The sequence below is a fragment of the Podarcis melisellensis genome (genome assembly GCF_964234715.1).
Source record: "Podarcis melisellensis genome assembly, chromosome: 2".
NCBI classification, from domain to species: Eukaryota; Metazoa; Chordata; class Lepidosauria; order Squamata; family Lacertidae; genus Podarcis; species Podarcis melisellensis.
Window position 1 is genome coordinate 111,741,905 of NC_138529.1, and position 121,896 is coordinate 111,863,800.

The window sequence follows — 121,896 nt, forward strand, 5'->3', positions numbered from 1 at the left end:
CCTCCCGTTTTTGTAAACAGACTGAAGCAAAGATCGTACAAACTAATTAGCCTTGAATTTGATTCAAAGATTGAAATTTCCGGCACTTATGACCATTAAAACCCCCTTGACGGCAGGAGGAAAGGGGGTAAAAGAATTTTGACTATCTAATCCTGCAGATAGAAAGTAAAGGAATAAATTTCGATTGCCCCCAACCTGGGGACGGGACGTCAGGACAGATTCTTTGAAGGAAACGGACTTGGACAGATAGAAATAAAAGAGAAACAAATAGACTTTAATGTCGCTTTCTGCTTGTGCTTGTTGCAAGGAAACAAAGTATTGGAAAATCGAAAGTAAATTCTCCTTTGTTTGATACATTTTAAAGATGGAGGTTAACAGAAGTTTTGCCCTCTAGAGTTTGTTAGTTTCTTTGTTGCAGCTCACAAAGAGACATAACAGCCGTGGAAATCAGTGTGAGACCAGATATCTGACCTTGACTAAAAATGAGCAGGAAGGAAGTTTTTCTTGCTGCCCTTCTTAAAGTGGATGCTATGCTGCAGCAGCTCCAGGAGGATATGAACTTGGTAGATGAGAAACTGGATGCCATGACTGCTGTAGCTAGAAAGTATGGATTGACAGGAGAAGAAGAGAGTGAAACCTTATAACAACTGACCCAGGAAACTGACTTAAAGCAAACCCAAGGGCAGTGGGAGATGGAAGAGATTGCTATTATACCTCAAAAGTCGCAAAATGAGAGACCCTAACGTTGTTGAATCCAAAGGGTGTCTGCAAACTTCTGGAGTTAAGGGGACTCTTAGCTCTAGTGGGACTGTGAAACAAGAGAACAAGTACTTTTGGAGCAACTACTGTCTGGATTATAAATTTAACAATGGGGAGTGGAACTGGGGGGAATGGAACAACCTGATAAATGAAAATGGAGACTATGACTGTATGGAACTTCCCAGGGATCCACTCCCCAAGGAGAAGGGGAAGAAAGTACGAAAGATTTCAACAAGGGAGAAGAAAGTGTCGTATCACAACCAGGACCAAGAAAATCTGCAGAGGTGGCATGGAAGTGACTTGAGTGCCTCAGACATTAGAACACCGGACTGAAAATTAAGATTAAAGGGAAGAAAGGACGGACGCAACCCAAAACCAGGAAGAAAGGGATGATGGACAAAACTAGAATTGAACTTTATTTTATATATTTGGCTATTTCTGAGTAACATTTGTGAAATAATAGACTGTGGTGGAAAGGAAATAATTGGCTTTAGTAGAAAGATTCGAAGATAATAAGTATAAATATAATTTAAAGTCTAAATTTAAAGGTATATGGTTTTGAAAGTAAAGATAAAGTTAAAGGTAATATTGATAAATTTGAAATAGATTGTTAAGATATTTTTTTTGATAAATTTGCTGAAACAATGATTAAATTGGAATACAAAAAAGGGAGGTATGAGGAAGTCTAAGACACAAGATAAAGAAATGAAGTTATTTTGAATCTTGTTTTCTTTTCTCTCTTTTTTTCTTTTTTCTTTTGCATTTTTTCTGTTTTTGTTTGCTTATGCCTTAAATGTTTTTGTATCTTGAAAATCTGAATAAATATTATTTAAAATAATAATAATAATAATAATAATAATAATAATAATAATAAATAATAATAATAATAATTTTATTTATATCCCGCCCTCCCCTGCCGAAGCCAGGCTCAGGGCGGCTAACAACAATCAAATAATCAAACAATCAAATAATCACACATTCTAAAAATATTTCATTATAAAAATTAATTAAAATCAAATTAATGGCAACCGATTAAGCAAAATTCTGTGCAGGTTGCCAGAGGAGGGAGGCTGCACCCTGACCAAAGGCCTGGTGGAACAACTCTGTCTTGCAGGCCCTGCGGAAGGATGTCAGGTCCCGCAGGGCCCTAGTCTCTTGTGACAGAGCGTTGCACCAGATTGGAGCCGCAGCCGAGAAGGCCCTGGCTCTAGTTGAGGCCAGCCTAACCTCTCTGAGGCCTGGGACCTTGAGGATGTTATTATTTGCAGACCGTAGGTTTCTCTGTGGGGCATACCAGGAGAGGCGGTCCCGTAGGTACGAGGGTCCTAGGCCGTATAGGGCTTTAAAGGTTAAAACCAGCACCTTAAACCTGATCCTGTACTCCACCAGGAGCCAGTGCAGCTGGTATAGTACCGGATGAATGTGATCTCGCAGCGAAGACCCCATAAGGAGTCTCGCTGCGGCATTCTGCACCCGCTGGAGTTTCTGGGTCAGTCTCAAGGGCAGCCCCACGTAGAGCGAGTTACAATAATCCAGTCTGGAGGTGACCGTCGCATGGATCACAGTGGCTAGGTCAGGGCGAGAGAGATAAGGGGCCAACTGCTTAGCTTGGCGGAGATGAAAAAATGCCGCCTTTGTTATAGCTGTAATCTGCACCTCCATAGAGAGGGAGGTATCGAAGATTACACCCAAACTCTTAACGGACGGTGCTGGCACTAATTGCACCCCCGCAAGAGATGGGAGTTGCCCCCTCAATCCCATATCGTCCCGCCCCAGCCAGAGGACCTCTGTCTTCGAAGGATTTAACTTCAACCGGCTCCCACGTAACCATCCAGCCACAGCTTCCAGACATCTCGCCAGTGTGTCTGGGGCCGAGTTGGGTGTCATCGGCATACTGATGGCAACCCAGCCCAAAACTCCGAACAAGCTGGGCGAGGGGGAGCATAAAGATGTTGAAAAGCATCGGGGAGAGTATCGCACCCTGCGGCACTCCACACACCAAGGAGTGGCGCGATGACAATTCCCCCCCCAGCGCCACCCTCTGTCCCCGACCAGAGAGAAACGAGCGCAGCCATTGAAGGACTGTGCCCTGGATCCCCACGTCGGCAAGGCGGTGGTCCAGGAGTTCGTGATCGACCATGTTGAAGGCTGCTGACAGATCTAGAAGAATCAGTAGCCCCGACCCGCCTCGATCCAGCTGCCTGCGGAGATCATCTGTTAGGGCGACCAGAGCCGTCTCGGTCCCATGACCAGCGCAGAAGCCGGACTGGAATGGATCCAGAGCAGATGTTTCATCCAGAAACCTACCAAGCTGTTCAGCAACCGCTCTCTCAATCACCTTACCCAGGAATGGAAGATTCGAGACCTGGCGGTAATTGGATAGATCTAAGGGATCTAATGATGTTTTCTTTAAGAGCGGACGCACCACTGCCTCCTTCAGTTCCCCTGGGAATATCCCGGTGCCAAGGGACAAATTGATGATATCCCCCAGGGGGGCCCGCACTTCGTCTGGACATGCTCTAATCAGCCATGACGGGCACGGGTCAAGAGGACAGGTGGTGGGCTTTCCAGCTCGGAGGAGTCTGTCCACATCGGCTGGAGATATCCGGTCAAAGTGGTCCAATACTGGACCCGAGGACAGTCGAGGGGCCTCCAGTTCCTTTATTGTATCCAAATTGGCAGGGAGGTCATGGCGGAGCAACAGGACCTTCTCCGCAAAAAAGCTCGCAAATGCCTCACAGCTGTGTGTCAGATTGTTATTTAAATTTGGCTGTCCTTCAAGGGACGTTAAAGACCGAATTATACTAAATAATTGCGCCGGGCGAGAGCTAGCGGATGCAATGGAGGCCGAGAAGCAAGACTTCTTAGCGGCCTTCACTGCCATCTCATAGGTTTTCATAAAAACCCTATAAGATGTTCTTGAGGCTCCGTCACGGGCACCCCGCCATACTCGCTCTAGCCGTCTGAGGTCCCGCTTCATTTTCCGAAGCTCCTCGGTAAACCAGGGAGACCGGTTTCTGCAGGGTCGCAGAGGGCGCTTAGGTGCAATCTCATCGATGGCTGCCAGGAGCTGGGTATTCCAGCCCTCAACAAGCTCAGTCAATGAGTCGCCAGGGGGAGCAAGGTCCCGCAAGGCCTGACAGAATCTATCAGGGTCCATCAGCCTCTGCGGGCGAGCCCAAATTGGCTCGCCACCCAAGCAGGGTGGGGGTGGAACGTCAATCCTGGCTTTCAGAGCATAGTGATCAGACCATGGCACCTTCATCGAAGGAAACATGATCACATCTATACCGGCGCCAAAGATCAAATCCAGCGTGTGGCCTGCTTGATGTGTGGGGCCCGAAACAAACTGGGAGAGCCCTAGTGTCGCCATGGAAGACACCAGGTCCAGAGCCTGTGAGGAGGGAGTGGCATCAGCATGGATGTTGAAGTCCCCCAATACCAATAGGTTAGGGAACTCCAAGGCCCAGCCGGCCACTGCCTCCAGCAGGCCTGACAGGGTAGCTGCTGGTGCGCTAGGTGGCCGGTACACCAGCCAGACAGCCAAGCTCTCCTGGAGCCCCACACTAGGCCAACACATTCAATGCCGGGGATCGATGGCGATGGTAGAGCCCTGAAAGAACAATCTTCCCGGATTAATAATGCCACCCCTCCCCCCCCGGCCCACAGTCCGTGACTGGTGGAGGACGGAGAAACTCGGGGGCGCCATCTCTCATAAGGTAACAGTTACCTCTTCGTGCACCCAGGTCTCCGTCACACAAGCCAGGTCGACCCCCTGTGAGGTAAAGAAATCTCGCAGGGTGGCGGTTTTGTTGCCTATAGACCTGGCATTGCACAACACCAGTGACAGAGGTGAGTAATCCTTGCTCACCCTACCCTCGTCTCTCGGGATGGGGCGCAGATTGGAAGGGGTACGAGCATATCCGTATCTCGATCCCCTTCGCCTATAACATCTGCCCCCACCGCCATACCTCCCTTGCCCCTCCACGGTAGCAATCCCAAGCCTCATACTAACCTCCATTTACAAAATAGAAAAACAAAACAACCAAAAACAATTATGCCCAAACAAAAACCAATCCCCACCCCACTCAATATCCCACCCCAAAACAAAACAAGATGGAACAAAACAAAAATACATAGATAAAAACCACCATTCACGGTGGTACAACAAAATAAGCAATAAAAACACGTTTAAAACACCTTAAAATATATAAAAACATCTTTAGCATTTGCTGCAGCAGCATCAGTGTCCTTAAAACTATCACGGAGGTGAGCCTGGGCCCCGCCCCCTAATCCAGATGGAACTAGCCTGAGGGGGGAGAGGCCTTCTCCAACACTCACGATGCAGCAGCAGCGATGTCCCCGGCCTCAATGAGGCCTCTTAAAGCCGTGGCGAAGGTGAGCCTGGGCCCCGCCCCCTAGGCCAGATGGAATTAGCCTGAGGAGGGAGAGGCCTTCTCCAACACTCACGATGCAGCAGCAGGTCGGCAGTTCGAATCCCCACGACGGTCCCTGCTCCTGACAACCTAGCAGTTCGAAAGCACCTCAAAGCGCAAGTAGATAAATAGGTACCTCTCCAGCGGGAAGGTAAACGGTTCGCTAGAAGCGGCTTAGTCAGGCTGGCCGCATGACCCGGAAGCGGTACGCCGGCTCCCTCGGCCAATAAAGCGAGATGAGCGCCACAACTCCAGAGTCGGCCACAACTGGACCTAATGGTCAGGGGTCCCTTTACCTTTACCTTAGGGCACACTTTTAAAGTAATAAAATAATAATAATACCCCAACCATCCGCTGGGTTTCCTCATCCACTCTGGGTGACTTACAGCACATCTAAAACATAATAAAAACATCAAGCATTACAAACCTCCCAAAACAGGAGGTTTTTCCTATGGAAAGGCACCAAAATTAGGAGCGTTACAGCATTTGGCACATACAAGAACTTTAGCTCACACCCTACGAGGGAGAGAATCGTATTCCTGTCCACTTTTGCCACATTTTCTATAACTCTAATTGTACCTCCCCACCACTCACCTTTTCCCAAAGAGTGCCTGAGTTTGTTTTTCCAGGCATCGGCCCACTTGTCAGCCTCGGCCTCTGGGATCCCCTCCCTCATGTCACCCTCGAGCCCTTCTGCACACGGCAAAATTAATCGGATTCCCACAAAATCCAGTGTGAAGAGAAGTCCTTTTGTCTGCCCTGACTCTCCCTCCTTTCACCTTCACTGGGTCTTCATAGCAGATTAAAAAGGACCCAGTCATTTTTTGATTATGAAGGAAACAATTTTCTCATATTGCTAAAAATGCCGTGCAATCTCAGTCTTCTCCTGGCGGGGGCAGTGTTTTTTCACATTATTGGTGAGGCTGGCGATTTTGTCCAAAATCACTAAAAATAGGCACCGTGATGGAGGGTTGGGCTGCTTCTCCTCTTTGCATCGAGGCGAAGAGCTGGAAATGGAGCAATTTGTGGGTGCAATGGAGTTAGGTTTTCAAAGTAGTCTGAGGCTCATGTGAAGTTAGGGCAAAACAACCTCACTTCTCTCCAGCTCTCACTGGAAATGGTTCCTTAAACGAGCAGCCGCCAAGAGCATTCCTTTTTAAATAAAGAAATTACTGTATTTTTCGCTCTATAAGACGCACCAGACCACAAGAGGCACCTATTTTTTGGAGGAGGAAAACAAAAAAAAACCCCACCATTCTGAATCCCAGAAGCCAGAACAGCAAGAGGGATCGCTGCGCAGTGAAAGCAGCGATTCCTCTTGCTGTTCTGGCTTCTGGGATAGCTGTGCAGCCTGCATTCTCTCCATAACACACACACACACATTTCCCCTTACTTTTTAGGAGGGAAAAAGTGAGTCTTATGGAGCAAAAAGTACGGTAATTTCCTCTACACGAAAGAGGCCCTCAGCTCCAGCTAACTCCACAGCTCCGTATCAGCAGAGATCTAAATGCATTGAGTCTGAATTTCCTGGAAAGGAAACACGCCCATTTGCAGAAGGAAAAGTGAAAACGAAACCAACTCTCTCTCCCTGGGGCGGTGGCCATGGCTGCTTCTGGGGGTCCTGTTGTGGATCTCTGTGAGGAAGCCACTTGCTCCATCTGCCTGGAGTATTTCCAAGATCCAGTGATCATCGCAGAGTGTGGGCACAACTTCTGCCGATCCTGCCTGACCCAGTATTGGGGGAAATCTGAGGGAGAGGCTTCCTGCCCTCAGTGCAGGAAAACAGTGGAGCAAGGCAGCATCAGGCGAAATCTGCAGCTGGCAAATGTTGTGGAAATAACTAAGAAATTCAGCCTTCTGGGCAGAAAAGAGGAGGCAGAAGGAAAGGGGAGAGTTTGCGAGAAACACCAGGAGCCCATGAAGCTCTTCTGCAAGGAGGATGAAGCCCCCATCTGTCTGGTTTGTGACAGAGCCAAGGAGCACAAAAGCCACGAGGCAGTTCCTATAGAGGAGGCGTCCCAGGAGTATAAGGTAGGAAAACACTCTGGATCAGTGGCAGAGCGTTCCTTGCTGGTGCCCGGGGCATGCTGAACCCCATGGGGACAAGTTGTGCCAGTGGAGCGACCGCCAGTAACTGGGGCTAAGAGGGGGGGCATTGCGCTGCCTGCTCGGCCATGTAGTGGGGAATTTGGCCAACCAACGTGGCTGATGCTGCCTTTCTTTGAGGGGTGCAAGTCTCATGGTGCACTGCAAGCCCAGCACCGCTTTCTGAGATTTGCAAAAGCTGTGTGCAGCTGGCAGGGTGCCAGACTGTTAGTCCTTCAGATGGAAGACGTTGCGCGAAGGACGCAACAGCTCACAGCAGGCGCCCCCCAGGCTGGCCCATGCTACGCCACTGCTCTGGATTTGCTTGGGGGATGGAATAGCTGTAGGCAAGCCAGGCCTGCAAGATCATAGAATTGGAAGGGACCCAAGGGTCATCTAGTCCAACCCCCTGCAAGGCAGGAATGACGCCAAGATACTCTTGAAATAATGTCTTCTCCCCACTCCCTCTAGCAGGAGCGTTTGTGCAGCCTTGTGAAGGTTCTGAAAACACTGTTAATAAACATTTCATCATATTTCAAGGGATGAATTTCCCCCTATGTCCCCCTGCAGCATATTGGAGAAACTCCCCACAGTTCTTCCTCTGGAGCATCTAGGAGTGAAGGATCCTAGAAATGGAAGGTGGGGCAAGGCAGGAGGCAGGAATGAAGCGGAACCCCCGGGAATGTGGGGCAGGGAGCAAGCATATGATTCAGTTGTCTGATATTACTAAAACACTCGAAAAAGCAACCCAGCTGGGATTTTGTTTTCTTTTCAGGATCAGATCAGCAGATGCCTAGAAAACGTGAGGAAGGAGAGAAAGAAAATTCTGATGTTTAAAGCAGATGCAGAAAAGGAAAGCCAAGACCTGCTTGTAAGCATCACTGTTATTTGAAGGTGAAAAAGTGCTGTAGTCTTAAATCTCTCTAAAATGGCAGACATGCCCTTCAAAGTGAATTCTGGTATCTGGTCTCTTCATCCTGCAACGTTATGCCTGATAGTGGCCTGCTGTTCTCTTCCTTTTTCTGATTTTGCTGCTGCAGAAGCAAATGAAAGCAGAGAAGGGGAAGTTGGTGGCTGAGATCAGGCAGATGCACCAGTTTCTGGAAGAACAGGAGAAGCTTCTTCTGGCCCAGATGGAAGAGGTGGAGAAGGAGATTGCAAAGAAAAGGGAGGAGCACCTGGCCAGACTCTCCAGGGAACTTTCCGCTTTTGATAGTGCCATTCGGGAGATGGAGGAGAAGCTTCAGGAACCAGCGAGTGAACTCCTGCAGGTGAGGCCTCATCCTGATGTGAGAGGGTGGAGTGTGCTGCTTCAGACTAAAGTGGTACCTCAGGTTACTTAAGCTTTAGGTTACAGACGCTTCAGGTTACAGACTCCGCTAACCCAGAAATAGTACCTTAGGTTAAGAACTTTGCTTCAGGATGAGAACAGAAATCGTGTGGCGGCAGCGGGAGGCCCCATTTAGCTAAAGTGGTGCTTCAGGTTAAGAACAGTTTCAGGTTAAGAACGGACCTCCGGAACGAATTAAGTACGTAACCTGAGGTACCCCTGTACAAGCATTTATTAGTCCTTCCCCACATAAAAATACTGTTGTCAGAGAAAGAAGCAGTACATGAATGCTAAAAGGTGTCAGCCCTGGCACAGGAGCCAACTCTGAGGGGCTGAGGTCCCTTGACACCCCAATGAAATATTTGAGAGGACCAGCCCCCCCCCAATAATGGACATTTGTTTTGAAATGGGAGGGGGTGTACTGCATCTTGTGATTGATTATGTGGGGCGGAGCTTACCTGCCCACCCCCCAATATTTTCTTCAAGTTGTCACTAGATCAAACCACAGGCCCTTTCCGTCCTGCTTCCTGTTCTCGCATTGGCCAACCAAAGGTCTCTGGGAAGCCCACAAGCAATTAGAGCTCTGTATTCAATTAAGCTTTACTCAGAGTAGACTTATTGAAATTAATGGGGATGACTATTTTAGGTTCATTAATTTCAGTGTGTCTGAGCAAAAGCTAGTTGAATGCAACCGATACTGCCTCCAACACAGGCATTCCAAATTGGCACAGCATCACTTTTTCATTCAGATGCTGTCTTGGGTCCAGCCAGAGGGGGGGTGACCTATTATTATTATTATCATTATTATTAAAATAAGTTTGTGTACCACCCTATCCCCACAAGTCTCAGGGTGGTTCACAGGATATGATTGAGTGTGGGGTGTACAAACCAGTAAACCGACTGGTCGCAGGTGAACACGGAACCAGCATGCACTGCAGGCAAAATGGCAGATCAGGGACGGGGGATTGAATCTCTCAGGTGTTTGGGTGACTTGGTCAAAAGAGAAGAAAGGGACCTTTTCTTTGTCATCACTGGAATGGCTGACTTTTGCCATCTGATGGTTATTCCAAATTACATGGCACTGCATATTTTATTGGGGGTCTCTTGTGCTTGGCTAACCTCTCACCACTTCAGCTGCTTAGTATTTATAACTGACAGCAGCGCTCTGGGCAAAAATGGCTTCATGGATATCTTTTTCTTTCTTTCCTTCCAGGATATCAGAAGTTTCTTGCAGAGGTAAGTGATGGAAAACCCCTGTCTTATTCTGATGCTACAAAAGTTCCTGTTTAACAGATGAGAACCTCACTCTCCAGTTCCTCCTTCCAGAATTAGTTTAGGGCTCCACCGTACATTTCACAAGGTTTAAATTTCACAAGATTGAGAGTAAGAAACTCACTCTCCAGTTCCTCCTTCCAGAGATAGCTTAGGACTCCATCGTCCATTTCACAAAATCACAGACAAAAATAGGGACACATTTGGTCTCATCTACAATCATGGGAAGGAAGCCGTTCCTCGTTCCTCTCCATTGCATATTTCTGAAGGCTCTTCTTTGTGATGGATTCATTTACTTTGCAATTGATACAAAAAGAGGGGGACATTCCAAAGGTACTTGTAAATATCTTCACTATAACTTACCCTTAAATATCCAGTGTATTTCTGGCTTCTGCAGGTTCTTCCTCAGACATAAGAATGTGAGAAAGGCCCTGTTGGATCAGGCCAGTGGCCCATCTAGTCCAGCATTTAGTTTTCACAGTGCTGAACCAGAAGCCTGTGGGAAACCCTTGATCAGGATCCGAGCCCCAGAGGACACTCCACTCCTGTGATTTCAGAGGCACCACTGCCTTTGACTCAGCCATCGTGAAGAGTAGCCACTGAGAGCCTTGTCCCCAAAACATCTGCAACATATTCAGACACTCATGAATTTTGAGAATCTTCCATGTTTAGAAAACACTGCTTTAATTTCTAATATTTCCACCATTTTTATAATATAACCGCTGTGCTAAAATACGTTTATGTTAAGTGCAAAAGCCATTCTAAAGCATTCTAAACTTCCTTATATTTCAGAAATGCCCATTGTAGTCCTAAAATCACTCCGAAAAACCCCCAGTATTGTTCACTTTTCTTCACAAAAACAATTTGCATATATCAGCTTCTTCTTTATAAGAGGGGCAAGGTGTGGAAAGCTTGACATATGCAGAAACCAGGGACTTTCCTGGATTTACAAAAGCCATCCCGGTTTCTGATTTCACCCTGGAATTTTCCTTAGGACATCCCTATTTTTATCAGAGAAATGTTGGAGGTTATGAGGTTATGTGGCTTCTGAGCCATTGAGATTAGTAGATATGCAATCTTTAGAAGACATCTGAAGGCAGCTCTGTATAGGGAAGTTTTTTTAATGTTTCATGGTTTATTATGCTTCTATATATGTTGGAAGCCACCCAGAGTGGCAGGGGCAACCCAGTCGGATGGGCCGGGTATACATAATAAATTATTTATTTATTTATTTATTTATTATTTACCTTTAATATCATATTCATGTATTTCCTTCAGTATATTTTGGAAGCAGATGAGTGTCGGTTTTCCTTCAACTTGTTAGGTGCTCTCTAGATGCTCCCTTTTGCCATAGGAAAAAACCTGCTCCCACGTCTTAATGATATATATCCATCATGCCAGGATGAGACACCTGCCCTGTCAGAAAGCTCCTTGCATTGGAAAGATGGTGGCTTGACTTTGTTCTTCTCCTCCCAGGTCTCAGGAGAAGGAGAACTTAGAGGATCCTCCTGTGGCTTTTCCTCTTGCCCTGAAGTGGAGGATCTGGGACTTCTGTGATATAAATCCCTTCCTGGAGGGAGTCATGAAGAAATTCAGAGGTAATAAAGAAGGGCTGAAAGGATTGTTTAATGGATGTTTAGAAGTGTTCATGACAGGCTCAAAGTCATACAGATTATTAGCCATGCCAGGAAAAATGGAAGGTTTATTTATTCTCTTTCAATATCTAGAGGCCATACTTTCACATGCAAAGACTCAGAGCTTATGCTGCTTCCTTTACGCAATCACAGCTTTACGCGGATCGCTATAAAATAGAGAGCGGGCAAGAAATTATTGTTTACTGGGCTGCGCCTCTGCCTTGTTTATTGGGCTCTGAGAGTCTCCATCAAGATCTTATGGGAACATGCCAAATCTCAGATGGAGTACAACCCTCACATAAGTTGTGAGTTGTCTGTAAAAAGTTGTACTTGACCTCTTCACATCTCTCAGCCAGGCCTTAGGTGCTTTCACGCCTTTCACCCATTTCCCAAGTATCTTCACCTACACCCCGCAACGGGGTGAGCTCCCGTTGCTCGGTCCCTGCTCCTGCCAACCTAGCAGTTCGAAAGCACGTCAAAGTGCAAGTAGATAAATAGGTACCACTCTGGTGAGAAGGTAAACGCCGTTTCCGTGCGCTGCTCTGGTTCGCCAGAAGCGGCTTAGTCATGCTGGCCACATGACCTGGAAGCTGTATGCCGGCTCCCTCGGCCAATAAAGCGAGATCAGCGCCGCAGCCCCAGAGTCGGTCACAACTGGACCTAATGGTCAGAAGTCCGTTTACCTTTACCTTTAAACTACAGCTGTGCCTTGGATATCAAATGCCTTTGCTCCCAAACAAATCGACTCCTGCAGCTAATGAGACTTCCAAGGTATGACTGTACAATCTCATGAGTTCATATTGTCATTACTAGATGAGTTATCAAGACAGTGGCAAGATGCTAAATCTCTGTTCTCTTTTCTCTTCCAGACACCCTGAGATCTGGACTTCAGCTGCGAAGAGGTAAATGTCAGGGTTTAAAGGAGGAACAGTTACAGGAGTGATGGAAAATGCTTCTCAAAAGACCAGGCTACTGTGGATCTTCTGTCCATCACCCCCCCAGTCCCCCTTTGCACTTTCCATGTCTCCTTTACAGTTTTTTGTCACTTTCAGGAAGTGATAAATTGTACTCCCACAATTTTCTTGTCAGTGAGAAGTTCAAAGAAGTTTCCTCTTGAAGGATATCGTTGGAGGTTTATGACATTTCATCCTTTTTGAGTTTTTTATTTACCAGTATCAATAGACTGACAGAGCTTAAACATTCACAACAGGCAAGTCCACAGATTCGCATCAGAGAGAGGCAGCCAGGACCAAGACCATGACATGTTCTCAGCCGATAGAGCCCAAACTCCACTCCCTCTTTCGCCTCCTTTGCCATACACTCAAACATTAATTTTTATTCTTGACAGACTCCTGATAACATCGTCTTTAGCTAGTACTTTTTTTTTCCTGGTGGGGGGACATGCCACCAGATACCTTCTAGCTATTTTTTTGCTATTTAGCCAGAAATCTCTGTGACAACAATAATAAGAGACCTGGCAACTTTCCTAAGCTGTTTTTTACGTATGTGAGGAGCAGAGAAGAGAAAGATGAGTCATATAGCCTATCTGGTGTGGGGAGCCAGGATGGCGTCTTTGCATTGAAGGTGAGGGTGGGAACAGCACCTCCTAGGTGTTACCGGGTTTGGCTTTAATAAAGTAATTTAAATACAGTCATACCTCGGGTTACAGCCGCTTGAGGTAGTGCATTTTCGGGTTGCACACTGCGCCAAACCCGAAAATACCGGAACAGGTCACTTCTGGGTTTCGGTGCTTGTGCATGTGCAGAACCACTAAATTGTGCTTTGCGCATGCGCAGAAGTGCTGAATTGCAACCCACACGTGCACAGATGCGGCGCTACAGGTTGCGAACACTGCCGGTTGCGAATGTGCCCCCCGCACGGATCACGTTCACAACCCGAGTGTCCACTGTAGTTAAAGAGACTTCTACTGTAACTCTCCCTTTATCCTGGGAGCCCAGGGGGTGTTGCATTAAAACAAGTCATAGCAAAAGGAAACAATATCAACAATGTAACAGATGTCAATTTAAAATATAGAACTATCAATTTTCTGCTTCACAACAAACCAATTTAAGTTTGTTCTTGGTTAACCGCTCACATCAAGAATTCCAAGCAGGACATTTTAGACGGGGAGTATCAATCAGAGGGCAGAAATACATTTTAATGTATTGTTCTTTTTATAAACTACCTGGAAAGATGGGGTAGAACATGCTTTAAATATGTAACTGAAACTTGAGAGCACCTGCTGTCAGTTTTGCCTGGCATGTCCAGCATGGTCTGTCATGTGATGTGAGGTAAAAGATTAAGATGTGAATTAGGGAGTCCCTGCTTTGACTCCCTTCTGCCATGAAATGTAGGTGGTGGGGGTGGCCTTAGACAAGCCACTGTCTCTCAGCCTCAGTCCTCCCATCTGAAAAATGGGCATCCTAAGATTGACTTAACTTACAGGGTCGTTGCAACGGTTCTATGTAGATAATGTGTGCTAAGTACTTGAAAGAACTGCAAATGTTTCAAGAATCGTTATTAAGAACTTGATGAACATCCTGGTCTCTAATGCAGAGCCATGGAGTCCCTGTTCATTTCAGAGGGGATGCTGTTTCTGTCATGTGCCTAAAGAAAAGTCAGCTTCCCAGTTGACGTCATTTCTCTTCTCTTTCCTCCTCTGCCCCCACAGAAAACATAACTTTGGATCCAGACACAGCAAATCCCTACCTCATCCTGTCTGAGGATCAAAAGAGTGTGAGAGATGGAGGAGTGCGTAAAGACCTGCCAGACAACCCTGAGAGATTTGACAGATATACCTATGTGCTGGGATGTGAGGGTTTCACAGCTGGCAGACATTTCTGGGAAGTCAATGTGGGAAGAGGGGAAAGATGGGGGGTGGGGGTTGCCAGAAAGTCTGTGAAGAGGAAGGGCGAGTTTTCTTTTGTTACTAGCGAAGGGATATTTGGTCTGGCAAAGTGGGACAGTAAGTACTGGTCCTCCTCCCCTCCCTATGAGGTTTTTGTTCCAAGAGAGGAGCCCAAGAGGATCCGAGTGGCCCTGAACTGTGAAGGGGGACGGGTGTCCTTTTACAATGCTAATACAGCAGCCCTTCTCCATGCAGATACAGCAGCCCCCTTCTCAGGAGAGACCCTCCAGCCCTTCTTTTATGTGTCTGCCAAAGGCCGCCTGACAATCTCTGAGTGTAGAGACAGACTAGCTTTTCTGTTACCTGCTAAGTATGCTTCTCAGTGCCAGCAATCCTAAATCAGCAGAGCGATGCCCAACATCAAACCACTTCAGGAGCTCTGACCCAGACAACGAAGGCAGTAACTCACAGAGGCAATTAAGTACAGACAGAAATATTTCACTACCGGGTCATAAAAGCTTAATGGTTCCCATTTACAGAGTTACTCTGACTAAGAGTTTCTTAGAGTTTTCCAGGCTTTGCTTTTTGCGACCCACAATGCCCTGCTCTTCCCTCTCTGTCAGCTTGCCAGATCAATGCAGACTAAACACACTTTTCATACAGCTGCTGTAAGAACAGAAGCAGCTCCTCTCACAGATGCGGCCTTGATGAAAAATAAACATCCAGCTTTCAGACAGCTTCTAGCGGTTTTCGGAATCTTCTGGTATCTTCAAGATCATTCAGTTAGCTCTGGAAAGAATGAAAGCTCACCCTCACCCCAACAACTCATTACCATGATGACATTTCAGTCGTCTCAATCAAAATCCCTTTCCTTCAATTTATGTGGCAATTCGGCAAAATCTCTCTATTCAAAGAGATCCAAAATTTGTGCGCGACTCACTTATGTATTCGCAGCCTTGGGCACTTTTTTGAAATAAAAAAAACAAACAAAAAATAGAAGGGGGAGACTGCGGGGTGGGACACTGTCAAAAGGGGCTGTGTAACATGCCTGAACAAATGTGGAAATATGTTTCATGTGTTAACATCTTTGATTTTATTAAAGATACTGCTACTATTTGCTCCTTTGTTATTTCAGACTCAATAGTATAATGGCCCCATCTATCCCACAAGGATATAAACATTCCTGCAAGGATATAAACAGGGTAACTGATATCCCATCTGATCCCCACAGCAATAGGGCTGCCACTGCCCCCACTTCGTTACTTAAACATTTCAATTCATGTCCAGCGGATGGGCTGTCACCCATCATCATCATCATATTTATTATTTATACCCCGCCCATCTGACTGGGTTTCCCCAGCCACTCTGGGCGGCTTCCAGCAGAACACTAAAATACAATAACCTATTAAACCTTAAAAGCTTCCCGAAACAGGGCTGCCTTCAGATGTCTTCTAAAAGTTTGGTAGTTGTTTTTCTCTTTGACATCTGGTGGGAGGGCGTTCCACAGGGCGGGTGCCACTACCGAGAAGGCCCTCTGCCTGGTTCCCTGTAACTTGGCTTCTCGCAGCAAGGGAAACCGCCAGAAGGCCCTCGGCGCTGGACCATATGGGGGGGCACTTCATTTCCACATTTTTGCCACCCAAATGGTGATTCTCAAATGGGAAGAGGAAGTGAAGGCAGCATGTCTTTCTAATCCCTTTTGAGACCTATGGAACGAAGAAGAAGAAGAAGAGAAGAAGAGTTTGGACTTGATATCCTGCCTTTCACTCCCCTTAAGGAGTCTCAAAATTAAAGCTACAGCCCCGGACCCACCTCTCTGGGAGTAAGTCCCTTTGAACTTAATGGGATTTACTTCTGAGTAGACATAGGAGTGCCTATGTTTTTATAGATAGACGAAAAGGATTAGCTCACAGGTTTTGGTGATTCTCCTCTTCACATAGCACTTCCTGTGGTGGTGGCCACTGACTTGCACACCTTCTTAAAGGAGGGTTTGAGACTCAAAGCCCTTTCCTGTTCGCCTCCACAGCTTCAGCTTATTCAGAGGTAGACTGCCTCTGCGCCAGGAGGTTCCTCATAACATGATGTTGTGTTCTGGCAGCCTCAGAAACACTTCCCCTCTGACCTCACCTGCTGCCGCCACAGGGCCTGTGCGGATAACACATATCTTAATGATTAACATAAGCTTAATGGATATAAGTAAAACAATGTCTACTTGGAGAGAAACTGCTCCCCCACTCCTTTTTGTGTGTCCTCCCAGAACTTTTCCCGCATGGTCTGAGGATATCCCACCTCCAAAAGCTTTCAGAAGTCTCCCCTGGGACACCTCAGCCCTTTCTTAAGCTCTGGACCCTTCTGCAAAAGGAAACAGACTATGAGGATCCAGAATCTGAATCTGAATGCAGTTTCTGGTGGATTTATAATGGCCTTAATTATTTTCTCTTCATTTCTGCACTTAAAAATATACCCAAATTAAGGGAAAATAAAACCCTCACTTCAGCATGGATCAAATGAAATTTGTAAAAGCATCAACATTGAACAACATAATCTATTTGTAATATATTTTTATTAGGAATATTGATCAACCACCAACAATAAAAACTATAGCAGTATCTAAAAATATTACAAGTAGGGAGAGAGATAGAGAACATTCTTCTGCACACACACCCAAAAATCAAATGCTGGCCATGAATTAGCTCATCCTTCTGGGACAGCTTGTAAAAAATATTTTTAAAAAAGTTTTAAGTGCTAATCCATTTGATAGAATGGACAGGCTGGCGATGGGACCAGTGGGAGGATAGGACTGAGAAGGAGCTGGAGCTGAGGAGCAGCTTAAAAATCCCCCAGTTTCCTTCACATGTTCTCTGTGGTTGTGAATGCGTGTCAAATTGCCCAGTGGGAATGTGCAGAGCAGTGGGAGGTTGGGCTGTGTCGCTTTTGGACTTTGAACCTTGTGCCCTGCTGCTGGAAAACGGCACGTGAGTTTGAGTTATTCAGTCACTAGCTTTTGGAGGAGAAACTCTCATGTATCTCCACCTTTCAAAGGAAAATGGTTCCTTAACAAATTATTCACATTCTTTATTTTTTAAAAAACAAAAGAAAACATTCCCATGTCAAAGAGACTCTGTGTCACAGCTGAAGCCACAGCAGAGATTGAAATAAGCTCATCTGAATTCTCATCTCTGTGTCCAGGTTTAAACCCCCCCACTTCAGACAGCAGTGATCTTTGAGCCATTGGGTCTGAATTTCCTGGAAAGGAAACACACCCATTTGCAGAAGCAAAAGAGAGAAAATTAAACCATCTCTCTCTTCCAGGCGAGGCAGCCATGGCAGGGAGTCCGGCGCAGGATCTCTGTGACGAAGCCATTTGTTCCATCTGCCTAGAGTATTTCCAGGATCCAGTCATCATCCCGGAGTGTGGGCACAATTTCTGCAGATCCTGCCTGAGCCAGTGGTGGGAAAAATCTGAGGCGGAGGCTTCCTGCCCCCAGTGCAGAGAACAAATCAAGCAGAGGAACCTCATCCCGAATCAGCCACTGGCAACTGTTTTGGAAACGCTGAGAGCCAAAAAACTCAGTCTTCAGGACTGGGAAACAGTAGGAGGAAAGGAGAGAAGGTGCGAGACACACCAGGAGCCCCTGAAACTCTTCTGCAAGGACCACAAAAGGCCCATCTGTCTGGTTTGTGACAGATCCAAGGAACATGAAAACCACAAGGTGATTCCTCTGGAGGAGGCTTCCCAGGAGTGCAAGGTAGGGAATCACTCTGGATCATTAAATTATGGTGTCTCGTGTCTTTTTTTATCCTGGTGGGGGCGGGAACTTGCCACGCAAGGGAAATAGCTGTAGACAAGTAGGACCAGTGCTTTTTTTCCTGGGGGGACACAGGGGGACGCATACCCCTAAACATTTTGTGAATCTTTGTAATTTTGTCCATTTGCTGTATTTATTTTCCCCGGTTTGAACTATAAAATCATGATTTTTGTGAGTCAAAATGGGAGTACCCCTAAACATATATTTTAGGGGGGGAAAGCATTGAGTAGGACCTACAACAAAATTTTCCCCACATTACCAAAAGTGATTTCTCCAGGAGGAATTCCTGTGCAGCATTGTAAAATCCTGCATGCCTGCTGAATTTAACTATTTTTTTAAAAAAATAATAATTATCCTCTCTACGAGAGTGCACAAATCCTCATTTGAAATCTAAAAAAGTGATTTAAAAGTTGAGTATTGCCTGATGCATTAACTCGGCCGGAGGAAGATGAGCTTTATCAGCTTGTCCGAGCGGAGATCCCGACAAACCCTAGTTTGTAGGATTGTGTGAGATGTGTCAAAAGTGGAGGGGTGGGTTAAATAGAAAACCTCAAGTTTCTCTGCTCAAACATGAGATGATTACAGTGGTACCTCAGGTTAAGTACTTAATTCGTTCCAGAGGTCTGTATTTAACCTGAAACTGTTATTAACCTGAAGCACCACTTTAGCTAATGGGGCCTCCTGTTGCCGCCGTCCCACCGGAGCATGATTTCTGTTCTCATCCTGAAGCAATGTTCTTAACCTGAAGCCCTATTTCTGGGTTCGTAGAGTCTGTAACCTGAAGCGTATGTAACCTGAGATACCACTGTATTCATAATCTGGACATGGGAAGGAGCTCTCTGTCTGCCCCATCTCGAGAGGTGTTGAACCCATATTGAATCTACTAGCCTCCTCACCCCACTTCTGTGTTACAGTGGGGGAAAGAGGGCACCTCGGAGACCTTAGCAAAAACACCCTGGAATGACAGAGCAAGCATATCGATCAACTTGCCTGTTCCATGTATACTAAAACAATTAGTAAATAAAAGTGGGAGCCAGACTGGAATTTTGTTTTCTCTTCAGGATCAGATCAGCAGCTGCTTAGACAATCTGAGGAAGAAGAAAGAGAAAACAGTGGCATTTAAAGCAGACATGGAAAAAGAAAGTCAAGACCTGCTTGTAAGTTACTGTTCCTGGGAAGTGAAAAAGTGCTATTGTCTAAAAAAGGGGGGTTGGCAACCCTTTTGGACCAGTGGGCACATTTCAACTTTGGGGAGAGTGCTGGGGGCGCTCTTCACAAAATGGATGCCATGGGGAGTGTGGCTTCACTCAAAATGAGAGAGACTTATCCCATAATTCTTTCTAAATGAACATTTATTTAACTCCATTATTTCTTTGCTGTTTCACATTTCCTATCACTTGTGGAAAAGGTCTCCTTTTTCTTTCTGACATCTCCAACACGTGGCAGGGGCGGGATAATTTGTATTTATTTTGTTTATCTTTACTGGCATGGTGTACCACCTGCTCATTATTTTATAGCAATTTTCTGTTATCCCTAAATTCAAAGTAAACCTATATTCAATTAACAATAACTTCTCCCACACTTCCAATTTCCCCAATGTTCTGGGATATTATACCATAAAATTCTTCTGGGTCCGTACTGTATTTCAAGAACGACTGATAACTTTTTACCAAAATGTTCACCAAATGTTCTCAAATTTGTTTTAATATATTCTTGCAATTTAGAACAGATTCAGAAGCATTCAGACCATAGAGGATTGCTTCCCACCATCCATCCCTTAATCTCTAAATATGAAATCACGTGGTCCTTGCCTAATTAAGGCCCAAATACTAAACATATTATCATAGCTGTCAACATTTCCCTTTTTTAAAGGGAAATTCCCTTATTCAGAATAGGATTCCTCGCAAGAAAAGGGAAACGTTGACAGCTATGCATATTACATTTTTTCTACATTTTAAACTTGGAAATATCCTATTCTATTATGTTTATTATTGATCCCAAGGGAGAAAATTTAGAGCTGAGCAGGCTTTTATATCAATCCCATAACCTTACCAAATTAGAAAATAAACAACGATTTTTCAGCAAAAATGGTCTGCCGTATGTTCCCCATAATATTCTATTTAATGGTACTTCAATCAAATTTGGCTCAAGTTTAGCTGTCTCTTCATTCATGATCCATGATACTACTCAATTTATTACAGCTGAAAAATACAAATCTGTTATATTTGGAAGTTGCAAACCTCTCTTTGTATCACAAATAGCTCTGGCTTTCAGTCTCGGCTGTTTATTTTGACATATAAATTTTGGTATCAGTTGCTGCCATTTATTCAGTACTGAAGACGATATTCTAACAGGTAGATGTTGTGAGAGAAAGTTACTTTTAGGCCGATCTTCTCAAAACTGACCTCTGGATGCTGCAAAACCAGACTGTATTTCTGATATTATCCTCCTGCCTCTTCCTTCCACATACTTATCGCAGAAACAAATAGAAGCAGAGAAGGGAAAGATGGTGGCTGAGTTCAGGCGACTGCGCCAGTTTCTGGAAGAACAGGAGAAACGTATTCTGGCCCAGATGGCAGAAGTGGAGAAGGAGATTGCAGCCCAAAGGGAGCAGCAGCTGGCCAGACTCTCCGGGGAAGTCTCCTCTCTTGACAGCCTCATCCGGGAGATGGAGGAGAAGCGTTGGCAGCCAGCAAATGAACAACTGCAGGTGAGGCCTCCTTCTGACGCTGGGAGATCACTTCTGAATTCTGCCCCACATTTTAAAATGCTGATGAGAAGAAGCTGAGTAGCACACCTTGGCTACTTCTTCCCCGCACGTCACTACTTAGTTTTTAACTTCCAGGGACTTTTGTATTGTTTTACAGGGGAGCACAGGGATGCGGGTGGTGCTGTGGGTTAAACCACAGAGCTTAGAGCTTGCCAATAGGAAGTTCGGCGGTTTGAATCTGCGCAACGGGGTGAGCTCCTGTTGTTCAGTCCCAGCTCCTGCCAACCTAGCAGTTCAAAAGCACATCAAAGTGCAAGTAGATAAATAGGTACCGCTCTGGTGGGAAGGTAAACAGCATTTCCGTGCGCTGCTCTGGTTCGCCAGAAGCAGCTTAGTCATGCTGGCCATATGACCCGGAAGCTGTACGCCAGCTCCCTCGGCCAGTAAAGCGAGATGAGCGCCGCAACCCCAGAGTCGGCCACGACTGGACCTAATGGTCAGGGGTCCCTTTACCTTTACAGGGGAGCAGTCATATATGAGGGGTTGCTGCAGACTTAAGAGCTCCCTCCCTGAAGAAGCCAGGTTGGCTCCTTCCTTTCTGTCCTTCCAGTAATAATAATAATAATAATAATAATAATAATAATAATAATAATAATAATAAATTATTATTTATACCCTGCCCATCTGGCTGGGTATCCCCAGCCACTCTGGGTGGCTCCCTACATAATATTAAACATTAAAAACTTCCCTAAACAGGGCTGCCCTCAGATGTCTTTTAAAAGTCAGTTGCTTATTTCCTTGACATCTGATGGGAGGGCGTTCCACAGGGAGGGTGCCACTACCAAGAAGGCCTTATGTCTGGTTCCCTTTAACCAGTGGCAGAGGATGGGGTGTGTGGTGGGTGCGGCTCGTCCTGGGTGTCATCTCTTGGGGGGGGTTACATCACAGCGCTGCTACCTCCGGGACGCTTGCTGTGGGCGGCGCCCCCGGTATGCCAGCCCCGCCCCCGCGGGCACAGAGCAGCTAGCTCCGCCTCTGCCTGTATCCTCACTTTTCACAGTGAGGGAACCGCCAGAAGGCCCTCGGCACTGGACCTCGGTGTCCGGGCTGAACGACGGGGGTGGAGATGATCCTTCAGGTATACTGGACTGAGGCCGTTTAGGACTTTAAAGGTCAGCAATAACACTTTGAATTGTGCTCGGAAACGTACTGGGAGCCAAGGGAGACCTTTCAGGACCGGTGTTATATGGTCTCGGCAGCCGCTCCCAGTCAAACTGTTGTGTATTGAGTCAAAGGATTTTATATCTGTATTATTATTGACTGTATTTGCATTAGGGTAAAGTAACTGCCTTTTGGTTCCAGAGGGTACAGCTACTATTGGTTCATTTAAGCTGCTGTATTTGGATCCTCTGTCTTATTGGTTTCCTCCAAAAGGCAGGACTGTGATTGCCTGATATTGTTCCCTCCAAAATGTATCCTTTCTAGTTAGTTCCCTGTCCCTATAAATGTAGCTTTCCCCTCCTCAGTCTCAGTCTTGTTTGCTTGAATAAAGAAGTGTTACTAGAGAACTGTCTCCAGCATATTATGTCAAGAGAGCTAAAATCACAAACCCCACGTCACAACAAAAACCTTCTTATTCCATCAGGCTTTGGGGAACTGACTGCTTATAATGCTTGTGAACATGATCCCTGGTTTGTGAGCATGGCACCAGCATTCTGTGGGGCATGCTGACATCATGCGCGCATGTTGTGAGGCATGCAAGCACGGCATGTTGACGTCGTTTGGCCCAGCATGCATGGTCCTTTCTGGCCCATAGCTCTGGCTGGGTGACTATGAACTGCATTCCATGAATGCTAGGACGCCAAGACACTTAGAAGTTAGGTCATTCTAGGGAACTGAGACATCCTGTTTAGCAACTAGATGGGGAGGAGGGTGTTTGGATAAGTCCAAATATTCAGAAAAAGTGAGCACTAGGGCTTGAACGAAACATTCTGCATCAATGAAATTATTTGTTTCCATTACAACCTTGAATCTGTGGTTCTTTGATATTACGTATGCCTCAGTTTGACTCAATAAGAATCAAATTTCTCTGCGTGTTTTAGAGGGGAGTGTTTTGCTTTGTGTTTTGCCAAAAGATAGATACGCCTCTCTGTCTCTCTCTCCCTCCCTCCTTCATTCAGACCCACACAGTATTCTGCAGAGAAGTGACCCAAATGACTTCTTTTTTCCCCTCTAGGATATTGGAAGCTTCTTACAGAGGTAAGCAGAAAATAAAAGAAAATGATCCTCTCACTATTGAGAGTAATTAATATTTAAATATTAGGGTAATTAATTTTTAAATATTCCCTTAGAGAAATTAATTTTCAACTATACAACATGTTTCAGACTCCTGCAACCTCTTTCTCATCTACAAAATATGCAATCATGTTTTATGATGATGAAATACCCAGTCACCCATACCATTAATTATGGAAATACTGTACGCCACATGATTTACAAGTATTATTTCATTTTAAAATATCATAATAATGTCTTAAAAGAGAGGGCAAGTTTTCACTGGGTAAGCCTTCCTTACCCTCATATAGTCTGTGCATTTGTTGTTTAGTCGTTTAGTCGTGTCCGACTCTTTGTGACCCCATGGACCAGAGCACACCAGGCACTCCTGTCTTCCACTGCCTCCCGCAGTTTGGTCAAACTCATGCTGGTAGCTCTGAGAACACTGTCCAGCCATCTCGTCCTCTGCCGTCCCCTTCTCCTTGTGCCCTCCATCTTTCCCAACATCAGGGTCTTTTCCAAGGAGTCTTCTCTTCTCCTGAGGTTGCCAAAGTATTGGAGCCTCAGCTTCATAATCTGTCCTTCCAGTGAGCACTCAGGGCTGTGCATATATATAAACACACACACTATTTTTCTCTTTTAAAATGATTTTAAATCTCTCACTGTCCAATGATTTTATTTTTCATTCACTTCCAACAAAGTAGATATTTCTTCTATATATCTTTGTACATTTGCTTCTATATATTTGCCTCTAGGTGTCCACCGTAACTTGTTAAATCGTATCTTATTTAAAAGTATTTCTAAAACTGCTAAATATTGAGAAATCTCTAAAGGGTGTGCAAAAATACAACATAACAGCCATAAAGCAGCATCATAATAACAGGAATACCGTAATAAGAGGGTCCAATCCAGGGGGGTCAGGTAGAGTCTGGTTAAATAGATAGGTGTTCACAAGATATCTGAACACAGTAAAATCCCTGCTCTTCACTTCCTGTCACACATTCCATGATGTGGAGATTAACTGACACCAGGAAGAGACATCTGGCTTTTCAGAAAGCTACTTGCCTTGGGAGCAGAGGTGGCCCAATATGTTTTGTTGCCTGAGGCGAACCAAAACACAGCACCCTCCCTTCTGGCAACGAAAAAGGGGTGACATCAGGAACAAGAGCAGAAGGAAGATCAACATTGAGATCTGCTGCCCCTGTGGATTCTGCCACCTGAGGCAGACGCCTCACTTTGCCTCATGGGTGGGCCGGCCCTGATTGGAAGGAAGGTGGTTGATGTTGTTCTTCTCTATCAGGTCTCAAGCAAAAGAGGAGTTGGAGAACCTTCCTGTGCCTTTCCCCTCTGCGCTGAAGTGGAAGATCTGGGATTTCTGCGATATAAATCCCTTTCTGGAAGGTGTCATGAAGCAGTTCAGAGGTACTAAGAATGGCTTCAATGGTTTTATAGTGGGCATTTAAAAAAACAACTTTCATGAAAAGCTCCATATCACTTGTAATATTAGCTGGGGCAGGAAGATGGAAGATGGGACAGCCAGCAGAAAAAAGCAGCAATTTTATTTCATCATGAAAAGGGGAGTGATCAACCTGCAAACTACAAACTACCCAGCATTGCTGAACAGTGCTAGCCTTGCACTGTCAGAAAACATTGTTCCATCTGCTTCAGTATTGTCTACACTGACTTGCAGTTCATTTCCCTGGTTCAGGAAGGCTGAGTTTTCTTGGAGTGGCTGTTTCAGCAATGAAGCTGCTCTGACCAAGAACTTCTTTTCATTCCTTCCCATCTCTCAAACAGGCCTTGATTCACGCAGGTGCTTTAATACACCTCACAGCCTCTCATACTGCTAGCCAAGGGCTGGAGGGCCCCAAAGCTCATGCCTGGGTTGCAGTCTATTCAATTCCTGGGCACCCAAGAGGGGGGCAGGAGGTGACCAAGATCCAGTCAGTAACTCTGGCAAGTGAGATCTCTGATCCTGGGGCAGGAGTGTCTGGATCTGACAGCTCCTCAAATCTGCTGGTGATGGAAAGATCTGTTGGATGGGGGGCAGTTTTTCTCTAAGGAGACACCATGTCCTTATTCTGGACATTGACACTAATACATCTCCCCTACTTATCCAAGCTGTAGTGGTGTGAAAGCCAACATGGTGGCTTCCAGATGTTTTTGACAACAACTCCCATCAGCCTCAGCCAGCATGGCCAGTGCTTAAGGATTATGGGACTTGTAGTCTGGAGGACACCTCTGGTTGCCTGACCTCTGATATAATGTTATGAGTTTGTATTGTTGTTACCAGATTGTTATAAGGACACTGGTGTGGCGCTAAGTCTCTGCTCCCTTTTCTTGTCTAGACTCTCTGGGATCAGGACTTCAGCTGAGAAAAGGTATGTCATTTCAGGGTCTGCTGGAAGCACAATTCCTGGGAGAGATGGGCTTTTTTCTCCAAGTGACCAGGCCATTGGGCCTACTCTGTCCATGTCAGTTCTCCCTGGCTAGCACTTTCTATGTCTGCCACACATGTTTCTGCCGCTTCCAGTGAGCTCTAACTTTTACCTGAGATTTCATATTCACCCCTCTTCTATGGGCAGTGAGAATTTCCAAAGGGTTTCCTCTGGAATGAGGTCACTGAAAACATATGGCCACATTTGGCTTCATTTTCTTGTTGAATTTATATTCCCCACCCCTTTATCTCCAAGTTGCTCAAGAAGGCAATACAGACAGGTTGAACATGGGTGTTGGCACACGGCTTAAACACAAGCAGGCAAGTCCGCTGCCCCACATCCGATCTCCAGCAAGAGGCAGTCAACAGCATGAAATGCTGTAAGCATACAGAACCCAAACTCAGAGCATTGTATGTCTGCCTCTGCCTCAAACTTCAGTTTTTCTTCATGGAGAGATACCTAGATGATATCCTTAACTAAGTGTGTGGGGTGGAGGGACTCATGCCCCCATTTCTGGACCTTCCCGATAATTTTAGCCATTTAGCCAGGAATCTCTCCGACCAAAATGATACTGTGCCAATTAGGCCTGTGAAGGGAGAGCCAACCAGCCCGTAATCCAGGCATCAAAAACCAAATAGAAGGACAAGTTTTAAACTAGTACCTAAAACTATACTACATTGACAGACCCTCCAAGTGCCCCTATTTTCCAGGGCCATCTATAATTTTGAGAAGCCATCCCAGTTTCTGATTTGATCCCGGAATGTCCCGCTTTTCCTTAGGACCTCCCTATTTTCATTGGAGAAATGTTGGAGGGTATGGAATTATCCAAACCCTGAGCCGTCTGAAGGCAATCCTGTATAGGGAAGATTTTTTAAAATGTTTAATGTTTTGTTATGTTTTTATGTATGTTGGAAGCTTTCCAGCATAGCTGGGGCAAGCCAATAAGATGTGTGGGGTATAAATAGTAAAATTATCATTAAAGAATGGGACGTCCCTATTTTCATCGGAGAAATGTTGGAATGCACTGGGCTACTATTACTGAGAAAACAATCGTTCAGTATTTAATAATGTTAAAGTCACAGACATGTCACTTAATAAAAGCCGTGCCGCTTAGTCCAGCCATTTCTTGGCCTGGTCCTTGTTGAAATCTTGGCTAAATGTTTTAGCTATGGATCACTGGGTAGCCTTTTGACAAGCCACTCTGAAATATGGAGATAATAATAATCCTGATTTGCCTTATAGAGTTGCTGTAAACATTATAATTATATAATGCATGTGCAATGCTTTAAACACTTGAAAGCCTGGCACACATGTGAATACCTGAAGGAGCGTCTCCACCCCCATCGTTCTACCCAGACACTGAGGTCCAGCGCCGAGGGCCTTCTGGTGGTTCCCTCGCTGTGAGAAGCCAAGTTACAGGGAACCAGGCAGAGGGCCTTCTCAGTAGTGGCACCCGCCCTGTGGAACGCCCTCCCATCAGATGTCAAAGAGAACAACAACTACCAGACTTTTAGAAGACATCTGAAGGCAGCTCTGTTTAGGGAAGCTTTTAATGTTCAATAGGTTGTTGTATTTTAGTGTTTTGTTAGAAGCCACCCAGAGTAGCTGGGGAAACCCAACCAGATGGTGGTTGTTATTCTGATTCTGATTCTGATTCTGATGATTATTATTATAAACCAAAGGAAGCATCCCAGTCCTGGATGAGGTCCTGTTGATTTCAGAGGGCGTTGTTTTTCCGTGTTACGTGTCTAGACAAAAGTCAAGTCTCCCAGCTGACCTTGTTTGTCTTCTCTTTCCTCATCTGCCCCCACAGAAAATGTAACTTTGGATCCCGACACAGCAAATCCCTGGCTCCTCTTGTCTGAGGATCGTAAGAGTGTGAGGCGAGGAGGAGAACGTCAAGTTCTGCCCAACAGACCAGAGAGATTTAACAACTATTATTATGTGCTGGGTCGTGAGGGGTTCACAGCAGGCAGGCACTTCTGGGAAGTCACCGTGGGGAGCGATGAGGGGTGGGCTGTGGGGGTTGCCAAAAGTTCTGTCCAGAGGAAGCAGGTGATCACTGCTGGTCCCGAAGAAGGGGTCTGGGATCTGGGGAAGTGGGGAGGCGTATACAGGGCTGCCTGTCTCGGTTCACGGACTGTTCTGCCCCTGAGTTACGAGCCCAGGAGGATCCGAGTGACCCTGAACTGTGAAGGGAGGCGGATGGCCTTTTACGATGCCGATAGAGCAGCCCGCCTCTGCACATTCTCAGCAGCCTCCTTCTCAGGAGAGACCCTCCAGCCCTTGTTTTCTGTCTTCAGTAAGGGCCATCTAAACCTGGCTGCCTAAGGGTTGAGGCAGACAAGACGGGGGAACCCCCTGCTGTTGCCACACGCATGCTGCTTCCTTCTCAGGAATGAGCTCTGAGGTTACTTTCTCCCTGAGGATAAGACATATTTGCAGAACGGTGACTGGCTGGCTCTTTCACCGCTTGTCCTGCTTAGGCCAGGTGTCTAGGAAGCACTGTCAGAAAGCCTGTAGACCCTGCCCCATGCTTCAGTCAGTGTTTCCTCGGGAGTCTGTGGCCTGGGTTGGTTATGAAACTCAGATGTAAGAAAGAAATTCCTGTGTCCGCTTAGGTCTTTCACTAACCTTCCCAAGATGGTCACGTTCACCTTGTAGGTGATGCTGGAAGCCAAGATGGTGCTGATCTAATGAACTCTAGGGGATGGTGGTACATATCTATGTATACAATTATTTCCATTGAAATAATCTGCAGCTAACAGTTGGGCAGATCCATCTATAGATTTTTAAAGAGCACCTCTGCTTGTACTTTGGGGTTTTTCGTGTGTTAACCCCAGTGTGGTGTAGTGGTTAAGAGTGATAGACTCGTCAGAGATCACAAAGGAAGGAATATATGATAACAACAATAAGATGAGGAAAATAACAAAGAGACTATCTGGACAGAACTGGATAGAACTGTTCAATTCAAGCTGCTGCAGCAAGAGTGAAGTTTGGATCCCTTTCGGAGCTTGAAGTATGGGTACCCCCAACAAAAATTTTAAAAATTTGGCTGTGTAATTTGGAACTAATGTGATTTGGAATTAATGTGATTTGATTGGCCTGTTAATAAAAATTATATATTTTTTAAAAAAGAGCAATAGACTCGTAATCTGGGGAACCGGGTTTGCGTCTCCGCTCCTCCACATGCAGCTGCTGGGTGACCTTGGGCTGGTCACACTTCTCTGAAGTCTCTCAGCCCCACTCACCTCACAGAGTGTTTGTTGTGAGGGAGGAAGGGAAAGGAGATTGTTAGCCGTTTTGAGACTCGTTCGGGTAGTGATAAAGCGGGATATCAAATCCAAACTCCTCTTCTTCTTTTATCAAAGATTTTGCTTCCTGTTGCTCTTTTGTCATTTGCACCTCAAAAATCGTAACAGCCTCTAGACACAAGATTTACCCACTCTGGAGGAATGGCAGATGAAGATGATCGATTACATGGGATTGGCAGAAATGACCGGCAGAATCCGAGACCAGGGAAAAGAGTCGGCGGAAGAAGATTGGAGGAAATTTAAAGATTATTTACAGAAATATTGTAAAATTAATGAATGTTAGAATGATGTTGGATAGAAATTAAATGGTTACCAGCTGTAATGTAAAGGTTGAATAATAATTCAAAATAAGCTATACTAAGTCGTAACAAGGATTTGCTGAATTAAGAATTTGAATTGGAATACAAAAGGGAGAAGTGAGAGTAGGTCCGGGACATAAGGTAATGGAAATAAGAAATGGGAATTATATTTGTTTTGTTTTGTTTTAAATGTGTGTTCTTGCTTTTTTGTCTGTTGTTTTTCTTTTTGTATTAAATTGGAAAATTTCAATAAATATCTATTTAAAAAAAAAAATCGTAACAGCCTCTCGCCACCAAGGAAACACAACAAGCAAATAGTAAGAGAACCTACACAAGGAACACTGACGCAAAACCCCACATATACACTAAGTAGAAGAATAGAAACATAAACACCCTACTCACCATTCCCCCTGTTATAAGAATAATAATAGGCCAGTATCCGTTGTTTGCTACACTGATGCTTACTCACCATTTTACTGAACCCTCAATTGTATGTGTCCTTATATGCTACACTGATATGATTTGGTTCACAATGTACTGTATCAAATGTACGTAGACTATGTTCCCCTTCTGCTCTTCCGTTACATTCTCTTTCGTTGCATCGTTGACTCTAAAAGCTCAGCTTACTGCTGTCTTACTGCTGTAACAGTATACTGCATTTATTTGCATGCATATTGCCGAATTTGTCACATATCCGTACTATGTAAAAATGGCCGCCTAATCATGCCAAAGGCATGGGTTCCCTTTCACCAATGCATGCATTGGGGAGCAAATAAATTACCGTATTTTTCGCTCCATAAGACGCACAGAACATTTCCCCTTACTTTTAAGGAGGAAAAAAGTGCATCTTATGGAGAGAAAAATACTGTAGTTGACAGCCTCCTTAGACAGTGCCTTGTATGACGTCTTCTGTTTTTTCTAACTTCTCATTGTTCTGTATTGGAAATCAAAGGTATAAATGTAAGAGTTTTCTTTTGTTCTGAATTCTCCTCCATCACCTGTTACGTGAGTGGGAACCCTGTTGCCAACAGTCATTCTTTTAATAAAAGATCAGGCTTACAACAGCTTTGCTTTAATTATTCTGGTCTGGTCTCTGTTCTTCGCATCCCGACAGAGAAGAACCTCAGCTTCTGCTCTCTTCAGAAAGTCCAATTCTGATAAAGGAACTTGGACTTATTTTGTGGGACCCCTTCAGTTATTTAAGACACCCCTCTCCCCCTCCTTTCTTCTAACCTAACATTGTGTGTAACACTAACTTGTCTCACAACAAATGAAACAGAATGGTAGAAAACACAACCTGAAAAATGAGACAACGTACGTATTTCTGTACACTAAGAAATCTTAATAAAAATATTAAAAAAGAAAAGTGTAACAGCCTCATATACCACATAATCCTGCCTCCAGGAACTGCAGTGACATAGGCAAGGTATGAGATCCCATGTAATCCTCACAGCAACCCAGTGAGGTAAGACAGGCTCAGTGGAGAGGTGCTGACTTACCCAGGCCTCGCAGAAAAACCCACAGTCCCTTGCTATCAGGAATGCTGATGAGGCAGCGTTGGCTGGCATGGAGAGAGGCCTTCACTTGAATGTGCCACAAATCCCTCAGACCTTCCCACTCGACAGGAAGTGTGAGGAGAGGGGCTTCGAGTCCCTAAATGGGATTTGTGTTACCTCAACTTTTGGCTAACCACCTTTCCCAAACTAGCTGTACTCTATGAAGAGGGAGAAAAAAGCAATACTTTCCTTATTTTATTTTATTTTGCTGGGGGGGGGGATGTTAGAATTCCTGCTCCGTGATTGCAGTCATGGGATTTTTGTCTAACACATGACGGTGTATGTTTTGACTCCACAAAGTGGGAAGTGACAGAGACAGGATGTTTGTGTTACTGTGTTCCGTGAAGTGGGACTATTGTCCTTCGTTCTTTTTCTCTTTGCTGCCCGATGCTAGAGAGAGAGGGAGCCATGTTGCAGTGCTCCTATATGTAAATAAAGTAGATTAGCCAAAATGCTGAGTTGCTGAGGTCTGTCACGCAAGCTGTGAAGCCTCTGCGGATCCCTAAGTGTACCGATGTCTGTTGCCATCGGTCGCTGTGATGTCCAGGCAGAAGAAAGCTTTTGAAGCTCCCAAATGAAAGACCAGGAGGGAGGGAACATGCCAGTCGGGCATGTGTCTCTGCCAGGGTCCTACTAGAGAGTAGGACGAGCTCCTGACAGGGAATACATCATCCATACCATAAAGATCCCTCATTGATAAGATGACTGCTGATGTTCCTTCCACCTCCATGATTCTATCACCATTGAATCAACAAACTATGAGCAGTGTTTTAATGCAAGTGGAAAGCATTTGGTGTCATAAGAACATAAGAGGAGCTCATCAAGATGAGTGGGATGTAATCCACTGAGAGCAGTCAAGTACAACATTCCTTGTTTTGCTAGAGTGGACATGCAAGGGAATGTTCAGTCCAGCCAGTCCAAACTTCCTGTTCCTCCTGGTCTGAAGCATCCTTCCTTGCATGTGGGTGGGTGTGACCTTTCCAGACCTGGTAAAAGGACAAGGCATGCTGCCACTCTCTCTCTTTTCCATCTTCTTTTCATCCTGCGAACTTCCCAGACTGCTAACTGCAGTCACTAGGTCAACCCACATATGGGGTAGACCTGTTTCTATATGTTTGTAACTTTAAGCCTAAAGCCTGCCTTCAGAGATCACACTGTGCTCTGCCTGATCGTGAGTAAACTTTCTTTTTATTGCTTATGAATAAGTCTGTGGTGTCTTTATTCTTTTAGGAGGGATTCAAGGGGTCTTACCAGGCAGTGGCGTAGCGTGGGTTGCCAGCACCCGGGGCAAGGCAAGTAATTTGCGCCCCCTAACCCGTGAGCCAGGTAGGGGCAGAGAGCTGCGAGTGCGAGCGCGAGTGCACCCACCCCCCAGATGTTGCGCCCGGTGCGGCCGGCCCCCCCTGCACCCCCCACGCTACGCCACTGTTACCAGGAAAATATTAGAACACGTTTCAATCTGGACAAGCCAGATTGAACTGCGTATTGTCTTAAGAAACTCACAAAGTTTGCAACTAGTTTTCTGCTGTGTAAAGGGGAATGCACTCTGCTAAGTAAAGGAACTTGCTAGCACATGTTAGGAAGGATAATACCAGTAATAAACAATATATCCTCTCCTGCCACCCTGAACATTCCCACAAGATGCTTATGGCAGGGCTGGGTCGAAGGTAGATCTACTGACAGATCTCCAGTGACTTCAGAATATCACCTGTGGTTTCCAGCTGTCAACTGTCTTAACACAGCAACAACTCAAGAGCTCGCCATCACTGCAAAAGCTGCTGGAGTAAGGAAACCAGGCGTGAATTAATGTGCACATCTCTTGAGCTTGGCTCTGGTGCTGATCACAAATTCCTAGGCTGAGCGCATGCTCAGAGGCACCCTGTTCCTCAAGAGACCACCTTGGCTGTGAGTCCTGGAAAACCTGCTGTGGTGTAGTGGTTAAGAACGGTAGTCTCGTAATCTGGTGAACCGGGTTCGCGTCTCCGCTCCTCCACATGCAGCTGCTGGGTGATCTTGGGCCAGTCACACTTCTCTGAAGTCTCTCAGCCCCACTCACCTCACAGAGTGTTTGTTCTGGGGGAGGAAGGGAAAGGAGATTGTTGGCCGCTTTGAGACTCCTGAAGGGGAGTGAAAGGCGGGATATCAAATCCAAACTCTTCTTCTTCTTCTTCTTGCAGACCTTTTCCCACCTGGCCCGGGAGTCCTGGATGCTTTAGTTGACATTCCTGCACTGCAGGGGGTTGGACTAGATGACCCTCAGGATCCCTCCCAACTCTACAAGAAAGGGCAGGGATCTTGGATGTCTCTTAATGCAGTCTCAGGTTGTTTAGCCTGAGCTTCCACAGCCACTGCCCGCCAGGAACCCCTGTGGGCAGGTTTGGCAGCAACAGCAGCAGGTATGTTCTAGAGTAATATTTTATTTTATTATTTTATTTATGTTATTTTATTGCTAATCATGCTGCTTTAAATGTGCATTTCATATTTGACTTCCATTAGTAATGCTTTCTTTTGAAATGTTTAATTTTTGCGTTAACTTTGCTGCATTAAATACACTCTGTAATCGACCTTTGCAATGTTTTCTTTTGACATCTTTAAGATGATATTTTAGTTGCCTGCTAATTATGCTGCTTTGAATGTATACTCCCTCCGTGTGTGTGTGTGTGTGTGTGTGTGAGAGAGAGAGAGAGAGAGAGAGAGAGAGAGAGAGAGAGAGAGAGCGCAAGGACCATAAAGGTGGGAGGAGCGTAAGAGTCTCAAATTCATTCACTGACTTTCAGTGCGATTTGAGGATGTTGTGAAGTTCATAACAATACAAAAAATTCACTTGTCTCCAGCTGTCATCGGAAAATGCCTGCCTAAATGAACAGCCAGCCACGAACATTGTAAGAGACTCAGGAGAGATCTTGCGTCACCTCCTTCCTGCAAAGGAAACACGCCCTGTTGCTGGCAGGCAAGAAAGAAAGCGAAAGCAACTTTCTTCCAGGCGAAGCAACAGCCATGGCTGCTTCTGGGGGTCCCGTGCAAGATCTCTTCGAGGAAGCCACTTGCTCCATCTGCCTGGAGTATTTCAAGGATCCAGTGATCATCCCGGAGTGCGGGCACAACTTCTGCCGAGCCTGCCTGATCCAGTGCTGGGGGAAATCCGAGGGAGAGGCTTCCTGCCCTGAGTGCAGGGAAACAGTTCAGCCGAGGCACCTCATCCCCAATCGGTCGCTGAAAAATGTTGCAGAAAAAGCCAAGATGCTCCGTGGGGATTTCTGTGGAAGAAAGCGGGCGGAGGGAAAGGAAAGAGTCTGCGAGAAACACCAGGAGCCCCTGAAGCTGTTCTGCAAGGAGGACGAAAGCCCCATCTGTCTGGTGTGTGAAAGATCCAAGGAGCACAAAAGCCACGAGGTGGTTCCTCTGGAGGAGGCGTCCCAGGAGTACATGGTAGGAAACGGCAATGGGTCTTGATGGGGGAGGGCAGGGCAGGGTGACACGAGAGAGCAAAATTTGTGGGAAATGTTTATAATTTATAATGATTCAATTTGTAAATGTCTCTGCTTTCATCCACCCCCCAAAACACAAACACACACAGGTTATAGTATTTATTGTATTTTAGTGTTTTGTTGGAAGCCGCCCAGAGTGGCTGGGGAAACCCAGCCAGATGGGCGGGGTATAAATAATAAATTATTTTTATATTATTATTCTCTGCTCTAATGTCGAACAGCTCTTCAAAACCTGGAGCTTGAGTTGGTCTGAAGCAGTCTCTCAAGGGGCTGGAGGGAGTTATATTAAACCCATATTGGATTTGGTTGTCTTATTCCGTCCACTGGGATAAATAAGTGGGAATCTCCACAAAAGACCCTGGAATGCAGGACAGCCATATTGTTCAACTTCCCTCTTGCATGCATCCTAAAACTCAGCAGGAAAAGAAAATAGAACCAGACTGGAATTTTGTTTTGTCTTCAGAACCAGATCTGTAGGTGCTTAGGCCGTCTGAGGAAGGAGAGGGAGAAGATCATGGCATTTAAAATGGACGCTGAAGAGGAAAGCCAAGACCTGCTCGTAAGTGTCAACATCCCTGGGAAGCCCAAAAGTATTGTTACAAGGACCCCACTCTCTGAGCGGTGAAAGCACTTCCCTCCGGTTCAGTTTGATTCCCCCCCCTTGGTATTTGTGGTACATGGTTTTATTTACACATCTGTAGGCTTAGCATAATGGGATGTGGGTGGTGCTGTGGGTTAAACCACAGAGCCTAGGACTTGCCGATCAGAAGGTCGGTGGTTTGAATCCTGCGACGGGGTGAGCTCCCGTTGCTCGGTCCCTGCTCCTGCCAGCCTAGCAGTTCGAAAGCACGTCAAAGCGCAAGTAGATAAATAGGTACCGCTCTGGCGGGAAGGTAAATGGCGTTTCTGTGTGCTGCTCTGCTTCGCCAGAAGCGGCTTAGTTATGCTGGCCCCATGACCCGGAAGCTGTACGCCGGCTCCCTCAGCCAATAAAGCGAGATGAGCGGCGCAACCCCAGAGTCGGCATTGACTGGACCTAATGGTCAGGGGTCCCTTTACCTTTAGGCTGAGCATAAGATAGAAGGGCTCATGGTCACGGCACCAATGGATCTTGCTCCCCTCTTAAGTTTCAAAGGGGACCCCAGATTCGTAGCTTTAGTTTCAGCACAGAAAACAAGGCAGACATCTTCTGACTTCGCCTGCGCTAGCTAGTTGTTTTCATGGTAGCATGGTACCTGTACTTCACCAACTCCTTAAACATGTAAAAAGAATGTTTAACAGGCTGGGCTGGGGCTATTAACTAAACAGACGCAAGACTAATCACTTCAAGAGTTCCTTCTACTAGAGACCCCCATCTTATGTTATAAAAACGTAGACTTGGAAGAGGACAGCACACACACACACACACACACACCCGATAATCTGGGTTGCCCCAGCCACTCTGGATGGCTTCCAACAAATTATGAGATCTCACCCAAACCACCACCAGTTCTATAACAGACCTGTAACCAAGAATCAATATCTGGAAAAATGAAATGCAGAAATATATGTTTTTCTACTACAGTGGTACCTCGGGTTGCATACGCTTCAGGTTACATACGCTTCAGGTTACAGACTCTGCTAACCCAGAAGTAGTGCTTCAGGTTAAGAACTTTGCTTCAGGATGAGAACAGAAATCGTGCTCCAGCGGCGCAGCAGCAGGAGGCCCCATTAGCTAAAGTGGTGCTTCAGGTTAAGAACAGTTTCAGGTTAAGTACGGACCTCCGGAACGAATTAAGTACTTAACCCGAGGTACCAGTGTCCAGAACTCCCACAAAAAAAAAGTTCACAAAAGAGCATTCGAAAGTGGTGGGTGGGTATATGCAAGGTTTTGTGAACATTGGTGTGATGTCTCCGAACTGTCAAAAGAGCCCTTTTAAGGGAATTCTCTTAACTGTATGCTGTATCAGTATGCAGATGATACCCAGCTCTACCTCTCTTTTAAATCAGAACCAGTGAGGGCAGTGAAGGTCCTGTGTGAGTGTTTGGAGGCGGTTGGAGGATGGATGGCGGCTAACAGATTGAGGTTGAATCCTGACAAGACAGAAGTACTGTTTCCGGGGGACAGGAGGCGGGCAGGTGTGGAGGATTCCCTGGTCCTGAATGGGGTAACTGTGCCCCTGAAGGACCAGGTGCGCAGCCTGGGAGTCATTTTGGACTCACAGCTGTCCATGGAGGCACAGGTCAAATCTGTGTCCAGGGCAGCTGTTTACCAGCTCCATCTGGTACGTAGGCTGAGACCCTATCTGCCTGCGGACTGTCTCGCCAGAGTGGTGCATGCTCTGGTTATCTCCCGCTTGGACTACTGCAATGCACTCTACGTGGGGCAACCTTTGAAGGTGACTCGGAAACTACAACTAATCCAGAATGCGGCAGCTAGACTGGTGACTGGGAGCGGCCGCCGAGACCATATAACACCGGTCTTGAAAGACCTACATTGGCTCCCAGTACGTTTCCGAGCACAATTCAAAGTGTTGGTGCTGACCTTTAAAGCCCTAAACGGCCTCGGTCCAGTATACCTGAAGGAGCGTCTCCACCCCCATCATTCTGCCCGGACGCTGAGGTTCAGCGCCGAGGGCCTTCTGGCGGTTCCCTCATTGCGAGAAGCAAAGCTACAGGGAACCAGGCAGAGGGTCTTCTCGGTAGTGGCGCCCACCCTGTGGAACGCCCTTCCAGCAGATGTCAAAGCAATAAACAACTACCTGACATTCAGAAGACATCTTAAGGCAGCGCTGTTCAGGGAAGTTTTTAACGTGTGATTTTACTGTATTTTTGGTTTTTATGGAAGCCGCCCAGAGTGGCTGGGGAGGCCCAGCCAGATGGGCGGGGTATAAATAATAAATTATTATGATTATTATTATTATAACTGACCTGAGGCTGCAAAGTCAGCCTATATTCAGTCCTGCTGTTGGCAAGCTGTCCTTATTTTTCTGCCTACTTCTTGCAGAATCAAATGGAAGCAGAGATGGAAAAGACAGTGGCTGAGTTCAGACGTCTGCACCGGTTTTTGGAAGAACAAGAAAAGCGTCTTCTATTACAGATGGCAGAGGTGGAGAAGGAGATCGCCAAGAAAAGGGAGGAGCACCTGGCCAGACTCTCTGGGGAACTCTCCTCTCTTGAAAGCCTCATCCAGGAGGTGGAGGAGAAACTTCAGGAACCAGCGAGTGAACTCCTGCAGGTCAGGCCTGGTCTTGCTTCTGAGCTTCCTAACTAGCTGGTTGTGGGATGCTGAGTCCGAGAGCCCTTGCTTGCCAGTTCACAAATGGGATGGGCTTTCCATCACTTGGCATCCTTCTCATCTTGAAGGTTGATGTTTAGAGGTTAATGGGCCAGCTCATAATCAGTGTAAAAGTATTGAGAGAATAATCCTCTCTCTTTTCCCACCCTGTCTTTCTCTCCCCCCTTCTGTCGCTCTGAATTGCCTCCACTGAATTCAATCTCTTCTTTCCTTCCAGGACATTGGAAGCTTCTTGTGGAGGTAAGCAATCAAAAAGCACTTCAGGTTGGTCGGAAAACTCATTGGATTGTGGAAAAACTGTTATTTTCCCCCTGTTCTCTCTTTTAAAATGGTTCACGTTAAAAGATTCTAGTCCTCAGTGTCTAAAGACCCTATGTTTCATTCACTTCCAGAAAATGAAATAACATCTATTTTTACATTGTAGCATAATCCTTTTGCTTCTATATATAATAAGTCCTTGCCTTTGGGGCTGCATCATAATTTGTGCAGTACAGTGGTACCTTGGGTTATATACACTTCAGGTTACATACACTTCAGGTTACAGACTCTGCTAACCCAGAAATAGTGCTTCAGGTTAAGAACTTTGCTTCAGGATGAGAACAGAAATCGTTCTGTCCGGCAGCAGGAGGCCCCATTAGCTAAAGTGGTGCTTCAGGTTAAGAACAGTTTCAGGTTAAGAACGGACCTCCGGAACGAATTAAGTACTTAACCCGAGGTACCACTGTACAGCGAAACCTCAGCTCCCAAACAGTCAAAAACCGAAAGTGCCTGTTCCAGTTTTCGAACGTTTTTTGGAAGCCAAACGTCTGGTGCGGCTTTTGATTGGGTGTAGGAAGCTCCTGCAGCCAATCAGAAGCCATGCCTTGGTTCCTGAACCGTTTCAGGAGTCAAACAGACTTCCAGAACGGATTACGTTTGGGAACCAAGGTTCCACTGTAGATCTGCAAGCCGCCTGCCCGCTGCTTTTCATCATGTGCTAAAAACCCTGATCTCAGCTCACTATGATGTGCAGATGAGCTGACATCAAGATGAGGCACCTGGCTTTTCAGAAAGCTCTTTGCGTTACAGGGATGATGAGTTGACCTTGTTCTTCTCCCCTAGGTATCAGGAGAAGTTTGAGGATCCCCCTATTGCTTTTCCTCCTGCCCTGAAGTGGAGGATCTGGGACTTCTGCGATATAAATCCCTTCCTGGAGGGTGTCATGAAGCAGTTCAGAGGTACCAAGAATGGTTTGCATGGTTTATAGTGGGCATTTAAGAAAAAATGTTCAAAACAGACTGGTTATCTAAAATGATGGAATAGTTCCATATTGCCGAACTAACAGGGAGGATAAGAGGAGATATGGTACAAAAAGTGAATAAGGAGCGGGCTATCTTTAAGGAATGCATCAAAATTTATGTGGGAAAAGTAGAATTTCTGACAGATATTGAGTGAACCCAGAAAATGATTAGAGTGAAAGGAGAGCAAAGTCAAGATAGAAGAAGAGATTAAAGAAATAATGAAACGTGTTTAAGTTAGTTGGAAAAATAAAGTAGCGTAACAAGAACGGCTGGAGGTCAAGTCACTTGGTGGGTGTCTGTGTGGGGTAGGTGTGTTGATAGGTACAGTATAGGTAGGTATTATATAGAGTAATGTAGGTATGTTTTATGTTATGAAAATAAGGTAGTGTGTTATGTATGTGTATTGTGTAAATGTATATGTAAATAAATTGGGGGGGTAAGAAAAAATGTTCATAAAAGGCTCCAGGTTGCTTGTCATATAAGCAGTGTGAGGAGAATGGGAGAGCTGAGTGTTTAAGGAAAAGGCAATTATCTTCCAATTATGAAAAAAGGCTCTGGTCAATGCTCCCTCCTACAAAACGGGATCTGCTCATTTATACCTATTAGTGCTTCAGCATCTGCCGTTGATTAAGGATAGGTGCAGGGAGTGAATCGGCAAAGGAACCTGCCTCAGGTTGAGTCAGGCCATTGCTCGATCGCACCCAGTATTGTCTACACTGGCTGGCAGCCACTCCAGGATTCCAGGCAAGAGTTTCTCCCATCCCAATCTGGAGATTCCAGGCGTTGAACCTGAGACCATTCTCGTGTAAAGCTCTTCTACAAAGCCATGGCAATTCCCTGCCACAAGCAGTAAAGGTAAAGGGACCCCTGACCGTTAGGTCCAGTCGTGACCGACTCTGGGGTTGCGGCAGTCATCTCGCTTTACTGGCCGAGGGAGCAGTACAGCTTCCGGGTCATGTGGCCAGCATAACCAAGCCGCTTCTGGCGAACCAGAGCAGCACACGGAAACGCCGTTTACCTTCCCGCTGGAGCGGTACCTATTTATCTACTTGCACTTTGATGTGCTTTCGAACTGCTAAGTTGGCAGGAGCAGGGACCGAGCTACGGGAGCTCACCCCGTCACAGGGATTCGAACCGCCAACCTTCTGATCGGTAAGCCCACAGTGCCACCCGCGTCCCGCCACAAGCAGTGGGCACTGCTAAAGAACAGCCCATCCTCCCAACGGCAGCAAACCCCCTCTGCATGGGGGTCTGACTTTATTTCCCAACTGAAAAGCGGACTTCTCAAATCACTTAGCCTGAATTCAGCCGGATCTTTGATTTCCCTTCTCTTCCCTCCCCCTCCCCTTTTATGAAGATCACCCGCTCTGAGATCCCACAGCTAATTCTCCCCTGGCCTCCTCGCTGGCCCAAGTAGGACCAATTCAGCCAGATAGCCCTGGGGATTATCTGATTGCTTATTTCCCCTAAATTGATCTCTGAATTTTGAATTTTATTGTTAGTCATGTTTTTATATTGTATTTTATGCTGCTTTTACAATTAAGTGTTTTAAATTTGTTGTTAGCCGCCCTGAGCCCAGTTTTTGAACCGGGAAGGGTGGGGTATAAATAAAAATTATTTATTATTATTTATTATTATTATTAGCCCCTTTGCTTATGAGCTGGAGGCTCTGTCCTTTCCCAAGGCCTCATCCAGGCTTTGGATCTGCACAGGTGCTGAGACATAATCTCGCACATTTCCCAAGTCAGTCTCACATTTCCCAAGCACAAATCTCAGGTGGTGCGATGAGTCAGTGTGTCCGGCTGTTAACCAGAAGGTTGGTGGTTCGAGCCCACCCAGGGATGGCTGTAGGCAGGATTCCTGCATTTTAGGGGGTTGGACTAGATGATTTCTTGAGATCCCTTTCAAATCTACACTTCTGTGAGTCTGTTGGTAGCTGGGCAGTGGAACCCTGTCGCTGCTTTTGGGTTTGCTGCCCCCTTTTATTATGACCTTGGGGGTTGTAAAAGAGCAACTGGTGTTGAGGCCTCTAGGCCTGGGTTGCCTGAATCTGAAGGCTCCTCATGGATGCTGGAGACGGGGGGGGGGGGGGCTTTCTGGGAGAAGGGCCTGCTCTCTGAGAAAATGTGATGTAAAGGTCCGCATAGTTAAAGCTATGGTTTTCCCAGTAGTGATGTATGGAAGTGAGAGCTGGACCATAAAGAAGGCTGATCGCGGAAGAATTAGTGCTTTTGAATTATGGTGCTGGAGGAGACTCTTGAGAGTCCCATGGACTGCAAGAAGATCAAACCGATCCATTCTGAAGGAAATCAGCCCTGAGTGCTCACTGGAAGGACAGATCCTGAAGCTGAGGCTCCAATACTTTGGCCACCTCATGAGAAGAGAAAACTCCCTGGAAAAGACCCTGATGTTGGGAAAGATGGAGGGCACAAGGAGAAGGGGACGACAGAGGACGAGATGGGTGGACAGTGTTCTCGAAGCCACTAAAATGAGTTTGACCAAACCGCGGGAGGCAGTGGAAGACAGGAGTGCCTTGTTTGCTCTGGTCCATGGGGTCACGAAGAGTCGGACACGTCTGGACCTAATGGTCAGGGGTCCCTTTACCTTTACCTAGGGCTGAACCTTGGCACCAACACATCATCCTTGCCCTCGCTTATAGCATGCTGCAATATGGTGCCGTTGTTCCCAGATTCGTTGTGAGGATGACAGTGTTTTTTTTTTCTTCCACAGACACTCTGGGATCTGGATTTCAGCTGCAGCAAGGTATGTTATTTTGGGGTCTGATGGTTGCCCATATTTCCAGAGGAGATGAGATCCGCCTCTCAAAAGACGAAGCCACTGGACAGAGTGGGGCTCTATTCCCAAAATGTGCTCCCTGTCTGCCTTTGCAGGCTTCTCACTGTTCAGAAGAACCTATACATTTTAACTGGGGTGTGGCACAATCGCCCCACATCACTGTGGGAAAGAGAAGTTCCAAGGATCTATCCTTCACAAGCGTTTTTGCACAGTTCAGTCCAATGGGTTTCCTTCTTAACTCAATGGAGGCCTTTAAATTCATTTACAAATATACACGGGTTGAGCATAGGTTCACTGCTTAAATTCTCCAGCAGCCAAGTCTGTATCAGACCTCTCCAGGAAGAGGCAGCAAGGATCTCAAAAAGCTGTAAATTTACACAGCCCAAATTCAGGTCTTTCTGTCTCTCACTCACGCTCCAGGTTTTCTTCATGCCCAGACATTGGCATGACATTATCATGCGCAGGGGAAACATTCCCTCTCTCATGGTCTTCCAGGTCTTCCATAATCATTTAGCCTCGTCTCTAAGAAAAACCATGAATGCAGCCGCTTTGCCAGGACTATGAAAGCAGTCTCTCCAGCAACACTTCTGGTGGCATTATCCCGCCCCTGCCCACACCCCCAACATGGGGGATGAATGAATTTTATTATTTCGGTCACAGACCAGTTCCAGCCCACACACAATATCAAGGAAGTCATAAAACATGATAGGGATACATTTGAATTTACAATTAGGTATAACAGGGACGCGGGTGGCGCTGTGGGTTAAACCACAGAGCCTAGGACTTGCCAATCAGAAGGTCGGTGGTTCGAATCCCCGCGACGGGGTGAGCTCCCATTGCTCGGTCCCTGCTCCTGCCAAGCTAGCAGTTCGAAAGCACGCCAGTGCAAGTAGATAAATAGGTACCACTCTGGCGGGAAGGTAAAACGGCGTTTCAATGCGCTGCTCTGGTTTGCCAGAAGCGCCTTAGCCATCCTGGCCACGTGACCCGGAAGCTGTACGCCGGCTCCCTCGGCCAATAAAGCAAGATGAGCGCCACAACCCCAGAGTCAGCCACGACTGGACCTAATGGTCAGGGTTCCCTTTACCTTATAACAGGGACAATACAGATATAGCAACCATTAAAATATATATAAATTAAAACTAAGTCACTAGCATACAGTGGTACCTCGGGTTACATACGCTTCAGGTTACATATGCTTCAGGTTACAGACTCCGTTAACCCAGAAATAGTACCTCAGGTTAAGAACTTTACCTCAGGATGAGAACAGAAATCGTGCAGGAGGCCCCAGTAGCTAAAGTGGTGCTTCAGGTTAAGAACAGTTTCAGGTTAAGAACGGACCTCCGGAACGAATTAAGTACTTAACCCGAGGTACCACTGTATAACCTAAAATTAAAACCTTAATCATTATGATAGCACAGCTTGTTCCCTACGTTTTATGGAAATCGCACAGAATTTGGCTACCCTTAACGTGATCTCAGGATCCTTGTCCTCTACCAAGGATTTTAGACATTGAAGTCAACATGGGGGAGAAATTGCTGGATGTAGAGGCAGAGGTTCAGCCTGGCCTAGTGCTGGGCACCAACAAAAGGGATATTCCAACAGCTGGAAAAGGTGCAGAAAAGGAAGCATCAAGGCTCGCTCCCTCCAGAACTGGATTTTGGCAATAAAATGCCCAAGCCCAGCCACATAACCTGGGAGCTAGTCACCCAAACAGGAGCTTTCGGAGACTCAAACTGGCCACTTCACTTGGGGGGAGTGTCGAGAGAGGCTAAGTAATCCACACACACCCCCCATTTTCATAAGTGGGAAAACACAGAAATAGCTCTGTTGTATTTTTTTGTGCCTCAAACGGCAGGCTTGAAAGTATTTTACATGAATAATTGAAACCTGGGTCATGCTCACAAGGAGGATATCTTTCGTTGCCAGTTTTTCCTGAGGTGTCAAGCGAGGTCTTTGCTGGAACGTTGGCTGAAAAGATTGAGCTACGAATCAGGGACTCCCTGCTTTGAATCTCCCCTTTGCCACCTACTCACCGATTGGCCTTAGACAAGCTGTTCTATGTCACCCTCAGTCCTCCTATCTGAAAAATGGGGATGATAATAATACGGATTTGCCTTAAGGCTCTTTGTAAGGGGATGATAATAATACGGATTTGCCGTAAGGCTCTTTGTAAGGTTTATAACTACAGTGGTACCTCAGGTTACAGACGCTTCAGGTTACAAACTCCACTAACCCAGAAATAGTACCTTGGGTTAAGAACTTTGCTTCAGGATGAGAACAGAAATCGTGTGGCGGCAGCGGAAAGCCCCATTAGCTAAAGTGGTACCTCAGGTTAAGAACAGTTTCAGGTTAAGAACGGACCTCCAGTACAAATTAAGTTCTTAACCAGAGGTACCACTGTAGATAACACATGTGAAGTGCTTTGAAGAACTAAAAAGCCTTGCGTAAATGTGAATTGTTATTTTTTAAGCATCTCGTTTCCAAATGCAGTGCTTAGAAGCCCTGTTAATTTGGGAGGAAATGCTGTTCCTGTCACGTGTCGACACATAAGCCTCTCTTCCCTTTCCTCATCTGCTTCCACAGAAAACGTAACTCTGGATCCGGACACAGCCCATCCCCACCTCATCCTGTCAGAGGATCGTAAGAGAGTGAGATTTGGCGACGAGGAACAAGATCTGCCCAGCAATTGCGAGAGATTCGACAAGCATCCCTATGTGCTGGGAGGCGAGGGGTTCGCAGGCGGAAGACATTTCTGGGAGGTCGTTGTGGGGAGTGAGGGGGGCTGGGCTGTGGGGGTGGCCAGGAAGTCTGTGAAGAGGAAGGGTCAGATCACGTTTGGTCCTGAGGAAGGGGTCTGGGGTCTGGGGAAGTGGGCAGGAGAATACAAGGCCTCCTCCCACGTTGCTATGACCCTGAGCAAGGAGCCCGAGAGGATCCGCGTGGCCCTGAACTGTGAAGGGAGACGGGTGTCCTTTTACGATGCAGATAGGGCAGCCCTCCTCTACACATTCTCAGAAGCCCCCTTCTCAGGAGAGACCCTCCTGCCCTTGTTTTGGGTGCCCCGTAAAGCCCACCTGACCCTCTCTGACTAAGGGAGCACAGCACAGACAGAAGACGTACATCAAAACAGGTTTATTATTATTATTTTGCTTGCTTGCTTAGCTCCTGCACTGACTCGTGTAGTGAGCATGACTGGAGAGTAGGGAGGGCCGGCAGGTTGGTGTCCTAACTGACACAAGAGTCACCCAATCGTTACCGTGCATGTCACCGGCCCAAAAATGGGAAGGTGTATCATGACTGACACAAGTACCAGCCAATTGCTCATCTGCAAATCTGGCTTCTCCTTGGAAAGAACATTACTCTCTGGAGGCAGTTATCCTGAAATGCAACAACTAAAAAGCCAGTCTTCCATTCTCTTCAGAGTCACTGAGCTGGTTTTCTACATCAGTGTCCGCTCTGGAAATGAAGAGCCTGCTATATTAAAGTTCTAGTGAGAGGACAGAGCAAATTCTAGGGGGTGGTGAGACATTTCCATTCATACAAATATGCCCCCTAGTATAATTGGAAGTTAAGGATTAGGCAGTTCCATCTATAGATTTCTAAGGAGCATTTCTGCTTTTATATATATCAGCAGACACTGGGGTGTATTTCATGCGGTTGAAATGTTTAATTTTATTAAAGGTTTTGCTTCCTATTGCTCGTGTTTAATTTCAGACTCAGAAAAACAGCAGCCACATATACTGCACACACCCTTTCCTCCAAGGAACCCCATAATCACAGGGAGATAAATAGAGATGGGATATAAAACAAATAAATATGCATCACTGTCAGGGGAGGGGATTCCACAAATTTTGATGATATCCAAAGAAACAGAGTAGCTTACATCTAAGAGGCTAAATAACTTCTAGGTGATTGGTAGCTTCTTTGTAAAGACTACACAATGTCCAGAATATTCAGAAGAACTTTGCTTTCATGAACATATGAGAAGAATATATTTACAATCTCATGCTTATTCAAACATGGGTATGTTCCCACTTGAATTGTAGACTGAGACTTAAGAACATAACTGTTGAGACTTGCATCAGAGTTTTACAGAGAGCTCCTGCACAGGTTTCTCCCTATTAATGTTTTGGGATCTTCCTCTGTTTCACATCAGACAGATCAGTGACACAACATTGCCTCTCTCAGCATCCAGCCCCTCTCACATACACAGAGAGAAAGCAGTTTTTAAAAAAGCGACAGTTACTGGAATAACAATCACAACAGAATGGAATGCCTCTCTCATGTGACTCACAGTCAGCCAATCACATGAGAGCTACTGCCAGAGGAGAAAAAGCCCATGTTAAAAGTACATGGTGATTTAACATAAGTAAACATTCCTGGCTCAGGAAATTAAATCGTTAACAGTGGGGTCAGCTGCTGAGCAATTTCTTAGGGTGAATTCACATTTCTGCTTCCAAGGGCAGTGACCCGAGAGGCCAGGGTTCAAACCCGCAGTCCACCACAAAGTTCACAGGGCGACCCCCCAGGTGGTCTACCTCGCAGGTCTGCTGTGGAGACTCAGTTGAGGGTGTGGAGAGCCATGCATGCTACCTTGAGCTGCTTGGGCGGAGGAGTGGAATATAAATGGAATAAATAAATATGCATCACTCTCAGGGGAGGGGATTCCACAATGTAGGGGCTGCAGCAAAGAAAGCCATCTGGGATATTACCAGGCATGGTGGAGTCAGGTGGGCGTGTGGAGGAGGCCCAATCTGCCACCTGAGGTGACCGCCTCACCTTGCCTCATGGGCAGGCTGGCCTCACTTTTCCCTAACCTCAATAACGTCTATTCCTACCTCCCTTTCTCTATTTTTTAAAGAGAGACATAGATACCACAAACTCACCAAAAAGCAGGGCCAGCTCCTTTCTCTTGTTGCTTGGAAGGTTTCAGGGGGTCCCATCACCTTCACCTTCAGGTTTTCAGAGACAATTTGCTGGATTTTGGTCTGACCCGGCAAGTCTAAAGCATTTCTCCCTGTCTAAAACTGCCCAGTACCTGAACAACAAGGTAAATTATGGTTGCAAATGAGTGGGGGACTTCAAGCACTTAAGCCAGCCAGCCTAGTGCAGTGACTTAAGAGTTGATGGACCCGGCATACCAGGGTTCAAAACCCCACTCAAACCAAGTCTCGATTTCTGGGAATGGAGTAGAGAGATGATCTAACCTGGGGAGAAAACAGCAAAGACCTGATGAAGAGAGCACAGCAGAGGTTATATTTTCTGAGAATCCTCTGGAAAAACAATCTTTCAAAGGACCTGCTGATGGCATTTTACCATTGTACTGTTGAGAGTGTATTAACTTATGGTCTGTGTGTGTGGTTTGGGAGCTGCACAGTCAGGGAAAAAACAATGCTGTCCAAGGTTGTAAAGACTGCGGAGAAAATAACTGGGTGCACTCTTCCCACCTTGGATCAAATCTATGCTTCCAGGTGCCATAAGAAAGCTGCAGAGATAGCGCAGGATAGTACGCACCCCGGAAATGATCTCTTTCAGCTTCTGCTTTCTGGAAGAAAGTACAGGGTTATAAAGACTAGGACTAGCCGCCTGAGAAACAGTTTCTATCCAAATGTGATTTTAGTTTTAAGCGCAATGGAAGGTAGTTCCTAGGGACGCGGGTGGCACTGTGGGTAAAACCTCAGTGCCTAGGACTTGCCGATCGCATGGTTGGCGGTTCGAATCCCCGCAGCAGGGTGAGCTCCCATCTTTCGGTCCCAGCTCCTGCCCACCTAGCAGTTCGAAAGCACCCCTAAGTGCAAGTAGATAAATAGGTACCGCTTTATAGCGGGAAGGTAAACGGCGTTTCCATGTGCTGCGCTGGTGCCGGCTCGCCAGAGCAGCTTTGTCATGCTGGCCACGTGACCCGGAAGTGTCTCCGGACAGCGCAGGCCCCCGGCCTCTTAAGTGAGATGGGCGCACGACCCTAGAGTCGGACACGACTGGCCCGTACGGGCAGGGGTACCTTTACCTTTAAGGTAGTCCCTATGGGAGTATATTGTGTTTAATTATGGGGTATCAGAGTTTTTAGGGGGCTAACCAGGCTGGGATAGCAGGCTGGTTGGTTTCTGAATGTCTTATGTAGATTTTCTTTTTTTTCTTTTTTAATTTTTTAAATAAATTTTATTAGTATTTTCCACACAACAACACGAAAAATATTGAAAAATAGCAATACACATCATACAAAAACCAACATTTGAAAACTAAAGAAAGCAACAACAATTAACCCCCCCACACACAAATCCATATCTTACAAGTTAATACTATAAACACTAAAAGAAGAAGACATTGACTTCCACCAATCCCACAGCACCTCCTTTATCTCTCATTGTGTCTTCCCGTCTTCCTGATTTCCTTATCATCTCTATCCTAACATGTAGATATAAATCCCTCTTTCTTCTCCTTTCACTTCACAAGGTTATTCCAGAGCCAGATTTCTGTCCTCGAACCTTGACTTTTAAGGCATTCATTTAGGCACTCCCCTTCTTTTTTTACTTCACTTTTTTGGTTTTTGTCTTACTATGTCTGTCAGTTTGGTTAGTTCTAAGTATTCTGAAAGTATTCTGATGTAGATTTTCAATTTCGTTGTTCTGTATGGGACAATGACAATAAAGATTATATCGTGACTTTGAGGCCAGCCACAGTCTTTCAGCCGAGCTGAACTGACCTCGCGGGGCCGTTGCAGGGAATAAGACAGAGGGAGAGAAGCATGCATGCCACCTTGAGCTCCTTGGGATGCAAAGGCAGTAAGGGTCGTGGATTTGAGCCCCACATCAGGCAAAAGATTCCTGCGTTGCAGGGGGTTGGACTAGATGACCCTGGGGACCCTCCCAGCTCTACAATTCTCTGATTCCGTGAACAAGAGCCCTTGGCACGCACGCCCAGTGGCGTAGCGTGGGGGGTGCAGGGGGGGTCGGCTGCACTGGGCGCAACATCTGGGGGTTAGGGTTAGGGGGCACAAATCCACGGGTTAGGGGGTGCAAATTACTTGCCTTGCCCCGGGTGCTGACAACCCACGCTACGCCACTGCGCACGCCTTCCCCTGTTTCAGGAGGGAGTGCTAGGAAGGGGTTAACCGGAGGATATTGGTCCAGGGGTGGAGTGCAAGCGAGGGCTGGGCAGATCCGAGGGCTGGGCAGATCCGAGAGATCTGGAGAGAGGGAACAGGGGCAGCAGTTAAACAACAGTGCCCAGTTTGCACACTGATTCAGGAGTCAGCAAACTTTTTCAGCAGGGGGCTGGTCGACTGTCCTTCAGACCTTGTGGGGGGCCGGACTATATTTTGAAAAAAATATATATGAACAAATTCCAATGCCCCACAAATAACCCAGAGAAGCACTTAAAATAAAACCACACATTCTACTCATGTAAAAACACACTGATTCCTGGACCGTCCACGGGCTGGATTTAGAAGGCAATTGGGCCGGATCCGGCCCCCGGGCCTTGGTTTGCCTACCCATGCACTGATTGGTGGGCCAGAGGCGCTGATCACAAGAGGTCTTTGTGTGCTCATTCTCTGCAAAGAAGCCAAGGGCGCTGGCCATAGGTTACTTCCAGTCACCTGCTGCTGAGCACTCATTCTGTTTTGTTTCCTGGGTGGGGTAAGCTTTGTCAGCTACCTGCAGAGTGTTTGTCTTGGTTTGTTTGCGGGGAGGTCAGATGACAGTTGCCTGAAACAAGCGCTGTTTTCCCCTTTGCCTTCGTTAATTGCAGGAAATCTCCAGGAGATTTCCAGGAGATCTCCAGATCAGCTTTCATTGTGAAACCTATTGACACCAGGCAGCTGCCTTCACTGAATACGCTTAAAATATATTTGTTTAGCCATTCCTACAGAGCTAGGGACGCAGGTGGCGCTGTGGGTTAAAGCCTCAGCGCCTAGGACTTGCCGATCGAAAGGTCGGTGGTTCGAATCCCTGCTGCGGGGTGCGCTCCTGCTGCTCGGTCCCAGCGCCTGCCAACCTAGCAGTTCGAAAGCACCTCCGGGTGCAAGTAGATAAATAGGGACCGCTTTCTAGCGGGAAGGTAAACGGCGTTTCCGTGTGCGGCTCTGGCTCGCCAGAGCAGCGATGTCACGCTGGCCATGTGACCCGGAAGTGTCTCCGGACAGCGCTGGCCCTTGGCCTCTTAAGTGAGATGGGCGCACAACCCCAGAGTCTGTCAAGACTGGCCCGTACGGGCAGGGGTACCTTTACCTTTACCTTTACAGAGCTATTCCGCCTGGCTTTCCATTTGAACTTAGCCTGATCTTTTGTTCCCCTTCCTTCCTCCCCCCTCCCCTTTTCATGAAGATTACCCGCTCTGGGATCCCACAGCTAATTCTCCCCTGGTCTCCTCGCTGTCAAAACAGGCATAGCTGTCAACTTTTCCCTTTTCTTGCGAGGAATCCTATTCGGAATAAGGGAATTTCCCTTTAAAAAAGGGAAACGTTGACAGCTATGCAAATAGGACAAATTTAGCCAGCTAGCCCTAGTGATCATCTAATGTTTATTGGATGGATTTCCCCACACACACACACAAAAAAAATTGATTTTTGATTTCTGAATTTATTGTTATTCACGTTTTATACTGTATTTTATGTTGTTTTTTGTTGCAACAATTAAGTGTTTTAAATTTGTTGTTAGCCGCCCTGAGCCTGGTTTTCTGAACCGGGAAGGGCGGGGTATAAATAAATTATTATTATTATTATTATTATTATTATTATTATTATTATTATGCTATCTTGACTTATTATTGATAAATGTTTTCAACTGTCATTTCTTATTTAATTAAATATTTGGTTTAATATTTCTTGCAAACCGCTTAGATGTTTTCGCTATAGTCAGGTGGTACTCAAATCCTAACCCTGAATTTGTGGGTACACGATTTTCATAGAATCATAGCGTGGGAAGGGACCCCGAGGGTCATCTAGTCCAACCCCTTGCAGTACAATAATCTCAACCAAAGCATCCATGACAGACAGCTCTCCAACCGCTGCTTAAGAACATCCAGGGAAGGAGAATCCACCACCTTCCGATGGAGATCATTTTGCTGTCGGAACTACTCTTCCCATCAGAAACTTCATCCTCATGTTTAGTTTCAGCCTTCCTGGCACCCTCCAGACAGGCCCCATTTTCTGTGCTTGGAACTCTTCACCTGTTTAATAGCTTGCCGATCAGAAGGTAGGTGGTTCGAATCCCCACGACAGGGTGAGCTCCCGTTGCTCGGTCCCTGCTCCTGCCAACCTAGCAGTTTGAAAGCATGAAGTGCAAGTAGATAAATAGGTACCGCTTCGGCGGGAAGGTAAACGGCATTTCCGTGCGCTGCTCTGGTTCGCCAGAAGCGGCTTAGTCCTGCTGGCCACATGACCCGGAAGCTGTACGCCGGCTCCCTCGGCCAATAAAGCGAGATGGGTGCCGCAACCCCAAAGTCGGTCACCACTGGAACTAATGGTCAGGGGTCCCTTTACCTTTACCTTTATCCATATATCCATGCATCAAACCCGCGAGAAAGAAAAGAGAGGGAGACCTGAGAGGTATATCTTGAGGGATGTGCTAGAGATGTAGAGAGGCATCGTTCTCCAATCTGGTACCTTGGAAATCGAATGGAATCCGTTCCAGACATCCATTTGACTTCCAAAATGTTAGGGAACCAAGGCGCAGTTTCCAATTGGCTGCAGGAAGCTCCTGCAGCCAATCAGAAGCCACGTCGGACGTTTGGGTTCCAAAGAACGTTTGCAAACCAGAACATTCACTTCTGGGTTTGCGGCATTCAGGAGACAAAACGTTTGACTCGCAAGGCGTTCAGGATCCATGTTGCATGCAGTAAAGGTAAAGGGACCCCTGACCATTTGGTCCAGTCGTGACCGACTCTGGGGTTGCAGCACTCATCTCACTTTACTGGCTGAGGGAGCCGGTGTACAGCTTCCGGGTCATGTGGCCAGCATGACAAAGCCGCTTCTGGCGAAGCAGAGGAGAGCACGGAAACGCCGTTTGCCTTCCCGCCGGAGCGGTACCTATTTATCTACTTGCACTTTGACGTGCTTTCAAACTGCTAGGTTGGCTGGAGCAGGGACCGAGCAACGGGAGCTCACCCCGTCACGGGGATTTGAACCACCAACCTTCTGATTGGCAAGTCCTAGGCTCTGTGGTTTAACCCACAGCGCCCCCCGCGTCCCTGTTGCATGCAGTAGTTGCATTTAAACTAAATATTATTTCATTGCATTTTAATATTGTCTCTTGTTCTGGGATTGTGTGGAACAGGTTGCAAATAATGAGGAACAGGTTGCAAATAAAATTGACAAAGAAATAACATGTGGAATTAGAGCCTTTGTAGTTGCTGGATGGGAGACAATGTCATCTCACAAGAGTTATTCCTTCCTTCTCTAGTCCATTGCTATCCTGCTGTTCTCTTAACAGGTCCCAAAGCTACATCCTTTAGCAAAGGGGTTTTGAGGGTCTCTGCCCACCATGGCCTCAGCTCAGCCGTCCGCTTACATAGTCGAGGAAGCCAGGTGTCCCCTCTGCAAAGAGTATTTCACAGACCCCGTGAGCGTCGACTGCGGCCACAGCTTCTGTTGGGGTTGCATCAAGGAGCACGCGGTGAACTGGAACGTCCTGCGGACCTTGAGGTGCCCCGTCTGTAGCGCTGTCCTCCAGAAAGGGAAGTTCCGGGCAAACTGGCAGCTGGCAAATATCGTGGAAAGGATTAAACTCCTGCCACTGAATCTGGGGAAGAGGGAGCTGTGCGAGAGCCACGGTGAAAAGCTCAGCCTGTTCTGCAAAGAGGACGAGAAATTGGTGTGTGCACTTTGTCGAGAATCTGAAGAACATTGGACACACACTCTGCTTCCGCCGGAGGAGTCTGTCCAAGGGTACAAGGTGGGAAATAACTTGATAATGGCATCCTCTCCGTTTTCTTGGGAATGCTGAATATAGCTCGTGCTGATTCTTGTTAACTTTTGCTGGAAAATAAATCCCAAGCTATTCTTGCAGGTTTTGCTGTGATCAGATAGTCTGATTACAGGCATGGTCCGGTAGGAAGTGTCATTTTAGGGGGTGAAACTTAATTTTTGCAAAAACTTTCAGTGAGTGGTCTTAATATTATGTTTTTGGGTGTGTGCTATTATCTTTGTGATTGGACGACATTTAGTCTATGTTTGTTGAAGCAGCACATAAACTGCTTCAGAAAACCACAGATTTCTAATTTTGCCTTCTGAAAATGTCAGGTAATGCTAAATAATAAAAATAATTAATAACAATATATAATATAACTGCAATTACTTGACAATCATTTCTAATGATTTCTATGCCATGCCACACACATATTACTTACCAAGCGAAACCAAATTATATTAATTTAACAAAAATAACTTTTGAATCCCCAAGTTATGTTAAAATTTTTTAGCACCCCTCATTCTTAGAATTTGAAAGTTGAAAAATTCAAGATGCCCTAAATTGGCTTATGCTTTAAGTCTTTTAAGTGATATTTTTGATTTGACAATATACAGCGAAGAATTGACCAAAATGGAATTCCTCATTCCTTTGGACACATCTTTTTCATTGATTTTCATTTTTTTTTTCAAATTGATCACTAATTGAAACAAATTAAATTAAAACAAATTTACTATTTAATCTAAACAAATTAAACATTTCTCCTTGTGATTCTCCTTGGTGCTGCATCATATTCCCAGTTAATCCTGGTCTAACTTCAAACATTACAAATAACCTTACATTATAATATACTTGCTTTTTTTAAAAAAAAACCACCTTAATTTATTTTCAGACAACAATCTATCCATCAATTCCTGCACATATATTAAATTAACATTTCTTCGTTTCTTTTCAGGATCGTCTCTACAGCTGCCTGGAGACTCTGAAGAAAGAGAGGGAGAAAGTTCTGTCATACAAAGCAGACACAAAAAGAGAAAGCAAAGTCTTGCTGGTAAGTGTTGCTCCTATTGAGAAGTGAAGGACTGCTAGGACTAGCTAACATCTGTACAGTCGTACCTTCGAAGTCAAACAGAATCAGTTCCAGAAGTCCATTCGACTTCCAAAACATTCAGAAACCAAAGCACGGCTTCCGATTGGTTTCAGGAAGCTCCTGGCAGCCAATTGGAAGCCGCATTGGACGTTTGCCTTCATAATAAAAAGTTCAAAAACTGGAACAATCACTTCCGGTTTTCAATCATTCGGGAGCCGATAAAGTTCGGCAACTAAGCCGTTCGAGATCCAAGGTACGACTATATTATGGGGTGAGGAGCTGGCGTGGGCCTGAGGTGGGGCGGCTGGGGTGATCTCCCTGAGTGCATTGGGGGGGGGGCGCTGTTGGGATACTGCCAGGGAGACAGAGGCAATCAGGCAGGCCTCCATCGTTGTCTCTGGACGATCTCCCAGTCTCCCGTTGGAACAGCATCAGTCAATTAGCGACACGAGCCTCAGACACATTCCAGGACTCATGCACGCCCTTTTCGCAGAGTTTCCACAACGGAAGATTCACCCAGAAGAGCATATTTACAGCTTTATTCAACGTTGGTCAGAACAAAGGAAAAACATGACTGCTTGCATCCGTGTCGAGGAAAAACAGCCAGAAACAAAAGCTATATACAAAACGGAAACTCCCTGTGAGCAGGAAGTACGCAGGCTTGTGACACACAACAGCCTGTTCCCTTTTTAAGGAGGAACGGAAATATCCTAACAGGCGTTTCCTTTTCTTCTCCTCCTGCCTGCTTATTTCAGAAGCAAATGAAAGCGAAGAGGAAAAAGACGTTGCTTGAGTTCAGGCAGCTGCGTCAGTTCCTGGAGGAGCAGGAGAAACTCATGCTGGCCCAGCTGAAACAAGCAGAGATGGAGATCCGGTGGAAGAGGGATGAGCGCATGACCCAGCTGTCCGGCGAACTCTTTGCCCTTGAGTGCATCCTCCGGGAGGTGGAGAAGAAGCGCCAGCAGACAGCTGGCGAACTCCTGCAGGTAAAATGGCGGAAGGAGCAGCCTGGGCTGCTCTCCAATCAGCGCGAGTGTTAAGTCGTGGGTGAACATATCAGATGACACCACGCAATTCTTCAAACAGCTCTTGTTTATTCACAGGCCAGAACTGAACTGAACTGAAGGGTTCAGCCAGCCTGCTTATATAGAGCTCCAGTACAACGTTACTGTAGCAACTTTCTAAAACTATCCAATCACTGAACGTCACTTTCGATCCCTTATTTGCATAACTATCTACAGTATCCCCCTGTTGGCCCAGGGTGAGAACTACAGTGCATAACAGCGAAGTTGGCCCCAAAGCAATTGTGTGGCTCCTTCACCCACACAAGAAATGAAGAGGCCCGGTTTAGGAAAGTCAGAGGCACTACCAAATTTCAAGGACGCAGTCCAGACATAATTTATTCTTTATTTTCTGCCTATCTGGATTGCTCCAGCCACTCTGGGTGGCTTCCAACAAATTATAAAAACACAGTAAAACACCAGCCATTAAAAACTTCCCTATACAGTCATACCTCATGTTGCGTCCGCTTCAGGTTACATGTTTTCTTGTTGTTATGATGATTATTATTAATTTATTATTTATACCCCGCCCATCTGGCTGAGTTTCCCCAGCCACTCTGGGTGGCTCCCAATCGAATGTTAAAAACAATACAGCATTAAATATTAAAAACTTCCCTAAACAGGGCTGCCATCAGATGTCTTTTAAAGATAGGATAGCTGCTTATTTCCTTCACATCTGAAGGGAGCGTGTTCCACAGGGCGGGCGCCACTACTGAGAAGGCCCTCTGTCTGGTTCCCTGTAACTTGGCTTCTCACAGCGAGGGAACCGCCAGAAGGCCCTCGGTGCTGGACCTCAGTGTCCGGGCTGAACAATGGGGGTGGAGACGCTCCTTCAGGTATACTGGGCAGAGGCCGTTTAGGGCTTTAAAGGTCAGCACCAACACTTTGAATTGTGCTCGGAAATGAACTGGGAGCCAATGCAAATCTCTCAGGACCGGTGTTATATGGTCTCAGCGGCCACTCCCAGTCACCAGTCTAGCTGCCGCATTCTGGATTAATTTCAAGTTCCGGGTCACCTTCAAAGGTAGCCCCATGTAGAGCGCATTGCAGTAGTCCAAGCGGGAGATAACTAGAGCATGCACCGTGTCCCACGGCAACCTGGAAGTACCGGAATGTGTTACTTCTGGGTTTCGCCGCTCGTGCATGAGCAGAAGCACTAACTCACACCCTGTGCGTGCGCAGATGCGGCACTTCGGCTTGCATCAGTTCCGTGTTACGGACAGACCTCCGGAATGGATCCCATCCGTAACTTGAGGTTCCACTGTACAGAGCTGCCTTCAGGCGTCTTCTAAAAGTTCTGTAGTTCTTTATCTCCTTGACATCTGGTGGGAGGGCGTTCCACAGGGCGGGCGCCACCACCGAGAAGGCCCTCTGCCTGGTTCCCTGTACCTTCCCTTCTCGCAGCGAGGGAACCTCCAGAAGGCCCTCAGCGCTGGACCTCAGTGTCCAGGCAGAGGTGGAGACGCTCCTTCAGGTATACAGGGCCAAAGCCATGTATGTACCGCTTTTATTTTTACTTTTATATATTTATTTATACCCCGCCATTTTCCCTCATGGGACTCAAGGTGGGCTCACAGCTTTTGAGTGGGCTGCGCTTGGCAAGTCCTGCCAGCTTGTTCCCAGAGGGCACCAGTCTCAATGCTGAAAGGGTCATTGTAATGTGGGTTGCTGCAAACACTGAATTCTGCCTTGCCTCTCTCTTTTCCCCTGCAGGATATTAAAAGCTTCTTGCAGCGGTAAGTGGCTTAACTGGCACCACCAACCATCACATTCCTCTGTGTGTGTGTGTGTGTGTGTGTGTGTGTGAGAGAGAGAGAGAGAGAGAGAGAGAGAGAGAGAGAGAGAGAGAGAGAGAGAGAGAGAGAGACTCTCTTACTGAAGGAGCAAGGGAGATACTCTCTTTCTCCTGGGCTGTAGGTAGCAGCTGAATAGTTTTGAGCATGCCGGTGTCACATGGAGCTGCTATTTTGCCCTCACATGTCTTATTTAGGGGGTCCGACTGCACTATTTTATTTTGTGTATTTGTTTTTAAAACTGTTTTTAAAACTGTGTTTTGACTGTTTTGTTATTTTTATTAGGATGTCTACTTCTTTCTGTAAGCCTGCTGATTTTATTGGTGTTTTCCTGTGAATGTTTTATGTTACGTAAACTGTTTAGAGCAGGGGTCAGCAAACTTTTTCAGCCGTGGGCCCCTCAGACCTTGTTGGGGGCCGGACTATATTTGAGGGAGGGGGGATGAACGAATTCCTATGCCCCATAAATAACCCAGAGATGCATTTTAAATAAAAGGACAAATTCTAGTCATGTAAAAACATGCTGACTGTCTGCAGGCCGGATTTATAAGGCGATTGGGCCGGATCCGGCCCTCGGGCCTTAGTTTGCCTACCCATGGTTTAGAGCAGCTTTTCTCAACTTGTAGCTCCCCAGATGTTGTTGAACTACAAATCCCATCACCCCTAGCTAGCAAGGCCAGAGCTCATGGATGATGGGAGTTGTAGTCCAACAACATCTGGGGGCCCACAGGTTGAGAACCGCTGGTTTAGAGGCTTTTTAAAAAAACTAAGTTGTATATAAATTTCATTACATTTTTAAAAAAATTATTGGGGGGCAATTACCTCCTTGCCAATACACCCCCCCCCCCGTCTCCAGGCTCTCTGAGGTATTTTTCCAATACATCCTTTTCTTTTCTTTTTTGGCTTATTTGGGAATACGGAGTTGGATGGACAATGGATTAACATTGTTGTTCTTCCAGGTGTGAGGAAAAGGAGGCATTCGAGAATCCCGGGGCTTTTTCTCCTGAGCTGAAGTGGAGGATCTGGGACTTCTGTGATAAAACCTCTTTTCTCGAGGGTGCCATGAAACAGTTCAAAGGTGAGGGGAAAATGGATGCGAAGATTTGATACAGAACATCTTACATGTAAAATGGAAATGGAAATGTAAAGAGAATGAAGGTACATTCTTTCACCTTTGGTGGACATGCCCAAAGATTAAGGCTTTCTGGGAAATGATTTATAATGAAATAAAAAAGGTACTTAAATATACCTTTTTGAAGAAACCAGAGGCCTTTCTCCTAGGTATGGTCGGCCAATTGGTGTTAAAGAAGGATAGAACTTTTTTATGTATGCTACAACAGCAGCAAGAATACTCATCGCAAAGTATTGGAAGACAGGAGATTTACCCACCATGGAAGAATGGCAGATGAAGGTGATAGACTATATGGGATTGGCAGAAATGACTGGCAGAATCCGAGACCAGGGAGAAGAGTCGGCGGAAGAAGATTGGAAGAAATTTAAGGACTATCTTAAGAAATATTGTAAGATTATTGAATGTTAGAACGATGTTGATTTAGAAATTAAGGGGTTTCTAGCTGTAATGATTATGAAATTAAGAAAAGAAAGATCAAAAATTAAATAGAAATTAGGGAAGGATTTGCTGAATTGATTTAATTAGAGATTGGGATACAGAAAGGGGAGGTATGAGGAGGTCGGGAAAGTAAGTTTTATGACTATAAGGGATTGAAATTATACTTGTTATTGTATGTGTTTTGTATGTATGTCTTATTGCTTTTTCTGTCTTTTTTTGTTTTTTCTATTTTATATAATCTTTTGAAAACTTTAATAAATATCTTTTTAAAAAAAAAAACAGAACATCTTACATGTCCAAAAGTGTGCTTGAGGTGGGCCATAGCCACAGGTTATAAGGGTGGCAAGGAAAGTTCTTTTCAGCTTCCCTTTCAAAAAAAATTAAAAAATTAAGAGAAAGTTTCTGTTCCTTTTCCTTGTGGAGATAAAAGGAAAAACCTGTAGGGATTTTTCTACCCAATAAGATTAAAACTGCCTCCTGCTTCCTTCACTTACAGGTGAAAAGCTCTTGAGGTAACTGAGGGACATTAGGCATTTATTTCAAAATAGCATAGAATTGGTGCTTGCTAATTAATAATTAGTCTCTTTAATTTATAATATGTTTAAAGAACTTGTGTTGGCTGTTCAACCTTGACTAGTGAATACAGGCTCCAGCCAGATGTTATTAACTACAAGGGCCCTGTGGTCTAAACTACTGAGCCTCTTGGGCTTGCCAATCAGAAGGTCATCAGTTCAAGTTCTGCTCTGTCCCAGCTCCTGCCAACCTAGCAGTTCGAAAGCAAACCAGTGCCAGTAGATAAATAGGTACCACTGTGGTAGGAAGGTAAACAGTGTTTCTGTACGCTCCAGTTTCCGTCATGGTGTCCCGTTGTGCCAGAAGCGGTTTAGTCCTGCTGGCCACATGACCCGCAAAGCTGTCTGTGGACAAACGCCGGCTCTCTTGGCCTGAAAGCGAGATGAGCGCCGCAACCCCATAGTCGCCTTTGACGGGACTTTACCTTATTAACTACAATATCTATCAAGAGTCCTTACTCCCAGCCTCGTTTGTTATTATATTTTAGTTAAGGATGAGTGTTTCAGTGTTTCGATGACATTGTTTTATTGCTCATATTTTTATCATTGATTTCATACATGTAAACCACGGAGAAACCATTTGGGCAAGCAAGCGGCATATAAATGAATAAATAACAACAACCCAGGCCTGCTGCAGACTTTTCTTAGTCTGATGAGAGGAAACGGGAATTCAGGAGGCTGAGCTGAATTTAAGGTGATGGAGGAGTAACAGAATTGAGGGGAATACTTCTCTGTCATCAAAAACATGTTTTTACTTAACCCTCCCACTAAAATAAGGGGGGGCGATGTGTGAAATGACATTGCCGTTACAAGATTTGCTTTACGCATGGCAGTGTGATCTAAATCTCTCACTCCTCCTTTTTCTTTCACAGACACTCTGGTATTTGGAGTCAAGGTGCAAGAAGGTAAATTTTGGGGGCTTCTGAGGGAAAACACTCACAGGAGGTGAATCTTGTGAGAAAACATTTCATTATCATCTCATAATTCTGTCCTGGTGGCTCTGAAACCATCCGTGGAAAGTTAAGGGAAAGCTCCATGGCTACTGATATATAAATATCTTTATTAATATTATTGAAATTCTATTTTTGTCCCGCCCTTCCTCCCAAAAGAAGCCCTTTGTCAGGAAGATAAAATAACTTATTCTACTGGATCAGACTACGGATCAAGCTACATTTCCCTTTAATATGCCAGAGCTTTTCTTCTGCCTCCAGAAGTAAGCTCAGTCCCCCAATCTGATTTAGGATTCAGCCATGGTGGTAGGGCAGCTTTGGGAAGGTACCGTATTTTTTGCTCTATAAGTCTCACTTTTTCCCTCTTAAAAAGTAAGGGGAAATGTGTGTGCGTCTTATGGAGCGAATGCAGGCTGCGCAGCTATCCCAGAAGCCAGAACAGCAAGAGGGATTGCTGCTTTCACTGTGCAGCGATCCCTCTTGCTGTTCCGGCTTCTGAGATTTAGAATATTTTTTTTCTTGTTTCCCTCCTCCAAAAACCAGTCTTGTGGTCTGGTGCATCTTATAGAGCGAAAAATACGGTAGTTTGTGGGGATGGGGGTAGCTTGAGCCCTTTGGCCTTTGCTGTGGACCTGAGGTGCACAACCTGTTCAGGTTGGGGCCACAATAGGCGGCAAAGGGTTAAAACACTATTCCACACGGACCAGACCCAATCCAGATCTCAAAGGTGTGCTTTCTTTGGAGTAAGGGGAGGAATCAGTGATACAACTGCATGCTACATCCTAATCGTAGGTACGATTTGGCCCTTAGTTTGAATTCAGTAGCATGATAGTAATGGCAGCACATTGTTGAGGTCAAAGGGGGTCCAAGCTCATCCAATCCACTCTTAACAGTGGCTGTCCAGGTAACTGTGGAAAATGCCCCAGTCCTGAATACATTGAATGCAGGCCTTAATTAACCATGAAGCTAAATAAGGGCCTGCTTAGGGCTTCAAGGGAAGGCAGGCGCCACAGAAATTTTCCATTGCCGGATTTACCACAGACCATATGGTGCAGCAAAACCATGTTCCACAAAAAAGGCTCCCGCAATTAATGAAAAAATTGCATATATTCACATAATAGCAGTAGTAGTAGTAGTAGTAGTAGTAATACTGTAATAGTAATAATAAATGATATATGGTTTACTTTTTTTCTATTTTGAATTGGATATATGTGAGGGCACCAAAATATTTTATATATATATATATATGCAGGTTTTGGTGTCCTCGGGTGTCTTCCCGTGTAAAGACACCCGAGGACACCAAAACCTGCATTCCTGTACCCGTGAAAATCTACGAAAGCAAATATATATATATATATATATATATATATATATATATATATATATATATAATACTCACATCCCAGATTCCCTCCACTCACCACCAATTATACAACTTTCATACCTATCACTGCATACAACTAAATACCTGGTGACTCCCCTTCTCCCCTTCCCCTGGTTTCTTTGCTTTTCTACTAAATCAGGTATTCCAAATCTTTAATCTTCACATTTCTTCCTCTGTTAATTTCTGTTAGCTCCTATCCTGCTGGATTTACTCAATACCTGCTGGGTTATTTACTTGTTTATACTGGCTCTTAAAATATTCAATAAACATTTTCCAATCCTCCTTGTATGAAAAGGATGATAATCCTTTTCTCTTATCCTATCTGTTATACCCGCCAATTCAGCATTCTCTTCCTTGCCACTCCTCCTTAGTAGGCGCCATACTTGTTCTCCACCTTTGTGCCAATACGATTCTAGCCACAGTGGTGGCACATAATAATAAATTCTTTTGTTTCTTAGGGACTTCTGTTGTTACCATTCCCAAGAGGAATGCCCCAGGCTTTGGGGGGAAGGTGTTTTTTTATTATCTTTTTTAACTCATTGTAAATTACTTTCCAGAATTCCCTAATTACAGGACCACAACATGTGGAAAAAAGGTCCCTCTACAGTAGCATCTTAGATTACGCAACCCTCGGGTTACGTAAACTTCAGATTGCAAAAGCGGCAATCCTGGAAGTATTTCACCCGGTTTCGCCCCGCACACATGCGCAGAAGCGGTCTACCGCCGCGCTCACGCGTATAACAGTGATCCTTGGGTTGTGAAAACATTAGGATCCGGCTGGACCTCTGGAACGGATCCCTTTTGCAGCCGGAAGTACCACTGTACTTAATTGCATTTCCAGCATTTGCTTTTTTCTGTTTTAAATATTTTCACTAGTTTTGGCAGGTGTTAAGTATCATCTGTGGGTCATTTTCACCATATATATTTTTAGTGCGTAACACGCCGTTAGAATCATATTTACTGTCCATAAATTCTCCCATAGCTCATAATTAATATTATCCTGGGCCACCAAAATCTGAGGGCCTCTAAACATAACTGTCAACTTTTCCCTTTTCTTGCGAGGAATCCTATTCGGAATAAGGGAATTTCCCTTAAAAAAGGGGAAACCTTGACAGCTATGCCTCTAAAGGTCTTAATCCAGCCCTGATTGTATGGAAATTCTATTGATTTGAGAGGGAGCAGCATTCTTGAGATTGTATCAGGTCTTAAATCTGTCTCCTGGTTAAAGTGACTTCTCTTTCCTTCCCTCATAACCCCACCGAATCCCCAACAGAACATATAACTCTGGACCCGGACACAGCTCATCCCAACCTCATCCTGTCTGAAGATCACAAAAGCTTGAGATGGGGAGATGAGTGTCAAGAACGGCCGGACAACCCGGAGAGATTCGACAAGACGCCTTTTGTGCTGGGGCGCGAGGGGTTTACATCGGGCAGACACTTCTGGGACTTTGCTGTGGGAAGCGACGGAGGGTGGGCCGTGGGGGTCACCAGGAAATCTCTGAGCAGAAAGGGTGTGCTGTCCTTGAATTCGAAGGAGGGGATCTGGGCTGTGGGGAAGCTGGGCAGTAGATACTCTGCCACCAACAACCCCCACTATTCTCCTCTGACCCTGAGCGGAGAGCTCAAGAGGATCCGAGTTTTTCTGAACGTTGAAGGGGGTCGGGTGGCCTTTTTCGACGCTGACAGTGGAGTTCCCCTCTTCACCTTCTCGGGGGCCTCATTTTCTGGAGAGACTCTTCTGCCTTTGGTTTTTCTCAGGGACAAAGCCCACCTCACTCTATCTCCTGGAGATGGCAAGCTCTCCCTCGCAGGCCATGATGATATTGCTCTGTTGGGATCCTGATAATTATTTGGTTGAATGTGAGAATGTACTCTTCAGGACGCCTTATTTATAGGTCTGAGAGAACCAGGCCCCAGATTCAATGACATCCACCCTTTATGGGCCCAAGTAGTAGTAGTAGGAGAGAGAGAGAGAGCGCGCGCAGCTGTTACTTAGTGCTTAATAATAATAATAATAAACTATTCTATTTAAGACCCAGGACTCATTCCAGGGTTTTGAGGAACTCTTCAAGTGTCTGTGGTTATGGCGGCTATCTTTATTTACCCAAACTGCAATGTTCAAAGTTCTAGTTCAGGCATATTGTGGGTGAAGCGCCGCAGCAACACCCATCATTTTGCTCCCTGGTCTACTTCATGGTGGAAGCAGGCTTTACCGAACATTAATTATGTTACTTTGATTAATTATATATATATTGGTCCAAATGCAGAACTGAAAAAGCCAACATGAGCTTCCATTCATAGGGAATCTGAGGGAATCTGAGAATTCCCTCTTCCTGCTATACCTTTATGTCTTAAAGAGGCAGTAATTGCGCAACATGGTTGTTGAGAAGATCCATATATCTGTTCTCACCCCTTAACTTCTATTTTTCTTCTCTCCCTGCCTACCTCACAATACCTTTACAAGCTATTAGTGAGATGGAGTGGAAAGAAAACATTCATAGTTTCTAAAATATACTCAGAGTTGAGTGTGAATTTCATGGTCTTTACTCAGCTCGTAGTAGCAATGAATGAAACTTCCCCAAAAACGTCTAGCTATATATACATTATTTACACAATGGGCCCTGTGTGATTGGCTGCTCCTGTAGGCCAATCAGGTTGCGGATTCACGCCCTCCAGAAGCCTGATTGGCTGCTCCTGCAGGCCAATCAGGTTGCTGATTCACTTCCACCTGGAGCTGGATTGGGTGGCTCCTACGGACCAATCAGACTGCTGCATTCTGGATCCTATTGTTCTAGGATTCAGCTCAGTACATAACAGTTTCTATGCAGGCAGACCAACATGACATTCTAGGCAAAACACCTTTCTCCAAAGAGGCCTACATATTTGTTGTTTAGCAAGCACCAAATGAGATGTATCCTGTGAGAGAAGGGGATACCTATTTTGAAGCAGGTATAGGTAAATCTGATTGATGCGAGGGAACATTATTTTACAGTTGGAGAATACATCCAAATGTATTTGGTTCTTGCATAATACTGGGTCCCCAGTATGGCAGCTGTGGGTCCCTGGATGTCCTTCCTGATTTTCATTATTATTTTTTTAATGTCTTGGGTTGGTTGGGGAGGTTTCTTGTTTCAGTGGGGAGCATTAACAGTTTTGGTCTGTGTTTTATTTGTTTGGGGGGTTATATATGATTGTTTTGCCTTGGGGGCAGTGAGCATCACTGCTTTTACCCCTGTGAAATGGGTATTTTTTGGTGCCAGCAAAACGGATTCATAGATTTAACCTCTGTGATAAGGTGGAACAGGTGAACTGCAGCTGAGCAGATCCAGATATTAATCTGCAGTGAGGACCTCTGATTATTCCTTTGCTTAATGTATAATAAACATGTTTTGCTGATGTTTTAAATGTGTGCAGATGTTTACTTGTATTTTTAAAAAGGGTTCTCTTTGCATGGTTTTTGTGTCACACTTCAGCCTCACAAAACTGTCTGTCTTACCGTATTCTTCCTCTGCCGAACTCTGGGAGGGTGGAATCCATGAATGTTCCTTTCCCAATTTTGTGTTGCAACAAGCATGTGAGAAGAGTGGGTTGCCCAAGGCCACCTACTGAACACCAGGAGCTGAGCAAGAATTGGGAAGCCGAGGTAATAAACGAAAATCTGCCCTTATTTGCTTATGGGGAACACAAGAGTCCTTATAGAGTCCTTTGCAAGTTCTCCATCGGTTGGAGAAAAGAACAGAGGCCAACCAGAGAATATTGAGAAGCAAAGCAGCTAGTAAGCCTGATCTTTATTGAACTGTTGCAACAGGGTGCTCCCCTCACACGCAGGAGAACGGAGGAGGACCCGGAACCCAGGTGTGTCCGCCCTTATATAGACATTTTAAATTGCCCACCTTGGGGTCCAAGACCACCCCCAGAGACATCATACCTACATCACAGAAAGGGTGGTCTACAGCAGAAATCTGAGTGCTTTGTTTACCTCATGTCGTCGTTTACCTCCTGTCTGGCAAATTACCTGTTAATGCTTACTTGATTGGATACCCTGAGAAGCCTGGCCAGTCTTTTGTAATGATAAATACTTAGTTCCTGAGCCAGTTCACAGGCTCACCCTATTCATACATAGACATACCCTTAAGACAGGATTTGTGAAGGAAAAGACAACGGGGAGGCTTTTCCATTTTCCTTTGACTTTGCAGAGAAAACATTTGGTCAGTTTGGGAGCCAAAATGGCTTCATGGCTGTTTTCCTGTGCTGCTTCAGACATGTGGTTTATATATTTATGTACGTGTTTGCATGGTACATTTATGAACATTTATTTGGTACATTTATGAAAATATATTTGACATTAATCTTTGTATCCCCCCCCATTTTATTAAAGAAAATCTCTTTCCCCCCCCCCTCTCTCTATATATAGTCCTCTTGGCAGATGTTTGATTTTATCATTCATTCTAATCTGGACAGAAACTCCATCTAAGCCTGATAGATATCTTGTGTCTCCTTAAGTAATTATTGTTGGCTGGGAAAGAAAAATAAGAGGAGAGTTCCTGGATGCCAAGGTCCAAGTCTGGGGCAAGTACTCTTTGGGGAGATAACTCCAGCAGAGATTTAAAACTGCAAAATATGCCGCAAAGTAAAGCATGGGAATACAGGTTGTTAGACCTTTACAATATGCCATTCTAACTTCCTCCTAAAGTTCCCCTCTTCCCCTAGCATAGAAAAAGACAACACGTCTGGCAAGTTAAAAATTGGTTTACTTACAAACTCTTCAGAGGTCAGGTTCATGTGTTTTTCCATACATCTGTCAGAAAACACAGGCTGGCTTCGTTACAATGGTGAAAGCTCCTAAGATTCTAACAGCCATGTGGCCTGTGCTGCAGCAACCTGCTCTGACCTTACACATTGAGCTTCTCAGGTAGACTGATGTTGAATAAAGGCTTTGATTATCTTCTTCCAAAGGAGTGCCCTAGCTAAGCCTGGCAGGGCAGCTTGCTCTATCGCATTAACCCCTTAGTACATTAACTAGTTAGTACATTAACTAGCTAAGCCTGGCAGGACAGCTTGCTCTATTGCATTAACCCCTTAGTACATTAACTAGACTTAAGCATGTTGGTTATATGAGGTTGGCTATCCCACAATTCAGGGACGCAGGTGGCGCTGTGGGTTAAACCACAGAGCCTAGGACTTGCCGATCAGAAGATTGGCGGTTCCAATCCCTGTGACGGGGTGAGCTCCCATTTCTCGGTCCCTGCTCCTGCCAACCTAGCAGTTTGAAAGCACGTCAAAGTGCAAGTAGATAAATAGGTACCACTCCGGCAGGAAGGTAAACTGCGTTTCCGTGCACTGCTCTGGTTCGCCAGAAGCGGCTTAGTCATGCTGGCCACATGACCTGGAAGCTGTCTGCGGACAAACGCCGGCTCCCTCGGCCAATAAAGCGAGAAGAGCGCCGCAACCCCAGAGTCGGTCACGACTGGACCTAATGGTCAGGGGTCCCTATACCTTTTATCCCACAATTCTGAGGTGGGCTTTCTCTTTCACCCAAAACACAGGAAGGAGGGTCTCGTCCGAGAAGGAGGCTCCCAAGAATGTGTAGATCAGGGCTCCTGTTTCAGCATTGAAAAAAGAGACTTGCTTCCCTTGATAGTCCAGAGTCACTCGGATCCTCTCAGGCTCCCCACTCAGAGGAAGGTAATCAGGAGGGTTCAAGACGCAATAACCATGATTAATCCTTCCTACAGCCCAGAATCCTTTCTCGGGACTGAAGGGAAAGAAGCCTTTTCTCCTCACAGACTTCCTGGCGACCCCTAAAGCCCACATCCCCTGCCCTCCCACAATGACTTCCCAGAAATGTCTCCCTGCTGTGAATCCCTCACACCCCAGCACCGAAGTCAGTTTGTTGAATCTCTCAATGTTGTCGGGCAGTTCTTGCTGTTTGTTTCCCCGTTCCACCTTTTTACCGCCCTCAGACAGGATGAGCAGAGGATGAGCTGTGTCTGGATCCATAATTATATCTGCTGTTGTGAAGTGGGTGGGGGGGAGAGAAGAGGAAAAGAGAAGGAGAAGCGCTGAATCAGTTTGAGAGACAGACAGCCATCTAGATACATAAAACATCCCAGGAATCACAATCCATCTCAGGATTCTCTTGCGTGGCATCCTAGACTGTGATTCTCCTTTCCCCCTTCCAAGACTTGCCCACAATAAATCTCAGTGAATTGGGTTTCTTTTCTTTTTTTTAATGTTTAAAATTTTTATTTTTTTACCAACAACCAAAACACAAACAGTGAAACCCCTCAGGCGGCTGATACATTGGGTATACATAATCAATAAGAATATTCAAATCAACCATATGTACAATTTTATAGACGTTAACACTCCTCCATCCACAAGGTTTATTTAATTGTTCAAACCTACCCAAATAATTCAATATCTTCTCAAACCAATCCTCCTCTTTCTCACTGACCTTAAATCCTTTCCTTCTGTGTATTTTCACAGTTAGATATTCTAAAATTATAATATTATTCAGTTTTTTCCTCCATTGGTTCACCCCTAGCTCTTCTGCATTTTCCCAGTTACTCACTATAACCTTTCTGGCTGCAGTTACCATCAATTCTACCCATTTAAATTCCTCTTTTGTTTTAACTCGGTGCTACTCAGACTAATATATAAAAGGATGTCACATAGAGGAGGGAGAAAGGTTGTTTTCTGCTGCTCCAGAGAAGCGGACACGGAGCAATGGATCCAAACTACAAGAAAGAAGATTCCACCTAAACATTAGGAAGAACTTCCTGACAGTAAGAGCTGTTCGACAGAGGAATTTGCTGCCAAGGAGCGTGGTGGAGTCTCCTTCTTTGGAGGTCTTTAAGCAGAGGCTTGACAACCATATGTCAGGAGTGCTCTGATGGTGTTTCCTGCTTGGCAGGGGGTTGGACTCGATGGCCCTTGTGGTCTCTTCCAACTCTATGATTCCATGATTCTATGATTCTAATAAGAACCATTAATTTAGATATTCCCACCTTCCTACCCACAATTCCCGATATTTCTATAACAATCTGTTTCCAAAATTCATTAACTAATGGACAATCCCACCACATATGAATCGGGTTTCTGTTGTCGAAACATTTATAATGTGCCCCTTGTGTCTATCAAGCTGTCTTCTACAAGAAGCAAAACCGCCTAGAAAACATTTACTCAGCTCTTCTGCATGAGTAAGTGTCAGTCATCTGACATCAGCTGAGTGATAGGTGGATGGTCCCACCCCCTTGTCATGGCTGATCCACAGGGATGGGAGAAGACAGTATCCAGCAAAGCAGCATGGAGCTGGATTGTAAGGTGTTTTTATATTAAGTCCTTATTCAATCCATCCAAATTGATGAAGGACACAATTTGGGGTCTATTTTTTTCAGAAATCTCCTTCATCACCACTTCTCAACATTTGGATACATGTTTACAAGACCACCACATGTGCCAGTAGGTTCCTTTTCTGCCACAACCCCTCTAAATCTAAATCATCGTTAGGGCTCATAACGATAATAAAGCAATTGGTGTTTCCGAAGTCTGCAGAACAGACTGTTTGACGCCAACGAATCACCAGTCTCTATTCCCTCCCCAAGTGTCATCCTCCATAGGAAATTTACCTTTCTGAAACTGTTGTCTCATTAGCAGAGTGTCTGTGGGGAAAATAAAGATATAAATCAGAAGCTCTACGAGGTTGCACCTAAAATAAATATTGTACAAAAAGAATCACTTTGCAACAAATCCTCTCTTGTTTCCTTCTTTGGTGTAAAATAGAAAGTGGAACATGTAATTAACAACTAGAAAAGCATATGGAGGACAGATTAAAGTTAACTAAAAATGTTGTTAGTTGTCAAACAAATCGGCTCCTGAATGCCGCAAACCCAGAAGAAAGTGTTCTGGTTTGCGAACGTTTCTTGGAAACCAAACATCCAACTCGGTTTCCGCTTGAGTGCAGAAACCTCCTGCAGCCAATCGGAAGCCGCGTCTTGGTTTTTGAATGGTTTCAGGAGTCGAACAGACTCCCGGAATGGATTAGGTTTGAGAACCAAGGTATCACTGTATTAAAATTTTGGAAATGGAGAAAGGTAAAGATACTGCCCAGTATTCACTGCTCATTCCACAGGTTCTCGTTCTCATCCACGGTTTATCAGGATAGGGGTTGTGATTCTGTTGCTATGCAGTGGTGTGGGAGGGTATTTTGCCCAAAAATGTTTCTGTAATGGAATGCAACCCTTGACAGAAAGGGAATGGAGGGAGATCTTTTCCAGGATGCAGAAATTTGAAATGCAGTCATTCACAGCAAAAGTCGGGATATGAGAAGAAACCTCACATGGCTCCCTCTGAAGCTCTTTTCAGCAGATGTCAGTATCGTACAGTGAAATGGGCTTCAATATCGGCAGAAAGGAAGTCTAAAGATGATCTGGGCTTGCAATTATTATGAGGATTGGAATTCAATGTGGGTAGAGGAGATTACAGTGGTTACATATGCTTCAGGTTACATACACTTCAGGTTACAGACTCCGCTAACCCAGAAATAGTGCTTCAGGTTAAGAACTTTGCTTCAGGATGAGAACAGAAATCGTGCTCCGGCGGCACGGCGACAGCGGGAGGCCCCATTAGCTAAAGTGGCGCTTCAGGTTAAGAACAGTTTCAGGTTAAGAACAGACCTCTGGAACAAATTAAGTACTTAACCCGAGGTACCACTGTATTTGTAAATGTAAACTGACACATGTTGGAGCAGAACAGCTAGGCTTTGTTATATGCTTAGTGCAAACGGCCTTGATTTGTGGCAACCCCAATTTCTGCTCCCCGCCCCCAGTGCCCCAGAACGACAACGTATATAGGGCATTCTGGGTGAAAATGGTGTCTTGGCCCCTGAAAAGGAAGCTTTGCTGGTGCTACTGCTGTCTGTGGAAAGAACAATATAAAATATGATAAGAACCTGACACATTAATTTTGGAAGTCAAATAATGCTTGGCACAAAAATCCTTGCAGTCATTCTTCATTACCTTTGAATTGTTTCATAAGTTCCTCCAGAGAGGGATTTTTATAATGGAATTCTCTGATCCTCTGCTTCAGCTCTGGAGGGAAGGCCACTGGATTCACAAGCGTCTCCATTTTCTCACTCCTGGTGGAGAAAAACAATGTTAACTCCTAGTAAAGGTAAAGGGACCCCTGACCATTAGGTCCAGTCATGGCCGACTCTGGGGTTGTGGCGCTCATCTCGCTTTATTGGCCGAGGGAGCCGGTGTACAGCTTCCAAGTCATGTGGCCAGCATGACTAAGCCACTTCTGGCGAACCAGAGCAGCACACGGAAACACCGTTTACTTTTCCGCCAGAGCGGTACCTATTTATCTACTTGCACTTTCACATGCTTTCGAACTGCTAAGTTGGCAGGAGCAGGGACCGAGCAACGGGAGCTCACTCCGTTGTGGGGATTCAAACCGCAGACCTTCTGCAGACCTAGGCAAGTCCTAGGCTCTGTGGTTTAACCCACAGTGCCACCCGCGTCCCTTGTGGCAGTTTGGACTCTAAAGCCAGATACCTGAGAGCCAAAATGTCTCTGCATCTCCCCACATGTATCTACTGAAAGATCACTTGTCATGTGCTACCACCCTGCTCAGGACATCTCTACTCCAACTTCACTGTGTAATGACAGCACATCAGTGGCATAGCATGGGGGTGCAGGGGGGGGCCACCCGCACCGGGCGCAACATCTGGGGGTTAGGGTTAGGGGCGCAAATCCACGGGTTAGGGGGCGCAAATCCACAGGTTAGGGGGTGCAAATTACTTGCCTTGTCCCGGGTGCTGGCAACCCACGCTACGCCACTGCAGCACATCACAGTTTATTTCTCTGTTTGACCCCCCCAGTGAGATGTGGAGAATAGAAAGATGGCAGTTGCTGTTGGCAAAACTGAGGTGTTCCTTATAACCTCCGTCCTGAACCTGAGTGGCACCTTGAAGTTGCAAATGAATATAGTCCACCCCCTTGTGAGTAGCCCCACTGCATGGATGCCCCGTGAGACAGGTGTGCGCATGGAACTGTGTGGGTTGTCCCCTGGGTGAGTTGCTGCTAGAATGACTGAACTGGCCTCTCTTGGTTAGAGCTAACGTCCCAGTTGCCCTAAAGAAAGTCTGCGGATTTTGTGTGGGAGACCAACAGCTTCCTTTTTGTGACGGTTAAACTCAAATATTTGTTTCCTGAGGTAATGAGGAGTTGAAAGGGACCTTGGCTTTCACAAGCTACATATATTTTGAAAACTGGTTTTAGAGCAGAGGTTCAGCAGGACCTTCCACAAATGTACAACTAATTCAAATTATTTGTCCAAAGCCCATCCAGGGGACCCCCATGTTGCCTTTGGACCTAGGTGTTGAGCAAACGGAGAAGGCAATGTTGCTTCAGACACCTGTTTTATTGAGTGGGGTTTTTTGTGGAGTCTCCCCTCCTAGGAATTGAGAGTGGACAGGGAAATAGTCACGGGGAAGGGAAGCAAGGGAGGTGGTGACTGGTGGCAGCAGGATACCTACCGTGAGTGAGATCCACTTACCTTGGCAAGGTTCTTCCAACGTCCTAGAAGGAAAGAGAGAGAGACAGAGGAGAAGGAATTCAATGCCTGCCTCAGGCTATGCTATGAAGTTGCCTCAGACCCTGACTAGCATTCACTCTGGCCCTCTGGCCTGCCTAGCAGACACCACACAAGGATTGGGGATGTCATTTCCCCCAAATGTGAGGGCAGTTTTTGCTGCTTTCCCATGGGGGTGGGTGGGAAACCTACATGAGATAATTAAGTCAACAAGGAAAGTGGTGCCCTTTTAATGACTTGGAAGGTGGTTGACTTAAAACATGGAAAATTGGGGAAAACCCCTGGGCTGCCCCCAAGAGGGAGAGGAGGAAGGTGGCACCTCAGGGGTGAGGAGAGGAGAGGGCCGTCACAGCCACTGGGGTCGAGGAGAAGGATGTGGCTGTTGTGGCGGCAGCAGTGCCTGTGATGGGGGAGTTATGAAGGGGTGGGTAGTGGTGGTGCTGGTGAGGTAGTGGCAGGGAGGTGGTGAAGAAGAATAAGAATAAGAATAAGAATAAGAAGAAGAAGAAGAAGAAGAAGAAGAAGAAGAAGAAGAAGAGGAGGAAGACGACGACGACGTAGTCTGGATTTGATACCCCGCTTTATCACTACCCGAAGGAGTCTCAAAGCAGCTAACATTCTCCTTTCCCTTCCTCTCCCACAACAAACACTCTGTGAGGTGAGTGGGGCTGAGAGACTTCAGAGAAGTGTGACTAGCCCAAGGTCACCCAGCAGCTGCAGGTGGAGGAGCAGGGAAGCGAACCTGGTTCACCAGATTACGAGTCTATCGCTCTTAACCACTACACCACACTGGCTCTCACTGATGAGAGGTGCTGCAGCTCTTGGGAAGCCTCTACCGCTGTCAACGCTTCCTTGCCCTTGCTACTACTGCCACTTCCTGTAGTGGGCTCTTGGCAATGAGAAGTGGGCATGACACAGGCGGCACCGCCTCTAGGAGAGCTTGCTCCCAAGGCAAGTTGCTTCACCCTGATGCATAGCTGTCAACTTTTCCCTTTTCTTGTGAGGAATCCTATTCAGAATAAGGGAATTTCCCTTTAAGAAAGGGAAATGTTGACAGCGATGCTCTGATGAGAGACCTGGCTCTCCGCTCCACACTCTGCTTCCTTTCCGCTGCTTTTTTAAGTGAATGAAGCGGTCCAAGGCGCCTCTCCAAGACGAGGCTGTTTCTGCCCTAATCTGACCTGCAGGAGATCACTTGCTGGCTGCTGCTGGTGCTTCTCCTCCATCTCCTGCATGATCCTTTCGAGAGAGGAGAGTTCCCTGGAGAGCCTGGCCAGGTGCTCCTCCTTCTTCTTTGCAATCTCCATCTCCACCTCTTCCATCTGAGCCAGAAGAACCTGCTCCTGCTCTTCCAGAAACTGCCGTAATTGTCTGAACATTTCGGCCGTCTTCTGTTTTTCCATTTCTGTTAAAAGCTAAAAGAAGCATTTGGAAAGAGGAGGAAAAGCAGGTGTCTTTAGAACATCAAGAGGTAGGTTATGGGAATCATCATCATCATCATCTGTTAAATATGTATACTGTTATGTACTGAAGTTCTCACCCTGGGCCAGCAGGGGGATACTGTAGATAGTTATGCAAATAAGGGATCAAAAGTGACGTTCAGTGATGGGATAGTTTTAGAAAATTGTTACAGTTACGTTGTACTGGAGCACTATATAAGCAGGCTGGCTGAACCCTTCAGTTCAGTTCTGTCCTGGCCTGTGAATAAACAAGAGCTGTTTGAAGAATCGCTGTGTCGTCTGATATCTTCACCCACAACTTAACATATACTGCCCTTCATCTGAAGATCCCAGGGGAGAATTCCACTGGAAGGGCACCTCAGATATTCTACAGACCACAATCAACACCCAGCCTTATTCAGGCACTTCAGTAAACAAGTTGGGGTACAGCAGGGAGAAGTTCTCAAGGCCTGTCCTTTCCCCAATGCCATTTCTGTTATGTTCCAACGTATGGAAGTCAACGTTTTGAGTCTTCTGTGACTGTCAAATCTTTTCAGACTGTAAGCCTGAGGGCAGGGACCATCTCAGTACTGATTTTTGTAAACTCGGAAGGCCTTTTTGAGTGGGCTATAAACACCATAAAGAAAATGGGATGGGAACCTACGCAGACATAAAAGTGTTGCTACAAAAGTACTGCCTTCCACATTGAGGTGGGAGGAAGGAATTCAGGGTCCTCAGCCCCCTCACATATTTACTTTGACACTTAAAGAAGGTTGGTGTTTCCTAAAGATTTACAAGAGCCCAACTTTAGAAGAATTTTTACAGGACAGCAGGGGTAGATCTACATTGATCTGCTAAACTTTTTTTAAAAAAAATAATGTTCTATAATCCTGAATTGCAATTTTCCATTATTGGAGGCTTGCTCTGGCGTCACATTTTAACAACACATTTTAACGTTATAAATGACGAGTGTAGATCTGCCCCAGGACAATTCCAAACAACAGATAGTTCTACAAAGCAGGACAGAATAACTTTTGGGATGCCTCCGTTTTATATTACTTCAGAAAAGAATCGTATTTGTTGATTCAAGTACTTGTTCCCCTTGCAGCAGTAGTTGAAAATGAGGCAACGCTTACAAGCAGGTCTCTGCTTTCTCTTTCCGTGTTGGCTTTGTATGCCAGAATTCTCTCTCTCTCTTTCCTCAGTACCTCCAGGCGAGTACAGATCAGATCCTGAGGAGAAAATAAGAGCTCAAGTGGGTGGGTGAGAAAGAGGAGAGAGGAGGTGAAAAAGAGGCTTGTTTGCTTCCTGCCGTCCCTTCCAGTGACTGGGGATACCTCTGGCCTTACAGCCTTTGGAAACAGACACAGACCATCAGGTAAGAATTATGAACATAAGAAGAGCCTGCTGGATCAAGCCAATGGATCCGGCCAACCTCCTCTTCTCACAGTGGCCAACTACAAATGTCTGTGGGAATCTGACACTAGCTTTACTTCAGTAGCACATTTACAGCACAGGGGGGAAGACAACACACAAAATGAATACAGTGGTACCTCTGGTTGTGAACGGGATCCATTCCAGAGCCCCATTTGCAACATAAGCAGAATGCAACCCGCGTCTCCACGTGCGCGGGTCGCAATTCACCGCTTCTGCGCATGCGCGTGATGTCACTTTGAGCGTCTGTGCATGCGCAAGCGGCGAAACCCAGAACTAACCCTTTCCGGTACTTCCTGGTCGCCACGGGACGCCACCTGAAAAGACGTAACCTGAACCGAACGTAACAAGAGGTATGACTGTACATACACAGAGACACACTGACACACTTCCCTGTTTTCAGGTAGGGCCCTGAAGGACTGCGAAAAAGTGGGAAGGAGTCAGTGGCAGGTGAGAGATCAACCCCAAGCAGTTGAGGGAGCTTGTTGTTGATGGCATCCCTGTCTCAGGAGACAATGGAGGAGTGCACCTTCAGGGTGAAGTCAAACTGTTGGAGAGTTACAGCGCCTGCTGTGGCTGTAGAGACTGATACGGGAGAGACATGTTTTGTTGAAGCCGGGGCAGATGAAGGCGTCCGGTTTTGCTGTTACAAATGCACCATGGCTAAGACCCTACCTGCCCGCAGACTGTCTCGCCAGTCTCTAGTTATCTCCCGCTTGGACTACTGCAATGCACTCTAAGTGGGGCTACCTTTGAAGTGACCCGGAAACTGCAATTAATCCAGAATGCGGCAGCTAGACTGGTGACTTGGGGTGGCTGCTGCGACCACATAACACTGGTCCTGAGAGATCTGCATTGGCTCCCAGTACGTTTCCGAGCACCATTCAAAGTGTTGGTGCTGACCTTTAAAGCCCTAAACGGCCTCGGTGCTGTATACCTGAAGGAGCATCTCCACCCCCATCGTTCAGCCCGGACACTGAGATCCAATGCCGAGGGCCTTCTGGCGGTTCCCTCATTGTGAGGTTACAGGGAACCAGACAGAGGGCCTTCTCAGTAGTGTCGCCCACACTGTGGAACACCCTCCCTTCAGATGTGAAGGAAATAAGCAGCTATCCTGAAGGCAGCCCTGTTTAGGGAATTTTTTCATATTTAACGCTGTACTGTTTTTAACATTTGATTGGGAGCCGCCCAGAGTGGCTGGGGAGACTCAGCCAGATGGGCAGGGTATAAATAAATTATTATTATTATTATTATTATTATTATTATTATTATTATTATTATCTCTGTGCTCCTCCCAGCAGTCATCCTTACTCTAGTCACTGCTATGGATACACAACCTGACTCTCTTCAGGCTCTGCAAGGGATTCCCAGACGGTGGGGTTAATGTTGCCAGCCTTCATGCCACATTTGCAGACATCTTTGTAACGTATAGTTGGTCTGCCAAGGGGCCTAGTGCCTGAAGCCAGCTCCCCACAGAGCACGAGGGCATTACACCCCCTCCCTGTTTCTCTATTGCGGATAGGAATTGAGTGAAAAAAGAAAGGTCGACATTATTTTTTTGAGACATGGCAGAAGAGAGGGCACGTCATTTGCCAGGCAAGAAAATGTTCAACTATAACCAGGCCTTTGGCTTATTAATATTCAATGACCTTTTAAAAGTGTTTGAGGGAGAAGCGTTACAGGTTTGTTTTTGTTACAGGTAGGTAGCCGTGTTGGTCTGCTGTAGTCGAAACATACAAACAAACAAACAAAATTCCTTCCAGTAGCACCTTAGAGACTAACTGACCAACTAAGACACCTGAAGAAGTGTGCATGCACACAAAAGCTCATACCACTAACAAACTTCGTTGGTCTCTAAGGTGCTACTGGAAGGATTTTTTTAAAAAAAAATGGTTTGTTTTTGTTCTTGTTTTTTATTATGTATTTTTTGTTCTCGTTTTGCATTTTAATGTTGTGAACCATCCTGTGATCTTCGTATGAAGGGTGGTGTACAAATTAATTAATTAATTGGATTAATTGATTGATATAATAAAAATTTTGACTAAACCGCGGGAGGCAGTGGAAGACAGGAGTGCCTGGCGTGCTCTGCTCCATGGGGTCACGAAGAGTCGGACACGACTAAACGACTAAACAACAACAACAAAAATAATAATATGTTATCTGGGTGGAGCTAGTTAGAAATTTCCATCAAATGCATATGTTAGCTGTTGGAACATCCTGAGTTAAGTTGCTCATCTGATAGCGCTTGAGATTGTTTTCCAGTCCCCTTGCTTTCCCTTCTTGCCACAGGTCCCCCCCCAAAATCCTCTCTCTGAGGTTGACTGTTTCCACTTTGGTACCCTGGCACCAATTGGGAGCCTAGCAGGGAGGGAAAGAGTTAATGAAAGGCTTCCCCATGCATTTATTTGCATACCAAAATGCAAGAATGTAAACGGGTGAATCCACAGAAAATTTCCCCAAAAGGAATCGACAGCTATTCGCACACACCGCCAAGATCCAGAATGATTTCCTCCTACCTTGTTTCCATGTTCCTTGGATTTATCGCATGCCCCGCAGATGAGGGGCTTGTGGTCTTTGCGGGAGAGTTTCTGGGGCTCCTGGAGCATCTCACAGACTCCCTGCTCTCCTCCTTCCCCCTTTCCGCCCTGGAGGTTGAGCTTCCTGGCTATCTCCACCACATTTGCCAGCTGCCGGTTGGGCTGGACGCTGTTCCGCTGAGCCGTATATCTGCACTGAGGACACGACGCCCCCGTTTCCAGCTCCCCCCAGTACCGGGTCAGGCAGGCTCGGCAGAAGTTGTGCCCGCACCCTGAGATGATCACTGGATCCTGGAAATATTCCAGGCAGATGGGGCAAGTGGCTTCATGACAGAGATCCTGGATGGGATTTGCACCACCAGCAGCAGCAGCCATGGCTGAGAATGACGCTGGAATGAAATCATCATCACAGCCAACGACCAGCCTCTTAAAGGGGACTCCTGTTTAAATGATGGGCATGAGTGAGAGAAGAAACATTTCGAAAATTTTGTCTATGTGTTACAACTCAGCCATTATTTTAAAATTAAAGCCAACAATTTTTCCCAGCAAAGCCCCCATGCACACCTTAAAGAAGCCCGATCGCTGAATAATTGATGCTTTTGAATTCTGGTGTTGGAGGAGACTCTTGAGAGTCCCATGGACTGCAAGAAGATCAAACCGATCCATTCTGAAGGAGATCAGCCCTGAGTGCTCACTGGAAGGACAGATCCTGAAGCTGAGGCTCCAATACTTTGGCCACCTCATGAGAAGAGAAGACTCCCTGGAAAAGACCCTGATGTTGGGAAAGATGGAGGGCGCAAGGAGAAGGGGACGGCAGAGGACGAGATGGTTGGACAGTGTTCTCAAAGCTACCAGCATGAGTTTGACCAAACTGCGGGAGGCAGTGGAAGACAGGAGTGCCTGGTGTGCTCTGGTCCATGGGGTCATGAAGAGTCAGACACAATTAAACGACTAAACAACAACAACAACACCTTCCCAGCTCAGTCACTGTGCATAGAATGCCAACTTTGCTTTGCCTAGCCTGTAACTTCTATTTTGTTACAGGAGCTGCAGTCTTTTTTTTCTTTTCTTGCTGCCATCTACTAATTGGAGCAAAAATGGACTTCTAACAACGTGATGGCCGAACTGCTGCAGTGCACTTTATTTCATGGTGTTACCTGTTGGAACACTTGATGCTACAACACCCCCAAATTGTGGTTTTTTGTGGCACGTGCAAGGAATCCAGTATTTGAATCAAGCAGGGGTTGTGTAAGCACAGGGGCACAGGTGGCGCTGTGGTCTAAACCACCAAGCCTCCTGGGCTTGCGGATTGGAAGGTTGGCAGTTCAAATCCCCACAACGGAGTGAGCTCTCGTTGCTCTGTCCCTGCTCCTGCCAACCTAGCAGTTCAAAAGTACACCAGGGCAAGTAGATAAATAGGTACCGCTGTGGCGGGAAGGTAAACGGTGTTTCTGTGTGCTCTGGTTTCCGTCATGATGTCCCGTTGCGCCAGAAGCGGTTTAGTCATGACGTGGAAAGCTTTCTGTGGACAAATGCCGGCTCCCTCAGCCTGAAGCAAGATGAGCACCACAACCCCATGCAGTGGATGCTCGGGTTGCAAACATGATCCGTGCGGGAAGCACATCCGCAACCCGTAGCACCGCATCTGCGTATGCACGGGTCACGATTCGGTGCTTCTGAGCATGCGCCAAAACCCAGAAGTAACCTGTTCCGGTACTTCCAGGTTCAGTGCAGTGCACGACCCGAAGCGTCTGTAACCCGAGGAATGACTGTAATCCCCTTTGACTGGTCTTAACATTCCAGAGGTCCTTTATCTTTTACCATACTATAAGAACAATGGGTTGCATTCAGCTTAGCACTAAGGAGATTGTTCCATCAATGCAAGCAACTGAACTTGCCTGACAGAGGGCGCTCCCATCTGCTCCCCTTGCACACTGTATTGGGGGTCCTACCAGCGCTTCATAGTTTTTTATATATTTTTTTGCAAAGGGAAACATGGAACCCTGAGAACTATCATTTAACTTGCAATTCCCAGCACCCTTAACAAACCAGTTTCAAGAATTGATTTAAATAGATTTAAATGGATGGTGTGTATTCAGCCTTTCACTGGCACATCTAGACCTGGGGAAGAGGCTGAGCAGTTTTGAACTGGAGACTATCTATGTAATTTTATCGAATTTATTCTTATTGTTTGTTTGCCATTTTGGATAAATGCTTCTGCCTGGTTCTATCTTCAGGCATGTGTGTGAAGATTGCTACTCAGAGATCCAGATTCAGGTTGTATGTTTTCCTGGCTCAAGGCTTCAGCCAGAGCAGAATATAGGAGAGAAAACAAGCCCAATTCAAATCGAGGGCTGTGAAGTCAGTAGTTAGGATTAGGTATGAACATGCAGCATTTTGTCCTTTCTTTGAAGCATTGTAACAGCTCACAGGCACAATTCAAAGTGTTGGTCCTGATCTTTAAAGCCCTAAACGGCCTCGGCCCAGTATATCTGAAGGAGCATCTCCATCCCCATCGTTCTGCCTGGACGCTGAGGTCCAGCTCCGAGGGCCTTCTGGCGGTTCCCTCATTGCGAGAAGCCTAAGTTACAGGGAACCAGGCAGAGGGCCTTCTCGGTGGTGGCACCCACCCTGTGTAACACCTTCCCATCAGATGTCAAGGAAATAAACAACTATCTGACTTTTAGAAGACCTCCGAAGGCAGCCCTGTTTAGGGAAGTTTGAAGAAGGTAACTCTCCAGTCGTCCCATGTCTGTTTCTTGAATAAAACAGTAGTTTTAGTCTGTTGCAACAAAAACACCATCAAGACATCTTAAAAGACTAACACTTTTATTCAGCCACAATGTGGATGTACGTATCAAGAAGGGAGGGGGACATTGTTGTTACAAAAGGAATTACTCCGTCACATTAGTCTCCAGAACACATTTGGAAAGAAAAAAAGAAAGCTCCTGAGGAAATCTAGTTGGTGTGTGGTACACGCCCAAATGGTAACATAAATAAAGTGAACCCTGGGCCAGTCATTCCATCTCAGCCTATCCTCCTTCACAGAGTTGTAACTATGAATTGGGTAGGGGAGAATAATGTACAATCCAATCCACCCAAGCGTTTTGAGGGAAGGGTGAGATATGAGAGAGGAAAGTGAAATAGGCTGAAATCATAAACATCTTTGCGAAGCCGTATTGAACAGGATTTTACCTCAGAGTAAGTGTGCTCTGAAAGCAGAATTGGGGGTCCTGAAAGACTGCCTGTATAAAAACTCTTCTGCCATTGCTTAGGATAAAGAGTTATTTTCAATTAGATTACGTCTCCTTTTAAAAGAAATAAATTGCCGAGGGAAATCTGGGAAAGGGCAGGCAAAGAAAAACAGACTCCGGTTTCAGTTAGTTCAGAGACTTTGACTAGAAGCTGGTCTGGGCCTTTGCAGAGCTATCATAGGTGCTCTTGTCCAATAAAACGTTTGACTTAAAAAAACAACAACCTGGACAGTAACACCAGAAAATCCTACAATTTAGGAAATGAGGGCGATATACCCCTTTTCAGACAGTCGAAAGAAGGGGAATGCATCTCGTCCTCCAAAATTGACATCTTTGAATTCAGTGAGCTCAGCTCCCGAATCAGCGTCATAAAACACTAGCTGTCCCACCCTGCAGTTCAGAACAACTCGGATCCTCTGGATCTCCTCACTGAAAGGCAGAGAGTGATCCCGGTAACATGAGGGGCAGGAGGCCCAATGTTCCCCATCCCACTTCCCAACTTGCCATATCTCATTTCTCTTCGGAGTTGAGGAACCATTCTTCTGAGAGACTCCCACAGCCCAGTCTCCTTCACTTCCCAAAAAGACCTGCCAGGTATATCTGCCCCCTCTGAGGGCCTGGGAGCCCATCACAAAAGGCCAGTCGTCATAGATTCTCTCAGGATTTGTGGACAGATCTGGATCTTTGCCTCCGTGTCTCACACTTTTGAAATCCCTTGACACGATGAGTTGGGGACTAGCCGTCTTTGGATCCAGTGTTATAGTTTCTAGAGGGATTGGGGAAATAAAAAGCATAATTAAGGGCTTTGTTTCAACTTATGACTTTCTGACAGTAAGAGCTGTGGAACAGAGTTCCTCAAGAGATACTGGATTCCCTGCCCTTGGAGGTTTTTAAGCAAAGGTTTGATGGCCATCTGTCATGGATGATCTAGTTGAGATTCCTGCAATGTGAGGGGGGGTGGAATAAAGGACCCTTGGTTCACTTCCAGCTTTACATTTCTATGTTTCTATGTGTGCAAATCTGTTTACTATACATATATATGCGAATGACTAAATTATGCCTTGCCACATACTGGATATTTTGAGGAGGAAATCAGATGCTTCCTAAAGGCTCAAAGTCACATTTCTCATGCTCTGTTGCTTCAGCCACTTTTCTCTCAGCCCAGCTCTGATGCTGCAAGCGGACCTGGGCTGAGGGAAAATGCTAGAAAGTCTGTGAGGATGTGCTTGTGATTGACAGGAGCATTCCAAAGCAGTAAAGAATCCATTAGGAGTGAGGGAAGAGCAGTTAGGAAATAGGAATTTGAAGTCTGTGAGGGAAGGGAAAGAGAATGCAAAGGCTGGATCTGTATACCTATAAAGCACTGTGAAAAGAAATGTTATAAAAGCTCACAATGGAAATTCTTGGGATTTCAGCTCTATGGCACCATCTGTTATAATGCATTTATAACATCATAAGTTGACGAATGCAGATGAGTCCAAAGAGAGAGACTCAAGTCTCAGGATTCATAGTTAGGTGTATGTGCTATGGGATATATTGGTTACCAAGGTAACCTAATTCTTCTTCAATGTCTTTTGATTAGTCCTTTTACAACAACTCTCGTTCCTCTGAGGTAAAACTCTGAGGTAAAATTTCAACAGAAACGTCTCTCAGTCAAGGAATGACACTTGCCAGAAAGGAGTACAGCCAAGACTGCAAGCGACGGCCTCAGCAGGGCCCAGCCCTCACAATAAGCCCTTAGGTGGCTTTAAAAGAGGATTAGACAAATTTGTGGAATGAGTTTAGCAATGGCTACTAATCATTTTGGATCAAAAGTGCAATACCTCTGAGTACCATTGGCTAGACAACAAGAGCAGAAAATGGCTTTTGCCCTCATCTGTCATATTGGTTTGTCTGTTAGCTTCGCATTTGGGCGGCTCTTAAGATATTGTAACCAAACTTTGCATTATGGTTCCCGAGATGAAGGAAGTTTTTATACAGTTGGATGCCATTTTGAACCAAAATGGAGGACAGAATCAGGAAGGTTGGATAGACCCTTTCATGCAGGGATTTACTGACCTTTGGGTCCTGAATCTGGGTCAGGAGGTGATTGGAGTTGTGGGGGCCTTTGGATCTCGATGAGCTTTGAAACATGATTTGAGATATTGTATGGATCTTGGTTCTAGCTGTGGAGAGTTGGCTGGCCTGTCGAGAGGGAATGGGGGCATGGTGGGGTCGGGCCCCCCCCCCCGAGACCTGTTCTTTAGCATCTTTAGCATCAAAGAATATGAAGAAGAACTGCAGAAGGGACTTGGAAAAGACTTAAGAGCCTCGGACAGAAGATCTCCAGGTTGATGAGCTGTATGGAATGGACGGAAATGACTGGCAGAATCCGAAACCAGGGAGAAGAGATGGTGGAAGAAGATTGGGAAAGTTTAAAGTTTATATATAGAAATATTGTAAAATTAATGAGTGTTAGAAAATTGTTGGAATGAAACTTTATGGCTTTAGTAGAAATGTTATAAGGAGTTAAGTATAAATAAGTACTTTAGTATTAAAGGAAAATAAGGTTAAAACTATGTTAAGATATTCTTAATGACAAAAATAGAGAAAGATGGAAAGGAATTGCTGAAACAAGTAACAGAAGTGGAATACAAAAAGGGAGGTGAGAGGAGGTCGATGAAATAAGGGAATGAAAGATGGAGTAATGAAATGATATGGTATATGTTTTTAAATTGTTGTTGTTTTGTTTAGTTTAGTGTGTTAAGGTTGTGTTTTGTATTGTTTATATATTGAAATGTATTGTTTTTCCTTTTTTCTTTTCTGCTCTATTTTGTGTTTTTTTTTCTTTTTTCTTTTCTTGTAAGTCTTAAAAGTAATAAAGATTATTTAAAAAAACAAAACAAAATGGAGGACAGGATCTTTCAAAACTGCACCAATGTTAAAAGCTGTACTGATTTATTTGGTTTCGTAGAATTCCCAAGCAATGCAGTCTATGCGGCTGTCCTGTGTCCTGCATGTGGACAACTTATGGGTTAATCTGTTTAACATTCCTAAACTGGCAACCCCCATAAAACACAAATAACAACTTTCTGCAAAAAAAAGACGTCCCTATCCCTTCTGTGAATTTGGTCCTCCACCAGTCCCCAAAATTACCTGTGGCTGCATTAAATCCAGTTAGAACACCTGGAAGCCGGGATGGGGGGAGAGAAAAGAAAACAGAGATAAAATGTCACACAACTGTATTTGTCACAAAAATATTTTTGAAAAAGATCTATCACTCTCTTTAATAGATAAACTGAGTGCTTACGCTTGAGGCGCCACAGAAGATGGCCGGCGATACCATCGCTCCAGCTCCCACAAGGTAATTAGAGGCTGAGATGGGAGTAATCAGCCTCCCAAATTCTTCCCGGCATAAGGGAAGATGCATTCTCATCCCCGGATGCCCAATAAAGCACCCCCAAGTTCGTAAAGAAGGAGGGGGTGGGGGCACTGGATGAAAAGTCCCCGAGGGAGTTCAGATCTTGCTGTCCCCGCAAGCGCACCAAGTTCCATTTCTTAAGATGAAAAATTGGATTTCAGTTTTGAACATGCTTCAAGTGAGGAGGGGGAAATTAATCTGCCAATTAAGCCAGGAAGAAAAAATAACATCTAAGAATAACATCTAAGTCAGTATGTTGGAACGGAATGGAAAAGGAGGGGGGGTAAAGCTTTTTTAAAAAAATAATTCTGCTGCCTCCCCATCGCTCACCCAGGACCATCCTACCCATGTAAATTATGCTGGGGTGGGAGAAAGCATGGTTGCTAGGTCTAAAGGGCAGCTCTGGGAGGAACACTCTAGCTAGAAATCTCTCCTCCCCCCCCCCCGAAGTTGTTGGACTACTATTCACACAAGCCTCAGCCAGTCAGCCAGGCCAATGGTCAGGGATAATAGGAGTTGTAGTCCAGCAACACAGGTGTGTGTGTGTGTGTGTGTGGATACACAGGTCCCAACCACTATGCAAAAGCTCCACGCTAACCTAGAGCTTTTCACACCAACATCTGCAAGGTCATTTAGATCATCTGAAAGTTGTACTTATGGCACCAACCTCTTCAGAATATCATAGGGCAGGGGTGCCCAAGCTTTTTAAAAAGTGGGCCAGATTAGATGAAGTGAACACGCGTGAGGGCCGGACAAACTTGTTGACCTTTTTGGGATTGAAGTTGAGCTTTTTTTTCTAGGATTGATGCTGTTGAACTTTTTGCCCCAGGAAATAAACTGCCGCAGTGGCCGGATTAAACCCAAAGGCCCCCAAAACGGACTTTGAACGTGCCTGTCATAGGGCAATGACCCTGAAACGGACATTTTCTGTCGCTGCCTCTATATTATGGAATGCCCTTCCTCTGCCGTAGACGAAGCAGGAATCATCAATTGCTTCAGACATCTTGTAAAGATTTGCTTTTCCTGATGCATAACATCAGACCCTGTTTTATGCGTTTGAGAAATCTGAATTCCTGTTTTATTTGTGTGGGATTCAATGCTAGTCTCACCCAGAGTTGACCCATTAAAGTTAATAGACATGACCAACTTCGTTTCATTGATTTCAATGGGTCTGTTTCAAGCAGGCCCTAGTCATATATATACTTTCATGCTACTGTTTTATTGGGTTTTGACTGTACTATTGTTTTAATGATACTGTTTGTTTTTCTATTTTGCACTGATTTAAGAGATTTCAAAAATACCAGGTGGTTTATAAATGCTTTTAAATAAAAATAATATCCAGTATAGAATCCTTGCAGCTATTCGTTAATACAATTGCAGAGAGCCTCCAACCAGTGGACCTTATTAGGCCTGCTGGGTTTGGCACTTAGCAAAACAGCATTGTGTGACATCAGCCACAGAAAAAACTCAAACACAATTCATGCCAAAGCTGCTGCACCTCAGCAGTTAAGTCAGCCAACCTCAAATGATATCACAAGATTGACAGGTGGCCGGCCTCTCCCACTTTTGGTTCCAGCCCCTGTGGCAAGATCCAATGCCCAACCCCTGTTTTCATACCCCTTAGCTCCTGCACGATACTATTCAGACAGATATTTCTATCACGAAATTCCTCAATCCTCCACTTCAGCACGGTGTAGAAAAAGAACGGATTCTCAAATTGCTTCTTCTTATCATATCTGGAAAGAAAACAGTATTACCCCTTCATTGATGCAATTCAGAATCCCTAAGGAAAGCACAAGAAAGGTTTGGAATACAGTGGAATGGCAGAAAGCCTCACGTCTAAGCCTGAAACTTCCTTCTGAGTCCTATTTCTCAGGAATGAGAAAAGCCATTTCAACAAAGCACCCCCAATCCCCATCCTTTTCAAGATGACCCAGAAGGATAACATGGTAACAAAAGCCACCTGAGAGATCCAAGCGAACCAATAGGTTCTTTTTTTAAAATGTATTTTTATTAAAGATTTTCTTGATTTACAAAAGTATGTGCAATGTCTCTCTCTCTTATTTTTCCCCCCATGTAACTTTTTTTACAAATCGGTTTCATTTGTTGAGACATTAGGAAGTAAAGGAGGAAAGAGGTGGGGCGGAGATGAGTGGGGGTGGGGTCGGGTGGCAATGTTTCTATTTTACTTAATATATGTGGGGTTTTGTGTCAGCATTGCTTGTGCAGCTTCTCTGTTGTTCACTTGTGTTCCTTTGGTGGTCTTTGTTTTCATGTGAGAGTGGGGTGGGTGGGTGTTTTGGATCAGGTTAGCCATATTGATTTGTATGCTGTGGGTGGATTTTTGTCATTGTCTTGTTGGGCTGTGTATGTGATAAAGGGGAGCCATACCAGGGTGAAGGCGTCTTCTTCTATTTGCCCTGCGTCGGTTTCAGTTTATTGGTTAATTTTTCTAGTAGGGCTGTTTCCCATACTATTTGGTACCATTGGTCCATGCTTACTCCTGACAGGTCTCTCCAGTGTCTGGTTATGGTGTTTCTGGCTGCTGAAAGTTGTTGGGTTATGAGTTGTTTGTGGTGTAAGTGGGCATTATTGTCTTGGAAGATGTTTAGTAGGGCCAATTCTGGGGTGGTTTCTAATACTTGCTTGGTTATTTTGCATATTTATCGTATGGCTGTTGTCCAGAATAGTTGGATTTGGGGGCACTCCCACCACATGTGGAGAGATGTGCCTGTGGAGGTGCACCCTCTCCAGCATTTTGGTGAGGTTCCTGGGTGTATTAGTGCTAGTTTTCTTGGTGAGAACCTACAGGTTCTAAGGCCAAGAGAGCAGGGCTGAAAGTCAAAATGGAAGGGATCTAGATCAGCCGCAATCAGTTTGCACTGGTCCCCATCCACCCACCAGTGAAGAACATCCACAACTAAGGCAACAAAAGCAGTTTCTGTTCCAAAGCCAGACTGAAAGTAGAAGGAATCTAAATAAAGTGCATGCAAAAGACTCTTGGAGATTGATTTAATGTGAGCAGAAAGAGAAGAAAGATGAACACGACACCCAGACTACCATCAGCTGCAGTGCTTTTTTTCTAAAATAATGTTTAGAAGTACTCTCATTTTCTTACTCATGTTGAAATACTGCCCCTCAATGAGGCCAAACTTAGATTCACAAAATGTTTAGGGATATGCGTACCTCTGCACCCCCCCAGGGGAAAAAACCATTGATCAGCTGTATTAATAAATGGGGGTGGGGTAAAATTCAACCAATAACTAGAAAGCCTTTCTTAAGGCAGGTAAAAAATAAAATAAAAAACCCCAAGCAAGTGGAAACAGAAGAAAACTATTAGAAACAGGAATGCTGTACAAGGATGAAAAGAGCAATGTGTGAACAAGAGATTAGTGAGATCCACTTACCTCTGCAATATGCTTTTAGCTTCCTACAGAAAGAAGAAAGAACAGAGATTTCAATGTACTATAAAGACTCCTTCAGGCTCTGTACGGAGCCAAAGTACAGCATTACCTTATTTAAGCAGATCTAATATGCCATCTAATCAAATGCACACCTCAATTTTCAAAACTTTGAAACCCAAAAAGTATTTGCTGGTGCCATCAAATCTAATGTGCATCCTAATTTTTGCGATGAAATTTGGCCAAAAAAGGTGTGCATTGCATTTGAGTAAATACGGTATATAAAGTAAGAATAATATTAAAAACATAAGTCTCCAGCCCTGAAACAGGACATCAGTAGAGTCCTGCTGGATCAGACTGAGGGTTCTTCCTCCTGTTCTCAACATGAGGTTGGCAGATACCCACAAGCAGGGAATGATTGCAAAAAATACCCTAATTAGGAGGGCATTAGGAGCACACACATGACCACAGAATTAAAAAAAAAATACAAACCTATTCTATCAGACTGATCCACAGTGAAGTGAAATTAGACATTTATCTGGGATGTTGTATGCTACAAACCTCATAAACAACAATCATAAAATTGGGCTCCATCATATGGTATATACAAATGGAGAAATGCCAAAATATGGAGTTCGCTTTCCCCTTGAATAGTTTGTTTCTACTCTTCCTACCTGAAGGAATTCAATTTCTGGCTTCTGAGACACTTCTTCCATATCCTGAATGAAACCTCCAAGACTTGCCAATTCTTCAGAGAACCTGAACAGGCAACTTTTCTTTATCACTGCAAGACACTTCTCCACGTTTACCATATCCTGCAAAAGGAGCTTCTCTTGATCTCTCAGAGACTGGCATAAATTTCCAAACTCTGCCACTGTTTTTCCCTTCTCTTCTTTCATTAGCTCCTGCAACAAGCAGAATATAAAGAGCAGAAAATCAGGCCAACATAATCCATGTTTGCACCATCAAGAGAGATAGGATTTCATACCAAGGGCATAAAAAATGGCATCAACATCCAGCAGGAAATAATTTCCTAAAAACATTTAAGAGTCTATCATTAAGATATCACTCTCCATGTTTCTGTGAAATATTCCGGTAATTTCTAAAAGAAACCAAGTAATGCTGAGGATCTGGGACGCCTCATGGCTTTTAACCATCTTGTTGGTTCCATTACTTGCTCAGTTCCAACAAATAGTGGTCTCTGGGCCCCTCTGGGAGGAAGAGAGATATGATGTTAATTAATTAAAAAATCGGCACTTACAAGCAGATCCTGGCTTTCATTTTCCAAGTTCTCTGTATACTGCAGAATGGTTTCTCTCCCCTCCTTCAGAACTTCTAGGCAGCGAAAAATCCGATCCTGTCAATAATAATAATAATTGTTATGTACTGAAGTTCTCACCCTGGGCCAGCAGGGGGATACTGTAGATAGTTATGCAAATAAGGGATCAAAAGTGACGTTCAGTGATTGGATAGTTTTAGAAAATTGTTACAGTTACATTGTACTAGAGCTCTATATAAGCAGGCTAACTGAGCCCTTCAGTTCAGTTCTGTTCTGGCCTGTGAATAAACAAGAACTGTTTGAAGAATCGCTGTGTCATCTGATATGTTCACCCACAACTTAACAACAACAATAATAATTTTATTTATACCCTCCCCTCCCCGGCCAAGACCAGGCTCAGGGCGGCTAACACTGAATATAAATATAGTAAAAACATTTTTTTAAAAAACCACAAAAAAACCACAAAACAACAGTTGATTAAAATGTAAGTTAAAAATACAGTTTTAAATGCAGCTTAAAATGCAGCCTCGTTTTAGTGGTAGCCTATAAATCAAAGCCATAAGGGGAGAAAACATCAAATATTAACCGGGGCCAACTATCCATGCTGGTCCTACATGGGCCAGCAAAAAGAGCCGAGGGAAAATTTATATACAAATCCCATATAAGGGATTCCATAAAAAAAAGAGAGAGGGGCGGGGGTTAGACTGAATCCAGCCCAAAGGCCAGGTGGAACAGCTCTGTCTTGCAGGCCCTGTGGAAAGATGTCAAATCCCACAGGGCCCTGATCTCCTGTGGTAGGGCGTTCCACCAGGCCGGGGCCAGAGCCAAAAAGGCCCTGGCCCTGGTTGAGGCCAATCTAACCTCCTTGGGGCTCGGGACTTCCAAAGTGTTGTTATTTATGGACCTTAAAGTCCTCCGCGGGGCATACCAGGAGAGGCGGTCCTGTAGGCACGAGGGCAGAAGTCAAAATTTGTTGACTTTGAGAGATTTACACACACACACACACACACACACACACACACACCAAAATCTTATTTGACAGAGAGAGAGAAGAAATAGTGATAACCGTGCTCCTGTTCATGTGGCAGGGCCTGTAAGAAGGACTCTCTGAGTCCCAGCTTCCCTGACCATCAATGCACATACAAACAGTATAGAATCATACAATTGTCAAGTTAGAAGGGACCCAACTTTAGCCCCCTACAATGCAGGAACCACAGCTACAGAATCCGTAAAAAAATATAAATACTTAGTACATGCTGGAATTATGCTAACAGTTTGTAGAACCTTCATTTTAAAAATTTAAACAATACCAAGTCTACCATATGTCTCTGAGTTGACGTGTATTTACAGGTCTCCCCCCCAAAAAATTATTCACACACACATACCTCAAAAAAAGTTGAAATTGTTTAAACCATATTACTTGGCTTTATTACTACTAGTAGTAGTAGTAGTACTAGTAATAGCTAATCAGATGTTTAGATTAGACTGCACTGATCTTTAGGAAAAGTTCAGATATTTTTAATGGAGGAAAAAATAAATGAAACAGTCTGGTTTACTAAATGCACGTCAAACAACATTGGCGTAGTTCACACGAAGCACAGAGCAAAGGCAAAGAGGCCTACTGAGATGCCGTGGCGTAGGAAGGGGGTGCGGTAGGTGAGGGCTGCCCCAGGTGTCATCACTGAGGGGGCTGACAAAAAGGCAAAAAATGTCTTTTTAAAATAAATAAATAAAAATTGGACTCATGACACTTTAAAAAATAATAACAACTGCGGAAAACACAAGAAGTACCAATGGTGGAAGATTGGCAGATGAAGATGATGGATTTTTCGGCACTAGCCAACCTGACTGGAAGAGTCCGTGACCAGAAGGAGGAGGAGTACCAGGAAGAGTGGATGAAATTTAAAGACTATTCAGTTAAATATGTTAAGTTAAATTAATTGGAAAAACTTGCAAACACCGGATAGGCTTAGGATTTAAATATATAATGTGATGAATTAATATTTTTAATATTGAAATGGAAAGAAAGATGTTAAGTGATTAAGTTATTTTTTTAAGAATACTGGATTTGGAAAACCATTAAAATAATATACATTGAAATTCAACTGGGGGACACGAGGAAGTCATTTAAAAATGTAAATAAGTTTGATTTAATACCGTGGTGATGTTTGTTTGTTTGTTTAAAAAATCTTTTTGGAAAATTAATTTTAAAAATTGAAGAAAAAAATAATAACAACTGCACCCACTGCATCCCCTTTCCTACGCCACTGGTAGCTAGGTGAGGCTGGCGGCACTGGGCGCCACACTGCAGGGCCTGCAGCGTGCCTGAGCCATGCGTCTTTCCTGAGGGGAAGGCAGCAGGCTGACTTCCTGCAAGTTCCACGATGCTTTTTTGAGCAGCGCGGAGCTTGCATCTGCCCACCACCTCAGCCACCCTACAGCTGAGGGGGAGGCTGCCGAGAGGCTCCTTGCAGCGTGCCCTGCCTTGGCTTGCCCCGCCCCCATGGGCAGCTCGCCCCGCCACCAGCTGCAGGACACGCACACCGTGCCGGGCACCCAAATGACTAGCTACGCCACTGCTGAGGCGTGTGCCCAGTGTTGGGGAAATTTAGCCCACAAGGCTGCCATCCCCAAAACGTCATATGCAACGTGATATGTAATAGTGCCGGCACTGGGAAAGTCTCCCTGGCACAGAAATTGCATAGACAGACAGCAACATTCTCCTGAATGGCTGGGGAGTTCTGGCCTATTAAGGCCAGAAGATGGCCTTAATACACAAGCAGTTTGGTATGGGAGCACATATTTCTCCATGCAATTGTGTCTGCAAAGTCACCACACACAAACCTGGAATCAGATATAAAGCCCTCCCACAAGGAGAGTATGAATTCTCACCACTCTCGAACCCTGGCCCTGGATATTTCTGAGAATGTAGCATTGGTTGTATGCCCAAATCGTATCAAATGTAGTATTCTTACCTTGTATTCTTCAACAGCCAGGTCTATGGGAACCACAGCTTTGCATGGGTGCTGTTGTGCAGCGTCACACAGAAGGCAGAAGAAGATTTCGTGATCCTTGCAAAACAAATTCATGGGTGCCTTGTGCGTCACACATTTTGGCCCCTCTAGGCCCATGGAATTCAGCTGCTGAGCAATTTCAACAATGCTTGCTAGAGACCTGTTTGATTTGAAATCCCGCCCGACGGCTGCTCGGCACTGTGGGCACCTGGTTTCTGTGCCAGCCTCCTCCCAGCACGTAGAGATGCACCCTTGGCAAAAGTTGTGTCCGCAGTCTAGAGTCACAGGATCGGCAAAGTAGGCCAGGCAGACAGGGCAAGTGGCTTCAAAGCGAAGCCTCTTCCTGGGTGTCTCAGCCATAGCTTCACTATTTCAGTGAAACACAAAGGGAACGGAGTTCTTTTCTCCTGCACTCAGAAGCAGCCCCAATGGGAAAAGAGTTCAAAAGGCCAGTATCTCTGCCCTGGAAAGAAACAGCAGCAAGAGTGTCAGGTTAGTATTATGCGCCCCAATAAAGGAAAACATCACTCAACTGCTTATTCACAACCAGCCACAGAGGCCGATTCCCACTTTGATACCCCTCTTGACCACTCCTCTTTATTCAACTTTGATTTGTGTTTTAGGGAGAATGACAAACCTAGACAGCATCTGAAAAAGCAGAGACATCACCTTGCCAACAAACGTCCGTCTAGTTAAAGCTATGGTTTTCCCAGTAGTGATGTATGGAAGTGAGAGCTGGACCATAAAGAAGGCTGATTGATGAAGAATTGATGCTTTTGAATTATGGTGCTGGAGGAGACTCTTAAGAGTCCCATGGACTGCAAGAAGATCAAACCTCTCCATTCTGAAGGAAATCAGCCCTGAGTGCTCACTGGAAGGACAGATCCTGAAGCTGCGGCTCCAATACTTTGGCAACCTCAGGAGAAGAGAAGACTCCCTGGAAAAGACCCTGATGTTGGGAAAGATGGAGGGCACAAGGAGAAGGGGACGACAGAGGGTGAGATGGTTGGACAGTGTTCTTGAAGCTACCAGCATGAGTTTGACCAAACTGCGGGAGGCAGTGGAAAACAGGAGTGCCTGGCGTGCTCTGGTCCAGGGGGTCACAAAGAGTTGGACACGACTAAACAACTAAACAACAGATAACAGTGGATTGTTGATGTAATTACAATTTAGTTTGTTGTACTCATGCTTTGTGTGCAGTGTAAACATAAAAGCTGTGTAGGCAAAGAAAGCAACTAAGACCCATTTGGGAATGCTATCTTCCAGAGTAATACACATAAAGCCTGCTTTTTCCCAACCTCGCTCCTTGTTATTTATTCTTACAGCAGAAGACAGGCAAGGACTGAAACTCTAGAAAGAGTAGCCTTATTTGTCTATTGCAGTTTTTTAAAAAATTATCACGTGGAATATGAAAGGCGTGAGATATTTATTTTGCCAGAAACTTTAGTGTAACTTGGTGGACATCACATACAATGAGAAGGTGTAGCAATGCAAGAGATAAAGGCATCACAATGCCATGCAGATGAGGACCCGACAAATAAATGGAACTACTGCCCCCAGCGGGTAATGAGCTGGCAAAGCAAGACAAATACCATGCAAAGAGGGGAAATTACTTTTGGTAGTGAGCTAGCCACTCTGATGGTTTCTTTCTTTCTTTCTTTCTTTCTTTCTTTCTTTCTTTCTTTCTTTCTTTCTTTCTTCCTGTGCCAAATAGTTTTTAATGGTTTTCCAAATTTTAACCAATCAATACATCAAATTTGATATACTTTCCCCAGATAAGTTGACTTCCCGCTCTTCTTCCTAGCCGTGTCCCTAAAGGTAAAGGTAAAGGGAGCCCTGACCATTAGGTCCAGTCATGGCCGACTCTGGGGTTGCAGCGCTCATCTCACTTTATTGGCTGAGGGAGCCGGCGTACAGCTTCCGGGTCATGTGGCCATCTTGACTAAGCCGCTTCTGGCGAACCAGAGCAGCGCACGGAAACGCCGTTTACCTTCCCGCCAGAGCGGTACCTATTTATCTACTTGCACTTTGACGTGCTTTTGAACTGCTAGGTTGGCAGGAGCAAGGACCGGGCAACAGGAGCTCACCCCGTCGCAGGGATTCGAACCACCAACCTTCTGATCGGCCTAGGACTGTGGTTTAACCCACAGCACCACCCGCGTCCCTACTTTCCCCTATTTACTGCTTTATATTAGAAATTTATATTCCAATTCACATTTCAACCCTTATATCTAACCCTAAATGGAACATTTTCCTATTTGATTCTTTTTTCTTCTCCCTTTCCTTTTCTTCCTCAGCTGTCTAGTTTTCAATTCCTGCTTGCATACTTAACAATATCTTATTCCATTACACAGCAAAACAAATGAGGTCCGCCAGTGCCATTCTGATGGTATCAACCCTGCATATTCCAGTTCAAGTGGTTTGCATGGAATGTTCTCTTTGGAACACTATTGAATGAATGAATGAATGAATGAATGAATGAATGAAGGCTACTTTTCAATTCTGTTACTGAATAGCAAGGCTCTCCCACTGGTTTCTGAATGTTGCCATTACTAATAGATGGCTTGTGTCCAGAACCTGCCTTATGTAAAATGGCAATAGAGTATCTGGAGAGCCCAGCTGAAAAGTAATCCAGCATCCTTCCCCACCCCCGAGTGTTCAGCTGGATTCCTTTGGGAATCCCACAAGCATGACTTGAAGACTGTAGCCCTCTCTGGCTCTTGCCCTTAAGCAATTGGTATTCAGTGGCATACTGCCTCTGAACTTTATATATCGCTTATGGCCAAAATAGGCTACTAAGCCTCGGTCCAGTATAGCTTAAGGAGCATCTCCACCCCCATTGTTCCGCCCGGACACTGAGGTCCAGCTCCAAGGGCCTTCTGGTGGTTCCCTCGCTGTGAGAAGCCAAGTTACAGGGAACCAGGCAGAGAGCCTTCTCGGTAGTGGCACCCGCCCTGTGGAACGCCCTCCCACCAGATATCAAAAAGAAAAACAACTACCAGGCTTTTAGAAGGCATCTGAAAGCAGCCCTGTTTAGGGAAGCGTTTAATGTTTGACGCACTATTGTATTTTAATATTTTGTTGGAAGCTGCACAAAGTGGCTGGGGAAACCCAGCCAGATGGGCGGGGTATAAATAATAAATTTATTATTATTATCATCATCATCATCATCACCACCATAGTAAAAAAATGAGTTATACAAACAGTGAAAGATAAACATCCATAAGGAGTATGCACAATAAAACAATCCCAGTGACTAAAAAAGATCGCTATCACCCTCATAAATAATCTTGTTGATGGAATTATTCTAAAGGAATGTGGTCAGTGGCTTTGATAAGGAACCCACCCTAGTGAACATCACCATATCTTGGGGCAGCAAATTCCACATATTCATTATGCGTTTTGTCAAAGGGTACTGCTTTTCCTCTGGTGGGAATCTATTGCTAAAATGTCATTGGGTGACAAGAGTTCTGTTGGTGCAATATATACCGGTATATACACACATACATACACAACGTATGAGAATTCCTGAATGCCAAGATCCAGGTTTGGGGCAAGTACTCTTTGGCGAAAGAAGCCCAGCAGAAAAGTCACAAAAGAAATTGAAAAGCATGGAAATATAGGTTGATGGCCCTTTAAAATGTGCCCTTCCAAGCGAGTCAAAATTTCCCTCTTCCCTCAGCATAGGAAAAGACCACATGCCAGGCAAGGTAAAAAATGGTTGGACAAAATGACAGGAAGGATTCGAAACCTGCGGGACCAGAGATTTACAGAAGATTGGAAGAAGTATATGAATTATTTGAAGAGCAACTGTAATCAATAAATTACGCTAGTAGGACTACAAGAGGTTTTGTCAGGAGAAATATACGAAGTGTTACAAAGTAGAAAAAGATAGAGATATTGGTTATGAGTTTGAAATGTAATAGGGAAGATAAGAAATGCATACAGAGATTAGATTGGAAAATTTTCAGACAGGATTGATGGAAGTCAGAAATTTGAATAAGATGTAAAAGTATGTTTAATTACTGTTGAAAATGATATTTTAAAAAAACAAATAAAAAATTATATATATATTTTTAAAAAATGGTTTACTTACAAACTCTCCAGAGGTCAGAAACCTGTGCTTCAGAAAAGTTGCACAGGGAGTAAAATCTAGCTTAGTTACAAAGTGGTGAAAGTTTCTATTTTTTTTGGAATAGGAACACAACAGTGGCTGGTGAGAGCCATGTGGCTGCTGATCTTGAGCAACCAGCTATAACCTCTGCACATACTAAGCTTCTCAGGCGGGGGTGGGGGTGGGGACAATTGGCAAGATTGCCTATTTCCTCCCAAGGTAAGGGGAAGTGACACAGCTAACCCTGTCAGGACCGCTTACTGTGGAATTAAACCCTTCACACATTAGTTTGACATAAGCATGTTGGTTAAATGAAGCTGGTTCTAGTTCTAATACAGCACCTAGAGAAGATTGCACACATACTACATGGGTCTGGCTCTCTTGACAGTGAGCCATTCTCTCCTGCCCTCTACAGTAAAAAAAAAAAAGGTAAAGGACCCCTGACAGTTAAGTCCAGTCACTAACGACTCTGGGGTTGCGGTGCTCATCTTGCTTTGCTAGCCAAGGGAACCAACGTTTGTCTGCAGACAGTTTTTCCGGGTTATGTGGCCAGCATGACTAAGCTGCTTCTGGCAAAACCAGAGCAGTGCACGGAAACACCGTTTACCTTCCCACTGCAGTGGTACCTATTTATCTACTTGCACTAGTGTGCTTTTGAACTGCTAGGTTGGCAGGAGCTGGGACCGAACAATGGGAGCTCACTCCACCGCAGGGATTCGAACAGCCGACCTTCTGATCGGCAAGTCCAAGGCTCAGTGGTTTACATTAAAAACTTTTACAAATAGTTCACTGGATGGTTTTTCTTGTTGCCTTCCTCCCAGGTCTCTGTCTGTTTGCCTTCTGAACTTGGAGGGCAATTTATTTAAAAGCAGAAGAAAAACCTCATAGAACCTCCATTTTATGCAAGCAAAGTAAAAATGCAATCCAAACCCCACAGGCCTCAGATTTGGAGAAATCTATAAATAAATCAAATCTGAATTTCCAATTTTACCTAATGAGTTAAGTGGCATCCTTTGCCTATATATGCAAATGTAAGACTATTGTAATGTAAGACTTATGTAAGACTAAATGTAAGACCAATGTAAGACTATATATGCAAATGTAAGACTATTTCCATTGTCCTCCCTGTTAGAAAAATACACTTACTTTTGTTAATGCAACCGAGCCTTTTTAACTGGGCAGCGTTTAGGCCTGAGCACTGTCCTAATCCAGTCCTGGATGGGATGGGATTGAGCCCTGCCCCCCACTATCAAGGCCAACTTTTGCTCGCCCCCCCTCCCAAGCAGACTGGGGGAGGGAAGGAGTTGCATTGCAATCTAAAAGTAGGCATCCCATGAGTTGTGCATAAGGAAACTACGGTTTTATGAATGTCGGGCAAGAAAATAACGAGAAAAGTGAGGGTGGGGTGGGAGAATAAAATCTACGATTGCGATTAAACTGAATTAATTCGGTCTGATTTGCAATCATTTGGAAAAATCAATAAAAATAATTGCGGTGAAATAGATATTGCGACAAGCCCAGGCAGCTCTCCTGCACTCCGCCGCAGCAAGCGAAGCCACCTGCAAAATAAAACGCGCGCTTCTTTGAGAATAAGTCTCTTAATTGTTTTTTTAACTCCACAAGGGAAAGAAAGATCGGGCTACAAGCCAGTTCCCAATGCCTAGGTTTCGTTTACGCCACGCTCCCCAACGACCGGCCAAAGCAGCGATTTTAACTGGACGGAGGATCCGGGGACTCCTTTGGTTCAAGCGCCCGGATCCGGAGCAACTCCGGTTACTAGCAAGAGAAAGGAGAACCCGATGCAGCAGGAAACGGCCTAGGACTGAGGACAGGCAAACCAGAGAATCGGGTTTGAGAAGGAAACCCTTTTAAAAAAATGAGCATGCGGCAACTTTACTCCCAAAAACTGGGGCTGCAACATTTGGGGTTGGATTTTTAACACACACACACAGCGTAGCCAGGATTTTTTTTGGGGGGGGGGCGCAAGACTTTTGTTACAGAACCTACGTGATTGGTCAGTTAAGTATTTCTATTGTTTTACTTGATGGGGGGGCTGCCTCTCTGACCCCCCCCGCTACACCAATGACAACCCCCGCCCCCTCTAAAAACACCACGGACTGATACATTTATTTAGTTTCTGGAAGAGACCTTTTAACCACCACCTGCGACGCCGCCCCAGTTTTCCTTTCTGCAGAACGATTTCCAGGAAGCGCGGGTCCCTCGCTTTTATATTGCAAGTGTGTTGGGATTTATTTATGCTTTTTGGTTTTAAAGCAGACGCCCGGGAGACACTGAGCAAGAAGCAGTGAGGAAACTGCGGGCAGGAGAAAAGGGGCAGGAATGAACCAGAACCTAAGAAGAGCTTTGCTGGGTTCAAAATGCAGCACGCGCACACAAGCGCACGCCTAAACGAGCAATAAACTCCTACCGATTAAAGTGGCAACCGACTGAGCCTAAAAACGGGGTCCAGGAGGCGAATTCCCTTTACCTGCAAAAGCAGCTGTCCCAATCTGGCGGAGCAAAGGGGACTCCTTCGGTTCAAGCGCCCAGATCCGGAGCAACTCAGATTACGAGGAAGGAGGAGAAGCCGAAGGGAGAGAACTCAAAATCCCCGCCACGAAAAAAAAAAAGATTCAGTAAATTGCAGCAGCTGATAAATTGTGAATGGACAAATGTTCGGGGGCGGGGCGAACTGGCTCCGCGCTGCAGCCAATCAGCGGTGCTTAGAACGCCGCCTCGTGAACAGCTCCGCCTCCCTGTTCCATGTATGGAATGCGGCCGATCGTCACAATAGAGCCAAAGCCGAAGGGAGAGTAATCCCTCGCAACGCGACTTCCGGCTCGGATGCGAAGTCTCTGCGCGCGGGGCAGGAGGCCAACGTGGCTGCGGGGTTAAGGTGAGAACCTAACCCAGCAATTTATACCGGCTGCCCCGGCGCTGTCGTCACCTCCAGCTGAAATAACCAAACGCGCGGGAAAGCTAGCAAGCACATGTAGGAATTGACCAAAGGGTGCAAATCGGGAATGGAGAAAAATCCTATTCCGGATGCATGCTGTGTTCTTTCCAGCTGACTTCTTAAGGAAGAAGGTGCGCTCCGACAACCCATGCTGACATCTCCCACTGAACTCACTGAAAATTAGGCAAAAGGACTCCTGACCATTAGGTCCAGTCATGACCGACTCTGGGGTTGCGGCGCTCATCTCGCTTTACTGGCCAATGGAGCCGGCGTACAGCTTCCGGGTCATGTGGCCAGCATGACTAAGACGCTTCTGGTGAACCAGAGCAGCGCACAGAAACACCGTTTACCTTCCCGCCGGAGCGGTACCTATTTATCTACTTGCACTTTGACGTGCCTTCGAACTGCTAGGTTGGCAGGAGCAGGGACCGAGCAACGGGAGCTCACACCATCGTGGAGATTTGAACCTCCGACTGATCGGCAAGTCCTAGGTTCTGTGGTTTAACCCACAGCGCCACCCGCGTCCCACCACTGAAGATTACTTCTGCGTAAACTCGCCCAGCGTTGCTACCCTATGCACATTTCATGGGGGAGAGTGGGTATTGGACCATTTACCGAGGCTTACTTCTGAGTAAAGGACGCAGGTGGTGCTGAGTGTTAAACCACAGAGCCTAGGACTTGCTGATCAGAGATCGGTGGTCCGAATCCCCATGACAGGTTGAGCTCCCGTTGCTCGGTCCCTGCTCCTGCCAACCTACCAGTTCGAAAGCACCTCAAAGTGCAAGTAGATAAATAGGTACCACTCTGGCGGGAAGGTAAACGGTGTTTCTTTGCGCTGCTCTGGTTCGCCAGAAGTGGCTTAGTCATGCTGGCCACATGACCCAGAAGCTGTACTCCGGCTCCCTCGGCCAATAAAGCGAGATGAGCACCACAACCCCAGAGTCGGTCACGACTGGACCTCATGGTCAGAGGTCCCTTTACCTTTACTTCTGAGTAAAACATGCAAAGAATATAAAGCTGCGCGCACACTGACAATTTCCTACTCGGACTGGCAGCAGAGGGAGATTTTCCCTGCCCAGATATTTAATTCATCTTTTTTGCTAGAAAATACCAGAGAGAGTTCCAGAGGCATAGCTCTCTTTGTTACCTCTCTTAACACCTTAGCCCAGGGACAGCTTGTGTGGCGTCCTCCAGATGTTGAAAGAAGGTCAAGGGTGGGGCAAGAAGGCCCAGTGGTGTAAGAGGAAGACACGTGAGTTCCTGTGCAAATGAAAAGGGTCAAGAGAAAAGTAGATTCAATCAGGGGGAGGGGAAGACACTCCCCACCTGGTGATGGAATTTGCAAAAGGGAGGTGAAAATGGGTAAGCGGGATATCAAGACTGCAGATTGCTCTTCAACAGCGCAGTGGCGTCTCCCTTTGAAACCTAAATGCTGATTAAGACACCTTTCGAGTCTGTTACTTGAGCGCCCGGCGAGACTGATAAAAGCTGCCCCACTAAGTGGCTCCCGCGTGTTAACATTTTTAATGGCTGATTTGTGAAGGTTTATTCACATATGTAGAAAGACCTTGCTTTGCTTAATGTCAATCATAGTATTAAGATAAATTGTACGCCACTCCTGCTGAGCAGTTTTAACCCCTTAATTATATCACAAATATAGTCTTTTTTTAAAAAAAACAAAACACCATTTTAAAGCAGCACAAAAAATTAAGACGACGTAACCTCTAGACACCACAAAAAGTAACAGCAGATCAACAGAAATACAGCATAACATGATGCAAGCAGTCTTAGCTGCATGGGAATATATACAACTTGAGCTTGTTTGCCCTTCCTCCCTCCCTCACATTCCTTTTTCCTTTTGTGTTGTGTGGGCTGTTGTTGTTTTTTAAGATTGTGAACTTGAGGTCAGGGACCACTTTAGCAGAAAAAGGCACGTAACATGTTCCCACGGTGCAGCCCTAATGCACTGTTGGGCTTCCCCACACCGTGTCGAGTTTTGCAAAATTAAGAAGAAAGCTCCACGTGCCTCGAGGCGCAGCTGCAAAAGAAGCAACCCACAAAATTAGGCTTGCTCAGGTTTCGCCATCGTCCCAGAGCAGACTAAACGCTCATCATTCTGCATACCCGTTTGGCTGCAAAACCCCACCCGCCGCGATTTTGCAACAACGCGGAAAACGGCGTTAGTAGCAAATAATTCCCTTTTCGGCTGATCGGCGGAACTCCTCCCGCAAAGATCAAGGAACGGGGGCGTGTCCGCGGGTGAGCATTCCAAGAGCCGCTGATTGGCTGCAGGTTGCCCCGCCCCGCAGTTTGTCCATTCAAAACGCGTCCAGCTTGTTAGAAGGGTGGCGGCTTGCGAGTTTCGAAGCTGCCCGAGTTCTTGGCATGGGAATTTGATTTCGCTGCTTTCGGCTCTTCCCTGTCAATGCTGGTGGCGTCTCTCGTGGCTTAGAGCCAAGCTGAGTCAACGTGCTCACCTCCGCCAGGTGAGGGCTTTGCAATTGGCTGCCTTGGGGGGGGGGGACTTTTGGGCGAAGGGTGTGGTGGAAATGTAGAAAGCAAACCTACCACTATCCGAAGGGCTCCAGATTAAGTGTTGGAGATGCTTTGCAGCCCAGCTTTATTCCCGCCCATGTGGGTGTAGAGATATTATATTTCTCAAAATAAGATGGTAGCTCTTACTACCCCTTTCCTCAGTGGTGGAGCTTTTGCTTTTTTGTACAGAAGCTCCCAAATTTAACCTTTGGCATTTCTAGGTTGACAATACAGTGGTACCTCTGGTTAAGTACTTAATTTGTTCCGGAGGTCTGTTCTTAAGCTGAAACTGTTCTTAACCTGAAGCACCACTTTAGCTAATAGGCAGTGGCGTAGCGTGGGGGGTGCAGGGGGGGCCAGGCACAACATCTGGGGGTTAGGGTTAGGGGGCGCAAATCCACGGATTAGGGGGCGCAAATCCACGGATTAGGGGGCGCAAATCCACGGGTTAGGGGGCACAAATTACTTGCCCTGCCCCGGGTGCTGACAACCCACGCTACGCCACTGCTAATAGGGCCTCCTGCTGCCACTGCGCTGCCGGAGCACGATTTCTATTCTCATCCTGAAGCAAAGTTCTTAACCTGAAGCACTATTTCTGGGTTAGCGGAGTCTGTAACCTGAAGCGTATATAACCTGAAGTGTATGTAACCTGAGGTACTACTGTATTGTGTTAGGAGGACCAATGGCCTGACTATGTACAGCTTCCTCCTGCACAGTGAATAATAGCACTTCAGATAATGTATCAAGCAGAGGGTTTGTGTTCTATCAACCTTGTAAATAAGCCCATAAACATTACTAGTTCGGGCTGCTGGCAACTGGAGATATGTGAGGCGTAAACTGCTGTTCCCAAGTTTCTGGGAAGTCTTTTTTTTTTTTTTTTTTTTTTGAGGGGGGAAACTAGACCAGTGTGGTGTAGTGGTTAAGAGCGGTGGACTGGTAATCTGGTGGACTGGGTTCGCTTCCCCGCTCCTCCACATGCAGCTGCTGGGTGACCTTGGGCCAGTCACACTTCTCTGAAGTCTCTCAGCCCCACTCACCTCACAGAGCGTTTGTTGTGGGGGAGGAAGGGAAAGGAGAATGTGAGCCGCTTTGAGACTCCTTCGGGTAGTGATAAAGCGGGATATCAAATCCAAACTCTTCTAGACTTTATTTCACACGGGTCAAAGACCCAGTTTAGCGCGCGCGCGCACACACACACACACACACACACACACACACACACACAGGCTGTGAGCCTCAGTGGCACCCCTCTGGAAATTTCACCTGAGCCAAAAAAAACCCCCGGCTATTACCCCACCCCCCTGCTAGAGCTCTGCCAAGTGTTAAAAATGTGCTTTAAATATAGTGTGGAGGTGACCCATGTTAGCTGCAGAGGAAGAGAAGCTCAGTTCTCTGTAGGAAGTATGTAGGGTTGCCATACAGTGGTACCTCGGGTTACATATGCTTCAGGTTACGGACTCCGCTAACCCAGAAATAGTACCTCGGGTTAAGAACTTTGCTTCAGGATGAGAACAGAAATCGTGCTCCGGTGGCACGGCAGCAGCAGGAGGCCCCATTAGCTAAAGTGGTACTTCAGGTTAAGAACAGACCTCTGGAACGAATTAAGTTCTTAACCCAAGGTACCACTGTATTTCAAAAGATAAAAATCAGGACACCCCGAAATTTGAGTTTTTGTTTTTCTAAGATAACCCCCCAAATTGTTCAGCTTTTTTTTAAACATTAAAACGCAATTTCTTGGTTTGCTTGCCAAAGATCCAGGACAAATTGCCGCCTTCCAGAAATTCCCCCTGGACATCACTTCCAGGCAGACGTATTGCAGCCCCCTAGCAATATGAAACTGATAGCTACTAGCCTCTTTAAAAGGCTGCTGTTCATGTTGGTCTATTATTGCACCTACCTGCAAGTGCCGTTCATGCCAATTATAGAACCCTAGAATTGTAGAATTGGAAGGGACCCCTAGGGTTATTTGTTCCAACCCTATGCAATGCAGGAATCACAGCCCCAAAATACCTGACCTGTTGAACTCCAGCCCTACCACAAAGCTACACCTGTTGATCTGCAGCCTACCACAGAGCTACACCTGGGCCGAACTTCAATGGGTCTGAACTTCAATGTCTAAAACTCCTGGTAGAGGACAAGGATCTAGAGATTACGCTAAGGGTGGCCAAATTCTGTGAGACTGCCACAAAACTTAGGGAACAAGCTGTACTACCAAAATGATTAAGCTTTTAAATGATAATTTTAGGTTTTATTTTAATTATATTTAGGTTATATTTTAGTGACCAAGATTTAATATATTTTTTTAACTGCCGCTATATCTGAATTGTCTCTGTTATACCCAGTTGCAATTCAATGTATCCCTGTTGTGTTTTGTGATTTCCCTGATATTGTAAGTGACCCGTTACTGGTCTGTGACCGTAATAATCAAATTCTTCTAAATTCTCCACCTGGGCTATTATAATCGTACAACTGTCGTTGGTAAAGAAGTGCTCATCGCTACATAGATATCTATCGCTTAGTCAACAGAGAACCTCAAAGCAGTTTATTGCAACCTGCCCTTTATTAAGTCACTCATAAGGTGTTTCCTTTTGATGTACCCTGTTTCAGATTGAGGCGGCATTGCATCTCTGCCGAAGGTTCAGCCTATGGGTGACGGGAACTCCATGAAGCGGTGCCGGTGTGTAGCTACCTGCCCCATCTGCCTCTGCTACTTCACCAGCCCAGTTCTGCTAAACTGTGGGCACAGCTTCTGCCAAACATGCATCAGGAGGTGCTGGGAGCAGCCTGGCGCAAATGCCAGGTGCCCCGAGTGCAGAAGGACTGTCGAGAGAACCTTCAGGCCCAACAGGTCTCTCTCGAACCTCGCTGAAATACTCAAGGACTGGGAAACTTCCGCCGAGAGAGAGGCACGAGAACAACGGGACTTGGAATGCCAGAGGCATCGGCAGCCGTGGGACTTGTTCTGCGAGGACGACCGTGTCCCCTTCTGCGGGGAATGTGCCAGTTCCCAAGAGCATAGGGGCCACAGAGTGGTCTCCGCGGAAGAAGCCGCCCAGGTATACAAGGTAAGAGTGGGCGGTGGATGGGAATGATCCAGAGCATCGTTCAGGAAGGGGCAGGCTTGAACCCTGAAGTCTGCCCGTCAATCTATTCAATGTGCTTGTAACTGTAAAGATAAAAGGTAAAGGGACCCCTGACCATTAGGTCCAGTCATGGCCGACTCTGGGGTTGTGGCTCTCATCTCGCTTTATTGGCCGAGGGAGCCGGCGTACAGCTTCCAAGTCATGTGGCCAGCATGACTAAGCCGCTTCTGGCAAACCAGAGCAGCGCACGGAAACGCCGTTTACCTTCCCGCCGGAGTGGTACCTATTTATCTACTTGCACTTTGACGTGCTTTCGGACTGCTAGGTGGGCAGGAGCAGGAACCGAGCAACGGGAGCTCACCCCGTCACGGGGATTCGAACCGCCGACTTTCTGATCGGCAAGTCCTAGGCTCTGTGGTTTAACCCACAGCGCCACCCACGTCCCTGCTTGTAAGCGTACAGTGGGATAAAGATTTGGACTTGGAAGGCATAGGAATAACCTTCAGGGAGTGAGCCTCTGATTTGGCTGCACTTTGAATCAGGTGTGGGAAATCTTTAGTCTTTCCATCAGCCCCAGCAAGCATGGGCAATGGGAGTTTGGTTCACCAACACCGTGGCAGGCAATGCGGTCCTCACATCTGCTCCACGTGTCTTGTTTTGATGGGTATGTAAAGTATACCAGTTGGACTGGTCATGTTGTGCGGATGACTGATGATCGTCTTCCAAAGCAACTACTCTATTCTGAACTTAAAAATGGAAAGCGTAATGCTGGTGGTCAACAAAAGAGGTTTAAAGACTCTCAAGGCAAAGCTAAAAAAAATATAGTATAAACACTGACAACTGGGAAACACTGGCCTGCGAGTGCTCCAGTTGGAGAACAGCCTTTACCAAAGGTGTCAAGGGCTTTGAAGACACTCGAACTCAGGACGCAAGGGAGAAATGTGCTAAGAGGAAGGCACACTGGGCAAATCCGCACCGTGATCAACTCCTGCCCGGAAACCAATGTCCCCACTGTGGAAGGATGTGTGGATCCAGAATTGGCCTCCACAGTCACTTACGGACTCATTGTTAAAACCGTGTTTATGGAAGATAATCTTACTTGGCTACAAGCGATCGCCAAAGTAAAGAAGAAAGTAAACCTCTAAGAGGAAGAACACCCCCCAAAAAATCTGCTTCTTCTTTTTCAGGAACAGATCAGCAGTTGCTTGCCGATTTTGAGGACGGAGAGAGAAAGACTTCTGACCTTTAAAGCACAAACAGAAATTGAAAGGCGACAGTTGCTTGTAAGCATCAGCAAGGCTGAGAAATGAATGAGACGTGGGATCGGGGGTTTTTTTGGGGGGGAACAAATATGAAAAGCAGAAGGGTCTGAAGCAGCTTTTCATGAAACAGATTATATCTAGCATATATAGGTCTACTTGTATGTGGGTCATCTAGTCTGGTTGCAATGCAGGAATCTTTTCCCAATGTGGACTCGAACCCGTGACCCGTGAGATTGAGTTTCATGTTCTACCAAACTGAGCTATCCCTTGGTCATTTATTATTTCACCCATATAATTGCTTTGCAACCCAGCCGGATGTGTGGGGTGTCATTATTATTATTAATTATCTTTGTGATATTAATACTACTACTACTAATTTTTATTTATACCCCGCCCTCCCCAGACAAGGCCAGGCTCAGGGCGGCTAACAAGCAATAATAAAAACAAGTTGAATGAATACAACTTAAAAACAAAATTAAAATACAACATTAAAATATTGAAACCTCATCGCAGGAGGAGAAAGGAAAAGAAAAAAGAAAGAAGGGGAGGGAATCAAATTGGCTCCAAGCCAAAGGCCAGGCGGAACAACTCTGTTTTACAGGACTTGCGGAAAGAAATCAGATCCTGCAGGGCCCTGGTCTCATGAGACAGAGCGTTCCACCAGGCCGGAGCCAGAGTTGAAAAGGCCCTGGTTCTGGCTGAAGCTAATCTAACTTCCTTAGGGCCCGGGACCACTAGGGTGTTGCTATTTATGGACCTTGAGGCTCTCCGTGGGGCATACCGGGAGAGGTGGTCTCGTAGGTATTATAATATATATCCTTTTAACAAAACAATAAAAAGCTGCTTTTCCAAAACTTGGCAAGATTCAACTTGCCCCATCATTGGAAGCCCTGCACAAGGATATAGCTCACTTGTGTAATGGGGGCTTCCTCCTTCCTTCCCCCCCACCTCAAAAAAAATGGCTCCCTGGTGTCAGGAGAACAGAACACAGTGGGAAGAGAGAAGGGGTCATTGCAGCTAGCAAGATGGAATGTTGGAAGTAAAGTAGCATTAATTCTACCCCTTGGGATCTCAGATGCTATGGGACTACAGGTCCCATTATCCATGACTGTGGGCCTTGTTGCTTGGGAATGATGCGATCCGGAGTACAACACTCTTTGTGGATCTAAGGTTGGAGAAGGCTGGCCTGGAGGTGCAAGTCAGCTCTTCTCCTCTTGGAAAGGTGTGGTCTCCCGTAAGAATGGCCCCTGTATTCTCCAGCAAACTCCTTCCCTGCTAAAACCTGATGTGATATTTGGGGCATTTCAGAAGGGACCTTTTCGTCCTCCCTCTTGACGCTGCAGAGACCGGCTGCATTCCTAAAAATGCCCTCCTTGGCTTCTCTCGCTTTGCCCCACTTGCTTGTTCTAGGAGCACATAGAGGGAGAGAAGGGAAAGGCCATCGCCAAGTTCAGTCAACTGCACCAGTTCTTGGAGGAACAAGAGGACCTTCTGCTGGAGAAAATGCAAGAGCTGGAGGAGGAGATTGCAAGGAAGAGGGAGGAGCACCTGGACAGGCTCTCCAGGGATCTCATCCCCCTTGAAACGCTCATCCTGGAGATGGAAGCCAAGCTTCAGAGGCCAACCAGTGAAGTCTTGCAGGTGAGACTGGGAAACAAGCAAGCCAGACCCCTTTGCGGCGCAAGGCTGGCTCCAAATCCTTGTGTGCCTCCAGGTATGTAGGAAGTGAAAGGGGGCAGTTTATAGAGCTGGCAGCCAAGGCTGTAGCAGACGGGAGCAAGAAAAACAAGAGGGACAATTTGTTCATCTTAATGCAGAGTAGAGACGCCTGCTTCCAAACAGGATGTTTTCTGCTCTTTGCTCATGGTTGGTTGTCTAATGGCTTCCAATGGCTCATTCCTGCCTCGCTTCTGAGCTTCCCAGAGGTTGCTGTTGCCAAAGGGAGGCTGCCCTGTGTGAAACTTTCCTGCTTCTTTTGAAGAGGTTGGTTTATCTTTTGGGGCTGCATAATTTTAGTCGGGTGCTTATACTTCATCCTTCAGGGCATGGGGTTGGGTGGGGATTGTAGTCTGGTCTGGGGCAGGCACTGAGCTCCCCTTTTCTCTTTTCCTTGCAGAACATTAGTAGCCTTTTGCAGAGGTAAGTGGAACCCATGCATATCCTTCTAAACCTTTTTTTCTGGGAATAATGTGACCTGCAGGTTCTCATAAGTCTCTTTGACCCTCTAGGTTTTCACAGACAGAAATGGGCCTTAAAGCTGAAACCTGCCCTACTTTCATTCCCACAATCAGTGTTCCTTCCCATTCCTTGCCTATTTGGGTCCACAGCTCCCTTGACCAACTACTGGGCCCCCAGTTATGTCACCTCCTTGCCTGCAGAGCTGGCAGCCCCTCACCTCTTTTTGAACCCTCCCTTCTGGAGTGTTCCCTCATCCTCCTCTCCCCTCTCCTTGGCAGTCCTCTGGGCAACCACTACTGCCGCCCCTTGGTCTCTGAGCTGCCCTCCCTGCCCCAAAGAGAGGTGCCTCCTCACACTGCCCCACAGAGGCCTGGGTGTTAGGATATAGTTCCATTCCACCTTTAGAACAGATGTGTGGATTGTTGTACAGTGGTACCTCAGGTTACATAAGCTTCAGGTTACATACGCTTCAGGTTACAGACTCCGCTAACCCAGAAATAGTGCTTCAGGGTAAGAACTTTGCTTCAGGATGAGAACAGAAATCAGGCTCTGGCGGCACGGCAGCAGCAGGAGGCCCCATTAGCTAAAGTGGTGCTTCAGGTTAAGAACAGTTTCAGGTTAAGTACGGACCTCTGGAATGAATTAAGTACTTAACATGAGGTACCACTGTATGTCACATGTCTGTTTGCTTCCAGCACAGTCTGCTGGGAACGTCCGTTGTATATTGCTTTTGCTATACTGCTGTTTGCTTGGACACAAAGGGAAGCAGACATGTTTTTCCTTGGTTCCTGATGCTGTAAAAATGCTTACATAAGCCTCTGTCCACCTCTTCCGTTGCAAAGTTCTTATCTCTGCTGGCTTGCATGCTTAAGCTTCTGAAGGCTTCTGGGGCTTGAGTCACAGTTTTTGATGCTGTTCCGAGAACCGGAGTTCACCCGGCTGCCGGCCGGTGGCTGGAGCCAGCTGGGAGCTGCCAAATGCCCCCAACTCGCTGGACGCATCCCAACACTGGGAAGCACCCCGTGGCCAGCCCCAGAGGCACCATTTACCTGGGGAGCTTTCAGCCAGGACTGTTGCAACAAACAGCCGTACAAGCCTTTGGAAGGTGGAGACATGAGACGGCATCAGAGGAGGGAAGGAAGGAAGGAAGGAAAGAGGGACAGAGGCCAGTGTTGCCCACGGCACCCCTGACCATCATTCAAGGCACCCCAGGGTGAAAACCACTGCCTTAAAGTAATCTTTCTATTCAGGGGTGAACAAACTTTTTCAGCAAAGGCTGGTCCACTGTCCCTCAGACCTTGTGGGGGGCCAGACTATATTTTGGAAAAAAAATATGAATGAATTCCTATGCCCCACAAACAACCCAGAGACGCATTTTAAATAAAAGGACACATTCTACTCATGTAAAAACATGCTGATTCCCGGACCGTCCGCGGGCTGGATTGAGAAGGCGATTGGGCCGCATCCGGCCCCCGGTCCTTAGTTTGCCTACCCATGTTTCTATTCTTCCTCTTGCTGCTGTAGTGATTCGGATTGCCATTCTCTCTCCCCACATGGCAGTCTTCCACAGCTAAGACGGAATTTCTAGCAGTTCTGTCTAGCATCTCTTAAGTTTCCGTTTTGAAGAGTGACTGTTGTCACTTTCCTTGTGCCTGTGGTTTTAAACCAACCTCGGGAGAAACTCTGACAGGAACTGAGAGGCCTCCAAACACAACCAACCAACCTCTGGACCCCTTAATCTCAATAAAAATAAATATAAATAAAAGGATTTACTCATACGATGCTGACAAAAAAGACCCACACTAACCCTATGCAACAGAATGAAAGAACAATACAGAAAAAATAAGAATCTCTCCCTCCTTTCTCTTTTTTCCCCAACTGCAAGATTTCTACGACAACAGTGTGTCTCACTGCATGTAAACGAAATGTGAAAAAGACTCTGTGAATGACTGTGGGTACAAGAGATGTACTTTTCCCTATTTGTTTTGTAAGACACATCTTTAATAAAACCTTTTTTAAAGGGTGGGATAATATCAAAGTTGAAATACCAAACGTCAGAAGGTGTGTTATACAGAGTTAGGCCATTAAAACAAGAACTAGAATCAAATGCCAACAGTGTCCTTCAGCTCTCTATATTGGACAAACAAGCCAAACCTTACGCCAAAGAATAAACGGACATAAATCTGACATCAGGAATCACAAGACAGAGAAACCAGTAGGAGAACACTTCAATCTCCCAGGACATTCTATACAAGATCTCAAAGTAGCTGTTTTACTACAAAGGAATTTCAGAAATAGACTGGAAAGAGAAGCTGCTGAATTGCAACTTATTACCAAACTTAAAACCATGGAGAGACCTGGTCGGAATAGAGACATTGGATTCTTATCTCATTATACATGACAAAGCCATTTTTCACCTTCTCACCCCTTGCTTTTTCCTGTAAGACCTATTGCAGTCGTTAACAGGCTCATCACAGCTATCTGCCAATCACCCATTCCCACCACCCTTCTGAATAATACCCCTCCCCACCTTCTCACTATATAGAAGGGTCTGGTGACTTCTGTTTCAGTGTATCTGAAGAAGTGTGCATGCACACGAAAGCTCATACCAAGAACTAACTTAGTTGGTCTTTAAGGTGCTACTGGAAGGAATTTTTTTGTTTAGAATATAGTGGGCATCCCTCTTCCTTCCGTTTATTTTGTTTTAATGCAGTCTAGGACTCCCCCCCAAAAAATATCTTTTATTATTTTCTTTACATATTTTTCCAACAATCCTTATTGTTACCATATGTTCCCTTTGACTCTGCCGAGTCTTGACTTCCCTCCCTCCCTGCAATTGGTATATTTATCCCATTCTTATCGCGCACATTATTCTTATATCACTACTGTTTTACACTGAAGGTATTATTCCAGTCCTGCTAGTGTCTTTACGTTTTTACAGTTCTCCTTTAAATATTCAATAAATTTACTCCAATTGTAATGCGGTCTAGGACTTTGGACTGGATGGAGGGCTGCTAACATGGTTTTTTCTGGTTTTGTTTTCAGGTTTGAGGAGAGAGGGGCATTTGAGACACCAGTGGTTTTTTCTGTTGCTTTGCACTGGAGGGCCTGGGAATTCAGCGATGTGATCCCCTTTCTGGACCATGTCATACAGGAATTCAAATGTAAGGAAAAACAGCTGCAAGGATTTTGTGCTGGCTGTGATTTTGGTCCAGGTTTGAGTGTGGCGAGGAGTAAAGTCCATTGTAACGTTGCCGGGGCCAGGAGAATTGAGAAGGCAGTTCTTGTCCATTAGCAGAATGGGCTCTGCTCAAGAATGCACCTGCAACCTCAGCCCATAATTATTTTTTTCTTCAGAATTGTTTTGAATTATTCTTCAGTTCATATTTCCAGTCAGCGTTCAAAGCATACCAGTGTGGTGCTGAATTTCTTTTCCTTTTCCTTCCCCAGACACCCTAACATCTGATCTGAAATATCTGCAAAAAGGTAAGCTGTGAGGTTTGAGAAAGAACCACATTTGCCACCAGGCACTGACTTGCTTGTATTTTGCTGCAGTTCGGGGACAGGACAGGGACTCTGGAACCATTAATAGACCATTTACGAGTAGTGGGAAAGTTATGATGGAGAAGTTTTCTGCCAACTTTTTATTCCCCCATCCCTGCTTTTAAATAAGACTTTGAATCATAGTGAGCAGCTAGATGTCTCTCAGAAGCCCAGAATTAGGGCATGAAAGCAATTTCCCTCCTCGGTTGCTACTCCTCAGCATCCAGCTCTCAAATGGTCATTTCCGGCAAGTAAATATCTCCTCCAGGTAGCCAGGCAAGGACTGTTCATTGCAGCCTAACCTTCAGCAATCATCAGATATATTGAAGGGTTTTTAAAATTTCATGAATATTAATAAATGTACAACAATCTACCATTTAAAAAAATTATGTGCTTTACTAAATCCCATCTTTCATTTGCTTCAATGTGCAGTTTTGAGGTGAGAGTGTCCATGCCCAAAAAACTAGTTGTAAAACATACAAAATACCAAAATAAAATAAAATACAATAAAATAACAAGCATCTAAATGCAAGGCTCAGACGCTGGACTCAGCTGCATTATTCAAAATACAGCTATTTGAATGCACTATAAACATGCAAAACAAGAGCACAAAACCTTTCTATAGCATTTCCACATAGGGTTTAAACATTTTTGTTACAACAATTTCATTTCTGACTTATTTCTAGTGGGCTTTTTCCTGTGTGTCGATCCACCCCAATTGTCCCTTGCTGAATAAAACTGACTGGTGGATGTAGACTGACGCTATTCTCAAACCATACCATACAATGGGTGTTCCCTGCTGGCTACTCACTTGCCTGTACTTAAGTGCCATGATATATTTATTTTTTTACAGTAACAATCTTGGGTTATGGTAACAGGAAGCTGTGTTTTTCTGCCCTACTACTAGAAATCTTCCTGTTCAAATGTGGGCAAATTCCAGAAGAAAGAAGAGCATCCCTATCTTTAATGTAACTTCTGGATCATTGTTCCCCAAACTTGAGTTTCTGTCTATTTTTTGGACTACAATTCCCTGCATGTCCACTCTAGGCAAACAGGAAATGATGATGATGATGTCGTTTAGTCGTTTAGTTGTGTCTGACTCTTTGTGACCGCATGGACCAGAGCACGCCAGGCACTCCTGTCTTCCACTGCCTCCTGCAGTTTGGTCAAACTCATGCTGGTAGCTTCCAGAACACTGTCCAACCATCTCGTCCTCTGTCGCCCCCTTCTCCTTGTGCCCTCCATCTTTCCCAACATCAGGGTCTTTTCCAGGGAGTCTTCCCTTCTCATGAGGTGGCCAAAGTATTGGAGCCTCGGCTTCAGGATCTGTTCTTCCAGTGAGCACTCAGGGCTGATTTCCTTAAGAATGGATAGGTTTGATCTTCTTGCAGTCCAGGGGACTCTCAAGAGTCTCCTCCAGCACCATAATTCAATAATAATAATAATAATAATAATAATAATAATAATAATAATATATAATAACATATTATTTATACCCCGTCCATCTGGCTGTGTTTCTCCAGCCACTCTGGGCGGCTTCCAACAGAATATTAAAATACAATAATCTGTCAACATTAAAAGCTTCCCTAAACAGGGCTGCCTTCAGATGTTTTCTAAAAGTCTGGTAGTTGTTTTTCTCTTTGACATCTGGTGGGAGGGCGTTCCAAAGGTGGATGCCACTACCGAGAAGGCCCTCTGCCTGGTTCCCTGTAATTTGGCTTCTCGCAGCGAGGGAACCACCAGAAGGCCCTCGGAGCTGGACCTCAGTGTCCGGGCTGAGCGATGCGGGTGGAGACGCTCCTTTAGGTATACTGGACCAAGGCTGTTTAGGGCTTTAAAGGTCAGCACCAACACTTTGAAATGTTGTATTTGACTGCCTATGTTACATCCCACACCCAGCTGGCTCTGATTCTCTTCTCTTCTGCTTGTCTCCCCCAAACCCCGATAGCAAGAGTGACTCTGGATCCAGTCACAGCTCACCCCCAGCTCCTTCTGTCTGAGGACTGCCTGAGCGTGACGTGCGCCGATGTTTGTCAAGAGGTGCCCGACCACCCGCAGAGATTTAAACAACTGACTGCTGTGCTGGGACGCGAGGGGTTTAGAACAGGCAGGTTCACCTGGGAGGTCACTGTGGGGAATGAAGGAGAATGGGCTGTGGGGGTTGCCAAAAGTACTGTGAAGAGACAGGGTGCGTTTAGCTTTACGCCCATGGAAGGGATCTGGGCTATGGGGAGGTGGGGAGGTCAGTACAGGGTCCTCCACGACCGTCATTACCACCTGCCCCTAAATGGGGATCTGCGGAGGATCCGAGTGACTCTGAACTGCACCGGGCAGCGATTGGCCTTCTTTGATGCCGAGAGAGGAAATGCTCTTGTTGGTTTCACGGAAGCTTCCTTCTGCGGAGAGCTGCTACTCCCCTTCTTTTGGCTCCAGGAAAGGGCCAGCATCACTCTCTCTCCCTAGAGCAGGGGCCGAGAACAGAAATATTTCACATCTGACCAATAGGTGCAAAGGGGGTATTGTTTGTTTTCAAGTGACTTGGCAGAAACCCACGAAGCGTTTGGGTCACTTTCCAGAAAGATTGGGAAGGAGGTCCACCTCAATGGGGGCCCAGAGGGGCGAAATACTACTCTGCAGGACAAAATGGTCCCCTCTTCAACCATTCCCAGGTAATTCCCGATATGGATCCCCACCAAATTCAGCTTCGATTTCTCAGTGCAACTTATATTTCCCAAAGGCTGTCTTACTTGGGAAAGCAGCTCCAAGATTTTCTTTTGGTGGGGGGGGGGGGTTGACTTTAAAACTATTGGGTGTGACTATTATGAAAGCGGAAATATTCCAATTTATGTTGTTTTTTCTGAAAAGAAGAGTTGTTTGTTCAGAGAAACTTCTTGCATTATATTTTTTAAAAAGGGTATTGTACTGGGGCACATAAATCCGTTTTTTGTTCTTGTGTTAATGGTTTTTCTTGCTCTTGTATATCTCTTAAGAAACACACCAGCCCCAATTGTGTATGTATGTTCAGCTCTTTATAGAAAAGAAGGTGTTCTTCCTTTCCACTATAAATGTATTTAAAGAAGCTCGTATAAAAAAATAATAATAGCACAACCAAGCCGGGCTAAAATAAAACGGCATAAAAGTTACAGAGCAATACAATAAAAAGTACTGGTGTTAATTAAAAGTTGGGGTGAGAGGGGTGGGCTGCCAAGTGACCATGGCAAATTCTCCCACTGATATTTTCCAAGCATGCTGGAAAAAACCCTTTGTCTTGCATTCTGAATGCAGCAGAGGTGATTTGAAAGAACTTTTTTTTTCGCCCTCAAAATCTGTGCATGTTTTAATATCCTGGAATGAGTTAATGGCTGCCAATGTTATTCTGAGTAAGATGAAAGCTTTACAGATACACACACAAATCATTGCTGTTGTTCTGTGAACGTAAGGGAAAAAGAAGGGCCGCCTGCCTAACCCAAAATCCTCTTGCCAAGCAGATTCTTATGAGAGAGGAGAGCACCAGCACTCTTTCAGTGTTGCTCCCCAGGAGCAGGGGTGAAGGTTCCCTTCTGGGCAAAATGTCTCAGGATCACATGGCAGTGATGGGCGCAAATGGGCAGAACATTTAATACAGATTTTGCATCTGCCTACCCACTTCTCTATCCAAGACTCTGGCCTCACCCACTTTTGACCAGTGGACCCCCAACAGATCACCTCTGAGGAGATGCAGCCTTACAGCAGGAAGAAAAATATTTCCAAGCAGAGGATAAGCCCTTGGTCTGATCCAGCAATGCATTTCTTACATCAAAGGCTTATATTTAAATACACACGTGTAGAAATTGGCAGAGAATGGCTCCTTCGTAGTTAATCCCTTGGGAGTTCCAGAGTCCCCGCGCAGGACTGGTGGGTGCTAATGAAACACAAAGAGAATGTTCTGGAAAAAAAAACCCATCCTTCGTGGCACTGGCTCCTCCAGTGGCAGAGAGTAACTGGGGATATGGGATTTGTGTTTGGGGAAGCATTTGAGTTTCCTGCAGAAACATCCCAGTGTGCCCATGAAAAGCTCTATAGGCTTAGCTCTGCTGGTGGGGGTCCTGCCAGCACTTGCTCCCCTAACAGAGCATCCGGGGGCATCCTTGGTCCAAAGCCTTTATTATTAGTAGAGCTCTGAACCCTTAAAGGGTAAAGGGACCCCTGGTCATTAGGTCGTCGTGGCTGACTCTGGGGTTGCGGCGCTCATCTCGCTTTACTGGCCGAGGGAGACGGCGTACAGCTTCTGGGTCATGTGGCCAGCAGGACTAAGCCGCATCTTACCGTCTGAGCTCTGTTGGTCGAGCACAGCAGAGATGGGATAAAACAACAGGAAGGTGTCTGGATCTGACTTTATATTTGAAATAAAAAGCTTGAGCCCCCTCTCGACTTGACCCAAACCAGAAGACCCCCACTTCCTGAATTCCGGGAATCCATTCCCTAATCAAGATCTGTTGCTTAATCCCTGCCTACTGTTGGTAATCACATCACATTACTGACAAGATTCCATTGTCTGCTGGAGTGATTTTGTAGGAAAAGGTTCCTGCCCAAGCTAATAGCTTGAAAAATGTGATTGGTCAGATTTACTCAGCTTCCAAGTGACAATGGCCTCCAGAAAAGAAAGATAGCTAACTTTCCCCCCTTGGGTTCGCCCTTCCCCAGCCAGGAAAATCTCACAGCCTCAAGTAACTGCTTCCTAACTACACTACAGGGGGACCAATTCCTGTCTTATGGGAGCGAGGAGGGGCTGTAGTGCAAATGGGTAGAGCACCCAGTCCTTGGCATCTCCAGAAAAGGCTGGGAGAGATCCATGTCTGAAACACTCAGGACAACTTTGAGTTAGTTCAGGTGTGCAGAATCCTTGAGCCTCCAAATGGTGCTGGGGGGGGGGGAGTTTGGATTTGATATCCCGCTTTATCACTACCCTAAGGAGTCTCAAATGGGACGCGGGTGGCGCTGTGGGTTAAACCACAGAGCCTAGGACTTGCCGATCAGAAGGTCGGCGGTTTGAATCCCCGTGATGGGGTGAGTTCCCATTGCTCGGTCCCTGCTCCTGCCAACCTAGCAGTTCTAAAGCACCTCAAAGTGCAAGTAGATCAATAGGTACCGCTCCGGCGGGAAGGTAAACGGCGTTTCTGTGCGCTGCTCTGGTTCGCCAGAAACGGCTTAGTCATGGTGGTCACATGACCTGGAAGCTGTACGCCGGCTCCCTCGGCCAGTAAAGCGAGATGAGCGCCACAACCCCAGAGTCGATCACGACTGGACCTAATGGTCAGGGGTCCCTTTAGCTTTAAGGAGTCTCAAAGCAGCTAACATTCTCCTTTCCCTTCTTCTCCCACACCAAGCACTCTGTGAGGTGAGTGGGGCTGAGAGACTTCAGAGAAGTGTGACTGGCCCAAGGTCACCCAGCAGCTGCGTGTGGAGGAGCGGGGAAGCGAACCCAGTTCACCAGATTATGAGTCTGCCGCTCTTAACCACTACACCACACTTGCTCTCCATGCTTGCTGGAGCTGATAGTTCAGCAATATCTCAAGAGCAAGATGTTTTCCCTCCTCTCCTGTGCTAGAGAGTCTGCATAAGGCTGCTTTGAATACATGGCCATAGGATCCTGGAGAAAACAGCAACCCAAAGTAAACAGCAAGCAAGAAAACAGATACTCTCCATTTTTCTAACTTAAATAAATACAATAAAAGGCATTTTCCTATGCAAGGACTTTTTTATGGAAAAGGTGGGATAGGAGAAGCAGATTGCAATGACATGAATTATTACTACTACAAGCGAGTTCTTTTTCTTTCTTTTTTAAAAAAACTGTGCTAGTACTATACTACCCATGAAGTTGTTACAGTAAGTGCCAGGCTTTTAACATTTGAATAGAAAGGTGCCGGTATCGCATACCTTTGACTACTCTCAGGGGGGAAAGCACTGACTACAATAATTATTTTTTTCTTTTTTAATATGATTTTTTAATTAAATTTTCTGTTTTACCATTTCAAATAAACATTTTACATACTTAAAATATCTATGACTTCCCTTCTTCTCTTTCCATGGTTCAGGGAAGTTTTTAATGTGTGACATCTTAGTGTAATTTTGGTCTTTGTGGAAGCTGCCCAGAGTGGCTGGGGAGACCCAGCCAGATGGGTGGGGTACAAATTATTATTGTTATTTGTTAAGTTGTGGGTGAAGATATCAGACGACACAGCGATTCTTCAAACAGCTCTTGTTTATTCACAGGCCAGGCCAGAACTGAACTGAAGGGTTCAGTCAGCCTGCTTATATAGAGCTCCAGTACAACATAACTAACAATTTTCTAAAACTATCCAATCACTGAATGTCACTTTCGATCCCTTATTTGCATAACTATCTACAGTATCCCCCTGCTGGCCCAGGGTGAGAACTTCAGTACTTCTTCTTCTTCTTCTTCTTCTTCTTCTTCTTCTTATTATTATTATTATTATTATTATTATTATTATTATTTTACATATCTTATATCCCTGCATATTTCACAAAAACTATACTAATTGGGTTTTCCATTATTACATCCATCAAAACTTATTTACACTGTTGAATTTATCTTAATGCTGCCAACATTTTCAGCTGTACACAATTATTTTTCACATATTCAATAAACATTTTCCAATCTTCTTTAAATGTTCTTCTTGTTCTCTTATTCTATGTGTTAAGTCTGCAAGTTGTGCATATTCTGTCAACTTAAGTTGCCCATCTGTAGCACCCTGCTTGTGGTTAACGCTTAGCTGGAATGAAATATTCAACGCAGCAATAGAGAAATTAAAATAATAATTTATTTGTCAGACAAATAAATGAGAGACACAGTGGTATATGGTTACCAAAGCTCTGCCCCCTCCAGCCCTGATGGTCAGCAGTTATATTTCCTCAGCCCAGCCCCCTTGCTCCTCCTTTGGCTGCCTCTATCCAATTAGCCTGGTTGAAATTCCTATTGGCTGTTTGCTAGAACCAATCATAAAAGATACACCCATTTCCTATTACCTTTTATGGGAGACAAAGAGCTATATTTCCTTCTATCTATAAATGGCAAATAAGTAGCCATATATCTTACATTTGCCTCAACAAGGTACCTTAATTACCAGATCACCTTTTGCCCTTATTACCCTATTCACTCCAAAACAGATGGCTAAAACAGATGCTCATTCTGTCTTACATTTTGTTCACATTCTCACACACCATCAATGAAATAAGAATCTAACATAAGAATCTAACATTTCTTACTTTCTAAATCCTTTGCATAATTACATTTAAGCCAATATATTTCATACATAACATATAGATTTTTAGAAGCAAAGGCCTTTTCAAAGTAAAAAGGAACTTAGTAAAAACACTTTCCAAAAGCAACTCCTTAAATTTTACACCCCCCTTTCCTGGCCAGCTGCTTTTCCCATTAGCTCTTGCCCTCTAACCTTAGGAAAATGTGGCTAAAGTCTCTAATGGGAGGCACATGGTATTATATTTTGTTAAACAATAAATCCTACTATTTACCAACTCTTAATTAGTCTTTTGCAGCTTGATTGTATTCTGTTAATATGTAGGGTCAATAACCTTTTGCTCCCAGCCTGTAATTCCCTTTTACAACTTTGAGAATTTTGGCTCCTGCTATAAATCAAGGGGGCCCTTGTCCAGGAGGATAAACATCTGCCAAAGTCTTTTAGCCAGCTGGTCTTCTGCCTGGCATAAAAACACACAAGCATCTGCATATATATATATATATTTTAAGCTCATTTTAAAATACAAGTCTTGATCAGATGCCTCACATCTTCTTTGGTTGGGACCTTGCTAATTTTTCCATTTTGGGGCTAACAAAACACGAGCTGCAGTTGCATACATAAATAACCTTGTTGCATACATAAAAAACATGTTTTGCTTTGTTTTGTTTTTTAGTGGTAGTATACAAATCTTAAAAAGGTCTCAAGGCAACAAAGATGAAAACAAACAGTTAAGATTGATTTTAAAAGGGAAAACAACGAGCAATACAAAAGTCCCCAAATGCTCCACTCAGAATAATACATTGAGAAGCGAAAACTTGTGGCATGTGATATGGATGGATGTTGCCTGGAAGTGATATACTCCCGGGCTGAACCCTTTGACCAGGGGTCAGCAACCTTTTTCAGCCGTGGGCCGGTCCACCATCCCTCAGACCATGTGGTGGGCCGGACTAAATTTTGAAAGGAAAAAAATGAATTTCTATGCCCCACAAATAACCCAGAGATGCATTTTAAAGAAAAGGACACATTCTACTCATGTAAAAACACGCTGATTCCTGGACCGTCCACCGGCCAGATTGAGAAGGCGATTGGGCCGCATCCGGCCCCCGGGCCTTAGGTTGCCTACCCATGCCTTTGATTGATCCAGAGAAGCTCTGGTGACTTGGGAGAGACCTGAAGCAGCAGGCGACGAAATTTTAAAAAACCCACCCCGAAAGATGTATTTAACAATGGCTATCTCTCACCTTCACCTTGCCAACAAAGGTCCGTATAGTTAAAGCCATGGTTTTCCCAGTAGTGATGTATGGAAGTGAGAGCTGGACCATAAAGAAGGCTGATCGCCGAAGAATTGATGCTTTTGAATTATGGTGCTGGAGGAGACTCTTGAGAGTCCCATGGACTGCAAGAAGATCAAACCTCTCCATTCTGAAGGAAATCAACCCTGGAAGGACAGATCATGAAGCTGAGGCTCCAATACTTTGGTCACCTCATGAGAAGAGAAGACTCCCTGGAAAAGACCCTGATGTTGGGGAAGATGGAGGGCACAAGGAGAAGGGGAGGACAGAGGACCAGATGGTTGGACAGCATTCTCGAAGCTACAAACATGAGTCTGACCAAACTGTGGGAGGCAGTGGAAGACAGGAGTGCCTGGTGTGCTCTGTTCCATGGGGTCATGAAGAGTTGGACATGACTAAACGACTAAACAACAACAACAACATCTCTCACCTTTGAGATATCACGGGACGAGAATGGAGTGCAAAGTGGATCCAAGCTGGAGTGTCCTTCTGTCTCCACATCCGGCCAGAGCAACAACTTGTAGCGCTTCTAATCTGGCAGAGAAAGGAGCAAAGTGATCCCTTTTTCCCTGATCCAGAGCTGGCTGCAACTGTAAGATTACGGTGATTTCAAGGAGATAAGTGATCTGACATGATCAGCTCTTCCTGTCTCGGATTATCTCTTCCTGGCTCTGCTTATCTGTTTTATTGCTTTCTTTATCCTGGTCAGTAAAAGCCTTTGATGTATGGCCTGGCTTTTTGTCATTTGGTGCACAGTAGTTCGTAGAACCTGTATTAGCCCTAACAGGACACAGGTCTATAAAATATCTAGTTTTTGTGCATGGCACTCAGAAGCTCCACGTGGCCTTTTGTGCATCTACGGCTACTTGGGGATCACTTTGCCACTTCTTTTTTTATTATTTAAATGATTTTTATTAAGTTTCTTACAAAAGAGAAACAGAAAAAACCAAAGAAATAAAAGACAAGATCACAAATATAAACAAAAAAGAAAATAAAAACAAGGTACCGGTAGATACCTAAACCACACAAATTAATTAATTAATTAGACTTCTATCCTCATAAACATATTTTGGGCTTCCTCTGAGCCCTCTCATCTTGTAATTAAAATGTAATTCCTTGTAATTAAAATGTAGCAGTTTTCTGATATCATTTTTTGAAACACAGTATTCCAATTCATGTAAAATTTCTTAACTTTCCTTAAGGTTCTAAATCTTATTTATTTAATTAACTCTTAATAATAATTATTTATTATTTATACCCCACCCATCTGGCTGAGTTTCCCCAGCCACTCTGGGCGGCTCCCAATCAAGTGTTAAAAACAGTACAGTGTTAAATATTTAAAAACTCCCTAAACAGGGCTGCCTTCAGATGTCTTTTAAAGATAGGATAGCTGCTTATTTCCTTCACATCTGGTGGGAGGGCGTTCCACAGGGCGGGCGCCACTACCAAGAAGGCCCTCTGCCTGGTTCCCTGTAACTTGGCTTCTCTCAGCGAGGGAACCGCCAGAAGGCCCTCAGTGCTGGACCTCAGTGTCCGGGATGAATGATGTGGGTATACAGGTATACAGGACCGAGGCCGTTTAATTTAGTCCTAGGCCTATTTTAGTGCTTTCAAGTAATTTCTAATTTTTAGCACTTTGCCACTTCTTAAGGGCTTCTCAGTGGCCGATTGAAGTGCTGCTTGGTAATGTATATTTTGCTTGCTGTTTGGAATAAAATCTGTAATCTTCTCACCCACTTTCGTTTGTATTGCTTCTGAATCCAATTCTAAAAAAGAACCACCTTGCATTTTGCAAACTAGCAATGGAATCAAAATCCCTGCCACAAGAAATGTAGCCAGTCAGGGACAGAAGCTCCAAGTACTCTCTTCCCCGTGGCTTTGTTGATAAGCTATAAGGACGCTGGACTAGCTAAGTCTTTAACCCGATCAGGCCTCTCTGCACTATCAATTCCTTGTGAATTCCTTCTGCGTAAGACTTCAATCACATGAAATCTGCCAATGCACTGGAGCTGCTATAACTCCCAAGGGGAAAGTGGCAGGGGACATCAATCAATCAATCAATCAATCAATCAATCAATCAATATCATTAAGAGCCTTTCTAGACCACCCATCTATGTGTTACATGTCAGAAAAACCAGCCACACTGGTTCTGGTTCCAAGCAAGGCGGCTGTAATTTCAGAGACGCTGAGCCTATCTGTTACTACAAACCACAATGGCTACGTTCTCCATTCATTGTCCAGCACCCTAATAGCAATTCCTGAGAATCACATGGAGGGGGAAGAGTGCCTTGCACACAATGCTAAGGTTTGTTACAAGTTCCCAAGTCTTCATTTGCTCAGAAGTTTGAAACGCTAAAACGGAAGGGCAGTTCAGGTATCCCTGAAC

At 45.4% G+C, this 121,896-nt stretch overlaps 5 protein-coding genes across 11 annotated transcripts; 3 read left to right on the forward strand and 2 right to left on the reverse strand.

Moving 5' to 3' along the window:
- Positions 1-6,617: 6,617 nt before the first annotated feature.
- LOC309363220 (uncharacterized protein) lies at positions 6,618-28,713 on the forward strand. Its single transcript, XM_081899326.1, has 14 exons — positions 6,618-7,226; positions 8,056-8,151; positions 8,321-8,551; positions 9,824-9,846; positions 11,359-11,480; positions 12,386-12,418; positions 14,188-14,748; positions 17,593-18,113; positions 19,235-19,330; positions 20,653-20,883; positions 23,120-23,142; positions 24,458-24,579; positions 25,506-25,538; positions 27,409-28,713. Exons 1-14 carry the CDS (start codon positions 6,798-6,800, stop codon positions 27,924-27,926), a joined length of 3,039 nt encoding a protein of 1,012 aa, XP_081755452.1. The 5' UTR covers positions 6,618-6,797; the 3' UTR covers positions 27,927-28,713.
- Positions 28,714-33,667: 4,954 nt separating this feature from the next.
- LOC309363221 (uncharacterized protein) lies at positions 33,668-63,010 on the forward strand. The gene is made up of 14 exons (XM_081899327.1): positions 33,668-34,193; positions 34,716-34,811; positions 37,239-37,469; positions 37,747-37,769; positions 38,631-38,746; positions 41,540-41,572; positions 44,192-44,698; positions 52,076-52,500; positions 53,468-53,563; positions 54,358-54,588; positions 56,377-56,399; positions 57,416-57,534; positions 59,471-59,503; positions 62,206-63,010. The coding sequence occupies exons 1-14, from the start codon at positions 33,762-33,764 to the stop codon at positions 62,775-62,777; spliced, it is 2,937 nt and encodes a 978-aa protein (XP_081755453.1). The 5' UTR covers positions 33,668-33,761; the 3' UTR covers positions 62,778-63,010.
- Positions 50,828-77,380, reverse strand: LOC309364872 (zinc finger protein RFP-like). Of its 4 annotated transcripts, none has more exons than XM_081902838.1 (8): positions 76,920-77,376; positions 74,106-74,201; positions 72,712-72,945; positions 71,495-71,517; positions 69,955-70,073; positions 68,566-68,598; positions 66,194-66,945; positions 50,828-50,865 (listed from the first exon to the last, which is right to left on the reverse strand). In XM_081902838.1, exons 1-7 carry the CDS (start codon positions 77,313-77,315, stop codon positions 66,434-66,436), a joined length of 1,413 nt encoding a protein of 470 aa, XP_081758964.1. In that variant the 5' UTR covers positions 77,316-77,376; the 3' UTR covers positions 50,828-50,865; positions 66,194-66,433. The 4 variants fall into 4 exon arrangements, with proteins under 4 accessions (XP_081758964.1, XP_081758966.1, XP_081758963.1 ...); XM_081902840.1 differs by lacking the exon at positions 50,828-50,865 and adding an exon at positions 65,787-65,907 and having other exon boundaries at positions 65,980-66,942; positions 76,920-77,380; XM_081902837.1 differs by lacking the exon at positions 50,828-50,865 and adding an exon at positions 65,787-65,907 and having other exon boundaries at positions 65,980-66,945.
- Positions 77,381-79,752: 2,372 nt separating this feature from the next.
- On the reverse strand, positions 79,753-98,003 carry LOC309364875 (zinc finger protein RFP-like). 3 transcript variants are annotated; one of them, XM_081902846.1, is made up of 8 exons: positions 97,831-98,003; positions 91,250-91,751; positions 88,257-88,352; positions 87,670-87,900; positions 87,002-87,024; positions 85,212-85,330; positions 83,330-83,359; positions 79,753-80,960 (listed from the first exon to the last, which is right to left on the reverse strand). In XM_081902846.1, the coding sequence occupies exons 2-8, from the start codon at positions 91,646-91,648 to the stop codon at positions 80,449-80,451; spliced, it is 1,410 nt and encodes a 469-aa protein (XP_081758972.1). In that variant the 5' UTR covers positions 91,649-91,751; positions 97,831-98,003; the 3' UTR covers positions 79,753-80,448. The 3 variants fall into 3 exon arrangements, with proteins under 3 accessions (XP_081758972.1, XP_081758971.1, XP_081758970.1); XM_081902845.1 differs by lacking the exon at positions 97,831-98,003 and adding an exon at positions 97,078-97,307; XM_081902844.1 differs by lacking the exon at positions 97,831-98,003 and having other exon boundaries at positions 91,250-91,805.
- Positions 98,004-98,210: 207 nt separating this feature from the next.
- LOC309364850 (zinc finger protein RFP-like) lies at positions 98,211-113,422 on the forward strand (the record flags this gene model as incomplete). Of its 2 annotated transcripts, none has more annotated exons than XM_081902801.1 (8): positions 98,211-98,298; positions 103,501-103,958; positions 105,164-105,259; positions 106,649-106,879; positions 107,355-107,377; positions 110,462-110,580; positions 110,867-110,902; positions 112,908-113,422. In XM_081902801.1, the coding sequence occupies exons 2-8, from the start codon at positions 103,539-103,541 to the stop codon at positions 113,420-113,422; spliced, it is 1,440 nt and encodes a 479-aa protein (XP_081758927.1). In that variant the 5' UTR covers positions 98,211-98,298; positions 103,501-103,538. The 2 variants fall into 2 exon arrangements, with proteins under 2 accessions (XP_081758927.1, XP_081758928.1); XM_081902802.1 differs by lacking the exon at positions 98,211-98,298 and adding an exon at positions 100,727-100,844.
- Between the last annotated feature and the right edge of the window lie 8,474 nt (positions 113,423-121,896).

Excerpts from the sequence above, each read along its gene's own strand:
- LOC309363220 (XM_081899326.1), top strand. The coding sequence starts at position 6,798 with ATGGCTGCTTCTGGGGGTCCTGTTGTGGATCTCTGTGAGGAAGCCACT. Across the intron at positions 8,152-8,320 it reads AGGAAAGCCAAGACCTGCTT|AAGCAAATGAAAGCAGAGAA; the intron begins GTAAGCATCACT and ends TTGCTGCTGCAG. Across the intron at positions 25,539-27,408 it reads AGGACTTCAGCTGAGAAAAG|AAAATGTAACTTTGGATCCC; the intron begins GTATGTCATTTC and ends CTGCCCCCACAG.
- LOC309364875 (XM_081902846.1), bottom strand. The coding sequence starts at position 91,648 with ATGGCTGAGACACCCAGGAAGAGGCTTCGCTTTGAAGCCACTTGCCCT. Across the intron at positions 87,025-87,669 it reads CAGAAATTGAATTCCTTCAG|GAAGCTAAAAGCATATTGCA; the intron begins GTAGGAAGAGTA and ends TTCTTTCTGTAG. Across the intron at positions 80,961-83,329 it reads TGGATTTAATGCAGCCACAG|AAACTATAACACTGGATCCA; the intron begins GTAATTTTGGGG and ends CAATCCCTCTAG.
- LOC309364872 (XM_081902838.1), bottom strand. The coding sequence starts at position 77,315 with ATGGCTGCTGCTGCTGGTGGTGCAAATCCCATCCAGGATCTCTGTCAT. Across the intron at positions 71,518-72,711 it reads CAGCAAGTGATCTCCTGCAG|GACGTTGGAAGAACCTTGCC; the intron begins GTCAGATTAGGG and ends CTTTCCTTCTAG. Across the intron at positions 68,599-69,954 it reads ACTTATGAAACAATTCAAAG|ACACTCTGCTAATGAGACAA; the intron begins GTAATGAAGAAT and ends TTTTCCCCACAG.
- LOC309363221 (XM_081899327.1), top strand. The coding sequence starts at position 33,762 with ATGGCTGCTTCTGGGGGTCCCGTGCAAGATCTCTTCGAGGAAGCCACT. Across the intron at positions 44,699-52,075 it reads CCACCTGACCCTCTCTGACT|GGTCTCTGCCCACCATGGCC; the intron begins AAGGGAGCACAG and ends AGGGGTTTTGAG. Across the intron at positions 54,589-56,376 it reads CAGCTGGCGAACTCCTGCAG|GATATTAAAAGCTTCTTGCA; the intron begins GTAAAATGGCGG and ends TTTCCCCTGCAG.